The sequence below is a fragment of the Capra hircus genome, chromosome 11, assembly GCF_001704415.2.
Source record: "Capra hircus breed San Clemente chromosome 11, ASM170441v1, whole genome shotgun sequence".
Lineage (NCBI taxonomy): Eukaryota > Metazoa > Chordata > Mammalia > Artiodactyla > Bovidae > Capra > Capra hircus.
This window is the reverse complement of record NC_030818.1, coordinates 43,493,032-43,637,210: the sequence shown is the minus strand read 5'-3', so window position 1 is coordinate 43,637,210 and position 144,179 is coordinate 43,493,032. Positions and strand designations below refer to the sequence as shown.

Below are 144,179 nucleotides of genomic sequence, written 5' to 3'. Positions count from 1 at the left end.
AGTATTCTTACCTGGAGAATTCTATGGACAGAGGAGCCTGGCAGGCAATAGTCTGTGGAGTGGCAAAGAGTCAGACACAACTGAGCGACCAACACTTTCACTTTCACTTAAATGTTTGGGCTTCCCTGGTGGCTCAGAAGGTAAAGAATCCACCTGCAATGTGGGAGACCTGGGTTTGATCCATGGGTTGGGAAGATCCCCTGGAGAAGGGCATGGCAACCCACTCCAGTATTCTTGCCTGGAGAATCCACATGGACAGAGGAGCCTGGCAGGCTACAGTCCATGGGGTGAGAAAGAGACAGACACGATTGAGTGACTAAGCACAAACAGTGGGAAACATCCCACTAACATATACAGACCACTGTGTTACATGTTTTCGCAGCCAAGCCTGCCTGTGGCCTTAGTCTGGATGCTCTGCTGTGGATATCTGTTCTATTCCAAGCTTTTTTTGTGACTTGTTCTTGTTTGACAGTGTACTGAGGAAGAGGCAAGGGCTTAGAAGTGGACAGGCTCTGTGAGGAAACTCTCACCATGTTCAAAGACAGAAAATGTTCACTCCATCACTGGGAAACCTGAAGGACTGTCCTTGAGAATTTGGGAAATGGAGGCCCCTGGGTGACCCCACCTGAGAGAGTAATTTCAATCCCAAATCATGAGGCTGACAACGTATAAGAAGCTTTAGCTGTCACTAACTGGAGTATTTTTGTGAGTTTCAAAAATATTATCACCCGAACTTTAAACGTGGTTCCAGTGGCTGCCCATACACCTTTCTCAGTTTTAGACAGATCTAGTTTGTAGAACTAAATTAACAATGAAGTTGCTGGGATATACAAGTAGAGGGTAGATTTTCCTTGTTTTTTTTTTTTCCCCCACATTAGGAAATGTAAGTAAGTATTGGGGTTTCCCCAGAGGCTCAGCGGTAAAGAATCCACCTGCAATGCAGGAGATGCAGGTCGATCCCTGGGTCAGGAAGATCCCCTGGAGGAGGCATGGCAACCCACCCCAGCATTCTTGCCCGGGGGATTCCATGGACAGAGGAGCCTGGCCGGCTACAGTTCACAGGGTGACAAAGGGTCAGACATGACTGAAGAGACTGCACACACACACACACACACACACACACACACACACGAAGAGAATTTTCTGTGGGTCTCTTGAGCTCCTATATGTCTCATTGCTGCTGCTGCTGCTGCTAAGTCACCTCAGTTGTGTCCAACTCTGTGCGGCCCCATAGACAGCCGCCCACCAGGCTCCCCCATCCCTGGGATTCTCCAGGCAAGAACACTGGAGTGGGTTGCCATTTCCTTCTCCAATGCATGAAAGTGAAAAGTGAAAGTGAAGTTGCTCAGTTGTGTCCGACTCTTAGCGATCCCATGGACTGCAGCCTACCAGGCCTCTCCATCCATGGGATTTTCCAGGCAAGAGTACTGGAGTGGGGTGCCATTGCCTTCTCCGGTGTCTCATTGGGTATGCCATTCAGACCATTTCTCAAGACTGAGTTTACATGAGCAACCTCAAGGGATAAAAGCATGTCTCACCAGGACACAGGCTTGTTTACTGTTGCTATAAAAGCAAAGGATTTACTAAGCTCAGTGTTCCTCAGCTGTAAAGCAAACCACTGCATCCGTGTCCATTGTGACTACTGCGCAGAGTTTAGGGGCAAAGGAAACACTTGCGAACATGCTGAAGCTCAACATTCTTCTTGTGCCATGAGTAATAAAGTCTGTTGTCTCAGGAGTCCCATGTCTTTTACCACTGTCGAGACAAAAACAACATATTCACTGTAGGCAGGGGAAAATCAAATCACAGTTCCTTCAACTATGTGTTACCTCTGTGACAGCAAACTAATAGACATTATTATACAATTAGAAATAATTCTTTACTCCTGCAGGCCGCATGCTAAGTCTCTCCAGTCGTGTCCGACTCTTTGAGACCCCGTGGACTGTAGCCCATCAGGCTCCTCTGTCCATGAGATTCTCCAGGCAAGAATACTGAAGAGTGAAGGAAAGTTACATGGCTCAAAATAGCCTGGAGTTAAAACTCCCCTCCAGGTCTTCCCCACCATTCTATGCAAAACAAAGTACTCTCTCACTCGAAGGAAAAAAAATGGACAGTAAGATTGATTACACCCAACTCCCAGCTGGTCCAGCCTCTGGCCAATCTCCAGAATTTCTTGCCCCAGCCGTTTAAGGGATAACTACTCCAAACAACCTTGATGAAGAATAGCCCCCCTTAAGACAGTCGATTTCCACATATATGCCTATATATACTTAGTCTTTTCTTGGGTTAGTGCAGCAGCTCACTAATCTGACTGCTGCCCCTTCTCACTTTATTAAAGGTGATCTGTTCCTGTAAAAGGCTGGTCTGGTTCTTTTTCTGAACCATGCCTTCTCTAACTCCCTTACCCTACACAGAATACTAGAGTGGTTAGCCATTCCCTTCTCCAGGGGATCTTTCTGACCCAGGGATCAAACCTGGGTCTCCTGCATTGCAGGCAGATTCTTTACCATCTGATATTAGGGAAGCTCTCCTAATATAAGTGTGGACTGATTAGGTGGGAATACTTTCAGGAGCAGGAAGAGCTAGGTTTGGAGCAGGAAAAGCTCAGTTTCCGCCACCCCCCACCCCGCCCCAACCCCGGAAGAGCTTAGAAGGGGATCAACCAAAATGTTGGGAAAATCTTTTGGTTGGTTCTCCAGGTTTTACATTACGAAAGCCATACAGGGTGGGATTTTGGACCATGGAAGGACCATGGAAACCTAAACATAGGGAATCTAGCTTCACTTTTTTCATTCTGTGGCAATAAAAATCTAATTGCATAATGGTACTATAATTTAGAGACCCGTTTTCAGACCATTTTTCTCCATTCCCCAACTTACAAAAAGGCCAGGCACTGCTACAGTAGAACTTAAGTTTCTCCTTTTTTAACCCTTCAATTTTAAAGAACTACCAGTTCTTAAGGACACACTCCAGAAGTGTTTCTTCTGGCTTGTAAAGGGATCCTCCCATGTTGAGTAACCTGAAACCGAGAACAAGACAGCACTCTTAGAATAGAATGTAGTGTCCCAGATACATTTACCGAAGACTTCAACCTGAAGGGGTTCAGGGTGTCCCCCAAATTCCCTTCAAACCTGATGGGGTTTCAAGAATCCTCTACTCTTCCATTAGTTTCTGACCAGACGTCCCTGGCCCCTGTGATACCCTGTGCAAGGTGCCCAACCCACTACAGCCAGAGAAGGGCTTTCTAGTGTAGACAGGTTGTCAGGACTTTTCTTAGAAGGGATTCCTTGTCTATAGAGCTTATGTTCTATGATAGGTCTTCCTGTGCTGGGGTGTATTCCTCAAGACTGAGCATCTACAAAGTTTATAATTTGGGCTTCTGGGTAGCAGCCGGTCCAATAGGCTATCTGTAACAGTGTGGAGGCTGCCAAGGCCTGGAGTGAAGGGGTCCAATAGATGCAAAGAGGACCCCTTGGAGAAATTAGAGTTGGGTGCTATGGAAGAGGGCACATGGTTCAAGGCTTGAGGGCTGGGAGGCAGAGAATTCTCATAGAAGATTTCCAGACATAGAGTGAGATGAGAGACTAGACAGCAGAAGAACCCAAAATCCTTTGCCCTGTCTTCCTCGCAGCTAAGGCAGAATTGAGACTCGTCTGACAATTTTGTCCAACACGGCACCAAGTGTGACAGTGGCGAGGATGCGCTTTAGGGATGATATCTGGGAAATCATTCTGTAGAAGGGTGCGGAGATAAGAAGAGAGAAAGAGACCTTGCTGTGCGAGTGAGAGAGGAAGAGTGAGAGTGAGAGGGCAAGAGGAAGCGAGAGTCAGAGGCCCCTTGGATCCCTGCACAGTCAGAAATCACGCTTCTACCACGTCCCAGAGGTCGGCGTCAGCTGTGTCCCCCACGCATTACTTGAGTCTGCACTGCCTGGGGAATTCCCCGGCCACCCCCTATGTTGGGGAAGCCATAATGCTGTGAACTGACAGAGATGATACCCTGCGGGTCTTGAAAGCAAAGGGGAGAGTGAGAGAAAGAAGGCAGGAGCAAAAGTCAGGGGCCTCAAGCCACAGTTGGGCGAGGCCAGCAATTTACCTTGACTTTCTGAATTCCACGTTTCAGCAGCAGATATGATCTCGGGTGGCCTCACTTGCAATGGCTTGGAGCAGGGCTTGGGTTCCCAGCCAGAGATTCAGGCTGGGTTGTGTCAGCGAAAGCACCAGATCCTATCCACTAGACCAGTGGTCAGTGACAAGGGCCCTGGCCCTTCGGCTTTGCATAGAAGGAAAGTAGTGAAGCAAGTAAACTATTTATTAAGCGGAAAAGAATTCAGTACGTGTGTATAGGCACAAGGGCACATTCAGAGGGAGAGTCCCTGGGTTGCGCCCTCTGGCAGTTTAAATTACTTTTATGGGGTATTTCTTTTGGGTTTCCTTTGGGCAATCATTTTGATTTGCCTGGTTCACAGTTCGCATTTGGTATGTCTCAGGATCCTCCCATGAGTATGCACGCATCTCTTAGCAAAGATGAATTTTACTAAAAATGCATCTCAGTAGGGTACATCCCTTGACATAACACCCTTGTGGCCTCCAAGGAGCCTTTTCTGTGCATGTGTGGTCAGGAAAGAGAATTCTCTACTGGCTGAGAATGAGAAATATGTGATCCGGGCAGGGCCCAGCCTTCTCCTTTGCTGCTACTGCTAAACTGCTTCAGGCTGGTCCAACTCTGTGCGACCCCACAGATGGCAGCCCACCAGGCTCCTCTATCCCTGGGATTCTCTAGACGAGAATACTGGAGTTGGTTGGCATTTCCTTCTCCAATGCATGCATGCATGCTAAGTTGCTTCAGTCATGTCCGACTCTGTGTGACCCTATGGACAGTAGCCCACCACGCTCCTCTGTCCACGGGATTCTCTAGGCAAGAGTACTGGAGTGGGTTGCCATTTCCTTCTCTTCTTCTCTCCTGCCGCTGCTGCTGCTGCTAAGTCACTTCAGTCGTATCTGACGCTGGAACACTGGAATGGGTTGCCATTTCCTTCTCCAATGCATGAAAGTGAAAGGTGAAAGTGAAGTCGCTCAGTCCTGCCCAACTCCTAGCGACACCATGGACTGCAGCCCACCAGGCTCCTCTGTCCATGATTGTCCTGCTATTCTTAGAGTTTCAGTCTAAGGGGAATGAATCTCTAATCGCTTTACCCTAGGGGGAACCATCTACCTCTTGCCTCAAGGTGCACCCAGTTTTCAGGGTAATATTGTGACTACCTACAGTTGTCCAGTCCAAACTCAAGTTTAGCTCCATAGGGAAGTAATACTCTGTGTAGTCTCAGACTTGTGCCACTCCTTCTGTCAACAACTATTTTCGTTTCCTTGCATTCAACAAAGAGTGAGGACCAGCTAGATGCTGAGAGAAAATGGTGAGAAAAAGACAACCTCCACACCCTCAGGAGCCTGCAGTATAAGGGTGGAGTTAGAATCTAATCCAATAAATACACAAGTGATTAAAAATTAAGTTAATAATTAAAATTGTAAATGACATCAGTGTTGCTGAAGGAACGATGAGAGTCTATAATGAAAATTTTGACAAGCTGAAGTCTTGCCTGAGAAACGGAAGATAAATAATTGAGGATTCAAAGAGGAAGGAATGCTTTCTAGGCTGAGAGAACATCCCAGTGGACGGATATAACTTGGCATATTATGGAAAACTAGAGAAATATAGTTCAGTTTAGTTGCTCAGTCGTGTCCGACTCTTTGCGACCCCATGGACTTCAGCAAGTCAGACCTCCCTGTTCATCACCAACTCCCGGAGTTTACTCAAATTCATGTCCATTGAGTCAGTGATGCCTTCCAACCAGCTCATCCTCTGTCGTCCCCTTCTCCTTCCGCCTTCAATCTTTCCCAGCAGCAGGGTCTTTTCAAATGAGTCAGCTCTTAGCATCATGTGGCCAAAGTATTGGAGTCTCAGATTCAACATAAGTCCTTCCAATGAATATTCAGGACTGATTTCCTTTAGTATGGACTGGTTGGATCTCCTTGCAGAGAAATAAAGGGCACTTTCCCTGAGATAGTCAGGCCCTTGTGGGTAGTGGGGCTCGGGGAGGGTAGAGAAAGACTTGACTATTTTGTCCCTTAGAAGCTGCCATCTGACCGTAGGCGGCCGCTTCCTTGTCGCACTGATCACTGGGAGTTGTAGTCTCAACAGAGAGCGCAAGCATGGCGGCCTCCATGGCAAGGGGCTGCCAGGCTGCAAAGGGTCTGGGCCCGAGCTTTCGATCCGCCAGGGCTCTACTCCCTGTGTCAACCTCTGTCGCCAGCCGTAAGTGCAGCAGAGCTTGCTAGCCGGGGGCAGAAGGAGCTTCGGGTCAGGCTAGGGGAGAGGCGAGTCTGAAGTCACGGGCTACCTGAGAGGAGCCTCTCGTGGGACCGGGAGTTGGGGGAGAGTGCGAGGTTTCAGGGGCTCTGGGCTGCGGGAAGCAGTTTTGACCTCTGTGGTGTGCCTGCAGGGGTCCTGGCGGGGCCGGGCCGGCGGCAGATCACTAGACCTTCTGAGCCTGGCGTGTTCCAGCCACCGCCGAAACCGGTTATAGTGGACAAGCGCCGCCCCCAGCGCCGGGAAAGCAGGTGAGGCCACCAGACCTGGAAGCGATTCTTGCGTTTTGGGGTCTGTGCGTTCTCACACCTATAGTTGGTTCCGAAGTCTGAAGCGGGTCTTATCCTAGGATCTGGAACTCCCAGTATAAGAGCTTGTGTGCAGAATTCATGAATCTGGGAAGCACACCGAGCTCAGGTTTGTCTTCCTGCCTCTCCCAAGCCAGCACTTTCTGCAGTCATACTAGATCAGAACTTCAAGTAGGGTTTCCCCAGACTGGAAGCTCTTTGGCCTGTACCAAGAATTTTTCTGTGAAATACGTCGTATTTTTCCTGTTGATGTTAAGGAGCGGATCTTACTTCCCTAAGTGGAAATAGATTGGCCCAAACAGCCTGTTGTAGTTTCCCAACTAATCGTATTTTAGTGTCCCTGCAAAAGCGATACAGTGGGAGAAATTTCCGCTAATTTGTGCCTGAAATTTGCTCTTTAAAACAGTGTGCTTAAAATCCTGGTTAAGGGACTTCCCTGGTAGTCCAGTGGCTAAGACTGGGTGCTCCCAATGTAGAGGGCCTGGTTCGGATCCCTGGTGGGGAAACTAGATCCCACATGTGGCAACTAAAGATTCACAGACTGCAAGATGGAAGATCCTGCCTGCAGCGATTAAGACCCAGCTGCTGCTGCTGCTGCTGCTAAGTCGCTTCAGTCGTGTCCGACTCCGTGTGACCCCATAGACGGCAGCCCACCAGGCTCCCCCATCCCTGGGATTCTCTAGGCAAGAATACCAAACAATTAAAAGTAAATATTTTCTAAAAACCTGGTTTACTGAAGTGTACAGTGGTAACTTTGGAGTACATGTAAATTTAGATGATCTAGGATTTGCAGAAACTGTTTCTGTAAACTTGTGTAACAACCTTATTAAAAAGCAAATATTAGGGGGGAAAATTGGTGTGATTTAAGCTATATGAGGGGCTTCCCTAGTAGCTCAGATGGTAAAGCATCTGCCTGCAATGCAGAAATCCGGGTTCAATACCTCCGTTGGAAAGATTCCCTGAAGAAGGAAATGGCAACCCACTCCAGTATTCTTGCCTGGAGAATTCCATGGACAGAGGAGCATGGTATGGGGTCGCAAAAAGTCAGACAGGACTGAGCGACCAACACCCACAGGCTATATGAAAGAGTTCTATATTGTTGATTGGATTATCTCTGTGTGTGTATTTGTGTTTAACATTTTAAATATCCTGTGATTGTAAGTTGAAATAAACTTGAATTTATGGAACCAAGAGACTCAGAAAATATTTCTCTGTACTTTTTTTTAAGGTGGAAAAGGAATATTTCTCTTAAATGGCAACACTTAATATAATTCAGTTAAATGGGAATAACTACTTTGATAAATAATTTGACAAGATTTAGTAAATTTGAGGTTGTACCTTTCCACCTAGATAGTATACAATTTAAGGAAAGTAATATGTACTGAGAGACATGTAATATGTACAAGCAGACATGTACAAAAATGAACACAAAAGTAATGTTTGTAGTAAAATTTTAGAAGTAGCCTAGATATCCTTCAGGAGGTGAATGGCCAAATACATTCACATAATGCACTATTATACAGCAATGGAACATAAATAAACTAGAGTTAACATGGATGAACTTCACAAATACGATGTGTAAAAAAGCAATCTGCAGAAGAATTGACAAGTAATGTAGCATTTTTATATTGCCCGTACATTCATACATATGTAAAGTTTAAAAAATGTACAGGGCAAATTCTTGGTTTTCACAGAGCAATCAAATCTGGTTTTCCAAATAGTGGTACAAGCTGACATTTTGTGTCTCTCGATGTGACAGAATAAGATCACATCATCACCTTGGTAATATTTTTACCAAAATGTTTAACCTCAGTCTAGGCATGTGGAAACAATAAACAAATCCAGAATCCAGCAGTGGTCTATAATACGATAGGCTTTGACTCTTCAAAGGAAAAAAATCATTACAAATTGCAGATATGGGAAGAGTACTAGTTTAAGACAATAAAAACCAGATATAATGTGTGAAGCTTGATTATAGTTTGAAATGGGCAACAGAAGCTATAAAAGACCTTTTTCAGGACCAATTAGGCACATTTAAATATGAACTATGTTAGATTATACTATTGAATTAATGCTGAAGTTCTTAGGTGTCATAAAGGTATTGTGATAAATGTAAAAAAATTCTTATCTTAGTGGAAGCCTTCTAAAGTATTGAAAGATGAAATGCCTTACTATTTGACATTTTCAAATGGTTCAGGAAAAAATTATATATAAAGCAAATCTGGCAAAATGTTGGTAGTTGGTGAAATTACGTGAAGTATATATGAGTGTTCATTGTATTACTATTTCATTTTTTTGGTAAGTTTGTAGCATTTTAAAGTAGGAAATTGAGGGAAAGGAAGAAATTCTTAGGAATAATCATCAGCAAATTAATTATCCCACAGTAATTAACTGTGTAGCCTCCCTGGTGACTCAGTGGTAAAGAATCCACCTGCCAATGCAGGAGACACAGTTTTGATCCCTGGGTCAGGAAGATCCACTGGAGAAGGAAAGGGCAGAAGATCTGGGTTCAGTACCTCAGTTGGGAAGATCCCCTGGAGAAGGAAATGGCAACCCACTCCAGTATTCTTGCCTGGGAAATCCCATGGACAGACGAGCCTGGTGGGCTACAGTCCATGGGATCACTGAAGAGTTAGACATAACTTAGCAACTAACACACAACAACAACAAAATTAACTGTGGGGGTAGGGAGGGGTACACTGGAGCTTCAACTGTATTAGAATTTATTTCTTGAGATCAGTGACAGGGATAGATATGCTCATTATAATGTCATTTATATTCTTCTATAAATTAAATACTTTATAATTAGTTTAAAATCAGTTTGAGAATAGGGAGATTATTTTTAAAGTTAGTTTGCAGTTGATGATTTATGTTTATATCTTTTCCAACATAATTTACTGTAACGTGAAAGCCTATGGGTTACAGACTTTGGAATCTGACAGACATGCCTACATTTAATGATATATTTATAGCTAATGTAATAATAAATCTGTTATTTACTGTCTCCAAGCTTCATTTTCTTCATCTGTGAAAAGGAGATGATGACACCAAAATCATGTTTAATAAAACTTAACACAATGCTTGGTGAGTACTCAGGAATTGTTAGCTATTTTTATGAGAATTGACAACAATTATAGAAATAGATGGACTCTTCTTATTTAGAGAAGAAAGAATAAAACATGTCGGCATCCTAATCTTTCACTATTTTTGGTAAAACAATGGTTTCTGCTTTAATGGTCTTTAAGTTTGCTTTTAATTTATTTTACTTTATATTTTTCATAGGTTCTTGAGTCCTGAATTCATTCCTCCAAGGGGAAGAACAAATCCTCTGAAATTTCAAATAGAAAGAAAAGATATGTTAGAAAGGAGAAAAATACTCCACATTCCAGAGTTCTACGTTGGTCAGTAAGAGCTGGATGCTTTTATCTTTAGTGGTAGGGTGGTTAGTTTTCATGATGCATGAAATTGTTTTTCAAACAAGTTTTGCCCATATGAGGTACTTATTTCTAATATTATATTAATACATTTTGGAAGTTTTGGAGTTATGTGGAAATGCTGTTGTTCGACTCTGCATCTCATGTAAAAGTTCACTTCTCCTTTGAATTTTAGGAAGCATTCTTCGTGTTACTACTGCTGACCCATATGCCAATGGAAAAACCAGCCAGTTTCTGGGGATTTGTATCCAGAGATCGGGAAAAGGACTTGGAGCTACTTTTATCCTTAGGAATACTATTGAAGGACAAGGTAGGTTTCATTTCATTATTTTCATTTTCTGGAAAATGTTATCTCAGGAGTCTTTTCTGTTTTCTTCATTCTGGAATAAGACATCTGGGACCTGAAAGTGAAAGAGAACTCTGAGGGGTTACATGGAGCCTGTGGCCTAAAAACATGAGAACTGAGGTTGCTTCCAAAGGCTTCTTTTGTTACAGAGACAACAGCCATTAGAAGTGGACTTTCCAAATCATAGCAACATCAAAAGATGAGACAAGTGACTATAAAACAGTACAGGGACATTTATTTTTTGGACCAAATAACCCTTGAAAACATTAAGACAAACATAATAATGTCCTTATAAGTTACTTTCCCCTGAAATGAATGGCCCCCATTTTGCTTTATATTACAACCGTCACCACAATTAATAAGAACTGGAGGAATTTTTTTAAAGGCAAAATTATTTTTGCTATGCCAATAAGATAGGGGAATATGTGGTAAAATTCTGGAAAAATTATGAATCAAAATGGCAGGAACATGGATGGACTTGGAGAGTATTGAAAGTGTGAAAGTGTTAATCCCTCAGTCTTGTCTGACTCTTTGTGATCCCCTGGACTTCAGCCCTCCAGGCTCCTCTGTCCATGGAATTCTCCAGGCCTGAATACTGAAGTGGGTTGCCATTTTCTCCTCCAAAGAATCTTCCCAGCCCAGGAATTGAACCCGGGTTTCCTGCCTTGCAGGCAGATTCTTTATTGTCTGAACCATCAGGGAAGTCCTATTTCACTAAGTGAAATAAGTCAGATAGAGAAGGACAAGTTATCATTTCTATGTGAAATCTAAAAACTACAGCTAGTGAATATAACAAAAAAGAAGCAAACTCACAGATACAGAGAACAAACCAGTGGTAGCTAGTGGGTAGAGAAAAAGGGGAGGGGCAATATAGGGATGGCAGATTTAAGAAGTACAAACTACTATGTATAAAATAAGCTACAAGATATGTTGTACAACATGGGAAATATGGTTAATATTATACTGGTTTGAGCAAACTCTGGGAAATGATGAAGGACAGGGAAGCCTGGCATGCTCCAGTCCATGGGCCTGCAAAGAGTCAGACACGACTTAGCAACTGAGCAACAGCAGCAACACTGTACAGTAACTACAAATGGAGTATAACTTTTAAAAGTTGTGAATGACTTTATTATACACATATAACTTCCATAACATTGTACAGCTACTATACGTCAATAAAATAAACATGAATAAAACTAAAAAAGTTTTTTTTTTAAGAAATAAAAGATAAAAAAAATGGTAAGAACAGTAAACTTTTCATACTTAAAGTTGTATGCTTCATGGTCCCCAGCAGGGAAGTACTATATTGAAAGAAATTGAACATGTGAAAACGGTTTGTCTCCCTTATCCTATGGTGCTGTGCATGTAGGACCTCAGCAGAAATGATCGTAGAAACTTGTGACTCTAATCACGTTGTGTACTTGGAGAAATGTTATTAGAAAGACACGAGCAAAGGTGTGATAGACCTCAGTAGATTTTTTTTTTTTTTTTTGTAAAATTGTGATAATAGTTTCTATCTCCCAGTAGTTTGTTGTTCAGTCACCAAGTCATGTCTGCCTCTTTGCAACCCCATGGACTGCGGCATGCCAGGCTTCCCTGTCCCTCACTATCTCTGGGAGTTTACTCAAACTCATGCCCATGAGTCAGTGATGCCATCCAACCATCTGTCTCTGGCACTCGCTTCTGCCCTCATTCTTTCCCAGCACCAGGGTCTTTTTCAATGAGTCAGCTCTTCCCATCAGGTGGCCAAAATATCGGAGCTTCAGATTCACCATCAGTCCTTCCAATGAATATACAGGGTTAATTTCCTTTAGGATTGACTGGTTTGATCTCCTTGCTATCCAAGGGACTTTCAAGAGTCTTCTCCAGCACCACAGTCTGAAAGCATCAATTCTTCAGCGCTCAGCCTTCTTTATGGTTCAAGTCACACATCTGTACATGACTACTGGAAAAACCATAGCTTTTACTATATGGACTTTTGTCAGCAAAGTGCTATCTCTGCTTTTTAATAGGCTTTCTAGATTTGTCATAGCTTTCCTTCCAAGGAGCAAGCATCTAACTTCATGACTGCAGTCACTGTCCACAGTGATTTTGGAGCCCAAGAAAATAAAATCTGCCACTGTTTCCATTTTTTCCCCATTTATTTATCATGAAGTGATGAGACTGGTCACCATGATCTTAATTGTTTGAATGTTGAGGTATGTTTGTTTGTTTGTTTCCAATTTATTTTATTTATTTGGCTGCACTGGGTCTTAGTTGTGGCATGTGGAATCTAGCTCCCTGACCAGGGATCAAACTGGGACCCACTTCTTTGGGAGTTCAGAGTCTTAGCCACTGGACCACCAGGCATGCATGCTGAGTAGCTTCAGTCACGTCTTTGCAACCCTATGAACTGTAGCCTGTTAGGTCCTCTGTCCATGGGATTCTCCAGGCAAGAATACTGGGGTGGGTTGCTGTACCCCCATCCAAGGGATCTTCCTGACCGAGGGATCAAACCTGGGTCTCTTGGATTGCAGGCAGATTATTTACCACTGAGCCACGTGGGAAGCTCTCCTGGGCCACCAGGGAAGTCCCAAATGCTGAGTTTGAAGTCAGCTATTTCACTCTCCTCTTTCATTCTCAAGAGGCTCTTTAGTTCCTCTTCACTTTCTGCCATGAGGATGGTGTCATCTGCATATCTGAGGTTGTTGATATTTCTTCCAGTAGTCTTGATTCCAGCTTGTGTTTCATCCAGCCTGGCATTTCACATGATGTACTCTGCATATAAGTTAAATAAGCAGGATAACAATGTACAGCCTTGACATACTCCTTTCCCAATTTAGAACCAGTTCATTCTTCTATATCTGGTTCTAACTGTTACTTCTTAACCTGCATACAGGTTTCTCAAGAGGCAGGTCAGGTGGTCTGGTATTCCCATCTCTTTCAGAATTTTCCAGTTTATTGTGATTCACACAATCAAAGGCTTTAGCATAGTCAGTGAAGCAGAAGTAGATGTTTTCCTGGAATTCTCTTGCTTTTCCTATGATTCAGTGGATGTTGGCAATTTGATCTCTGGTTCCTCGCCTTTTTAAAATCCAGCTTGTACATCTAGAGTTTCTTGGTTCAGGTACTGTTGAAGCCTAGCTTGAAGGATTTTGAGCATTACCTTGCTAGCATGTGAAATGAGCATGGTTGTACAATAGTTTGAACATCCTTTGGCACTGTCTTTGGAATTGGAATGAAAATTGACTTTTTCCAGTTCTGTATCCATTGCTGAGTTTTCCAAATTTGCTGGCATATTGAATGCAGCACTTTAACAGCATCATCTCTTAAGACCATAATAGCTCATCTGGAGTTCCATCACCTCCACTAGCTTTGTTCATCATAATGCTTCCTATGGCCCACTTGGCTTCACACTCCAGGATGTCAGGTTCAAGGTGAGTGACCACACCATCATGGTTATCTGGGTCATGAAAATCTTTTTGTACAGTTAATTGTGTGTATTCTTGCCACCTCTTAATCACTTCTGCTTCTTTTACGGTCCTTGCAATTTCTGTTCTTTATTGTGCCCGTTTTTGGATGGAATATTTCCCCGGCACCCTAGTCCTTCCCATACTATTGTTTTCGCCTGTTTCTTTGCGTTGTTTACTTAAGAAGGCTTTCTTATCTCTCCTTGCTATTCTGTGGAACTCTGCATTGAGTTTCCTTTCTGTTTTGCCTTTTGCTTCTCTTCTTTTCTCAAATATTTGTAAGGCCTACTCAGACAACCATTTTGTCTTTTTTATTTCTCTGGGATAGTTTTGGTCACTACCTCCATCCATAGTTCTTCAGGCACTCTGTCCATCAGATCTACCTCCCTGGGTTGTGGTCAGTTAATTTTCATGTTGTATGTGAAGTACCTGACACAGAATTCTCAAAAGTATTAGCTCTGTCTTGCCATTTTCTACTATCAACATTTTGACTGTGACTTGCTTGTACCTTCCACATTGATACTTCCTACTTTGATGATTCTTCCTAGTCCCTTGGTTTTAAATACCATTCATGTGGTATTAATTCCCAGATTTATGTTGATGACTGACCCTTTCCTTATTCCAGATACTTACATGCAGTTACCTGTTTGACATCTCCATTTGGGTATCTTATTAAAGCAAGTTCAAAACAGAACTCCATTTCCTTCATAATGTGTTCTTTTCACAGGTTTGTTTTTTGTTTTTTTCTATTTCCATAAGTTGTATTATTCCATACCCATTTACTTAAACACAAAACTTAGGAGCTTTTCTAGTTGTTCATTTTCACACATCCAGTCAGCAAGTTTTCATGGCTTAATCTCCAGAAACTTTATCCCTGCTTTGTCTGTGTCTCCACCTCCACTGCTACCACTCTTTTCCTTGCCACCATCATCTCCTGCCCGCAGCTGTGCAGTACCCTTGGCTTACCTTCCTGATGCACCAAGTTACTATACTTGAGCCAAATGGACCTTTTTCTGGCTTTTCCAACATGGTAGGTTTGTTAAGACCCCAGAGCCTTTGTATTTGCTGTTCTTTCTGCCTGGAGCATTCTTGGCCGTTTGTAGTATCAGTTGAAATGCTATCTTTTCAAAGAAGCTTTTCCTGACGATACTGTTTAAAGTTGCTCCTGGGAATTCCCTGGTGGTCTAGGGGTTAGTACTTGATGCTTTGCTGTCAATCCCTGCTTTGGGAACTAAGATCCTACAGGCTGCATGGTTCAGGATAAATAAAGTTGCCCTTCTCTCAGTCACAATGTAATCACCCTGTGTTGTCTTCACTATATGAAATTACCTTGCTGTTTTTTTAATTTATTGTTTGCCATCTCTTTATTGTTGTCATCTACCAACTCAATGGACATGGGTTTGGGTAGACTCCGGCAGTTGGTGATGGATAGGGAGGCCTTGCTGCTGCGGTTCATGGGGTCGCAAAGAGTCGGACATGACTGAGTGACTGAACTGAAATAGAACATAAGCTTTATGAGAAGAGAAGGGTTTTACCCATTTTGATTTTGCTGTAGGCACAGCTCCTAAATCAGTGCCTATAACAGAATACATGTAGAGTGAAACTTGATTAAATCCTGATATTAACACTAGATGTTAATGTTGATCCTATGTTTTACTATCTATATTTCTCTTGGGTCAGAATACACTTCCCTTTAAATGTTCCTGATACAGATTATATATATTAACCTTTTATATCAGCATCTTGGAAACACTCAAAGCTGTTCCTCCTATAGAGGGCACAGAATATTTACAAACCTACGCCATCTTACGAGGACTTCTGAATCAAAATTAGAACTTAAAAATTATACTTACTCTTTTGAATCATTAATTCTGTTGCTTTAAATGTAGAAGATCCAGTTTTATTAAAGTAATTGGAAAATAAACAAGAATATGAGTGAAGAATTTATTCAGACTTCCAACTAATACTGGCAAAATCAAAGAGATAAATGGCTCATTATATTTATAGAAGACATTTTTCTTTAGACTTTATCATTCTAACTCAGGTTTTCTCATTTTTTTATCTAGTGGATTTATTTCTATTTCTTTCAATAATATTCATTTTAAAGGTTACAAATTTATATCACATTTCCTACATGTAAAAACCCTGAGCTAATTCCTTCATGAAATAGTCTTTATTGTAGTATGAGGTATATGCAAGAATCTGAATTTAGATTGTAAGAATATGTTTTCTCTTCTTAGGTGTTGAGATTTGCTTTGAACTTTATAATCCTCGAATCCAGGAGATCCAAGTTGTCAAATTAGAGAAACGGCTTGACGATAGTTTGCTATACTTGCGAGATGCCCTTCCTGAATACAGCACTTTTGATATGAACATGAAGCCAGTAGCACAGGAACCTAACCAAGAAGTTCCTATTAATCAGGTATAAGTTGTACATTTGGAACTAGAAGTTCAAGAAGAGCTTTTCTTGGTAATTATCAGCCTAATTTGTTCCTTTTCGTATATCTTCCTCAGCTAAAAGTAAAAATGAAGCCAAAACCCTGGTCCAAACGCTGGGAACGTCCAAAATTTAATGTTAAAGGGATCAGATTTGACCTTTGTTTAACCAAAGAGCAAATGAAAGAAGCCCAGAAGTGGAGTCAGCCATGGCTTGAGTTTGATATGATGAGGGAATATGACACGTCAAAGATCGAAGCTGCAATATGGAATGAAATTGAAGCATCGAAAAATTCCTGATCTGAGAATGGGGGTGGTTACTGGCAGAGGATATACTGACTCTCAGAGGATTTATTTAGAAACCAATTTAATCTCATATATAAAGACATAGTCATTAAATCAATTAAGTGTTATATTGTGAATTCTATTTAAAAAATCATCACACCCGTTTATTATTTTAAAAAGAAAAATGTGCGTGCCAAGTGGTCTGATGTACATTCTTTTAATGAAAGCAAAGCTATAATAGCATAAAACTGTTACTGGAATGCTCTTCATTGAGCTTAGGATCTGAACAAGGAAGTCGGTAGGATGATTTTTTGAAGTTGTGAAATAAATTATAAATACAAAAAAGTGTATGATTGAAAGAGTAATAATAAAATGAGCATTCATATACCCACCACCAGATTAAGAAGTAGAACATTTGTAATATCGAAGGAGGTTAGGAAATAGAGCATTTAGTAGAATCTAAGAAGACTCTTGTGTGTCTGTAATTGCATCTGTCCCCTCTCCCACATGTAGGCAGTATCCCAACTTTGTGTTAATCATTCCCTTGCATTTCTTTTAGTTTATTACATAATGTACATTCTTAAACAGTACATTTGCTTTTGAAAAATCCGTTTGCAGGTGTAAAAGAACAAGATTGCCTTTTTTTGTTGTGCTGGGTGTCAGAGCATGAGAGGGCTTCTCTGCTTGCGGCACAGACTTTTCTTGTTGCTGTGCGTGGGCTCTCGAGTTGTGGCGCGAGGGCTTAGTTGCTCTTTGGCATGTGGGATCCTGGTTCCCCAACCGGGGATTGAACCCTGGTTTGATCCAGTGTCCCCTGCATTGGAAGGTGGTTTCTTAACCACTGGACCACTAGGGAAGTCCCAACATTGTCATTATTACATGAAGGCTTCAGGGAGAGCATAATGAAGTTCTTTGGATCATAGTTGCTTCAGCTTCCTTGAGAATTTACAAAAAGATACTCCACATGAGGATCTTGCTTTGGTCAGTCTCCAAAGTAAAGGTTTCTAATCTCCTTCCTGGAGGGTAAGGGTCTTTCTACCCTTACCCATATTGAAGAAAAAGAATGAGATTTCTGGCATGCTATATTTTTATGGCCATCCTGTCTGTCCTCTCCCCCACACACAAGTGCCTGCAGTCCAGAAAACTGTTCTAGCTTCTCTAGAGAAACCTCCTAACTTTAACCGATGTAGAGGAAGGCCAGACAAGCAATTGTGGGGAGTTGGGAAAATGATATTCTATTTGAAACTTCCAGATAGTTTCATCAGGTTCTCACTAGTTTAGCCACTGTCCTTGACCCCCTAGTTGCTGATGTGCTGACTAACAATTGAGACTAACTGGATTGGTTCTCATCTTTCTCTACTGCTGGCTTGATTTGCCTTTCTTAAGTCTGCCAGTCCATTCATGTTTTTTCAGCTTTTAAAATTTTGTTCTGCTCATTTCTTGTCCTGTTCTTGTTGTGATTTTATATTTCATCCATATGTTTCTTGACATTTTCTACTATTTGTGTCTTGTCCTATTTTCTCCTTCCTTGTAGGTTTTCTTTTCCCTGTGATATACTTTGGTGGTTATTTGAATAATTTATTTGACAAATTAACCTATTTAGCCACTTTCCCCAGTAATAGATTTCTTTTGAAGAAATTTTCAGATATTAGTCCTTGGGGTTCTCAACATTCAGTGCTATCTTGCTCTTTCACTAAAAGTTACACAGCCACCTATTTTCAGAAAGCAAAGTATATACCATCATTCAGTTATTTAGATTACTTGCTGAGATAGCCTTTCAAAGTAAAATTTTAACAGTCTAAGTCCTACATTTTCTTCTCTTGTCAGAAGAGAACCATTAAAGTTTGTTCATTTTTTACCTTGATAAACACACTTCAGTGTTGGTAGAAGGGCAGATGAATGGTACATTTTGAGACTAAAGCTGTGCAAATGCATGATTGGCTCATAAGTACATGTGCTTGTAACAACATAGCCAGTCATGTTTTTACTCTTATAAAATTTCTTTAAAATTCTTTTGAATTTTCCCCCAGAAAAAGCAGATCTTAATAAATTTTTATTGCAATGTATATTTTATCATAATAAAAATGATATTAAAAATGATTATAACAAAATTGATCATTTTAACCATCTTTATATATGCAACTTTAGTGGCATTAATTACTTTTATATTGTGTGGCCATCACCATTATCTTCAAAACTTTTTCATCACTCTGGAAAGGAACTATAACTAGGAAGTAATAACTCCCAATGCCTCGCTCTGTGTCAGCTCCTGGTAAGTTCTAATCTACTCACTTTATGAATTTACCTATTCTGATTCTTATAATTGGAATCATACAGTATTTGTTCTTTTTTAATATTTTACAAACATATACTCCAGGTATATATATATCTTGGAGTATAATTGCTAGATCATATTTTGAAATTTCCCTTATACTTTCTTTGATCTGTTGGTTGTGAAAGAATGTTAATTGCCACATTTAGTATGCCACAAGTGAAGTTTCCACTTCGTTTGTTACTGATTTCTTCATTCCATTGTGGTCAGAGAAGATACTTAGTATGATTTCAGTCTTTTTTAAAAAATAGAATAAACAGTCACATTTTACAAAATAATTTTATTCATTTAACATTTGGCTATGGTGGATCTTTGTTGCTGCACAAGCTTTTTCTGTAGTTGCAGTGAGTGAGGGCTACTGTCTAGTTGCAGTGTGCAGGCTTCTATTGTGGTGGCTTATCATATTGTAAAGCACAGGCTCTAAGGAGCATGTTGTGCCTCCTGGGCTCTAGAGCACAGGTTCAGTAGTGGCACATGGGTATAGTTGCTCTGCAGCATGTGGGATCTTCCCAGATCAGGGACTGAACCTGTGTCTCCTGAATTGGCAGGCAGATTCTTCACCACTAAGCCACCATGGAGGCCCTGCATGTAGTCTTTTAAAATGTACTAAAAATTGTTCTGTGGCCTAACATATGGTCTGGACAACGTGCCTTGTGCACTTGAGAAACATATTTTACTGTTGTTGGGTGGAGAGTTTTATATGTCTGTTAGGTCTAGTTTGTTTATAGTGTTGAAGTCTTCTGTTTCCTCATTGATCTTCTGTCTAAAGGTTTTATCCATTTTTCAAGAGTGGAATATTGAAGTTTCTAACAATTCTTATAGAGCTATCTACTTTACTCTTTGATTCTGTCAATGTTTGCTTCATATATTTGGGGGCGTCTGTCATTTTGTATATAAATTTTATCTTCTTGATGAGTTTTTATCAATATGTAATATGCATTTTGGTTTCTTAAAACAATCTTTGGCTTACAGTCTTATTTTGCTTAATGCTAGTATAGTAGTCAAAGTCACTCAGTCGTGTGACTCTTGCGACCCCGTGGACTGCAGCCCTCAAGGTTCCTCTGTCCATGGGATTCTCCAGGCAAGAATACTGGAGTGGGTTGCTATTTCCTTCTCCAAAGGTGATCAGCTTAAGTCAGGTTTAAATCCCTTATGATTTTACCGATGGCATTTTGTTGATGCTGATCACCACAATTCTTTCTCTGAACTACCATACTACAATGCCCTGTAATTCTTTTTTTTTTTTTTAAGGAGGCAGGTATTTAAAAATGGACTCATTTGTTGGTTTTTTAAGACAATTCCACATAATGTTACTAGTGGGCTAATGATGGAATTCAGCTTGCTACCCCCTGCCAGGCCACTCTTCAAAGCAAGCTGCTTTATAGAACTTTCCCAACTGTGCGAGAATTGTGTAGTTAACTAGCAACAAGCCTGAAAATTTGGTTACGTGTATAAGTACAAAGCTGGTTCATCAAATCCCTGTTCTGGCCCTCAACCCAGTGCATTTCAACTAAGGCATCATCTACCTCCTTCTTAACGTTTACCTTGATTCATGGGCCTAACATTCCAGGTTCCTATGCAATATTATTGTTTACAGCATCATACTTGACTTCCACCACCAAACACATCCACAACTGGGCTTTGTTTTTGCTTTGCTTAAGCCTCTTTATTCCTCTGGGCTATTTCTCCACTCTTCTCTAGTAGCATATTTGTACATCTGACCCGGGGTGTTCATCGTAAGCATAGCACTGCATATATATATATATATAATATATATATTAATATGTAACATTAACCTGTTATCAGACATGTGGTTTGCCAATATTTTTTCCCATTGTGTAGGCTGTTTTTTCATTTTGTTGATCATTTCTTTTGTTCTGTATACATTTTTAAGTTTGATGTTGTCTCAGTTGTTTATTTTTTATTTTCTTGCTTGAGTTTTAGGAGTCCTATTCAAAAAATAATTTCCAAAACCTATGTAAAGAAGCATTTTTCCTATATTTTCTTTTAGGAGTTTTAAGGTTTTCAGTCTTACATTTAAGTCTTCATTGCACTTTAATTTTTGTGAGTGGTCAAATACAGGGGTCTAGTTTTATTCTTATATATGTTCAGTTCAGTTCAGTTGCTCAGTTGTGTCCGACTCTTCGTGACCCCATGAACCGCAGCACGCCAGGCCTCCCTGTCCATCACCAACTCCGGAGTTCACCCAAACCCATGTCCATCGAGTTGGTGATGCCATCCAACCATCTCATCTTCTGTGGTCCCCTTCTCCTCCTGCCCTCAATGTTTCCCAGCATCAGGGTCTTTTCACATGAGTCAGCTCTTCACATCAGGTGGCCAAAGTATTGGAATTTCAGCTTCAATATGTAAATATCCAATTTTCCAAGCACCATTTATTGAAGATACTATGATTTCTGCATTGATTATTTTTGGTTGCCTTGTCAAATATTAGTTGCTGTATATACATGGGTTTATTTATGGGTTTTCAGTTCTGTTCCATTAGTCTGTGTGTCCATTTCTATGCAAGGACTATACTGTTTTGATTACAATAGCTTTTTTAATATAACCTTAAATCAGGAAGTCTGATGCCTCTCACTTCTTTTGCAGGATTGCTTTGTCTATTCAGTGTCTTTCATAGTTCCCTATATGTTTTAGGATTTTGTTTTCCTCTAGTAAAAAATGCCATTGGAAGCATAATAGGTATTGCATGAATTCATAGATGGCTTTGGGTATTTGACTTCCCTGGTGGCTCAGATGGTTAAGCATCTGTCTACAATATGGGAGACCCTGGTTCAATCTCTAGGTTGGGAAGATCCCCTGGAGAAGGAAATGGCAATCCACTCCAGTACTATTGCCTGGAAAATCCCATGGACAGAGGAGCCTGGTAGGCTACAGTCCATTGGGTAGCAAAGAGTCGGACACGACTGAGCCACTTCACTTTCTTTTTGGGTATTATGGACCTTTTAACAGTATTCATTCTTCCATTCCATGAACATGGGATACCTTTCCATTTGTTCATGTCTTCTCCAGTTTCTTTCATCAGCACCTTAAGTGAGAGATCTTTTACCTCCTTAAGTTTATTCTCAACTTTTTCTAATTCTTTTTGATGCTATAGTAAATGAAATTGTTTATTTCATTTTCAGATAATAGTTGTTCAGTTCAGTTCAGTTCAGTCGCTCACTCGTGTCCGACTCTGCGACCCCATGAATCACAGCACGCCAGGCCTCCCTGTCCATCACCAACTCCTGGAGTTCACTCAGACTCACGTCCATCGAGTCTGTGATGCCATCCAGCCATCTCATCTTCTGTCGTCCCCTTCTCCTCCTGCCCCCAATCTCTCCCAGCATCACAGTCTTTTCCAATGAGTCAACTCTTCGCATGAGGTGTCCAAAGTACTGGAGTTTCAGCTTTAGCATCATTCCTTCCAAAGAAATCCCAGGGTTGATCTCCTTCAGAATGGACTGGTTGGATCTCCTTGCAGTCCAAGGGACCCTCAAGAGCCTTCTCCAACACCACAGTTCAAAAGCATCAATTCTTCGGCGCTCAGCCTTCACAGTACAACTCTCACATCCATACATGACTACTGGAAAAACCATAGCCTTGACTAGACAGACCTTAGTTGGCAAAGTAATGTCTCTGCTTTTGAATATACTATCTAGGTTGGTCATAACTCTTCTTCCAAGGAGTAAGCGTCTTTTAATTTCATGGCTGCAGTCACCATCTGTAGTGATTTTGGAGCCCCCAAAATAAAGTCTGACACTGTTTCCACTGTTTCCCCATCTATTTCCCATGAAGTGATGGGACCAGATGCCATGATCTTCATTTTCTGAATGTTGAGCTTTAAGCCAACTTTGTCACTCTCCTCTTTCACTTTCATCAAGAGGCTTTTTAACTCCTCTTCACTTTCTGCCATAAGGGTGGTGTCATCTGCATATCTGAGGTTATTGATATTTCTCCCAGCAATCTTGATTCCAGCTTGTGTTTCTTCCAGTCCAGCGTTTCTCATGATGTACTCTGCATATAAGTTAAACTCCACAGATTTTTGTATGTTGATTTTGTATCCTACAACTTCACTAAATTTATTGATTAGATCTAATAAGGGTCTTTTTTTGGGGGGAGGAGCTTTAGGATTATAAAATCATGTCATCTACAAATAGTCAATTTTATTTCTTTTGTTCCAGTTCTGATGCCTTTTATTTATTTTTCTTGTGTGATTTCTCTGGCTAGGATTTCCAATACTTTGTTGAGTAGGAATGATAAGAGTTGGCAACCTTGCCTTGTTCCTAGTCTTAGAGGAAAAACTTAGTCTTTCACCATTGAGTATGATGTTAACTGTGGTCTTGTCATATGTGGCCTACATTATGTTGAGATTTGGTTCTTCTGTGCTTAATTTTCAAAGAGGTTTTTATTTTAAAACATTCATTTGACTGTGTAAGGTCTTTTAAAAATATTTATTTATTTGGGTGCATCAGGTCTTAGCTGTGGCATGCAAGATGGTTGCAGTGCACAGCCTCTCTAGTTGTGGCATGTGGACTCAATAGTTATGGCATACAAACTTAGTTGCTCTGCAGCATGTAGGATCTTAGTTCACTGATCAGGGGTTGAACATGCAACCTCCGAGTTGAAAGGCAGATTCTTAACCACTGGACCACCAGGGAAGTCCCTATGTAGGGTCTTGGTTGTAGCATGCAGGATCTTTGCATCATGTGATATCTTTCATTGCAGCACATGGACTCTGTTTGTGCTGCATGGGTTTGGTAGTTGTGGCCCATGGGCTGTAGAGCATGCAGGTTCAGTAGCTGCAGCATGCAGGCTTAGTTGCTCCTTGGTATGTGGGATGTTAGTTCCCTGACCAGGGATCAAACCCATGCCCCCCTGCATTGCAAGGTGGATTCTTAACCACTGAACCACCAGGGAAATCCCTCTAAGAGTTTTTATCATCAACAAATGTTGACTTTTGTCAAATGCTTTTTCTGTATCTCTTTCTATGATTATTTTTCTTTAGTTGTATTAGTGTGATATATTACGTGTATTCCTCTGTGGATGTTGACCCATCCTTGCAGGGTAAATTCCACTGAAAGGATAAATTCCACTTAGTCATGGTCAATGATCCTTATAATGTGCTACTGAATTCAGTTTGCTAGTCTTTTATTAAGAATTTTTTGCATCCATATTCATCAGGGATATTGGCCTGTAGATTACTTGCAGTGTCCCTACTTGCAGTGTCCTTTACTAGTTTTGGTATCAGGGTTATGCTGGCCTCATAAAGTTAGTTGGAGAATATTGCCTCCTCTTCAATTTTGGGGAAGAATTTGAGATGTATTAGTATTAATTCTTCCTTGTGTGGCTCAGCAGTAAAGAATCCTGCAGTGCAGGAGATGCAGGTTTGATCCTGGGTTGGGAGGATCCCCTGGAGATGCAAATGGCAACCCACTCCAGCATTCTTGCCTGGAAAATTTCATGCACAGAGATGTATGGCAGGCTACATGTAGTCCATGGAGTCCCAAAGAGTTGGACACGACTGAGTGACTGAACACACACTTCTTTAAATCCCTGGGAAAATTCATGAGAGAAGCCATCTGGTCTTGGATTTTTCTTTTGGGGAGATTTTTGTTTATTAATTCAATCTCCTTATTAGTGATTGGTCTGTTTAGATTTTCTATTCCAGATTCAGTCTTATGTTTCATCTTTCTAAGACTTTTTCCATATCAGGGTTTTCCAGTTTGTAGGCATAGAATTGTTCATAGTAGCTTCTTATGATCTTTTATAGTTCTGTTGTGCCAGTTTTGAATGTCTCCTCTTTCATTTATAATTTTGTTGTCTGAGTCCTGTCTTTTATCATTGGTTGGATAATTAAAGTTTTGACAATTTTGTTTATATTTTCAAAGAACCAATTATTTTGTTAATACTTTCTTTTATTTTTCTCTTCTCTGTTTCATTTATTTCTGCTCTTATCTTTATTATTTTCTTCCTTCTATTAATTTTTGGCTCAGTTTGTTCTTCCTTGTCTAGTTCCTTGATGTGTAGAATTAAATTATTTGAGATCTTACTTATTTCTCAATGTAGATTTTTCTCTATAAACTTCCCTCTTGTAACTTCTTTTGTTTCATCCCATAACTTTTGGTATTTTGTGCTTCCATTTTCATACATCTCAAGATAACTTTTTATTCATCCTGTAATCTATGATCCATTGGTTGTTCAGGAGAGTGTTGCTTAACTTCCCTTTATTTGTTAATTTTCCAGGTTCCTCCTGTTATTGATTCCTATTTTTTACCATTGTGGTCAATGCTTGGTATGACGTCCATTTTCTTGAATTTGCTTAGACTTTTATGGCCTAATATATGGTCTATCTTAGAGAATATTTCTATGTGCTTGAGAATACGCTATTTTAGATAGAATACTCTGTATACATATGTTTGGTTCATTTAGTCTCTGTTGTTCAAGTTCACTCATTTGTCTTTGATTCTTTGTTTGGATGATCTATTATTGAGTCAGATATTAAAATTTCCAATTATTATTGTATTGCTATTTACTTCTCCTTTTAACGTTTAGTTTTTATTTTATATATTTAGTGCTCAAATGTAGGGTGCATAAATATTTAGAACTCTTATATCTTGATGTACTGACCTCTTTATAATTATATAATGACCTTCTTTGTCATTTTTACCATTTTTAGTTTAAAATATATTTGGTCTGAAATAAGTATGGCAGCTACTATTTTCTTTTCTTTTTGCTTATTATTTACTTGAGATATCCTTTTCTATACCATCATGCTCAATCCATGTGTATCTTGTAGGCAGCATATCAATGGATCTTTTTGTTTATCCTTTTAGCCGTTCACTGTCTTTTGACTAAAAAGGTAATATGTTTTTGTTTAAAGTAATTATTGATAGGTGGTAATTACAATGGCCTTTTCATTGGTTTTGTTCTGGTAGTCTGGCTGTTTTGTAGATACTTTGTTTCTTGCTTCTTATCCTGTTTTTCTTTTTTCTTGTTTGTTGTCTTTTGGTATCAGATGTTTTGACTTTATCTTGTTTGTGTGTGTGTGTGTGTGCGCACGTATGTAATCACTACAGGTTTCCTCCCTTATAATTACTATGAAGCCTACATAAAAATCTTAAAATTGTAATACTCAGTTTTAAACTGGTACCAAATTTGATAGGATTTATACAATTTACACTTTGACTTCTCCCCCTCGCATTTTTGGTTACTGATGTTATAGTTTATATATTTTTTAATATTGTGCATCCAACAATAAGTTATTGTAGTTACATTTTTCACTGTTTATTTTTTAACTTTTAATCCAAAGTTGTAAGTGAATTACATGCTGCCATACCATATTACAGAATCTAACTACCATCACAAGTGAGTTTTTTTTTTTTATATACTGTCCATTGTACTTTTATTATGCACAGTAAGCTATATCTAGAGCGGCTTTTAAGGCAAATTAACAATGCTGTGCTCCAGTCACTCAGTTGTGTCTGATTCTTTGTGACCCCATGAACTTCAGCACACCAGGCTCCCCTGTCCTTCACTATCTCCCAGAGTTTGCTCAAACTCATGTCCGTTGAGTTGGTCATGCCATCCAACCATCTCATCCTCTGCCACCCACTTCTCCTCTTGCCTTCAGTCTTTCTCAGCAACATGATTTTTACCAATGGGTCAGCTCTTCGCATCAGGTGACCAAAGTATTGGAGTTTCAGATTCAGCATCAGTCCTTCCGAAGAATATTCAGCGTTGATTTTCTTTAGGTTGACTGCTTTGATCTCTGTGTCATCCAAGAGACTCTCAAGAGTCTTCTCCAACACCACAGTTCAAAAGCATCAATTCTTCGGTGCTCAGACTTCTTTATAGTCCAACTCTCACATTCATACATGACTCTTGGAAAAACCGTAGCTTTGATTATACAGACTTTTGTCAGCAAGTGATGTGCTTTTTAATATGCTGTCTGGGTTCATCATAGCCTTCCTTCCAAGGAGCAAGCATATTTTTTTTTTTATAGAATGTTTTCTTCATTTATTTATTATTATTTGTTTTTTTATTTTACAACACTGTATTGGTTTGGCCATACATTGACATGAATCCACCATGGGTGTACATGAGTTCCCAATCCTGAACCCCCCTCCCACCACCCTCCCCATAGCATCTCTCTGGGTCAACCCAGTGCACCAGCCCCAAGCATCCTGTATCCTGTATCGAACTTAGACTGGCAATTCATTTCTTACATGATAGTATACATGTTTCAATGCCATTCTCCCAAATCATCCCACCCTCTCCCTCTCCCTCAGAGTCCAAAAGTCTGTTCTATACATCTGTGTCTCTTTTGCTGTCTTGCATACAGGGTTATCATTACCATCTTTCTAAATTCCATATATATGTGTTAGTATACTGTATTGGTGTTTTTCTTTCTAGCTTACTTCACTCTGTATAATCGGCTCCAGTTTCATCCACCTCATTAGAATGGATTCAAATGTTTTCTTTTTAATGGCTGAGTAATACTCCATTGTGTTTATGTACCACAGCTTTCTTATCCATTCATCTGCTGATGGACATCTAGGTTGCTTCCATGTCCTGGCTATTACAAACAGTGCTGCAATGAACATTGGGGTACACATGTCTCTTTCAATTCTGGTTTCCTCAGTGTGTATGCCCAGCAGTGGGATTGCTGGGTCATAAGGCAGTTCAATTTCCAGTTTTTTAAGGTATCGCCACACTGTTCTCCATAGCGGCTGTACTTGTTTGCATTCCCACCAACAGTGTAAGAGGGTTCCCTTTTCTCCACACCCTTTCCAGCATTTATTGCTTGTAGACTTTTGGATCGCAGCCATTCTGACTGGTGTGAAATGGTATCTCATTGTGGTCTTGATTTGCATTTCTCTGACAATGAGTGATGTTGAGCATCTTTTCATGTGTTTGTTAGTCATCTGCATGTCTTCTTTGGAGAAATGTCTATTTAGTTCTTTGGCCCATTTTTTGGTTGGGTCGTTTATTTTTCTGGAATTGAGCTGCAGGAGTTGCTTGTATAAATTTTTGAGATTAGTTGTTTGTCAGTTGCTTCATTTGCTATTATTTTCTCCCATTCTGAAGGCCATCTTTTCACCTTGCTTATAGTTTCCTTTGTTGTGCAGAAGCTTTTAATTTTAATTAGATCCCATTTGTTTATTTTTGCTTTTATTTCCAGTACTCTGGGAGGTGGATCATAGAGGATCCTGCTGTGATTTATGTTGGAGAGTGTTTTGCCTATGTTCTCCTCTAGGAGTGTTATAGTTTCTGGTCTTACATTTAGATCTTTAATCCATTTTGAGTTTATTTTTGTGTATGGTGTTAGAATGTGTTCTAGTTTCATTATTTTACAAGTGGTTGACCAGTTTTCCCAGCACCACTTGTTAAAGAGATTGTCTTTAATCCATTGTATATTCTTGCCTTCTTTGTAGAAGATAAGGTGTCCATAGGTATGTGGATTTATCTCTGGGCTTTCTATTTTGTTCCATTGATCTATATTTCTGTCTTTGTGCCAGTACCATACTGTCGTGATGATTGTGGCTTTGTAGTAGAGCCTGAAGTCAGGCAGGTTGATTCCTCCAGTTCCATTCTTCTTTCTCAAGATTGCTTTGGCTATTCGAGGTTTTTTGTATTTCCATACAAATCTTGAAATTATTTGTTCTAGCTCTGTGAAAAATACCGCTGGTAGGTTGATAGGGATTACATTGAATCTGTAGATTGCTTTGGGTAGTATACTCATTTTCACTATATTGATTCTTCCAATCCATGAACATGGTATATTTCTCCATCTATTAGTGTCCTCTTTGATTTCTTTCACCAGTGTTTTATACTTTTCTATATATAGGTCTTTAGTTTCTTTAGGTAGATATATTCCTAAGTATTTTATTCTTTTTGTTGCAATGGTGAATGGAATTGTTTCCTTAATTTCTTTTTCTACTTTCTCATTATTAGTGTATAGGAATACAAGGGATTTCTGTGTGTTGATTTTATATCCTGCAACTTTACTATATTCATTGATTAGTAATTTTCTGGTTGAGACATTAGGGTTTTCTATGTAGAGGATCATGTCATCTGCAAACAGTGAGAGTTTTACTTCTTCTTTTCCAATTTGGATTTCTTTTATTTCTTTTTCTGCTCTTATTGCTGTGGCCAAAACTTTCAGAACTATGTTGAATAGTAGTGGTGAGAGTGGGCACCCTTGTCTTGTTCCTGACTTTAGGGAAATGCTTTCAGTTTTTCACCATTGAGGATAATGTTTGCTGTGGGTTTGTCATATATAGCTTTTATTATGTTGAGGTATGTTCCTTCTATTCCTGCTTTCTGGAGAGTTTTTATCATAAATGAAGGTTGAATTTTGTCAAAGGCTTTCTCTGCATCTATTGAGATAATCATATGGCTTTTATTTTTCAATTTGTTAATGTGGTGAATTACATTGATTGATTTGCGGATATTGAAGAATCCTTGCATCCCTGGGATAAAGCCCACTTGGTCATGGTGTATGATCTTTTTAATGTGTTGTTGGATTCTGCTTGCTAGAATTTTGTTGAGGATTTTTGCATCTATGTTCATCAGTGATATTGGCCTGTAGCTTTCTTTGTTTGTGACATCTTTGTCAGGTTTTGGTATTAGGGTGATGGTGGCCTCATAGAATGAGTTTGGAAGTTTACCTTCCTCTGCAATTTTCTGGAAGAGTTTGAGTAGTATAGGTGTTAACTCTTCTCTAAATTTTTGGTAGAATTCAGCTGTGAAGCTGTCTGGACCTGGGCTTTTGTTTGCTGGAAGATTTCTGATTACAGTTTCAATATCCGTGCTTGTGATGGGTCTGTTAAGATATTCTATTTCTTCCTGGTTCAGTTTTGGAAAGTTGTACTTTTCTAAGAATTTGTCCATTTCTTCCACAGAAAATTAACAAAGAAACACAAACTTTAAATGATACAATAGACCAGTTAGACCTAATTGATATCTATAGGACCTTTCACCCCAAAACAATGAATTTCACCTTTTTCTCAAGTGTTCACAGAAACTTCTCCAGGATAGATCACATCCTGGGCCATAAATCTAGCCTTGATAAGTTCAAAAAAACTGAAATCATTCCAAGCATCTTTTCTGACCATAATGCATTAAGATTAGATCTCAATTACAGGAGAAAAACTATTGAACATTCCAACATATGGAGGCTGAACAACACGCTGCTGAATAACCAACAAATCACAGAAGAAACCAAAACAGAAATCAAAATATGCATAGAAATGAATGAAAATGAAAACAACAACCCAAAACCTGTGGGACACTGTAAAAGCAGTGTTAAGGGGAAAGTTCATAGCAATACAGGCATACCTCAAGAAACAAGAAAAAAGTCAAATAACCTAACTACACCTAAAGCAACTAGAAAAGGAAGAAATGGAGAACCTCAGGGTTAGTAGAAGGAAAGGAATCTTAAAAATTAGGGCAGAAATAAATGCAAACAAACAAACAAACAAACAATAAACCAAAAGAGACCATAGCAAAAATCAACAAAGCCAAAAGCTGGTTCTTTGAAAGGATAAATAAAATTGACAAACCATTAGCCAGACTCATCAAGAAACAAAGGGAGAAAAATCAAATCAATAAAATTAGAAATGAAAATGGAGAGATCACAACAGACAACACAGAAATACAAAGGATCATAAGAGACTACTATCAGCAATTATATGCCAATAAAATGGACAATGTGGAAGAAATGCACAAGTGAGTTTTAAACTACCTTGTTTCATGTCCTTTTAGTTCCATTCAAAGAACTCCCTTTAGCTTTTCTTAAAAGGCAGATTAATGCCAATGAACTCCTTAAATTTTTGGTTATTTGGGAAAATTATCTCTCCTTTATATCTGAAGGACAGCTTTTCCAGTTATAGAATTCCTGGTCAACAGGTTTTTCATTTGATATTTTAAATATATTATCCCATTCTTTCCTGTCTTGAAAATGTTTCTGTGAGAAATCTACTGATACTATTATGTGGTTCCCTTGTATGTAACTTTTCCCTCTGTCTCTTTTTCTACTTCCAAAATTCTTTGATTTGAAATTTTAACTTGAAAAAGAAGTTATTAATAAAGTGCCTGTATTGTTGTCTTTTGGGCCTTATGGATCTGAATGAATATGAATCTCATTTCTCTCCCAAGGTTATGAAGTTTTCAGCCATTATTGCTTTAAATATACTTTGCCCCTTTCTCTTTCCTTCTGGAATTCCTATAATGCAGATGTTGTTTCCTTTGATTGTGTACATAAGTCCCACTGGCTTTTTCTCTTTCTTTTTCCTTCCATTCCTCTGCTTAGATAATTTCAAGAGCCTTACAGGTCATTTATTCTTCTGCATGGTTGGGTTTGCTTTTGAAGCTATTGAATTCTTCAGTCGTTGTACTTTTTCAGGTCTAGGATTTCTGGGGGTTTTCTTTGCTTTGTTAGGGCAGGTGGGTCTTGCTACCAGGGTCTATTTTGTGGTGAAGCCACAGCCTGAGATCTAAGGTTGAGGGACTGCCATAGACCAAGAACAGCTGGAAAGGACTGCTGGTTCAGTTCTCTGCCCATGTGAGGCTGTACAGGTTCTCTGGCTGGGGTTACTAGATGGTCAGAACTGGGTACTATCCTCAGCAGTTATCTTGCCTGACCTGGCAAGGCAATAGAAAAGTTCTCCGGTACTTCATGGTTGATTGTTTGGGGACCTGAATCAAACAAGACTGGACACTGAATTCCCTGGCCAGGTGGGGCCACTCCTTTTGTTCTACAGGCAGGGAAGCCACATGCTGGCTCTGTATTCAAGTGCCACTCTAAGCAGAGCTGTTGGATAAGATATGCAACTTCCTATCAAGGTGCCCTGATAGGTTTCCTGGTATGGTGGGCAAGGCTATAAATTAATTTTCCTGTCAGGCTGAGTAGAATAATCAGATCCAAGGTTGGCAGGATCTCTGCAATTCTGACTCAGGCCAACCCATGCACCAAGTTTCCTGGCTAAATGGGGCCACTGGACTTGGAGATGATCACCTGTGTTTGCCAGTCTCTTGGTGTTGCTGGGTTAGTTTTGTACATGTTCCAGCCAGGATTTCTGGTTTGGAAGGGCTGGAAGTGAGAGAGACTATGAATTAGCTGCTTTGTGTGGGCAGAGGGAGGGAACTGGTTCAGTCTGGAAAAACTCTATTTGGGGTCTTGACTCAAGCTAACCCTCACCCCAAATTCCCTGGCTGAGTGGTGTGCTCTGTGGATGATCAGCTCTGCCTACTGTACTCTCTTGTTCAGTGTCATTGGGTTACACAGCTTATCAGGTTTTCCAACCATGCTTTCCCTATGAGGTGAGGCCAGAGTAGAATCCCAAGAAGCAGCCAATAATCCTGGGGGCCCTGGGCTCTATTTTTTTCCCCATTGGAGGACATGTAGGGTCAGTGGAACCGTCTTGCTGTGTTGCTGCCCTTGCCTGGGAGACAGGCAATGTGCCAAGCATGTAGCTGCTCCTCTTACCCTTCTTATGCAGTGCCTCAGTCTCTGTGGTGCAGGGGAGTGCTTCAGCCTCACCTCTGTCTTCTAGGATTTTCTCAACAGTGTCTTGTTTATGAATAGTTGTTGGTTCAACTTGTGAAGGGGAATGAAGTCAGGAACAAGGCCTGACATGATCTATGTTGCTGTCTTGGTGACTTCCTACCATTTAAAATTTGTCTTGACTTAGTGTTTGGTTGGCTGCTATTAACTTTTTGACCTTTCCAGAGTTCTGGAAAAATTGGTTGTGAATGTTGGGGGTTTTTTCAGTGTTTCACTGGAACATCAAGATCTTGGAGGTATCTAGTAATCATTTTTCTCAAGTGTGTGTTGTTTTTAAACCTCCCTTTAGCATTGTGGTGGGACAGTTATTAGCTGAGAAGAAACAACTCCCTGAGTCTTTTGTTTAACTCAGAGTTTAAAAAGTAGTGTTTTCCTTTGTTTTCAAAAACAGGCTAGTCTGTGTCCTATTAGAAGTCCTCCTGTTTCAGACACTGCAAGGCACTTCATAGCTCTTAGTACTTACAAAAACCTGGTGAGATCCGTGTCTTTATTTTTACAAATGAAGTAACTACGGAGAAGAAAGTAGCTTATCTAAAGTGGAGATAGGTGATTAGGCTAATGTTAAAACACAGAAATGTCTGAATTTTCAGAACTGTTTTTAAAAAATACCTCCAAACTATCTCAGATTATGATGAGGAAGGTGAGAGATGATTTGTTGTTTAAAAAGTTCTCATTGTGACTGTAAGGTATAGTTAATTTTAAGAACCACTGCATTTAACATCCAGAGAAGGCAATGGCAACTCACTCCAGTACTCTTGCCTGGAAAATACCATGGATGGAGGAGCCTGGTAGGCTTCATACAGTTCATGGGGTCGCTAAGAGTTGGACATGACTGAGCGACTCCACTTTCACTTTTCACTTTCATGCATTGGAGAAGGAAATGGCAACTCACTCCAGTGTTCTTGCCTAGAGAATCCCAGGGACTGAGGAGCCTGGTAGGCGGCCATTTATGGGGTCGCACAGAGTCAGACACGACTGAAGTGACTTAGCAGCAGCAGTAGCAGCAGCACTTCACATCTTGCTCCTACAGGAACAGCAGAATGGAGGTGAAATTCAAGGCAGGTCACTTTGTTTTAAATTAGGCCGCTAACCAAAATGTCCACATACTGCGAAGGGAGTAAGTAGAGTGACTAACCTGTCTTGGTTTGCTAGGGATTCCCCAATTTTAGTATTGAAAGTCCTGCATGTTGGGAAATCTGTTAGTCCCAGAGAACCAAGATGGCTAGTCATCCCTACCAGTCATATATTTACAAAATTTAATGATCTGTAATAGCTTTTTTTGGGGGGGGGGACAGGCTGTACTGCGCAGCATAAGGGATCTTAGTTATTCAAACAGGGGTCGAACCCATGCATGTCTTGAGAGCATGGAGTCTTTTTTTTTTTTAATTTTGGCTGCACCATCTTCGTTACTGAGTGGGTTTTCTCTAGTTGCGGCAAGCAGTGGCTACTCACTAGCTGTGTGGTGCTCAGGCTTCTCATTGTGGTGGCATCTCTGCTGTAGAGCATGGGCCCTAGGTCATGTGCGCTCAGAAACTGCAGCTTGCAGGCTCTAGAGCACAGACTCAATAGTTGTGGCTCATGAGCTTAGTGGCTCTGTGGCATATAGGATCTTCCCAGATCATGGACTGAACTTGTGTCTTCTGCATTGGCAGGCAGATTCCTTACCACTGAGTCACCAGGGAAGCCCGGGAGTGTGGAGTCTTAACCACCAGACCACCAGGAAGTCCCTGTAACAGCCTTTTTATAATTTTAAAATCCTAGTGTTCCTGAATAACTACAGCACAATTAGTGAGTGAAGTCGCTCAGTCGTGTCCGACTCTGCGCCCATGGACTGTAGCCTACCAGGCTCCTCTTTCCATGGGATTTTCCAGGCAATAGTACTAGAGTGGACTGCCATTTTAGGCAGGTGGTATTTCGATGTATTCCTGTATAGCTTTGCCATAAGTCCAAATATATCCAGAAACATTCTTTGCTTTTCAGTGAATAAGCTATCAGTAAGTAGTTCTCACATTCTTACTTCACAAAGCCTTTAGTTTTGGAGAAATTTTTAAAGGGTGCCCTATCCTTTATCTATCTCCATACCTCCTGTCAAATGATGGGTGCCACTTTTTAACCATTGAGGTCCTAATAACAAAATTTTAAAAAACGTGTAAATTATTTTTATTGCATCCTTAAATAATTACTGAGATTGTATTCATCTGCTGGTCACTATGTAACTTACCAAATCTTGGAATCAGATTGAACATTATCAACTCATATCCATGCAGAATTTCATGTGGTATTTGCTTTTTATCACAGCAGCCTCTGAAAACCCAGCTTCAAAAATACATATCTTCTAAAGTTATGTCACATAATCTAATGTTGAAACTGAACAACCTTTGGGTATAAGTGCCAGTGGTTCTGACAAGGTGTCAAGTACTGCTATTTTCCTTGAAAACTTAAAATGTCCCACAGTGCATCTGAGTTCACAGTGCTGCCACAGGGCATGATCAGTTTGGGAACTGTGGTTCCATAGACATTTAATTCTGGCATGCAACCACTGCATGAAAATATTCAAATGAATAGACAACCTTAATGTTCTTTTGACATTTTGTAAGAAGCCTGTAAAATCTCTCTGGACTAATTCCGTGAAACTTATCCAAATTTAAAGGTATCATCAACATAAATGTTTTGTTTATGACTGTCTTACAGAATCTGCCTGTGACATTTCTGTTTAGCAGGTCACACTGAAATATCCGGGGCAGTGATCCTAAAGCACTATCTTAAAAAAATAATTTTAATTGGAGGATAGTTACTTTACCATATTGTGGTGGTTTTTTGCCATACATCTACATGAATCAGCCGTAAGTGCTCGTGTCCCCTATTCTGAAAGCCCCTCCCCCCATCCCTCTGGGTTGTCAGAGAACACCGGCATTGAGTGCCCTGCTTCATGCATCAAGCTTGCCCTGGTCATCTATTTTACATATGGTAATATACGTTTCAATTAAAGCACTATTCTTGATGAAAACTTGTTAGGGTTAGGTTTGGGCAGAAACGAGTAAGAATCCACTGGTCTGGCGGACTGTGTTGTTAAACATATCTCTGAATATCACTATCAGTTTTCTTCCATTAACATCCACTGATGACTTCTGGAAACTGTCACAGGAAGGGCAATTAACATGGTCTTCAGTGGTGCTCAGTCCATTCATAACACTACCAGAGATAGTTCGTTATTCTAGATAGTTGTCTGACTTACAGAGTATTTTTTAAAAACTGATGCATAATTATACAATAAAATACACAGATCTTTGGCTTTCTCTTTGAATGTATTCCTACCTTCTTTCATTTAATGATGTTTTCAGGTATACTTATTGTATACAATAGTTTATTTCTAATGTTGAGTAGTTTTCCATTGTATGAATCTACAACTCTATCCATTTTGGTTACAGTTTGGGGCTGTAATTAATAAGGCTCCTATCAACACTCTTATGTAAGCTTTTCTTATGAACATATTTTTATTTTCTTAGGTAAATACACCTAAGAGTGACACTGTTGAGTTGTATGGTTAGTAAATGTTTAATAAATTGATGAATAGTTTTCCAATACAGTTTTTCCATTTTACACTTCCATCTGCAACCTAGGAGTGTTCCAGTGGCTTCACATTCTTGGCAGCATTTGCTGATATTAGTCTTTTTCAGTCATTCTAGTGGATGTGAACTGGTATATCACTGTAGTTTTAATTTGTACTTCCCAGTAGACCTAAGCTGTAGAATACTTTTTAAAAAACATTTATTTTAAAATGAAACAAAGATGAATATTTTTAATGATAAAAGGTACAATTCACAAAGGTGATATACATCATAAATCATGAGACACCTAACAACAAAGAAACAAAGATATATAAAGCAAAAATCAGAATAAATTTAAGGGAAAAGAAAAATATATATAATCTAATCATAGTGAGACATATTAACATTTCTCTGAGACTATCTTATCAAGTGCAGAAAAAATGAGACTAGGAGCATCTTGAATGATGTCATTAATAATTTATATATATTTCTATTTATATTCATTTATATTAATCTTATATCCTACACAAATATATTTAAAATTTTGTATCATATGTTATCAGATGTCCATAGGACATTTAGAAAAACTGGCAAAAACATAAATATTACTAAATTTAAAAAAGTAGCTGTTTTTTTGTGGTTCAGTTATAAATATACATATATATTACTTTTGAAATTATTTTCCACTATAGGTTATTATAAGATATTGACTATACTTCCCTGTGCTATACAGTAAACCTTTGTTGCTCATCTATTTTTTAAATTAGAAATGTAGCATTCTATTCATACTAAGTAAAACAAATGGAATCAAAATGTCATAAATTTTATGCAAAAATTAGTAAGTTTTCTAAAATATATATACTATACATATATATATGTATACAAAAGTTTCTCTACTACAATTAATAAAGGCTTCAGAAAGAACGTCAAAAAAAAAAAAAAAAGAAAAGAGAGTAATTAGAAAACTAATGGAAATGGGAGCACTGAATATGAAATAGAAGAAGTGAAACAAACTAGGTAAAAGATCTTCATACAGTCCAGTTGTTTTTAAACATGGCTGCTCATTAGAAACATATCTGGAGCTCTGGTGAAAAAATAATACCTGAATATTTGTATTTTTAAAAAATTCCAAGATAATTATGATATGCATATGGATTTTAAAAAGTGATTACAGATTTTCTATTAAATTTCTGACATTGTACAGGAGACAGGGATCAAGACCATCCCCATGGAAAAGAAATGCAAAAAAGTAAAATGGCTGTCTGGGGAGGCATTACAAATAGCTGTGAAAAGAAGAGAAGCCAAAAGCAAAGGAGAAAAGGAAAGATATACCCATTTGAATGCAGAGTTCCAAAGAACAGCAAGGAGAGATAAGAAAGCCTTCCTCAGCAATCAATGCAAAGAAAGAGAGGAAAACAACAGAATGGGAAAGACTAGAGATCTCTTCAAGAAAATTAGATACCATTAGAACATTTCATGCAAAGATGGGCTCGATAAAGGACAGAAATGGTATGGACCTAACAAAGCAGAAGATATTAAGAAGAGATTTCAAGAATACACAGAAGAACTGTACGAAAAAGATCTACACGACCAAGATAATCACGATGGTGCAATCACTCACCTAGAGCCAGACATCCTGGAATGTGAAGTCAAGTGGACCTTAGGAAGCATCACTATGAACAAAGCTAGTGGAGGTGATGGAATTCCAGTTAAGCTATTTCAAATCCTGAGAGATGATGCTGTGAAAGTGCTGCACTCAATATGCCAGCACATTTGGAAAACTCATCAGTGGACACAGGACTGGAAAAGGTCAGTTTTCATTCCAATCCCAAAGAAAGGCAATGCCAAAGAATGCTCAAACTACTTCACAATTGCACTCACTCCACACGGTAGTAAAGTAATGCTCAAAATTCTCCAAGCCAGGCTTCAGCAGTACATGAACCGTGAGCTTCCAGATGTTCAAGCTGGTTTTAGAAAAGGCAGAGGAACCAGAGATCCAATTGCCAACATCTGCTGGATCATTGAAAAAGAAAAGAGTTCCAGAAAAACATCTATTTCTGCTTTGTTGACTATGACAAAGCCTTTGACTGTGTGGATCACAATAAACTGTGGAAAATTCTGAAAGAGATGGGAATACCAGACCACCTGACCTGCCTCTTGAGAAACCTATATGCAGGTCAGGAAGCAACAGTGAGAACTGGACATGGAACACAGACTGGTTCCAAATAGGAAAAGGAGTACTTCAAGGCTGTATATTGTCACCCTGCTTATTTAACTTCTATGCAGAGTACATCATGGGACACGCTGGGCTGGAGGAAGCACAAGCTGGAGTCAAGATTGCCAGGAGAAATTCCAATAACCTCAGATATGCAGATGACACCACCCTTATGGCAGAAAGTGAAGAGGAACTAAAAAGCCTCTTGATGAAAGTGAAAGAGGAGAGTAAAAATGTTGGCTTAAAGCTCAACATTCAGAAAATGAAGATCATGGCATCTGGCCCATCACTTCATGGGAAATAGATGGGGAAACAGTGGAAACAGTGTCAGACTTTATTTTGGGGGGCTCCAAAATCACTGCAGATGGTGATTGCAGCCATGAAATTAAGACGCTTACTCCTTGGAAGAAAAGTTATGACCAAACTAGATAGTATATTGAAAATCAGAGATATTACTTTGCCAACAAAGGTCTGTCTAGTCAAGGCTATGGTTTTTCCAGCGGTCATGTATGGATGTAAGAGTTGGACTGTGAAGAAGGCTGAGCGCTGAAGAATTGATGCTTTTGAACTGTGGTGTTGGAGAAGACTGCTGACAGTCTCTTGGACTGCAAGGAGATCCAACCAGTCCATTCTAAAGGAGATCAGTCCTGGGTGTTCATTGGAAGGACTGGTGCTGAAGCTGAAACTCCAATACTTTGGTCACCTGATGCACAGAGTTGACTCATTTGAAAAGACCCTGATTTTCGGAGGGATTGTGAGCAGGAGAAGGGGACGACAGAAGATGAGATGGCTGGATGCCATCACCGACTCAATAGATGTGAGTTTGAGTGAACTCTGGGAGTTGGTGATGGACAGGGAGGCCTGGCGTGCTGTGATTCATGGGGTCGCAAAGAGTGGGACATATCTGAGTGACTGAACTGAACTGAATACCAAAGACTTGATTACTGTAGTTTTATAGTAAGTCCTGAATTCAGAAAGAACAGGTCTTCCAATTTGTTATTCTGTTTCAAGATTGTTTTGGCTATTTTAAGGTCTCTGTACATCTAGATAAACTTTAATTTTTATGTATTTTAATCAATCACTTTGTTCTTTTTTTTTTAAAAGCCTGATAGAATTTTGATAGGGACTGCATAATAATTGATATTAATCAATATTAGTAGAAGATACCTGAAACAATAACTGAGGTTTCCAATTCATAAACATGTCTATCTTTTTATTTAGGTTTACACATTTTTTTTCTCAGCAATTTGTGTACTACTCAGTGCACAGTCTTTCTATAGATTTATTCCTAGATATGTGATGTTTTTCCAGGCTACTGAAGTATTATTGTTTTAAAACTTGTTTCCAATTAGATCACTAGTACATCCCTAGGCTTTGAGTTTTGTAAGATCTTGCTAAATTCAAAATTTTTTTTTTGGTAGAGTGCATAAGGTTTTCTATGTAAACAATCTTGTCACTTGAGAATAATATTCAACTCTTGTGTTTTAATTTTTCTGTCTCTTTCTTGACTGACTGCATGGTTAGGACCTACAGAACAATGCTGAGCAGAAAAGGTGAGAGGAGACCTCCCTGCATTAATACTTTACTATTAAGTATGATGCTAAATATGGATGTTCTTTTCCAGATGCTCTTTATTAAATAATTTATATTCTTGTTTTTGTACTGGGAAAGGATGTTGAATTTTGTCCAATGCTTTTTCTGTAATCACTGGATAATCGTATGTTTTTCCTCTTTTATTCTGTTCATAGGTGAGTTATACTGATTAAATTTCTAATGTTAAGCCGAACTTCTCTTCCTGGAATAAAACCTATTTGGTCATAATGTATTATTATTTTCCTTTTTATATATTGTTGGGTTCAGTTTGCTAGTATTTGAAGGACTTTTATTTCTATATTTATTCATGAGGAATATTGGTCTATTTTGTTGTAATATCTTTTTCAGATTTTATAGATTCATCTACGTAAAATAACCCAACTGTTCTGAGGTATATTTTCATGGCCACTGAAAAGTTCCTAAAAGCCATATAAAAAAGTAAAACCCAAAGGTAATTTATCTGAGTCTGTAAAAATTTTACTTTAAGTGAACAAAAACCTGAAAAAATCCAGAGAAAGAACTGAGGTGTGAGGTAAGTTGTTAACTCAAAGGTTTGTTTTTGTTAGTTGGCGTTTCTCTTCTTCATTCCATTCCATTTCTTCATCCATTTCACAGTAACAGGAAAAAAAAACAAACAAGAACTCTGCATTGAGGATTAGGCAATCTTCACAAATGTTTTTGAATATACTTAGTTACAGTATACGATGGATAAAAATCCTGAGATTCAAACCCCAAGCATAATGAAATTTCAAAACTACTGGGAGTTTAAATCAGTTTGCAGTTTCAAAAGTAGTTCTAATATTTTCAATTGTACAAAAAGCAAGAGAAATCTCTCTACCCAAGTTAAAAATGTAAGGGATCACCTAACACACTTTTAATTACAAAGACAAAAATCACAGGGAAATTTCAGGTGTACACTTTTAACAATAAAAAATTATAAATTTAATAATAAAATATTTTCCGCTTATATAAAAAATAAAGCTGTGTATAGACACGTGTACATACTTTTTAAGTAGAGAAAAGTTCTGAAAGGATAACAAAGTGAAAACAGCAGTTACTTCTGGGAATAATAATTGTGAAAGAAAACTTGACTTTTTTTAGCAATGGCTTGAATTTTCTAGATGAGATTCTGTTCTGTATAATTTGTATAACTAAAACAAACTTTAAACTGTTTATACCAGTGAGTCATGAATCTTCACTATAGTAGAAATCACATACCAGTCTGCAAAAATTTATTACATGCAGCTTCAAAACTAGTGTTGATGATGTTAGAAGCCACATGCTTAAACTCTACATATAGAGTTCAAAGGCTGGTTCTTTATTCAAACTATTAAGCCGGACATATAATCAACTTTTTCCTGATTTATCTTTTGGGCACCAATTTGCAGAATACATTTAGGACTTCCTGAAAGTTATTTAAACAAATAGATTTAAGAAAAATTATCAGTAAACTTACTGTGAAAAATGTTCTCAATTTCTTTTTGATTCAATGACCTTACGTCACATTCTTAATCACACACAGTTTTAAAAAATGAATCATATGTTCTGAATATTTAAAATACTTATTTCCTCTCTAAGCCTACCACCACTGTGACACACACACAGAAAAGCATAACAAAGAATAGTAGTAACTACCGAACAAGCAATAACTTAGTACACCAAAACTCATACACAAATTTAAAGAAAACAGCAAATGAGGAAAACTGTAACAATGTGGGCACAACGTCAGTTATCTTTTTGTTTTGTTTTAATTTTTGGCCATACTACGTGGCTTGTGGGATCTTAATTCCCTGACCAGGGGTCAAACCCATGCCCTCTGCAGTGAAAGTACAGAGTCCTAACCACTGGACTGCCAAACCATCAGTATCTTTAAAATATAAAGCTCTTACAAATCCATAAGGAAAAAAAGATACTTTAAAAAGAATTACATATGGCCAAGAAAACAAGAAGTCACTCTCTAATAGTCAATATAAATAATTAAAATAAGATTTTTTTTTCACCTATTAAGTACAAATGAAAAAAAATACTGCTGGCAGAGATTCATTGGCTGTTCTCAGACTTGTGTTAGAACAATATACTGGTATAGATTCTGAAGCACAATCTGACAACCATTAGTAGCTTTAAAATGCCTTAATCAGAATACTTAATAAGTAATTCATTCCAATTAAGATTTTCATTTTAACTCATACAAATGAGTTAAAAGCAGAGATTGCTAAAATGAAGAGAACTAAAAGATGTTTTTATGGTTCAGGCCAGAAGACTCAGCAAAGCCAAAGCAGCTACAATAAGCTTCAAGTCCTTTCTTAAACTGGAAAAGTCATCAGAAGAATCAAACGGAAATATGTTAAACTCTTACTGTTCTTGTGTATTCAATTCCTGCAAACACTCATAAAGGGGAGGTTCAGTCTTTCGTGATACCAGAAGGCAGAAGATGGAGGGAATGGAGGGACACAGTGCCATGCTTTTGGTTTAGGGAATAAAGAAAAGGCAACACCTTTTTTTCTTTTTCTACAAGCAAAACAGCCAAGTGTGACTATATTAAAATCTCATTTTAGTACTTTCCTATAAAGTTTATTCAAATTCTTTAATTACTGATCTAAGATGGTCTAGGTGATATTCTTCTATGAAGGATTCTGCTTGATTCAAAGCTTTTATTTTCACCAGAATAAGAATTATTTCTTTGACTTCATCCCTGAAAAAAACAACAAAAGGGCATTTTCCCTCTTAGAAATGCAGTGTATAAGGGCACAGCAAAACATCAGTAGTTAATCTGAAACAAAAACTTTACCTGATGCCAATATCTACAATATACTGCGTAAAGTATTTAGATGCTACCTTCTCCACATAATCATGAAATTCCATCAGAGACTATTAGTGGATATATTCTGGCAAATTTTAATGTGAATGACTATAAAAAAGTAGAAAAAGCACAGAAGAAATCTATCATTAGAAATCTGAACAGTGGTGTGCTGCTATCAGCAGTTTATATGGGCTATCATGGTAGAAGTATTTATCCCACAGATATAATCAAATGCTACAATTTAAGGGTTTTTTGTTTGTTTGTTTGTGATTTGAGGTGGTTTGCCAACACCACTGTATTCAAGTCCTTAAACATCTAGTGCTGTGAATGAGATCCAGCCACTGCTGGGTAAATGGCAGGATGCAGATCTATACTTAACAAATGTTGAGATTTTGAAACGGCTAGGAAAATTAGAAAGACATGAAAAACATGCTTAAATAAAAGGCTTTTGACTTACAGTTTTAATTCTAAATTCCCCTGTGATACAGTTTTTTGGAAGTGCTTATTTTGGAAGAGATTTGCATTTAAACATATGAACTAATATACCTGAGGTATAAAATACTGAGTGATTCTAAAGTTGCATATGAAAACATCTCCTAATTCTACAGTGACAGTCTCAGATTTTTAAAAGTAAAGTACAAATCTTTCTAAAAATTGCCAAGAACAGAAGCCTAAATAACGCTTATGGAGGTACAAATAAAATATGCATTACCTGATTTCATTTCTAGATAATTTACGTGCAGACTGCAGTAAAAACTGGATGAAATTTTCTAGCTGGGGAATGGATGTTCTCATGGCAGAGCTTTGGAACCACTTTTCTGGTAAATATGCTGCTATCTGATAATCAAAACACATGGTTGATTTTTAATGACAGTTATTAACTAAGTACTTTAACATAATCTCATTTAATCCTTATACTACTCATGTTAAGATTCCTTGGAAGATCCCCTGGAGAAGGGAAAGGCTAACCACTCTAGTATTCTGGCCTGGAGAATTCCATGAACTGTATAGTCCATGGGGTCACAAACACTCAGACACGACTGAACAACTTTGACACACGCACTACTCATGTTGGTTGTATTATTCTTCCATATTCTTTTATTCATGATTAAATAACTTTTGAGAATTTCCCCTTTCTTTGTTAAGGTTTTATACTTTAAAAAAAATCATATTTGGATACCGAAAGCTTAAAGGAGACTACTCTTTATAAATACTTACTAGTACTTGTAATACTTTCATTACTCTCTATTCCTGAGTGATTAAATTGTACAAAACATAATCTATAACTAAACACCAGATATGTGTAGACACAAAACACTTAGTTAACAAACCTACATTTAGCCCTTTAACAATGCAGGGAGTTAGGGACAGTGACCTATGCACAGATAAAAATCAGTGTATTAACTTTACAGTTGGCCCTACATATCTGTGGTTCTGCATCCACAAGTTTAACCAACTGTGGATTGTGAAGTACTCTGGTATGTGCTGATATTTATTGAAAAAAAATCCACATAGAAGTGGACCCATGCAGCTTAAATCTGTGCTATTCAAAGGTCAACTGTATAAAATAGGTATATTTAGTGTGATTTCACAATATGACATTAGATGACTTTGTGTATAACCTATATGAATAAATTAGAGTTAAGAAATCAAGGTCATTCTAAGATACACTGTATAAAAAATATATTACAGTTTTCTTCTAATTTAATACACTGCTTTAAATGTCAGCGGCAGCAGGAGGAGTCAATATATGTGCATTCATTTGTTTCTTTTGGGGGACAAAACCTCTCAAACAACACTTACTATCATCATGCTAAAGGTAATACATGACTTGGGGAAAAAGTTTTAGAAAAAAACAAAAAATGTAAACAAAAAGGAAAACTTCCTTTTTGGAGAAGGAAGAATTTTTTTTTTAAAAAGGAGAGAGAATGGGAGCAAGGAAAAATCTGAGATCATACTCTCTAACGAAATTCTTGGTTATGTTAGTTGCTAAGGTCAGGATCAGTATGTACCTCTAGAAAGTAGAAAGTTGTACTCTATATATATAATAAAATACATTAAAAGAAAGTTCTGGAATGCATGTTTTCTAAAATAAATCTAGTTGGTCAACAGGGAAAACACAGTTGAAAATGATTTATTCTATTTCTTAATCACTTTTTTCAATTATCTAGAAAAAACAGATAACACTAGTGGCCTAAGGCAGAAAGTCCTATAAGTCTTGTTATACAAACTCTATCTTTTTAGTTTTAAAACCAGCTCTTAACTGATCTGGAATTTAATGTCATTTACACTTGCTTTTCCCTTGTTTTGTATCACAAGGCTCAATAAAATTCTGAAGGAACTATCTAGCTTTCCCATAAATGATCCTGGGACTTAAAGCCACACTGTTTTGATCTGGTTTTCCAGCCACAAACTGTGAAGAGAATGTCATATATCCTCTACTGCATAGTAGAGTTTCTGGTCAAAGAGAACTAAACTGAAATCTGAAACACAACAGGATGGATGAAGATTGAACTATCTGATGAATAATGTAGTTAAAAACTACACAATACAAAAACCATAGCTGGGAAAATAATCATTGTCTAGGAACTGCTGGACAGGAATTGTCTAGGAATCTGCCTGCAATGCAGAGACCCTAGTTTGATTCCTGGGTCAGGAAGATCCCCTGGAGAAGGGATAGCCTACCCACTCCAGTATTCCTGGGCTTCTCTTGTGGCTCAGCTGGTAACGAATATGCCTGCAATGTGGGAGACCCGGCTTCAATCCCTGGGTTGGGAAGAAGCCTTAGGGCTTCCCTCGTGACTCAGCTAGTGAAGAATCCACCTGCAATGTGGGAGACCTGGTTCGATCCCTGGGTTAGGAGATCTCCTGGAAAAGGGAAAGGCTACCCACTCCACTCTACTCTTCTCTTGCCTGGAGAATTCCATGAATTGTACAGTCTATGGGGTTGCAAAGAGTCGGATACGACTGACTTTCACACTTTCAGGAACTGCTATCTAACATTACATATACATGTATACTAAAAAAAAAAACCTTATATAAGAATATAAATATTTTCCCACATTCTTAGAAAATTACGTCCATTGATTTTTTACCTTAGGATAATTTCCTAGAAGCAAAATTGCTATGTAAAAGTATGTGGACTTTTTTTTAATTTTGGCTGATGGTTCTTTGTTGTGGTGGACGCTTCTCTAATTGTGGCTCTAATGTTCTCTAATTGTTCTCTAATGCAGGCTCTCTAGTTGTGGCACATAGGCTTGGGATCTTAGTTCCCTGACAAGGGACTGAACTCAAGTCCCCTGCATTGGAAGGTAGATTCTCAATCACTGAATCACTAGGGAAGTTCCCTAAAAGGGTATGAACTTTAAAGGTTTTATATCGATTGTGCCAAAAGAGTCTCCAGAGTTGTATTCCTCTTCCCACAGTGCAGAAACTATTTCCCAGACTTGCCTCTCCACACTTTCTAGATGAATGATGTTCCTGGACAGATGTGGGGCTATTGTTTCCCTGTGCTTATGACAATACCGGAATTACAATGAAAATAACAGCAAAAAAAAAAATCCTTACTGAATTATTTACAATTCTCTGATAATATTAATTAATACTATTATATTATATTAATTATTACTATTAATATTTTCAACATGTTTAGAGGTTATTTTGGCATATTCTTTTTCGGGGGGGGATTGCTTTGCCTTTTGGTCATTTTCAATAAGTACATTCAAATTGTGTACAGATTTGTAGAGAGCTTTTAAAAAAATGTGGGTATTTATCCTTGTTATGCACATTATAACTTATTTCTGTTTTCAACTTTCTTTCTATTTAACTTTTTATTATAGAAAATTCCAAACATAAACAACAAGAGAAAGAATAAGTATGTGCTCAGTCGTGTCCAACTGTTTTGTGATCCATGGACTGTAGGCCACCAGGCTCCTCTTCCATGAGGATTTTCCAGTCAAGAATACTGGAGTGGGTTGCCATGCCCTCCTCCAGGGGATCTTCCCAACCCAGGGATCAAACCCAGGTTTCCTACACTGCAGGCAGATTCTTTACTGCCTGGGCCACAAGGGAAGCCACGAGGGAAGAACAGGTATAGTGAGCCCAATAAACCCATCTTCGAGTTTTAACAATAATCAAACAATCCTGCTACCTTTATTTATTTAATTGGAGGATAATTACAATATTGTGATGGTTTTTGCCATACATCAATACACCAATGAGTGGGCCAGGGGTATACATGGGTCCCCTCCATCCTAAACCCCCTATCCACTTCCTGCCCCACCCTATCCCATCCCTCCAGGTTGTCACAGAGTACCCTGTGTCAGACATTAAATTCCTGTTGTTTGGCAATGTACATTTTTCAGTGCTATTTTCTCAAATCATCTCACCCTCTCCTTCTCTCACTGAATCCAAAAGTCTGTCCTATACATCTGTGTCTTTTTTGCTGTCTCGAATACTTCATGTTGATGTATGGCAAAACCAATACAATATTGTAAAGTAATTTTGTGTCTCCTTTGCTGTCCCACCCATAGGATTATCAGTACCATCTTTCTAGATTCCATATATATGTGTTAATATACAATATTTGTCTTTCTCTTTCTGACTTACTTCACTCTGTGTAATAGGCTCTGGGCTGATCCACTCATTAGAACTGACTCAAATGCAATCCTTTTTACAGTCCTGATACCTTTCTGTTTAATGTTTTTTGGTTGACCAAAATCTTATCAAATCTATTACCTTTTCTCACCATTTTTTTTTTTTTTTTGCACTAACGTTCAGAAAGGACTCCCTTAACATCAGGTATAGTCATTTATCTTCCTAGTACAATATTTTATAGTTTTATTTTTTTACACTTAAATTTTTTACTTTAGCTATAATTTACATTGGTATTTAAGTGAGAGGTGAGGCTCTAACAGTCATTTTGTAAATAGTTAACCAGTATACTAATTTTTAAATATTGGATTCTCCTGGATTTCTAGTCTGTTAAATTAATTTGTTATTATAAGCAACACAATTTAAATTATTTATAAAATTTTAATAACTTTTAAAAATGATAAAATGATGATCGATTTCTATACAACATACCTGGCTGCACTTTTTAACAACATCTGGGCCAGGTATGGCATTGACAAGAGCTATAATAAGGTAACGATTCAGCAGCTTCCCTAGTCCTAACTCTTGCAAGGTGTCTTCTGGGAGGAGTTCATTCCAAAGAAGAATATTGCCGAAGAGCTAAAATACAACAAAATTTCAAGTGACTATGTACCTTTTCTCCAAAGGAAAACTGTAATAGTCTCCAACAAACAAAAAGCTGGTCAAACTGTAAAACTCTCACCACAATTAGCACTGTTGGGACCATCAATTTTAGAATAGAAAACATTTCTGAGTAAACACTTGATTCTTTTCAACCTGCACATATTTCTTCATCCTATCTTCCTTTTCTTTTAGGATAATTGCTCAAAATCTATTTCAAATTACCTTGCTGAAGCTTTTCCAGATCAATAATCTTCCTTCTCAATCAGTTCTCTCTTGGAGGCTGGGGCCATCAGATATAAGACTGCAGGACCCCAGGATTCATAAAAGCAGTGATGTTAAAGCCAGTTGTATTGTTACCCATATGTGACCTTGAGAAATCAATCAAACCTGAGAACCTCACTGCTCTAATATAGAAAATAAGATTAATAATAACCTGTGAGTTTGGAGATATTTTGGGTGAAATCCTTTTAAGAAACTCTAATAAAATTCTAATCAAAATAATATGGGTTGCATTCCTCTCCTGTAAATGCAGATCTTTATGTGAATTTTATGGTAGCTTCCATCTTCTTTCCATTACTAAATTTATTACGTAAGTGCTAAACTACATCTTGTTGTACTAACATGCAGTGCTTTTTCACAATGTCATTGTTGATGTTGCTGCCTCTTCCTGAAAAGCCTTTTTCCTGACCCAACCGTATGACAAGTATTGATTCACCCTATCAAAACTATTCTTGCTGAGGTCATTCATGACCTTATAATTATGGGCTTCCCTGGTGGCTCAGAGGGTAAAGCGTCTCACCTTGTAATTGTGAAACCCAGTAAACATTTTCAGTCTTCCTTCTAATTCTCTTCAGCGGCATTAATACTTTGTTCTCAAAAGCCCTTCATTTAGTTTTCTGATGCCACTCTCTTGTGACCATTCTTAGTTTAACAGCTTATTCGTAAGGCCTGTCTGAAGACTTCACTTTGTCTGCCCACTGCTTCTTCTGCTCAGGGGTTGTCATTCATGACCATGCCTCCAAACACTGCCTAAATGTGACTGACTCCCAAATCTCCAGCTCAGATCTGTCTCCTGTAATTCAGACTCATGTATTCAAGTGCCTCCCTTTATCCCAAAGATATCTTACATCCATTATGTCCACTTATCTTTCCTTCCAAACCTTTTCTTCCTTCGCCAATGCCCTCAAAGAATGCCACCGTAAGTTAATAGGGTGCCAAAGTCAGAAACTTGGCTAGCACTCTACATTCTTCACAGCAGGATTAATTCTGTAATCAGTCATTGGGTTCTTTTGATGCTTCATCCTAGAAATCTTTTGAAACACTCTTTTCCTTACTGTCCCCATTGCCACTGATTCAGCACCAATTTCATCCTTTACTGTTTAGATTAGTCTCAGGTTAGAGAACTATGGCCTGTGAGTTAAATCCAGCTTATGTTCTGTTTTCATAGAGTTGGTGAACTAAGAATGGCTTTTATAATTTTAAATGATTGAAAAATAGAGTACTTTAAGACATGAAAATTATATGACAGTCAAATTTCAGTGTCCATAAAGTTTTACTGAAACACAGACATGCTCATTTATTTACATATTGTCTATGACTGCTTGCACTACAGTAACAGAGCTGAACAGTTCAACAGACATTATACGACCTACAAAAACTTAAAATACTTACTGTCTGGTCCTTTACAGAAGAATTTTTCTGATCGTCATTATATAGTAAACTTTTATGGAAAGAAAAAATTTTTTTATTTTTGCAGTTTTCTGCTTACCTTTAGACCTGACCAGAACTGTCTTTCTTGAAACTTTGCATGTGGTGATGTTCTGTTTTCTACAGCACTAATTTAAAGCAAAAGAAAGAAAATGCAAATAACTGTTCATCTTTCAGATACAGAGTTTAAAGAACTGAATGGTTACTTTTTTTTTTTTAATCAACCAAACTAAGTCTTAACAATATAATTGAAGGTGCTCTGGTGATATCTAATAAAATTACTAATGTATGTACACTCTTACTCAACAAATCCATGTTTGAGAATGCCTTCTATAGATACATTTGCACATGTACAGGATACTATGTCCATAAAATTGTTCACAACACTGTAAAGGTTTACTGCTTACATGTTCATCAACTACAATTTGGCCATATAATGGCATATTGTACAGTTGAAAAAGCATGAGAAACATCTGTGGATGATACAAAAAGATCTCAAAGATGTACTAAGTCAAAGTAAGGCACAAAACAATGGTTGTGACTATAATATACTTACTTTGCTATAAAAAAGAGGGGGAAATAAGATTAATTCTAATTGCATTGTAAGTATTAAAATTCTATCTAAAGTATTTAATTCTAATTGCAGAGAGAAATTCCAAAAACGTAAAAAAAACAAATTACCAACAGTAAGTATTCTTGCATGTGTACAGAAAAGAAGGCAAAAACTGGGTGGATGGAAGTCACGAGCAGGAGAGAATAAGACTTTTCATTCTAAACATTAGTAAAAACTTTAAATACACATTCTTACTTTTTAACTGTGCAGATATATTAGTTACCTAAAACACTGAAAGTGAAAGTCGCTCAGTCATGTCTGACTCTTTGCGACCTCAAGGACTATACAGTCCATGGAATTATCTGGACCAGAATACTGGAGTGGGTAGCCTTTCCCTTCTTCAGGGGATCTTCCAAACCCAGGGAATCAAACCCAGGTCTCCCGCATCGCAGATGGATTCTTTACCAACTGAGCCATCAGGGGAGCCCTGAAGGCTCTAAAACATTACAAATCTTAATTGTTGTTGTTTAGTTGCTAAATCAGGTCTGACTCTTTTGTGACCCCACAGAAGGTAGTCTGCCAAGTGCCTCTGTCCATGGGATTTCCCAGGCAAGAATACTGGAGTGGGTTGCCATTTCCTCCTCCAGGGCATCTTCCCAACCTAGGGACTGAACCTGCATTTCCTGCATTAGCAGGTGGTTTCTTTACCACTGAGCAATCTGGGAAGTCAACAAACCTTAATTGGGGTGAATTTTTACATGCAGGCATCTTTTCAGGATTCAAATTAACTAGCAAGCTTAGTTCATTTTTCTTTTCCATAGAACTCTTTGATCATGTGAGTACTCACTGTAGAGTGAGCTTCAGTCCATAATCCATTACTACAATTAATGCTTTCTTAGCAAATCTACCAATATGCATCAAATACTCCTTGTCTGATCATTTAGAAGTATATATATATTTCAAAGATGTGGTTTCTGGCCCCTCAGTGATGTTCCAGGCCTTATTTTGAGCTTTCCGTGTCAGGCATTATTCTAAGCACTCTCTTCATCTTCACAGTCTCCTATGAGATAGGCATTAATTTAATGTCCATTTTATATACAAAGACACTGATGCATGGAAAGACGCTTGGTCTTGACCCAAGGCCAAGTGTCTAGGAATGGTGAATCTGCACTCCAGAGTCTGTGTTTCTAACTACCTGGCTATCCAACTGTCATGTTCTCAGGACTATCATTACATCATACATGGCATATAAAAGGGGATTAAGAAATATTTGTTGAAATATCAATTTACATCTTAATAGGTATGTGTGTTTTGAAAACAGTATGTTTAGTTTCTTCTACATTATACTCTTAAATGAATCTGTATTGCAGGAGTAACTATTTCACAAAATCTAGAAATTAGCAACTCTTACCTCTTTGGATACAGAGGAATAAAAACATCATCTTCTATTGCCTTCTTCATTCTTGAAACAATGGATTTAAGTAAATCCTATTTTTAAAAAATGTAAAAGCATCAGTGATAGTCATAGATAGAAAGGTATGAACCAAAAAAAAAAGAAAAAGAAAAAGAAATGTATGAACCAAAAGAAGCAATTTTAACAGAATAGTGCAAATTTGTACACACTCAAAGACCTAGGTGTTAAAGTAATTGTAAATTAGGTACAAGAGAACTTCATTCATCCATGTGGTTGCATACTGCAGTGGCTGGTGCCTTTTCATTGCAGCATAGTATTCTGTTGCATGATAGAACATTTATTTAGCTGGTCTTTGGTTTAGGGGTTATTATGAATCATGTTACTATATAAATTCCTGTAGAGCATGTCTTTTAGTATACATGGGCATGTATTTCTAATGGGTATATATGTAGAGATGGAATTGCTAGAATCCAGTTCATGTTAACACTGGAGAGAATGCCAAGTTGTTTTCTGAAATAGGGGTATCCCATTTATAGTCCCACTAGTCAGTATGAGAAATCCTGATCCCCTACACCTTTAATAAGTTGTATTTTTAGGGTTTTTAAAAGCTTGCAATTCTGGTGAGTATGTCAGTTAGTCGGTTCAGTCACTCAGTTGTGTCTGACTCTTTGCGACCCCATGGACTGCAACAGGCCACCCTGTGTCCATCACCAATCCCCAGAGTTTACTCAAACTCATGTCTGTTGAGTTGGTAATGCCATCCAACCATCTCATCCTCTGTCGTCCCCTTCTCTCCGCCTTCAATCTTTCCCAGCATCAGGATCTTTTCCCATAAGTCAGTTCTTCACATCAGGTGGCCAAAGTTGGGAGTTTCAGCTTCAGAATCAGTCCTTCCAATGAATATTCAGGACTGATTTCCTTTAGGATGGACTGGTTGGATCTCCTTGTAGTTCAAGGGACTCTCAAGAGTCCTCTCCAACACCACAGTTCAAAACCATCAGTTTTTCAGTGCTCAGCTTTCTTTATAGTCCAACTCTCACATCCATACATAACTATTGGAAAAACCATAGACTTGACTAGATGGACTTTTGTCGGCAAAGTAATGTCTCTGCTTTTTAATATGCTGTCTAGGTTGGTCATAACTTTTCTTCCAAGCAGCAAGCATCTTTTAATTTCACTGCTGCAGTCACCATCTGCAGTGATTTTGGAGCCCCGCAAAAATAAAGCCTGTCATTGTTTCCACTGTTTCTCCATCTATTTGCCATGAAGTGATGGGACCGGATGCCATGATCTTAGTTTTCTGAATGTTGAGTTTTAACACAGCTTTTTCACTCTCCTCTTTCACTTTCATCAAGAGGCTTTTTAGTTCTTCTTCATGTTCTGCCATAAGGGTGGTGTCCTTTACATATCTGAGGTTATTGATATTTCTCCCAGCAATCTTGAGCCCAGCTTGGGCTTTACCCAGCCCAGCATTTCTCATGAGGTACTGTGCATATAAGTTAAATAAGCAGGGTGACAATATATAGCCTTGACGTACTCCTTTCCCAATTTGGAACCAGTCTGTTGTTCCATGCACAGTTCTAACTGTTGCTTCCTGACCTGCATACAGATTTCTCAAGAGGCAGGTCAGGTGGTCTGGTATTCCCATCTCTTTCAGAATTTTCCACAGTTTGTGGTGATCCACACAATCAAAGACTTTGGTATAGTCAATAAAGCAGAAATAGATGTTTTTCTGGAACTCTCTTGTTTCTTCGATAATCCAACGGACATTGGCAATTTGATCTCTGGTTCCTCTGCCTTTTCTAAAACCAGCTTGAACATCTGGAAGTTCTCGGTTCATGTACTGTTGAAGCCTGGCTTGGAGAATTTTGAGCATTACTTTACTAGCATGAGATGAGTGCAATTGTGTGGTAGTTTGAGCATTCTTTGGCATTGCCTTTCTTTGGGATTAGAATGAAAACTGACCTTTTCCAGTCCTGGGGCCACAACTGAGTTTTCCAAATTTGTTGGTATATTGAGTGCAACACTTTCACAGCATCACTTTTAGGATTTGAAATAGCTCAACTGGATTCCATTACTTCCACTAGCTTTGTGCATAGATGATTCCTAAGGCCCATTTGACTTCACATTCCACAGTGTCTGGTTCTAGGTGAGTGATCATACCATCGTGATTATCTGGGTCATGAAGATGTTTTTTGTAGAGTTCTTCTGTGTATTCTTGCCATCTCTTCTTAATATCTTCTGTTTCTGTTAGGTCCACACCATTTCTGTCCTTTATTGAGCCCATCTTTGCGTGAAATGTTCCCTTGGTATCTCTATTTTTCTTGAAGAGATCTCTAGTCTTTCCCATTCTATTGTTTTCCTCTATTTCTTTGCACTGATCACTGAGGAAGGCTTTCTTATCTCCCGTTGCTATTCTTTGGAACTCTGCATTCAAATAGGTATATCTTTCCTTTTCTCCTTTGCTTTTCACTTCTCTTCTTTTCACAGCTATTTGTAAGGCCTCCTCAGACAGCCATTATGCCTTTTTGCATTTCTTTTTCTTGGGGATGGTCTTGATCCCTGTCTCCTGTACAATGGCACGAACCTCCGTCCATAGTTCTTAAGGCACTCTGCCTATTAGATATAGTCCCTTGAATCTATTTCTTACTTCCACTGTATAATCGTAAGGGATTTGATTTAGGGCAGACCTGAATGGTCTAGTGGTTTTCTCTACTTTCTTCAATTTAAGTTTGAATTTGGTGATATTGAATAGTTTGCCTTGGAAACGAACAGAGATAATTCTCGTTTTTGAGATTGCATCCAAGTACTGCATTTTGGACTCTTTTGTTGACTACAATGGCTACTCCATTTCTTCTAAGGGATCCTTGCTCACAGTAGTACATATAAGGGTCATATGAGTTAAATTCACCCATTCCAGTCCAGTTCGCTGATTCCTAAAATGTTGATGTTCACTCTTGCCATCTCCTGTTTGACCACTTCCAATTTTCCTTGATTCAAGGGCCATTAGATTTCAGTTAAGAATGAGAAACAAACTTCTCTCCTACACCTTCCACAGATTGTTCTTAGTATACCTCTCAAGATTATGCAGAACAAATCTAATCATCCTTCCATATGAAAACTCTTCAGATTTTAAGACTGATATCTCACTTTTCTATATTTTCTCTTTCTCATACCATCTTAGACACTCTCCATTTAATATACTTTAACCTAAAATTAAATGCAAATAGCCCAGGGAAATGAAGAAAGCACATATAACAATTTTATTCAAAAGAGCAGACACCTAAAGGATGAACTTCCATTAGTCTTTCTGCTACTCGAGTGACACTGCTGACTCATACTGAGTTCACGGACAATTACAATCCCCGCTGTTTTTCCTGTGTTGCTTTAAAGTTGTGCCTCTCCCATCTTTTATTTATGCAGTTGAATTTTTGAACACAGTGGTAGGACATTATGTATATTCTTCTTAAATTTTATATTTTGAGAGTCAGTCCTTTTCTCAGTGTTTTGAAATTCTTTTGGATTCTAATTCTGTTATCCATAGATTTATGATAGAATTCTTAGTCTTCTGCCATTGAGAAATTTCATTAGCATGTATTTTACATATTCCAATTCAATAAAAATACCAAACAGAACAAAGCTGAGAGGATTCCAGCCTTATGAATCAGTATTCTTTAGGTATACTTTTACTGGTTTTCTTTGTATCTAACTGTACCCTATTTTCCCCCCATTTGATCTGTAAGAAAATTATAACGTATTTAAATAATTACTTACTGTACCTGTACAGTATCTTATTTAGTGGAAGTAACTGAGATATTAGGAATATGGAAGAATATGCTTTGACAAATATTTGGTTTTAGGAACCCCATCAATGAGAGGTTACAGTAGTTACTGCTTTCTTAAGTGTTCATAATCCATCTCTGCAATAATCTATTTTAGAACTTCAGAATTAAAACTATTCTCACCAGGCATTAGCTTACAGAATCATTTACTTTTCACTTGACAATCAGCAACTGTGGTGTCTGATTGGTGCTTTTGGAGTCTTTCTCATTCTCTTCAATTCTTTAAACATCACTAAGAAAAACAGAGTGAGCTCACCAGCAAACTGTGTTACTAACCTGGAATATTACATAGTACACTGATTCTCAAGTAGGAGTAACTTTGCCATGCCTCAGACTATTTTATAAGTCTAGAGATATTTTTGGTTGTCAAGACTGGGAACTGCTACTAGTATCTAGTGAGTAGAGACCAGGGAGCTTACTGCACAGAACAGGCTCACACAAAGAAATATTGGTTCCAAATGCCAAGAATGCCAAAGCTGAAAAGTCCTAATATAGTTGTAGTCTCCTACTAAAGCCAAAAACCCATTTCCAACATTCATAGTAGGAGGGTTTTCAGAATTAAGATTACCAGTATAAAAACTTCATGAGTGAATCCATAAACTGTTTAAAGACTTTAGTGGTTACAAAATGCCAGGCCTGCCACTGTTAAAAGTGATCTTTTAAAGTGACTTGGCCCTCTAGGCCCCAGCTTCCTCACCTGTAAAAATCTAATTAAAATCAACATGTTTTACAAGGTTTTGAGGATCAAATGAGAAAATGTGGAAGTGTTTAAAGAACTGTACATGTAAATATACTATTTACATTTAGACTATAATTACATAATCCCATGCAGAGAGAGCAAATATAGGATTATATAGCTGTTTGCTTGTTTGCTTGCTCTAACATACTCGTCTTGGTTCTACGCTTTGTAACAACACAAAATAAATTTATTCCTTCATCAAACATAAACATTACCTCCAAGTACATCTTCTTTCAAGTTGAATCTAATTCTTGCATGATTTTCACATGTTTTTATCCTGTTGGAGGTGAGTGGAAAATGCCCTTTCTCCTTCAGTTGCTATGATGTTCAAATCCTATTCTTTCCTTTAGGTCCTTGTTCAAATGCCACATGTAACAAAAATTCTTTCACTGCTGAAATTTCTCTCTCTGGGCTCTTTTCTGAAGCTTCACAGCACGTTATCTGAGCCACTCATGGAGAGGCAACGTGGTCAGTGAGACAAGCCTGGGTTTTAAAGTGAGACTGAGTGCATGTGTGCTCAGTCGCTCAGTCGTGTCTGACTCTCTGCGACCCCATGGACTGTAGTCTGCCAGGCTCCTCTGTCCATGGGATTCTCCAGGCAAGAATCCTGGAGTGGGTTGCCATACCCTCCTCTGGGGGATCTTCCCAATCCTGGGGTCCAATTCACGTCTCCTGTGTGTTCTGCATCACAGGCAGATTCTTTACCGCTGAGCCTCTGGGGATGCCCAAAGTAAGACTAACCAAGGTACAAATCTTAGTTCTAACTCAAGGTACTGTGAACAGGTTTCTGTGATTCAGATTCTTCATCTGTAAGATGAAGCTACCATCTGTTATTTAAAAATTATTTACTTTTGGCTACTCTGGGTTTTCGCTTCTACTCAGGCTCTTCTTCAGTTGCAATGAGCATGGGCTTCTCTCGTTGCGGAGCACGGGCACACAGGCTTCAGTGATTGCGGCTCCCAGGCTCTAGAGCACAGGCTCAACAGCTTGGTACATGGGATCAGCTGCTCCACTGCATGTGGGATCTTCCTGGACCAGGTATCGAACCCATGTCTCCTGCGCTGGCAGGCGGATTCTTTACCACTGAGCTACCAGGGAAGCCCTATCACCCATTTTTAACAGGATTGCTGGGACTAAGTGGGCTGACACAGGAATAAGACCTAACAGAGTACCGAGTACATAGCAGGAATTAGACAAGTAAGTCTTGTCATTCCCACTTACTTCCTACTTCAAATAACAGTTTATATGTAGCTTTTTTCCTCTAAGATTACATGATTCTTGATGGCAGAATCACGCTGGTATCCTCTTCTCTCTTTTTCTTCCTACAGCTTCCCTCCTTCTTTACTTGGAACTTATTGGTGCACAGAATATGAATATGACATGTCTCCTCGCTTTTCAACTACTCTGATTATTCCACTCTGGGTTTCCTCCAGTCTGTGAATCTCTCTCTTAATTCTCTTAAAACTCAACATAAAATTGTCTTACTCTTTTAACCACATCAATCTACAATATTATTATCAACAAACAAAATGATTTTAAAAAACAGTACTGCAATAAAAGATTCAAGAAACTCTCACCACAGCCTCTGAAAAGTTCCTTCCTCTTTATGTCTTATGTTCAGTAAAACTCAATTCTACATTACGCTGAGAATCTATCCTATTAAACTTTGAATCCTCAAAGAGCTACCTGTTCTTAACTATGCAGATTACAGTTAACTAGTTAAAATACTGAATGTTAGTCTAGTTTTAAAATTACTTTGCCAACAAAGGTCTGTCTAGTCAAGGCTATGGTTTTTCCAGTAGTCACATATGGATGTGAGAGTTGGATTGTGAAGAAACCTGAGTGCCGAAGAATTGATACTTTTGAACTGTGGTGTTGGAGAAGACTCTTGAGAGTCCCTTGGACTGCAAGGAGATCCAACCAGTCCATTCTGAAGGAGATCAGCCCTGGTTGTTCTTTGGAAGAACTGATGAAAGCTGAAACTCCAGTACTTTGGCCACCTCATGCAAAGAGTTGACTCATTGGAAAAGACTCTGATTCTGGGAGGCATTGGAGGCAGGAGGAGAAGGGGACGACAGAGGATGAGATGGCTGGATGGCATCACCGACTCAATGGACGTGAGCTTGAGTGAACTCTGGGAGTTGGTGATGGACAGGGAGGCCTGGTGTGCTGCGATTCATGGGGTTGCGAAGAGTTGGACACGACTGAGCGACTGAACTGAACTGAACTGAAGGTCATACTATTACTAGATTTTTGCCAAAAGAACAAATGTAATTAGCTTTCTTTTCTTTTAGAAGGAATCAATGTGTACTAATGTATTTATGCTTGTTCATCTCTGCAGGGCCAATGTACATTCACAAACCTGAAAAACAGGTGGTTGGGCCATGAGACTTGTTGAACAAATCAGACCATTGAACAGAGAGAAATACACTAATAAGAATGAAAGTAATAATCTGGGTCTTACTGCATGTCTGTGTGTTCTATGATAATGATTATGATTTCTGTAAGAATGTTTAGAAATATCAAGGTATATCCTTGCATATTACTAATTAATTATATTGAGCAAAAGATGGTCAGTCCTAAATATTTTTCATCGTGTTCTGAAATTGTTTCTGCATCATCTGAAAACAAAGATTTATAATAAATTATATTGATTTAAAAGTAAATTAAGAAACTTATAATTCTAGACATTATTACCTGTTTGCCTTTATTAACTTCATTTTCACAAGTGGACTGTTCTTCAAGAATCATTCTGCACTGCATTATTAAACTTGTTGTCTGTGTGGTTGACAAGGGATCCCAAATGAATTCTACAAAGCCTGAAACAAAAATTTTCAGTGGTGCACAGTTTAGTTACTGGACTACTTTGCTTGTCACATATAAACAATTGAGGCCTTTTGCAAATGCTACTTCCCTCCTCTTGTGGTTTAAAAAAATCAATGCCAATAGTACATTATGCATTTGCATACATACTCAATTTTCTTGTCTTTTTTGGGTTTTGCTGAACTTGTATGGCTCAACTGCAACTCTAGTTAAATCACCTTGTCACAGTGTTGGTGTCTGAAACCATGCAGTTAAAACATGACTGGAAAAAAGTACACTTTAAATTGATCACCATGACATCCAGTGAGACCAAAACACTGCCCAGCAATCACATTTTGTTTCTCTGGCCCAGTCTCTTTCCCTCTTGCAAGACAGTTATTTCCTGCCTTCTCCTTCCTCCTTGCTCTCAGTCAATGGACTTTACTCTTCAGATGACTATTTCTTATGATTTCTTTTCTCCGCCCTTGCTCTCACTGTCAGTTGATTACTTCCCAATTTGATGAGAAAAACAGAATCAATCAGAAGAGAAGCTCCACAAGCTCCTACCATAGCATCTACGACTCTAGCAGCATCTGTGCCCATAAATTCTAGCTTGCCTCCCGTTTCCATGGATGAAGCACTAGCCTCCTTGGTAATGCCAACCTTTCATTTGTACAAAAGACTCCAACGCCTTTGGCTTACTTGAAGATTCTGCTCCTGGAATTCTGCCCTCTCACTTCAGTATCACCATCACTTCTACCGGATCTTTTCCATCACTCTACAATTTTTTCTCTTGTATTAAAAATAATCCCTCTGTTGACTCTACTTTCCTCTCTAGAGCTGCCCTATTTCTTTCCTTCATTTTACAACAAAATTACTCAGCAACTGTTGAAACTTTCTATCTCCAATTTCTTTCCTCAAACTCCTGAATTCACTTCAGTTAGGCCTTACCTCCAGCTGTTCCCCTAAACTACTCTTATCAAGTCACAGATAACTTTCACATTGCAAAATCTAATGGCTGATTCTAGTCTCCATCTGATTTAACAGCAATAACTACAACATTTTTTTTAAACTTGGCTTCCAGGATAGTGCTGGTTTCTCACTAACCTCTCTAGTCTCCTTTATTGTCTTCTTGTATTCCTGTTTACTTTCTAAATGCTGGACCTCAGGACTCAGGTCCCTTACCTTCTCTTTCCTATTTATATTTATACCCTTAGTATGTCAAGTCAGTTTTGTGGCTTTAAATGCTATCTATGTGCTGATACACTCCAAATTTATATCTCCTACGTGGATCTGTCCTTTAGACTCATATATTTAACAGCCTAGTTGACAGCTCCATTTGGATGACAGGCATCTCAAACCCAACAGGTGTCAAACTGAGCTCTTGCCATACCTCCTACCCAAAACTTGCTCCTCTCAGTCTTTCCCATCTGAGAAAATGGCAGCTCTGTCCTTCCAGCTGCTCAGGCCAAAAGCCACTTAGTCATTCTTGATTCCTCTCTTTCTCTCTTGTTCCACAATCCATATCAAATTCTGTCAGAGTTAATACTTTTGAAATATATACAGAATTTGACCACTTTCCAGCCACCTCCATTTTTAACACTCAAATCAAACCACAGTTGCTTAGATTACTGAAAAAGTTTCATAACTGATTGCATACAGTTCATTCTTAACACAGGAACCAGAATAAGTCTGTTTTAATGATAAGGCAGATCTTGTCACTTCTCTGCTCAAAACTCTCCAATTGCTTCTTGCTCACTTACAGTAAAAGTCCTTACAAACGATTATTAAGCCCATATGACACAGCCACTGTTATCCTGCTAACCTCTTCTTACTGTCCCTATTGCTCACTCTACTAAAGTTACTCTGGCCTGTCTGCTGTTTTTCAAGTAAATCAGGCTAGCGCCTGCCTCAAGGCCTTTGCCTGTGCTGTTTCTACTGCCTAGGATGCTGTCACCTCAGACACTCATTTGACCCACTTCTTTACTTCCTTTTGGGAATCTGCTCATTTGTGACCTTCCCAGGAAGCCCTTCCCTGGCCAAACTATTTTAAATTGCACTCCTGTTTCATAACTTGTATTTTTCCCCCTTACTTTATTTTTCTCCTCGGCCCTGGTAACTAACATACTATAGATTTTACTTGTTCATCATTTGTCTCCTTCACAGAATGAAAGCTCCATAACATCAGGGATTATTATTTTGTTTACTGATGTATATGATGAATTAACAACTGTGCTTGACTCTTGTAAAATACAAGTTAAATAAATTTTAAAAAATTTAAATAGGTGGTAGATTCATGTTGATGCATGGCAAAACCAATACAATAATGTAAAGTAATTAACCTCCAATTACAATAAATAAATTTATATTTTAAAATTTTAAATAGGTTAAAAAAATCCCAAATCAAATATAAAACTGATTTCTCAGGCATCTAGAAGGTTAGGCTTGTAATAATCTTAGAAATATTCGGCCAACTAATACTGAGAGTCTACTATGTGCCTAGCATTAACTATTAGAAATACAGCAATAAGTAAGATTAGGTTTGCCTCAGAACAATTTTGTCTAATGTCAAATACAAATATATTATATACATATATATATATAGTTGCTTAGGTAAGCAATTATAATGTACCATCCTAAGTATTAGAGTACTTCAGGAATCCTGAAAAGGTATGCCTAACCCAGTTCCTAGAAAAGATGTCTGTAACAGAGTTCTGAAAGAAGAAGAGGAGTTAGTTAGCTACATGAAAGAGGTATAGGGTTAAGGGATTTGTCAGGTGGATGGAGTGTAGAAGACGTAAAAGCCAAGGAGAAGATAGCTTCAGACCAGTAGAGATGGAGATGAGGGGAAGAAGGAACTGAGCTTGGCACAAGATGGGGTTAGAGAACTACTAAACAGAGACAAAATCCTGAAAGTCCTAGAACGCATGTTAAAGAGATTAAACTTCAACCTAAAGGCAGTTTAGACTAAAGTGTTTTAAGTGAGGTATGAAAGAATCAGACTTACATTTTAGACAGATCACCATGGCTGAAGTATAGAAAGTGGGTTAGAAAAAGGTAAAAAGTAACAGATGTGGCAATTGCTTATATAAAGAGGTAAGAAAAAAGCAGGAGTAGATGACTTGGAGGTTCTGGTTTGAATATGTGGGTAGGTGGAGGTACCATTTTCTAGAGAAGTAATATAAGAGGGACAAGTCTGAAACAAAGATGACAAGTGTGACTTTGCATTTGGAATTTGAGTTGCCAAGTAGATATATTCAGAAGTTACTCTGATAAGAGATCTGGTGCTCTAAGAAGAGATCTGGACTTGTTCTTCCAGTTCTTTTTGATTGAAAATCAAGCAGAAAAGCACTGTCCAAAAGAACTTTCTGTGATGAAAGAAAAAAACTTCTGACATCTGCACTATTTAATGTGATAGTCATGAGTGATACATGGCTATTGAAAAACACAGATATAGATGGCACTAGAGGACAGTATGCAATCACCCAGGAAGCTCAAAAAGAGCTATCGTAAAGTGAAGTATTTGGAATTTTCAGATGAACACTTAAATGAGGCATATATATTCTATGCTATCATTAATAATGCTTAACAGCTAAAAGTAAATGGTTAAAAGCACTCTTTCCAAGATACCCCATGATTGCACTGTAAATTATTCTGAGGAAAATCTTTAAAGTTTAGTCAAGTTGGCTGAGAAGCAATATAAAGCAGGCTGCTTTAGTTTTTAAGAGTTTGCAGACTTTGCAGTCAGAATCCATTCTCAGTGACATGCTGGAACAGATCCTTATCAAGTATAATTTCAGATAAAACAAGTTCAGACTGAGGCACAAGCATCAACGCCCAACGGCTCTGAGTACTAGTAGAAGTAAGGGAAATGTAGTAATGTTTTTTTAAAGAAAGAAGAAACTCACCATACACAAAAATAAACTCAAAAGGGATTAAAGACCTAAATCTAAGGCCGGACACTAAAAAAACTTTTAGAAGAAAACATTGACATGACACTCTTTGATATAAATTGCAGCAAGATCTTTTTTGATCCAACTCTTAGAGCAATGAAAATAAAAACAAAAATTAACAAATGGGATTTAATTTAACTAAGAGTTTGTACAGCAAAGGACCATAAGCAAAACAAGAAGATAACCCTCAGAATGAGAAAATATTTGCAAACAATGCAACTAACAAAGGGATTAATCTCCAAAATATACAAACAGCTCACGCAACTCAATATCAGACAATAAGTAATCCAGAAGGCAGGGGATCTAAACAGACATTTTTCCAAAGAAGACATATAGATGGCCAGATAGCACATGCAAAGATGACCAACATCAGAAATGGAAATCAAAACTACAATGAAGCATCACCTCACACAGGTCAGAATCAGTTCAGTTCAGTTGCTCAGTCATGTCCAACTCTTTGCAACCCCATGAATCGCAGCACGCCAGGCCTCCCTGTCCGTCACCAACTCCCGGAGTTCACTCAGACTCACGTCCACTGAGTCCGTGATGCCATCCAGCCATCTCATCCTCTGTTGTCCCCTTCTCCTCCTGCCCCCAATCCCTCCCAGCATCAGTCTTTTCCAATGAGTCAACTCTTTGCATGAGGTGGCCAAAGTATGGCCACCATCAAAAAATTTACAAACAATAAATGCTGGAGAGGGTGTGGAGATAAGGGAACCCTGCTACACTGTTGGTGGAAATGTGAATTGCAACAGCCACTATGGAGAATAGTATGGAGCTTCCTTAAAAAGCTGAAAACAGAACTACCAGATAACCCAGCAATCTCACTCCTGGGCATATAACCCAGAGAAAAACCATAACTGGAAAAGATACACTCACCCCAATGTTCATTGCAGCATTATTTACAATAGCCAGGACGTGGAAACAAGCTAAATGTCCATCAATAGAGGCATAGATAAAGAAGATATGGTAATATTCCATTATATACCATGGAATATTATCACCCAGACATAAAAAAGACAAAAAATGCCATTTGCAGCAACATGGATGAACCCAGACTGTCATACTGAGTGAAATAAGTCAGACAAAGAAAGACAAATATCATGTGACATGGTTTCTATGTGGAATCTAAGGCTACAAACAAACTTATTTATGAAACAGAAGTAGAGTCATGACTGTAGAAAACAAACTTACGGTTACCAGGGGATAAATGTGCAGAGGAATAAATTGGGAGATTTGGATTGACTAGACACACTACTGTTATACAGAAACTAGTAAGAACCTGCAATACAGCATAGGAAAATCTACTCAAAACTCTGTAATGGCCTATATGGGAAAGGGATCTAAAAAAAATGTGGATATACGTATAACTGATTCACTTTGCTGTACACTTGAAACTAACACAACATTATAAATCAACCATACTCCGATACAAATTTTTAAAAAAAGGAGAAGAAATGTAAGGGGAGAAGTTAAGGGAAAGACATACACATAGTAGAGATCAAAGTGTGCCACTAATAAATGACTTATAAAAGTAACTAATAAAAATAATGCGAATGTCACAAATACTAAAGGTCCAAGAGTATCAGGGGTTTGACAGCCAGTCACTTACACAAACAAGCTGTTTTTAATCAGCTTAAATTATAAATCTGTTGATTTTTACTGTATATTACAGTTGTGTCCAAAACGAAAAAAATTTGTGACTGTAACAGAAATTACTGATCTTATACTTAAATAAAGAACAATTTAATTTTATCAAGATTACAAAATAGTACCTATAAGTCGAGGAATAACTGTTTTGTTAATGACAGTAGACAAGATTTTCTTATCAGAACTATCTTCCTTTTTTGAATCTTCCATACTGCAATCTATAAATTCTTCTACAGATGTGAACCATGGCATCTGTTTTAAACCTATGGAATCAAACTTATAAATAAAATTACTCAAGTTATAAATAAATTCTTAATCTTTATCTTTAAATAGTTAACTTTTTCAGTAATTACCAGAGCTCTTCTAAGGATCAAAGGAGAATAATTCCATATTTTAACCCAACGTATACAGTGGGCTACAGTTTATAGGGTCACAGAGAGTTGGACATGACTGAAGTGATAGCACTCACGCACATACGGTACTAGACCACCAAGGCTAGACAGGATGACATGACTAACACATGATGTCTAGACAGTGAGACAGGATACTACATTTCATGCATTTATTCATGTCCAGAAATGCCCTGTGTGTGTTCAGGACCTACTAAATGGCAGGTACTGTTAGGAACAAAATATACATTTATAACAATAGCAGTTAAAATACCCATGGAATTTGCTTTTAAAGTTATACTTACCTCATACAAAATTCACTTCTGGCTCTCCCAAGTCTCACTGGCACAAATGTATACTTTGCATGTGGCTTATCTTATTATTAAGCAAACAGCAGATGGCCAATTACTATTTGTTGAATGACTGACTGAACAGATCTTTGCTATGTGTTACAGAATACTCAATTCAGCTTGAGTGGTTAACAACTAGGCTGTCATCCAACCAGCTACCTTAGGGATAAGCTTGGTTCCTAAACTAAGAACACTGCATGGCCCTGAACCTAACAGAAAGTCTAAAGGCATGCATGACTAGGGTAGAGGAAGATCTGCCTTAGTCAAACAAAAGGGATTCACCCTTTGTTAAATCTTTATTTTCAGCTCTGCTCTCTTCCTAGAATTTCATTTTCTCATTTCTGTTTGCTTAACCACATGGATGTCCCATCATAATTTCATTGTCTATAATGTAAAACTTCCTTGAAAACCTTTTCCCTCTTTAAAAAGACAGCATTTCTATGAAAGGAACTATAATTGTCCTAATAACTTAGAATCCAAACCTTGGGGTCACCATTTTGATGTGTTTTGTTAGGGTTATTCACAGTAGTTTATTGACTCTTCATAAAATCACTTGTAATCAACCCTTTCTTTCTCTTTGCTTTGTCACTATCACCCTATGTGAGGAACTCATCTCCTTGGACTTGGGCTACAGCAACTGCCTTTCAGTATATCTTCATCTCTTTCTCTCTACCCTCCAAGTTAGCTATTGCTCAGAGCTTCCTAAACCATTACCTTCATCACGTCACTCCTCCCATTACCTATCAAAACAAGGTCGTATTTCTTGTTGACTCAGATCTATGCAGTCTCTACCAAACTATTTCTCCCCATGTACCTTTACAAAACACCTTCCTCGCTCTCTTCCTGCTTAAATTCTATATACCCTTTAAATCCTCATTTAAATTCCTCATCTTCACTGTAGCTTTCCTAGTCAAGTATTCACATTATGTCATCTCCAACGTCAGAACTCTTGGTACGTATTTTGAAATCCACTCAGATTGTAAAATTTTTATGGTCTAATATTATCTTTATTTTTTTGAGTGATCTTCAACTTACCACAGAAGATTTTTTTAAAGTGTTTCCTTTACTGATGTGTTAGCCTTAAAACAGAGTGAGACCCAAGAAATGGTAAATGACTACTCCAAAGCATGATTATTAATTTCATCTCTAAAGGTGAGGTACTTTATATTATAGTTAACCTGATAACAAGAGGATTTAAGTAACTAAATGTGATCAGGATTATTTTTTTAAGCTCATATACCTTAAGAGGGTTCCAGTCAATCAACTGAAATCGTATTAAGGGATTTAAAAGCTTTGGAATGCATAAGCTAATGAAAGCTTCATAATAAGAATCAGGAAACTTTTCTCGCCATTGTTGAAATTTCAATAAAATATTCTGGATATTACAAAAATCACTGTGTACATCTTCAAAAATCTTCTTATGATCCTGTAAAATGTCACCTGTGAAGAAAATGAGCTTCTGTATATTACGCATTTTACATTTGTGATTTTTGATTCCTATAAACATAGTTATGTATAACTTATGTAATCAACTGAGTTGAAAGTTATTTCTTGACATTAACATATAAATTAGTTTTTATTAAAAAAAAACACACCTTAGTAACAACTGATACTGATAAAATCTACCACTTATTAAGCCCTTGCTATATGCCAAAACATTATAAACACATTATCTCATGTCATCATAACTATTCTCCCTAAAAGGTAAGTGTTTCTAGCCTATCTGTTTACAGACAAAGAAAAAGCAAACAACAATATCAGATACAGTGAAGTCAAGTAATTCGCTTAAGGTCACACAGAATAGATTCCCTCTTTGAACTCATCTATTTGACTGTAACGTGGACATTCTTTCAACTACATATTTTACCTTCTTACAATGCTAAAAATGGACTTTACTATAAATTCAATTCAAATTCAAATTCTCGGAGATTGTGAAGGACAGGAAAGCCTGCCATGCTGCAGTCCATGGGAGTGCGAAGAGCTGGGACATGACTGAGCGACTGAACAACAAATAGGGACTTCCATGGTGGTGCAGTGGCTAAGACTCCAAGCTCCCAATGCAGCAGGCCTAGGTTCAGTCCCTGGTCAGGGAACTAGATCCCACAAGCCACAACTAAGACCTGGCACAGCCAAAGAAATAAATATTTTTAAAAACTGAAAAAAATGATAATATAGAAAGCATGTAGCAGAGAAATGAAGCCAAAATGTTCATGGCTCATTTATAACAGGAGATGAAACAGGCTGAGGGGAAAAAACTATAAAGATGCAGGAATACTCATCCTACTCATCCCACTTCTCCATTTCATCCGTTCTTTCAGAGGTAAAGACAAGTAAGGAAAAAAAAGTATTATTTTTTCTGAATTTTCCCAACTATTTTGGATAGCTTAATTAAGGGCAATCATGGCAAAGATTTTCTATCATTTCACTACTTCAAATTAAGACACATCAGAAACTTGATAACTGACCTTGGCTCTTTTGGAAGTCAGTCATGTCTGCTGAAGACAGTTCATCATCACTAGATGTTCCCTCTTCATGAGTACAATTCCCAGAAAGAGCCCTTGCTTGTCTTCTTCGTGCCCTGTATTTTTAAAAAAAAAACAAAAATAAAATATGAAAATAAATGCTTTAAAACAAAAAGTAAAAGTCATCATTACTTAAAATGCCAAGAAATAAACAATCATACTTTCACACAATTTTATATTAATATTTTTGACATTTTAGCTTCATTAATCTGAACTGATTCTCCCTCTTATTCTTGTTAGACACTCCTATGATTTGGAAAAAGGAGTAACAATGTATTTAGGACTAGCTTCCAGGTATGAGGCAGTCCCAACCTGATAAATACCACTTTACACATTCCTTCTAACTGATCCAAATACACAAGTGTGCTTTAAGCCATGGGGTAGAGGACTGCTTAACTAAATTTTGGATTTACACCAATCTCACAAATTAATATGCTATGTTATAGTTATTTATACTATATGATTAACTGTATTTAAACTATGAAAAACACTTGCTCAGTGATGCTTTAAGTCTTTAGTTACCTTCGAGATTCAACCTCTTCTAAAATCGATTGAGTTTTTTCATCTATAGCCAAGCTTTTATTTATTGATGTCTCAGGTTTGCCTGTTAATGAATAAAATTGATTTTATACTGTAAATTCTAAAAAGAAATACAGTGAAACATTTTGAAGACAAAAGTTATATTTTAGGTATGTATACATATTTGTATATATAAACATCCATACATAGACGATGCTTAAATTACATATTTCATCATGCAATGAAACTGCAATGTTAACTCTCTACCACAATATTAATAGGTATTGAGTTTGCTAATCTAAGAAAATGTACCTTGTCTGGTGAATATAGTTCAGCACTCGAGAACAGTAACAAAAATAAAGTTTCTTTCCCTTATATTCTTTTTCAGCAGTTTTCACCTTGTTTTTTTCCTGTCCCTATGGTCAAATTCTAGAAACACATTACCAATATGTCATTCATATTATCTCCTATTTTAGCATATACTGTAATTTATGACCAACTAAATGTCATATATTTGAGTCATTTTGATTTTGCTTTTATCATCTACTTGATGCTGTGATCTCATTTCTTTCACTATACCCTGACAGCCTCTTAAGCAATGGAAGACATCTCTGCAAATACAAAATCAGTGTGAGAATTAAAGAGCTGTATCCAATTCTTTTATTAATATAATGAGATCTTATAGATGATTCTATACTGAAACGCACCAGAATTTCTTTAACTTCCATAATCAATGGAAAATTTATAAAGTTAGACTTCTGACACAGTCTATATGTTTATGTCAACTCATCTCAAAATAATCATTAAATGGTCATATAAATATTTTCTTTCAAATACTAAGTGATTAAAAGTCATAATTTTTATTTTTTTAGATTTGGACTTAATTTAAGACATTTTGAAGCCCAGATTTTAAAATGGTTTGGGAATTTTAGAAGAGGGTAAGTGAAAAGTCAATGGGAAAATACACAATAAACATTTTTTATACAGAAATAAAAATATTTTTATCTTTTAGCTAACAATTTAGCTTAATGAACAAAAAAAATCACATTGAACATGAAAAACACTAACATGATAACTGTTGTAAATACGCTGATTCATGTTTTAATTCATCTTGCCTGCGTTTCATCAAGATCATGGCTTGTTTTAAAAGGAGTGCCTGCATGGCTGATTCTATTTCTTGGATGCTGATAATCTGAAATATACACATAAGTAACATTTTGTGGGTGGTCATTAAATGAGTATAAAAGATAATTATATATGAGCACATTATATGCTCAAATTTCATATAACAGAAACATTTCTAATACTATCACATCTCAATTAAATGAACATTGTGAGGAATAGACATTGCTTCCAATACTTATAATACTAATAAAACTAGAAAATAAACATTGTACCAAAACAGCTATAAATAGCATAAATTATAAAACCTAACTTGGCTGGAGTCAGGAACATGGATAAAAGTGGATAAGAAAGATTCTTTTTTGAGATAGAAGAGAAGGAGGAAATGATGACTGCAGCTATTTTTCACAAGCTGAGCATGTCAGACTGTAAGGGAACATCTGGAGAAACTGGTAAAATTTGAAAAAAATAGAGGACAGAAGAGACCTAAACAGACAAGAAAGCAACTGTGAAGCAGAATTGAGTGATTAGTTAAAACTGGCATTCATATTATATATTTCTTGGGCAACAATTCCTCCCATTTCAATCATGGTCCATGCTAATGCTATGGATTCAAGCCTTTGACAGTATAATTCTTCAAGGATGAATGAAGAAAGTCACACTGTAATAAATATTTCAGAAAAGTAGCTACCAAATGGTATTAAAGCTAGTCGACTTAAACAATAGGGGAGAAAGTAATTTGGTAATCTTTTAAAAGTAAATTAAAAGTAATGAAGAAAGTAAAGTGTATTTTTAAAGTGGTTAGTCTACTTTAAGAAAAGGACAACTCAAGACCCCAATTTAAGGACTTAGTATGTATAAAACAAAAACAGGAATTATAATGGAAAAGAATGATTCATAAATCTGAGTAACAAAAAATTTAAAAACATCTGATGTCATTGCTAATAGAGAAATGTGTATCAAAACTACAATGAGGTTATCATATCACACTGGTTACAAAGGTCAATAACAAAATGTCTACATATAACAAATACTGGAGAGGCTGTGGAGAAAAGGGAACCTGCCTACACTGTTGCTGGGTGTATAAACTGGTGCAGTTACTATGAAAAACAATATGGTGGTTCCTTAAAAAACTAGAGTTGCCATATGATCCTGAAATTACACTCTTGGGCATATATCTGGAGAAAACTCTAATGCAAACAGATACATGCATCCCAATGTTCACAGCAACATTATTTACAAGAGCCAAAACATGGACGCAACCTAAATGTCCCTGAAAGATGCCTGGATAAGGATGATGTGGTGTATATATGTATACACACACACACACACACGATGTGGTGTATGTATGTACACGTACGTACACACACACACACACACACACACAGACACACACAGAGGAATACGACCCAGACACACACAGAGGAATACGACCCAGACACACACACAGGAATACGACCCAGCCATAAAAAAGGATAATGCCATTTGCAGGAGCAGGGATACACCTAGAGACAATAATACTAAGTAAAGTAAGTCAGAAAGAAAAAGACAAATATATTATGATATTACTTATGTGTAGAATATAAAATATGATAAAAATGAATCTATGGGGAGGAATAAACCAAGAGTCTGGGATTAGCAGATACAAACTACTATATACAAAAAAGCAACCAGATACTACTGTACACCACAGGGAACTATATTCAATACCCTGAAATAAACCATAATGGAAAAGAATATGAAAAGAACATACATATATATAACTGAATCACTTTGCTATACACCAGAAACTAACACAACATTGTAAATCAACTATACTTCAATTAAACTTTGAAAAGAAAAAAAACAAAAAGCACACCTAATATCAAAAAAAGGACTTCCTGGGTAGCAGAGCAGTAAGAATCTGCCAGCCAAGCAGATGTGGGTTTGATCCCTGAGTCAAGAAGATCCCCTGGAGAATGAAATGGCATGCCACTCCAGTATTCTTGCCTGGGAAATCCCATGGACAGAGAAGCCTGGCAGGCTACAGTTCATGGGGTAAAAAAAGGGTCGGACACAACTTAGTGACTAAACAACAACAACAAATATCAAAAAACAACCTCAACAAAATCAAAAGACAAGACAAACTGGAATGTTTACCTACATCAAATAGGATAAAGCACTAACATTTTTAAGCAATAGAAAGCTGTTCATCATATACTGGGAAAAAGGAAACTAACTCACAAAAACAAACCCATGGAATGAACAAGAAGATAGCAGGGTAAAGGATACAAATAATTCACTAGAATAAAACTATATGTGTTAAGAAAACAAATGACTTGTGAAATCAAAATAAATATGTAAAAACTAAATACATTAGAAACTGATAGAATTTTTCTGAAGGATAACTTAGTAATGTTTCATAAGCCTTAATATATTTAGAAACTTTGACTTAGTAATTCAATTTCTAGAACTTTTCTTAAATAGACAGAATTTTAAAAATTTATATTGCTATTTCAGTCAGTTCGGTTCAGTTGCTGAGCGTGTCCGACTCTTTGTGACCCCATAGACTGCAGCCTGCCAGGCTTGCCTGTACATCACCACCTCCTGGAGCTTGCTCAAACTCTTGTCCATCGAGTCAGTGATGCCATACAACCATCTCATCCTCTGTTATCCCCATCTCCTCCTGCCTTCAATCTTACCCCACATCAGGGTCTTTTCTAATGACTAAGCTCTTTGTGTCAGGTGGCCAAAGCATTGGAGCTTCAGCTTCATCATCAGTCCTTCCAGTGAATATTCAGGACTGATTTCCTTTAGGACTGACTGGTTTGATCTCCTTGCAGTCCAAAGGACTCTCAAGAGTCTTCTCCAGCACAATTAAAAAGCATCAATTCTTTGCACTCAGTTTTCTTTATGGTCCAACTCTCACATCCATACATGATTACTGGAAAAACCACAGCTTTGACTAGGCGGACCTTTGTCAGCAAAGTAATGTCTCTGCTTTCTGATGTGTCGTCTAGTTTGTCATAGCCTTTCTTCCAAGGAGCAAGTGTCTTTTAAATTCATGGCTGTGGTCACCATCTGCAGTGATTTTCGAAGAAAATAAAGTCTATCACTGTTTCCATTGTTTCCCCCTCTATTTGCCATGAAGTGACAGGACTGGATACCATGATCTTCATATTTTGAATGCTGAGTTTTAAGCCAGATTTTTCACTCTCCTCTTTCACTTTCATCAAGAGGCTCTTTAGTTCCTCTTTCTGTCATAAGGGTAGTATCATCTGCATATCTGAGGTTATTGATATTTCTCTAGGCAATCTTGATTCCAGCTTGTGTTTCATCCAGTCTGGCATTTTACATATAAGTTAAATAAACAGGATGACAATACACAACCTTGATGTACTCCTTTCCCAATCTGTAACTAGTCTGTTGTTCCATGTCCAGTTCTAACTGTTTCTTCTTTACCTGAATACAGATTTCTCAGGAGGCAGGGCAGGTGGTCTGGTATTCCCATTTCTTGAAGAATTTTCCACAGTATGTTGTGATCCACACAGTCAAAGGTTTTAGCATAGTCAATAAAGCAGAAGTAGATGTTTTTCTGGAACTCTTGCTTTTTCTATGATCCAGCGGATGTTAGCAATTTGATCTCTGGTTCCTCTGCCTTTTCTAAACCCAGTGAACATCTGGAAGTTCTCAGTTCACGTACTGTTGAAGCCTCACTTGGACAATATTGAGCATTACTTTACTAGCGTGTGAGATGAGTGCAATTGTGCAGTAGTTTGAACATTCTTTGGCACTGCCTTTCTTTGGGCTTGGAATGAAAATTGACCTTTTCCAGTCCTGTGGCCACTGCTGAATTTTCCAAATTTGCTGGCATATTCAGTGCAGCACTTTCACAACATTATCTTTTAGGATTTGAATTGCTCAGCTGGAATTCCATCACCTCACTAGCTTTGTTCGTAGTGGTGCTTCCTAAGGCCCACCTGACTTCACATTCCAGGATGTCTGGCTCTAGGTGAGTGATCACACCACCGTGGTTATCTGGATCACTAAGATCTTTTTTATATAGTTCTTTTGTGTATTCTTGCCACCTCTCCTTAATATCTTCTGCTTCTGTTAGGTCCATATTGTTTCTGTCCTTTATTGTGCCCATCTTTGCATTAAATGTTCGTTTGAAATCTCTAATTTTCTGGAAGTGATTTCTAGTGTTTCTCATTCTACTGTTTTCCTCTATTTCTTTGCACTGATCACTGAAGAAGGCTTTCTTATCTCTCCCTGCTATTCTTTGAAACTCTGCATTCAGATGGGTATATCTTTCCTTTTCTCCTTTGCCTTTAGCTTCTCTTCTTTTTCAGCTATTTATAAGCCCTCTTCAGACAACCATTTTGCCTTTTTGCATTTCTTTTTCTTGGGGATGGTCTTGATCACTGCCTCCTGTACAATGTCATGAACCTCTGTCCATATTTCTTCTATTTGCATGTAAATATTGCTACTTACATGTTGCAAAATGATTACAAAAAATACCTAACTGTCCAACATTAAGGGAACATTTAATATTTCCAGTATGTCAAGTACCTAGTTATGAAGTACCCAGTTATGGGATTTAAGCTAAAAAAAAAAAAAAATGCATGGTAAGGTAATTTCTGTATAAAAAGGAAATAATTCAATATTTATAGACACATACCTTTTCATTAAGACAGTCAATTAAATTTTCCACATAAATTTTCATGCTTTTATAGAATTTAAAACTTAGAGCTTGATTTGATGAATTCTCTAGGTTCTGGATGGTACTCTTTGAGCTCTTGATATCTTGTATATATTTTTCATATTCTCTTAGATGTGAGCGGTGAGTATCCTGTAGTAATGTTAGTCTAAATAAATAGAAAATAAACATAAAAATTGCTTTACATTACAAATTTATTTCTATTATAGTAAGTAGCAGTCTAATGAAAATTTTTTCAGAGCTACCTTATAAAGACCACCAAGGAAACTGACAATCATATAAACCTCAGTTTATAAGACCTGTGGAGCAAAGGAAAATTCCACGATAAGAGAGGCTTCAAAGGGAAAGGTAGCATAGGACATGGAGAGATTTTTAGGTGCTACAGCTAATCTCAGGGTAGCCTTAGAGGAGAAGTTAGTGTGGATCGATCAGAATTTGTAAACTAGATGACCTGCTAGAATAATCGCGCAAAGTCTCTTCAGTCATGTCCAAGTCTGTGACCCTATGGACTGTAGCTCGCCAGGCTCCTCTGTCCATGAGATTCTTTAGTCAACAGTACTGGAGTGGGATGCAATGCCCTCCTCCATATGTATATTTACTTTATATAGGCATTAACAGTCTTTCTTTTGCAATGTTTCAAAGGGTGGGTTATGTGCGAAGTCTGAGGTGGTCCAGTCTTCCAATCTTGATGAGCATCTCTGGACCTTTAATCTTGCCTCGGGTGGTTTCACTGCCTTCCATTTCTCTTCAAGCTGTTGTTTGGGACACTGCTCTGTTTTCACACTTCAGGTCTCCTGCTTTGAAGAGATGTAAGGGAGCTGCACACAATCTAGTCTTAATTAGACAAGGCTACGTGAGTGCAGGATCCAGTTGGTCCAGTCTCCTAATCTTGATGAGCTTCTCTGGACCTTTAATCTTGCCTTGGGTGGTCTCATTGCTGTTCCTCCTTTGTTTAGCAACTGTTCTGCCATTTGGAACAGAGAGAGGGTCATGGAAACTAGAGTCTAGCCTATAATAAGTGAAGGGGAAAAAAAAAAGGCCTCAATACCTGGGAGCTCCACAGGACCCTGCTAGGCTCAATGCCTCCTTTTCTGTGATACTCCTCAATCTTGAGGACCACTGATTCCTTTCCATTTCTCTTCAAGCTGCTGTTCAGGACACTGCTCTTATTCACACTTTCAGGAGCACTGGGTCTCCTTCTCTGCAGAGATGTAAGGGAGCTTCCAGGCAAGGTGGAAACCTTGTCCCATTTCAGGTGAGTTTTCCAGCACAGCTTCACAAGTGATGTCTTAAAAATGTCCTTGTTGTTATTGTTGTTAAGTTGCTAAGTTGTGTCTGAGTCTTTGTGACCCCATGGACTGCAGCACTCCAAACTTCCCTGTCCTTCACCATCTCCTGGAGCTTGTTCAAATTCACATCTATTGAACTGGTGATGCCATCCAACCATCTTATCCTCTGTCATCCCCTTCCCCTGCCTTCAATCTTGCTCAGCATCAGGGTCTTTTCCAATGATTTGGACCTTTGCATCAGATGGCCAAAGTATTGGAGCTTCAGCTTCAACATCAGACCTTCCAATGAATATTCAAGGTTGATTTCCTTTAGGACTGACTGGTTTGATCTCCGTGCAGTCCAAGGGACTCTCAAGAGTCTTCTCCAGCATCACAGTTCAAAAGCAATCAATTATTCAGTGCTCAGCCTTCTCTATAGTCCAACTCTCACATCCACACATGACTACTGGGAAAACCATACCTTTGACTAGATGGACCTTTGTTGGCAAAGTAATGTCTCTGCTTTTTAATATGCTGTCTAGGTTGGTCATAGCTTTTCTTCCAAGGTGCAAATCTCTTTCATTTTCATGGCTGCAGTCACCACCATCTACAGTGATTTTGGAGCCCAAGAAAATAAAGTCTCTCACTGTTTTCATTGTTTCCCCATCTATTTGCCATGAAGAGATGGGACCAGATGCCATGATCTTCATTTTTTGAATGCTGAATTTTAAGCCAGATTTTTCACTCTCCATCAAGAGGCTCTTTAGTTCCTCTTCGCTTTCTGCCATAAGGGTAGTGTCATCTGTATATCAGAGGTTACTGATATTTTTCCCGGCAATTCTGATTCCAGCTTGTGTTTCATCCAGTACAGCATTTTGCATGATGTGCTCTGCATATAAGTTAAATAAGTAGGGTAACAATATACAGCCTTGATGTACTCCTTTCCCAATTCAGAACCAGTCTGTTGTTCCATGTCCAGTTCTAACTGTTGCTTCTTCACCTGCATACAGATTTCTCAGGAAGTAGGTATGGCGGTCTGGTATTCCCATCTCTTGAAGAATTTTCCAGTTTGTTGTGATCCACACAGTCAAAGGCTTTAGCATAGTCAATGAAGCAGAAGTAGATGTTTTTCTGGAACTCTCTTGCTTTTTCTATGACCCAGTGGAAGCTGGCAATTTGATCCCTGGTTCCTCTGCCTTTTCTAAATCCAGCTTGAACATTTGGAAGTTCTCAGTTTATGTACTGTTGAAGACTCACTTGGAGAATATTGAGCATTACTTTGCTAGCATGTGAGATAAGTGCAATTTGGTGGTGATTTGAACATTCAACCTTCTTAATCATATCCTTAAGAAGGGTTTTTTTGTAATTTCTGATCCTTTAGTGGTCTTATATTTGAAACACAAGAGTCCATGTGGAATTACTGTTAGATTAGTCTGTGGTATTCCTTAGAATATAGGTATCTGTTAGTGTCAGTCACTCCGTCGTGTCTGACTCTTTGGGACTCCATGGACTGTAGCCTCTGTCCATGGAATTCTCTAAGCAAGAATACTGGAGTGGGTAGCCATTGCCTTCTCCAGGGGATCTTCCCAACCCAGGAACTGGTATTAAAGCCATTTGAGCATGCTATGATTTGGTATGAATTTTTTGTTTTGTGACCTATATTTGACACCGTAAGTACATTAGAATTAGAGAATTAACTACCAATGAAGTAAATTCATAATATTTGGACCTGAATCAAACAATTTAAAAAATTAAACTTTTGCTAATCTCCTTATGGGCTTCCCTGGTGGCTCAGTGGTACAGAATCTGTCTGCCAATACAGGAGATGCAGGTTCAATCTCCAGGCAAGATCCCCTGGAGATGAATGGCAGTGCATTCCAGTATTCTTGCCTTGCAAATCCCATGGACAGAGGAACCTGGTACGTCAGGCTTAGCTGCCCTATGACATGTGTAATCTTCCCAGACCAGGGATTGAATCTGTGTCCTCTACACTGGCAAGGTGTACTCTTAACCACTGGACCACCAGGGAACTCCAAGAGATAACTATTAATAGCAATAGATAATGGTTAGCTATGCTTTATAAATGTATTTGTACTAAGAATCTTAAAAATATAACCTAACTTTTGTTGCAGTTAACTTTCCCTGGAAATTTATGTTAAGAAATAATATTACAGTTTAAATGACTTACAGGAACAAAATGTTCATTATCTGTAGCATTATTTGTAATAGACAAATTTAGAAACCAAAACATCTAACATAGAAATGCAATATACCAACTATATGGATTAACAAAATATTACTATATGCTTATAATTTTTTACTGTAGTAAAAAACATGTAACTTACAATCTTAACCATTTTAAAGTACATTACAGTAGTATTAACTATATGCACACTGCTGTATAACAGATCTTTAGAACTTTTTCATCCTGCAGAACTGAAATTTTATACTCATTGATCAACAACTTCCCATTCCACTCCCCTTCACACAGGGCAACCACCATTCTACTTTTAGTTTCTAAGAGTCTGACTACTTTGTTTGTATGCTTAGTTGCTGACTCCTGTCTGACTCTTTGTGAACCCACTGACTATAGCCCGCCAGGCTCCTATGTCCATGGAATTTGCTAGGCAAGAATACTGGAGTGGGTTGCTATTTCCTACTCTAGGAGATCTTCTTGACCCAGGGATTCAACTGGTGTCTCTCGCATTTCCTGAACTGGCAAGTGGATTCTTCACCACTGCAACACATCATACAGAGCATCCCAACTGGCTCAAGTAGTAACGAATCCACTGCCAGTTAAGGAACTGCAGGAGATGTGGGTTCAGTCCTTGGGTTGAGAAGATCCCCTAGAGTGAGGTTATGTTCTGTAATTCTCTAATCATTAGTGATGTTGAGCATCTCTTCATGTTCCTTCACCACTTGTATGTCTTCGAGGAAGGTTTATTCCAATCCTTTGACCATCTTTCTGTTGGGTAGTTTGTTGTTGAATTATATGAGCTACTTACATATTTTGGGTATTAACTGCTTATCATATATATGGTTTGCAAATATCTTCTCTTATTCTGTTGGCTGCCTTTTCACTTTGTTTATTATTTCCTTGCTATGAAGAATCTAGTTTCATATAGTCCCAACTGTCTATTTTTCCTTTTATTGCTTGTGTTTTTTTCTTTCTTGGGTTCTTTGAGATTCTATATGTATTGGTATTGGAGAAGACTCTTGAGAGTCCCTAGGACTGCAAGGAGATCCAACCAGTCCATCCTAAAGAAAATCAGTCCTGAATATTCATTGGAAGGACTGATGCTGAAGCTGAAACTCCAATACTCTGGCCACCTCATGCAAAGAACCAACTCATAGGAGAAGACCCTGATGCTAGGAAAGACTGACGGCAAGAGGAAAAGGGGACAACAGAGGATGAGATGGTTGGATGGCATCATAGACTTAATGGACATGAACCTGAATAGCCTCTGGGAGTTGGTAATGGACAGGGAAGCCTGGAGTGCTGCAGACCATGGGGTCACAAAGAGTCGGACACGACTGAGTGGCTGAAATGAACTGAATGTATTTTAGGATTCTTTCCCTATTTCTGCAAAAAACGCCATTGGGATTTTGATAGAGAATGCATTACATCTATAGATTGCTTTGGGTAATATGAACATTGTAACTAAACTTTCTAAACCATGATCATAGATACCTTTCCATTAATTTATGTCTTCCACTTCTTTCAGCAATTTTCTGGTGTATAAAACTTTCACCCCCTTGACTAATTCCTAAGTTATATTCTTTTTAAGGCTATTGTAAATGTTTTCTAAATATATATTTTGGGACTTTTCATTGTTAGTGCACAGAAACAACTGATTTTCATCCTGCAATTTTGCTAGATTTATTAGCTCTAACAGGGTTTGTGTTTGTTTCTTTGTGTTAAATGAAGTCTTCAGGTTTTCCCATGTGTAAGATCATGTCATCTGTGAACAGAGATAATTTTACTTCTTGCTCTCCTACTTTGATATCTTTTTATTTTTATTCTCACCTGAATTCTCTGGCTATGGCTTTCAATACTTTGTTGAATACAAGAGACAAGAACAGGCATCCTTGCCTTGCTCCTGACCCTACAGGGAAAGCTTTCAGTTTTCTACGACTAAATATGATATTAGCTGTCCATTACTCCTATACAGTCTTTATTATGTTGAAGTATTAACAATTTCTCATAAAAGCATGCTTAACATCATCAAAGGCTTTTCTTGTAATCAGCTGAGATGATCGTGTGGTTTTCACCATTCATTCTGTTTACATAGTGTATCACACTGATTTTCTTAAGAAACATTCTCATATTCCAGGAATAAATCTCACTTGGTCATGGCATATAATCCTCTTAACTTACATTTGCAAGTATTTTATTGTGGATTTTTACATCAGTATTCATCAAGGATACTGGTTTACTAATTTTCTTTTCTTATACTATCTTTGGGATTTGGGGGATCAGGGTAATGCTGACCTCAGAGAATGAGCTTGGGAATGTTATCTCCTCTTCAGCTTTTTGGAAGAATTTGAGTAGGAATGGTGTTAATTCATCATTAAATGTTTGGTAGAATTAGCCAGTGAAGCCATCTCACACATATATATGTATATAACTGCTATACTGTCCCAATAAATTGATCCTTTTATATTATACAATGGCTTTTATAGTCTCACGTAGTTTTTAACTTAAAATCCTTTTCTCCAAGTAATGGCACTCCTGGTCTCTTTTGTTTACAAACAGCATGGAATCTTTTTGTAAGACTTTCACTTTCATTCCATATACATCCTTAAGCCTAAGTGAGACTCTTGCAGATGGTATAAGTTGTATCTTGCCTTTTTTTTTTTTTGGCTTGGGTGGCTTGTGGGATATTAATTTCCTGACCAAGGATTGAACCTGGGCCCTAACCACTAGACTGCCAGGGAACTATTGGATCTTGCTTTTCTTTTCAACCCATTCAGCCACTGTATATCTTTTGATTATAGAATTTAATCCATTTATATTTAAAGTAATTAGTGATATGGAAGGACTTATGATTGCCATTTTAAAATTGCTTTTTGTCTTATAGTTATTTTGTCCCTCTTCCTCTCTTGCTGCCTTGGGTTTTGTTATTTTATATTTTTAGTGATGTGTTTTAGGTCATTTTCATTTTCTACTGCATATCTTCTATAGGTATTTCTTTTATGTTTACCATGGGGTTTACAAAAAATATTGCAATTCCAGTAATCTCTTTTAAACTGAAAACATTTTGACTTCAATCTCATATGAAAACTCTATTCCTTTACACCTCCCCTGCCACCTCTTGTTATTGATACCACAAATTACATTAAACATTTTTGTATGCATTAACATAATATCATAATTATGTTTGTGTTTTTACCTTTTAAATTCAATTTCTGAATTAAAAGTGATTGTCATACCACTCTTACAGTATTCTGCACTTATGTATACATTTACCTTTACCAGAGAACTCTGTATTTTTATATGCCTCATGCTACTGTACAGTGTCCTTTCATTCAACTTGAAGGATATCTTTCATCAATTTTTGTAAGGCAGGTCTAGTGGTGTACATAAATGCAGATTAAAAACACTAAGTTAAAAAAAAGCAGGATTTGATATTATTTATTGATTTTAACTATAAGATATATCTATTATGAACACTGAAAGACATATACAAAAAAGGTTTTTCCTATAACTCTTTAATATTATCATTTAATAATTAATAAAATATATATTTATATTTATGGCTGTGTCAGGTCTTAGCTGTAGCTCACAGGGTTAGTAGTTGCCCTGCATGCGGGATCTTAGTTCCCTGACCAAGGACTGAACCCAAGTTCCCTATACCGCAAGGCAGATTTTTAACCACTGGACCACCAAGGGAAGTCTCAATTAAAAATATTATAGTGCTAATTTTTTCACTACTAAATGTCTATAACAAATGTAAATTTTAAAATTAATATTACTTACCTAGTATTTAGTTTCTTCTTTATAATTTCTAAACTTACTGGTGGAAATGAAATGGAAGCATCAAACTTCTTCACTGTTTGAGATTCATGGCTGTAAGAAAGATCTATGTCTTGTCCCTAAAAATAATATGAAAATTTGTGTTGTTTTCAACATTCATTAGTCTTCCAAATACTAATACCATGAAAGCAGACTGGATACACTAAGGTCTCACCAGCTTAAAATTCCATGCCTCTGACATTCTTTATGGTTGTAATAAAATGTTTTTAAAATTATCACACAGTTTTAAAATTTAGAACTTTAAACTTACATGCAAGAGGCAAATTACAAAATCTCATTTTTCACAAAAGCTTGGTTTTCAGCGTTTTTAAAGCTAGCTCTATTTATGATCTAATATACTCTCAAACGGAGAAGGCAATGGCACCCCACTCCAGTACTCTTGCCTGGAAAATCCCATGGATGGAGGAGCCTGGTGGGCTGCAGTCCATGGGGTCGCTAAGAGTCGGACACGACTGAGCGACTTCACTTTCACTTTTCACTTTCATGCATTGAAGAAGGAAATGGCAACCCACTCCAGTATTCTTGCCTGGAGAATCCCAGGGATGGGGAAGCCTGGTGAGCTGCTGTCTATGGGGTCATACAGAGTCGGACACAACTGAAGTGACTTAGCGGTACCAGCAGCAGCATACTCTCAAAAAAACAAATACCAGAGGCTTCAATCAAGATGGCAGAATAGAAATATAAGTAAAATGAAGACACAGAAGAACCACTCTCAATTAAAAGATCAAGAGAATTGCCTTAAAAGAACAATCACTGAAACAGACCTCTTCAGTCTAATAAACACTGATTTCAAAAAGGAGATAATGAAAATACTGAAGGAATTAAGAAAGGGTGTCAACTGAAATACAGACTACTCTAAAAAGGAACTAGAAACTAGAAAGAGGAGCTGAGAAAATTAGAAAACTTACTTGCCAAGATGAAAGCTGAGCTAAAGGCAATATAAATAGAAAATGAATAATGCAGAACACATAAGTGTTCTGGAAGATGGAATAATGGAAATCACCCAATCAGAGCAGCAGACAGAAAACCAAATGAAGAAAATGAAAGCAATGTGAGAATTATGGGATAATATAAAGAATGCCAACCTATGCATAACTGGAAAAAGGAAGAAAGGGAAAAGGGGATAGAAAATGCATTTCAAGAAATTATGGCTGAAAACTTCCCAAACTAAACAAGGAAACAGATATCTAGGTATAGGAAGCACAGCAGTCACTTTAGTCGTGTCTGACTCTTTGGCTCCTCTGTCTGCCAGGCTCCTCTGTCCATGGAATTCTCTAGGCAAGAACACTGGAGTGGGTCACCATGTCCTCCTCCAGGGAATCTTCCTAACCCAGGGATCAAACCTGCATTTCCTGCATTGCAGACAGATTCTTTACCCACTGAGCCACCTGGGAAGCCCATAAGAAGCACATGGTCTCAAACAAGATGAACTCAAGCAGTCATACACCAAGACATATTATTATTAAAGTGGCAAAAGTTAAAGAGAGGATTCTAAAGGCTGCATAAGAAAAATGAAGAGTTAATTACAAGGGAACCCTCATAAGGCTATTAACTGATTTCTCCACAGAAAACACTGCAGGCTAGAAGGGAGTGGCAAAATATATTCAAAGTCCAGAAAGGAAAAAAATACGCAACCTAGCATACTCTACACATCAAGATTATCATTGAGAACAGGAGAAAGAGAATTTCTCAGAAGAGAAAAAAACTAAAAGAATAACAGCAATATTAATCTATCCTAGCAAAGAAGCAATAATCTATAGAAAGGAGAAAAAAGAGAAAATCCAAAATGGAAAGGAAATAACTTAAATGAGCCAGTATTCATATTAAATTAAATTTCACAAAAACATTTTTTATGAAAGCAATGATAAACAAAATGAACAGCAAAAGCATAAACATGAAGATGTAGAAGAGGACATCAAAATCATAAAATGCTGAGTTGGAATGTAAAAATATGTAGATTTTTAAATTTTAGAATGTGTTTGAGGACATATGACTATCAGCCTAAAGGAAGTAGATATAGTAATGGGTTAACATACTTGAAAACAGTGTGGGTAACCACAAGTTGGGCTTCCCTTGTAGCTCAGCTGGTAAAGAATCCTCCTGCAATGCAGGAGACCTTGGTTCGATCCCTGGGTTGGGAAGATCCCCTGGAAAAGGGAAAGGCTACCCACTCCAGTATTCTGGCCTGGAGAATTCCATGGACCGTACAGTCCATGGGGTCACAAAGAGTCGGACATGACTGAGTGTAAAACCACAAATTTAAAACATACAACAGAGTCACAAAAATCAATAAGAAGAGAACATAAGCATAATACAAAAGAAATCATCAAACCACAAAAGGGAAAAAAATAATAAAGAACAAATACAAAATCAACTGGAAAATAAGGGTAAAAATGGTAATAAATATACATCTATTAATAATTACCTTAACTGCCAATGGACTAAATGCTGGAATCAAAAGACAATGAGTGGCAGATTGGATTAAAAAATAAGAGCCCACAATATGCTGCCTACAAGAGGCCCACATTAGGGTGAACAACACACAGACTGAAAGTGAGCGGATGGAAAAAGATATTTCATGCAAACAGAAATGATAATAAGAAAGCATGGGCAGCAGTAATGGACTTTAAAATAAAGGTCATAAAGAAAGATACAGAAGGACACTATATAATGATGAGAGAATCAACATAAGAAGAGTATATTACATTCAACATATATGTACCCAATATAGGAGTACTTGATTACACAGAACAAACACAGACATAAAGGGAAAAATGGACAGGAATACAACAGTAAGAGACTTTAATACCCTACTCATATCAATGGACAGGTCTTCTAGACAGAAAATCAGTAAGGCAACAGAAATCCTAAATGATACACTAGAACATTTAGACTTAATTGATATTTTCAGGACATTATATTTATATATATAAAAAGTTTGGGAACGCATGTACACCCATGGTGGATTCATGTCAATGTATGGCAAAACCAATACAGTATTGTAAAGTAAAATAAAGTAAAAATACAAATTAAAAAAAAAAACAAACAATATACATTCAAGCGCACATGGAACATTCTCTGTGGTTGACCACATACTGGGGCACAAAAGAAGGCTCAATAAATTTTGGAGTACAGAGATTTCTGAAGCAGCTTTTCTGACCACAACAGCATGAAACTGAAATTAACCGCAGAAACAGAAATGACAAAACAAACAAAAAACTCGATTACCTGGAGCCTTAAGAACTTGCCTCAAAAACAAAAAACAAAAAGACCCCAATGGGTCAATGATGAAAGCAAAGAAGAAATTAAAAGATACCTTAAGAAAAATGACAATGAAAAGATAACCATATAGAAATCTATAGGATGCAATGAAAGCAGTTTACTTAGAGGACAGTTCACAGTGATACAGGCCTTCTACAGAAACAAGAAAAATCTCAAATAAAAAATCTAACACCTAGAAGAATTAGAAAAAGGAGAAAAAAACAAAACTCAAAGTCAGAAGAAAATAATAATGATCAGAGAGGAAATAAAGTAGAGATTAAAAATGATAGAAAGAAATCAATAAAAACAAAGGCTGTTTCTTTGAAAGAATAAATAAGATTGACAAACCTCTAGCCAGTCTCACCAAGAAGAAAAGAGAGAGGAATCACATAAGCAAAGTGAGACATGAAAGAGGAGAAATCACAGCTGATATTGCAGAAATACAAAAAAACTATAAGAAAACACTATGAACAATTATATACTGACAAACTGAACAACCTGGAAGAAACGGACAAATTTCTACAAACATAACAGCTCACCAGAACTGAATCAAGAAGAAACAACATACTTTGAAAAGACCAATCACTTGAAGTGAAACAGAATATGCAATTTAAAAAAAACACAAAACCTCCCTACAAACAAAAGCCCAGGACCTAATAGCTCCCAGGCAAATTCTATCAAACATACAAAAAGAACTCATATTGATCCCTCTCAAAATCTTCCAAAAGACTGTAAAGGAGGGAGCACTCCCAAGGACATTCTATGAAGCCACTATTTCCCTGATACCAAAACCAGATAAAGATACTATAAAAAAAGAAAATTATAGGCCAGTATCTTTGATGAATATAGATGCAAAAGTCCAAATAAAATGCCAGCAGCCTGAATCTAACAACACATAAAAAAGATCATATACCATGACCAAGTTGGATTCATCCCAGGATCACAGGAATGGCTCAACATGCACAAATCAATCAATGAATGTAATTAACCACATCTGACACAGAAAAGACAAAACTACATGATCTTCTCAGTAGATGTAGGAAAAGCATTTTACAAAATTCAACATTCATGATACAAACTCTTAAGAAACTGGGTCCAGAGGGAACATACTACAATGTAATAAAAGCTATAAACCTACAGCCAACATAATACTGTGGTGAAAAATGGAAAACCTCCCTGGTAAAATCTAATCAAGGCAAGGATGCCCACTCTCACCTCTTCTATTCAACACAGTACTGGAAGTACTAGCCACAGCAATCAGACAAGAAAAAGAAATAGAAGGTATCCAGATTGGAAGCAAAGAGGAAAAACTGTCATTTGAAAATGTAACATGATACACAGAAAACCGTAACAACCCATACAAAAACTATTAGAACTGTTAAACAAGTTCACGAACTAGCCAGGATACAAGATTAACACACAGAAATTTGTTGCATTTTTTTTACACTAACAAGGAACCATCAGAAAGAGAAAGAATAAAAATAATCCCTTAAAAATCACGTAAAAACTACTTAAAAATAAACCACACCAAGGAGGTAAAAGGCTTATGTGCTGAGAACTATAAAACATTAATAAAGGAACCTGAAGATGATTTAAAGAAACGGAAGACATCCCATGCTCTTGAGTTGGAAGAATTAACATTGTTAAAATGTCCATACTACTCAAAGCAATCTATATATTTAATGTGATCCCTATCAAATTACCTATAACATTTTTCACAAAACTAGAACAAACAATCCATAGAAACCACAGAATTGCCAAAGCAATCCTGAGGAAAACAAGCAAAGCTATAGGTATGACCCTCCCAAACTTCAGACAATCCTATAAAACTACAGCAATTAAAACAGCGTGATACTGGCACAAAAAGAGACATGTGGATCAATGTAAAAAAACTAAGAAATCCACACAACTATGGCCAACTGGTCTTCAACAAAGGAGGCAAGAATGCAACAATGGAGAAAAGAATTTCTTCAGCAAGTGGTGTTGGAAAAGCTGGACAGCCACATGTAATTTAACAAAGTAAGAACATACCCTTACTCCATACACAAAAAATAAATTCAAAATGGTTTAGAGACTTAACTGTAAGACATCAGAAAACTCTTAGAAGAGAACATAGGCAAAACATTCTCTGACATACACAGATATTTTCTTACATCAAAGCAAATTAGAAATAGAAGCAAAAATAAATAAGTAGCACCCAATCAAGCTTATAAGCTTTTATACAACAAAGGAAACCATAAACAAAATGAAGACAACTAATGATGTGGAAGAAAATATTGGGTTGGCCAAATACAGAATAAAATTTCTGAACAACCCAATATTTGCCAATGATCCAACTGACAGGGAGATTCCAAAATCTACAAACAGCTCATACAACTCAATAACAATAACAACAAAAACAACCCAATCAAAAAATGGGTAGAAGATCTACACTGATATTTTTCTAAAAAGACACACAGCCAACAGGCACATGAAAAAATGCTCAACACTGCTAACCAATATAAGAACATAAATCAAAACTACAATGAGGTACTGCCTCACACCAGTCAGCATGTTGCTGTTGTTCAGTCACTAGCAGTGTCCAACTCTTTGTAACCCCATGGACTGCAGCATCCAGGCTCCTCTGCCACAGCTTGCTCAAATTCATGTTCATCGAGTCAGTGATAGTATCTAACCATCTTACCCTCTGCCGCCCCCTTCTCCTTTTGCCCTCAATCTTTCCCAACATCATGGTCTTTTCAAATTCTGCTCTTCATATCAGGAAGCCAAAGAAATGGAGCTTCAGATTCAGCATCAGTCCTTCCAATGAATACTCAGGATTGATGTCCTTTAGGATTGACTGGTTTGAGCTCTTTGTAGTCCAAGGGACTCTCACAAGTCTTCTCCAGCACCATAATTCGAAAACATCAATTCTTTGGTGCTCAGCCTTCTTTATGGTCCAACTCTCAAATCTGTACATGACTACATGTACGTGACTACCAGTCAGAACAGCCATCATTAAAAAGTATACACATAACAAACGCTGGAGAGGGTATGGAGAAAAGGGAATCCTCCTACACTGTTGTTGGGAATGTAAACTGGTGCAGCTACTGTGGTCAACAGTATATGGAGGTTCCTCAAAAAAAACAAAATATAAAGCTGCTATATGGTCCTGCAATCCTACTCCTGGGCATATATCCAAAGATAAATATGATTCAAAAAGATACATGCACCCCAACACTGACCACAACACTATTTACAATAGCCAAGACATGGAAACAACCTAAATGTCCACTGACAGATGAGTGGGTAAAGATGAAGTGGTTAAGATAAAGACATATGTTAATACAACAGACTACTACTCAGCCATAAAAAAGCATGAAATAATGCCATTTGCAGCAACATGAATGGACCTAGAGATTATCACACAAAGTGAAGGAAGTCAGAAAGAGAAAGACAAATACCATATGATATCACTTAAATTTTGGGTCTAAAATATGACACAAATGAAGTTTTACCTATGAAACAGAAACAGACTCATAAACAACATACTTGTGCTTGCCAAGGCAGGGGAGGTGGGGAAGGGACATATTGGGACTTTTTGAAATCTCAGATGCAAATGAAACTTATGTATAGAATAGATAATCAAGAAGGTCCTAACCTAATAGCCCAGGGAACTATATTCAATATCCTGTGATAAATCATAATGGAAAAGAATATGAAAAAAGAATGTATATATGTATATATAAAACTAAGTCACTTTGCTATACAGTAGAAATTACAATATTATAAATAAGGTATACTTCAATAAAGTAAATTAAGAACAGCAACAAACCAAATATTTGTTTCTTCATTATAGAAGTTGCCGTCTAACTCCAGTTGAGTGAAAAGATAGCAAATAGAAGTCTGCTGGTGGGTTTGTAGGTAAAGCTTTTAATTTTTTTAAGCCACCATTATTTGGGTTTTCTGTTACTTGCAAAAGAATGCATTCCTAGGTAATACATGTTGTAACACAGTATATTTCACATTACAAAGAAAGAAAAACAGCCAAAAACATCTCTGATCAAAAGAAAGAAAAAAAAAGGAAGAAAAACCAAGCAAATATTTCTGTTCTTATTAATAGTAGTGAAAAAAAAATAATTCAGACTGCAAATAACCAGAAAATAGAATGGCTCAGAGACTTCTAAATTACAACTGAAGGCTTACTTTTACTTAGCTTTTCAGTGTTAATAGTATGAAGATTGTAAAAAATTTTCTTGCTTAAAAGAGCAAACCAAATTTCAAAGCACTCCTACTAAAAAGATTAAAAATAAAGTTGTTAATAATTTAAAAAAATTTTTTATTAAAATCATTATAATTTTGAGCCTTATAGCCACCTGCTCAGGTAGGTAACACTATCATTCCCACTTTATCATTCCCATTTTATTGTTGAGAAGACAAATTTAGAAAAATGAAATGATTTTCTCAGAGTATACAAGTATTTATTGAGCTCTCACCATATTAGGCACTATGGGATATAACACTGAAAAAAACAGTTAATAATTCTTGACTTCATGGAGAGTATATTTTAGTGGTAAAGTCAGAACCCAAATCCAGGACATTTGACCCCAAGTGTAATGCTTTCTGTTGTTAGTTTTGTTTTAACCCTATTTATGTGTTTGAATGTCACATTTAGGCATCTACCATACTTTTAACTGTAAAATTAAAAGTAAAAAAGATATAGATGCCTCAAGGGGCTTATAATATATGGAAAGCATTTATAATCTAGTGGGAAAAGAACATGATGTACATGGTATAGTGGGCTGAATGATGGCCTCCCAAATTTAGGTCTATGTCCTAACTCCTGGAACCTCTGAATATAACCCTTTTTGGAAATAGAGTCCTGGGGGTTGTAATTAAGTGAAGAATATCAAGATGAGATCATCCTGGATGAGATCATCAAAGCAGGCCCTAAATCTGATGACACATATCCGTATAAAAGACACATTAAGCAGAGGCACAGAGAAAGCCGTGTAAAGAAGGAGGTGGAGGACAGAAATTATGTGGTCACAAAGCAAGGAATACCTGGAGCTAACAGAATTTAGACAAAGCAAGAACGAATTCTCCACTGAGAGATTCAAGGCAATCCCTAACAAAATGCCAGGCTTCCCAGTGGGTAAAGAATCCACCTTCAATGCAGGAGACATAGGACATGGGTTCGAACCCTGGAGGAGGGCATGGCAACCCACTCCAGTATTCCTGTCTGGAAACTCCCATGGACAGAGGAGCCTGGTGGGCTACAGTCCATCGGGTTGCAACAAATCAGACATGACTAAAGCGACTGAGCAAGCACACCAAAATAACAATGAAATTTTTCATGTAGTAAGGACAAATAATCCTAACATTTATATGAAACCACAGAAGACCTTGAAATAGCCAAAGAAATCTTGAGGGAGAACAAAGTTAGATATATCAAGCTCCCAGATTTCAAACTACAGTAATCAAAACAACGTATTACTGGAACAAAAAGAGATACATAAATCAATGGAACAGAACAGATAGTCTAGAAGTAAACACCTGCTTATATGGTCAGTTAATCTATAACAAAGAAGGCAAGAACATACAGTGAGGGAAAGATAGTGGTGGTGGTTTAGCCGCTAAGTTGTTTCCAACCCTTGTGACTCCATGAAGTGTAGCCCACCAGGCTCATCTCTCCATGGGATTTCCCAGGCAAGAATACTGGCCATTTCCTTCTCCAGGAAAAAAACAGCCTCTTCAACAAAATGCTGCTAGGAAAACTGGACACCTACATTTTTGCAAAAGAAAGAAATTGGACCATCTTCTTACACCATTTACAAAAATCATTTCTGAAACCATAAAACTCCTAGAAGAAAACATAAATGATATGCTCTTTGACATCAATCTCAGCAATATTTTTTTTGGCTATGCCTTCTCAGGCAAGGGCAATAAAAACAAAGATAAATGGAATTACAAACTAAAAACATTTTGTGCAGCAAAGGAAATCATCAATAAAAGAAAAAGGCACCCTATTGAATGTGAGGAGATATCTTCAAATTATATATTTCATAAATAGTTAATATCCAAATTATATTAAGAACTCATACACCTCAATATAAAAAAAAAACCTGATCCAAAAATCCACAGAGGATTGGAAAAGATATTTCTTCAATAAAGAGTTAAAATGGCCAACAGACACATGAAACGATGCTGAACATCACTACTCATCAGGAAAATGCAAATCAATAAGACACCTCACACCTATTAAAAGTTATTATCAAAAAGACAACAAATGGGACTTCCCTGGTGGTCCAATGGTTAAGAAGCTGCCTTCCAATACAAGGGAAGCGGGTATGATCCCTGGTTGGGGAACTAAGATCCCACACACTGCAGGGAAACTAAGCCTGTGTGCCACAACTAATAAGCCTGAGTGCTCTGGAGCCTGCACACCACAAATAGAGAAGTTTGGGCATGCCACAACTAAGACCTGACATAGCCACACAGATAACAAATAAGTTTTGGCAAGGGTGTAGAAAAAAGGGATCCCTTGCACATTGTTCATGGGAACGTACATTGGTACAGCAACCAGGGCAAACAGTATGGAGATTCCTCAACATGAGAAAAAAAAACTACCATATCATCCAGCAATTTCATTTTAGGTAATTACCTGAAGAAAATAAAAACATTAATGTGAAAAGTTCTATGCAACCCTATGCTCACTGCAGCATTATTCACAGTTGCCAATAACCTCAGAAATGCAGATGACACCACCCTTATGGCAGAAAGTGAAGAAAAACTAAAAAGCCTCTTGATGAAAGTGAAAGAGGAAAGTGAAAAAGTTGGCTTAAAGCTCTATATTCAGAAAACAAAGATCATGGTATCCGGTCCCATCACTTCATGGCAAATAGATGGGGAAACAGTGGAAACTGTCAGACTTTAATTTTGGGGGCTCCAAAATCACTGCAGATGGTGATTGCAGCCATGAAATTAAAAGAGGCTTACTCATTGGAAGAAAAGTTATGACCAACCTAGACAGCATATTGAAAAGCAGAGACATTACTTTGCCAACAAAGGTTCATCTAGTCAAGGCTATGGTTTTTCGAGTGGTCATGTATGGATGTGAGTTGGACTGTGAAGAAAGCTGAGCACTGAAGAATTGATGCTTTTGAACTGTGGTGTTGGAGAAGACTCTTGAGAGTCCCTTGGACTGCAAGGAGATCCAACCAGTCCATTCTGAAGGAGATCAGCCCTGGGATTTCTTTGGAGGGAATGATGCTGAAGCTGAAACTCTAGTACTTTGGCCACCTCATGCGAAGAGTTGACTCATTGGAAAAGACTCTGATGCTGGGAGGGATTGGGGGCAGGAGGAGAAGGGGACGACAGAGGATGAGATGGCTGGATGGCATCACGGACTCGATGGACGTGAGTCTGAGTGAACTCCGGGAGTTGGTGATGGACAGGGAGGCCTGGCGTGCTGTGATTCATGGGGTCGCAAACAGTCGGACACGTCTGAGCGAGTAAACTGAACTGAAGACAAGGAAGCAACTAAGTGTCCACTGATATGCAAATAGATAAAGAATATGTGGTGTGTGTGTACGTCCGTGTGTGTGCATGAACACACTTCATGGTTCAGTTGTGTCCAACTCTTTGCGACCCTCTGGACTGTAGCCCACCAGGCTATTCTGTCCACGGGATTTCTTTTCATGCAAGAAATACTGGAGTGGGTTGCCATTTCCTTCTCCAGGGGATCTTCCTGACCCACGGATCAAACCCACATCTACTGTGTCTCCTGCACTGCAGGTAGATTCTTTATATATATGTGTGTGTATATATATATATATATAATGTCTTATATATGTAAGATATATATATATAAAGCCATATATATGTGTGTGTGTATATATATATATAAAGCCATACATATATATATATAAAGTCTCATATATACGTGTGTGTGTGCGTGTGTGTGTGTATGTGTATACACACAATGGAATGTTATTCAGCCATAGAAAAGAATGACATCATGTCATTTGTCACAACATGGATGGACATACAGAGTATTATGCTAAGTGTAACAAGACAAAGACAGTCTCTTTGATCTCACTTATATGTGGAATGTAATAAACAAAACAAAATAGACAACTTATAGATACAAAGAACACACTGGTGGTTGCCCAAGGGGAGGGGGAAATAAGTGAAGCGAATTACATTTTATAACTTCCAGTTATAAAATAAATAAGTCACAGGGATATAATACAGTGTTCCCCAATCTTTTGGGCACCATGGATGGATTTTGCAGAAAACAATTTTTCTGCAGATCAGGTGTATGGGGGATAGTTTCAGGATGATTCAAGCATATTACCTGTGTTGTGTGCTTTATTCCTAATTTAATGCTGCCACTGATCTGATAGAAGGTATTAATTAGTTCATGGCCCAGAGGCTGGGGATCCCTGATATAATATACAGCTTAAGGAACATAGTCAATTATGCTGTAATAATTTTGCATGGTGAAAGATGGCTACTAGACTTATCATGGTGATTTATTTCATCATGTATTTAAAAGTCAATCCCTGTTTTGTACACCTGAAACTAACAAAATACTGTATGTCAATTCTACTTCAATTTAAAAAAGAAAAAAAAGGGGAGGGGTAAAAGAATTCTTCCCCAGGGGCTTCAAAAGGAGCACAGTCCTACCAATACCTTGAATTGAGACTTCTAGCCTTAACAACTATGAGAGAATAAATGTCTATTGTTTTAAGTCGTCAAGTTTGCAGTAATTTGTTACCACAAATACATATGGAATGAGATTAATATATATGGTATAAAAAATTACTACCTTTGTGATTTTAACAGCTTTCCTCATCTGCTGCTGCTCCCAAATATCTTGATTTTTTTCATCTTGACTATCGTCACTTGTTTCTTCATTTCTAGTTGCTAGAAAAAAAGTTGTGTATAAATATTCCGTATTTTTTCATTCTAATTAAAGTGAAGTGAAAAGCTGCACAGTCATGTCCAACTCTTTGTGACCCCATGGACTGTAACCTGCCAGGCTCCTCTGTCCATGGAATTCTCCAAGCAAGAATACTGGAGTGGGTTCCCTTCTCCAGGGGATCTTCCAACCCAGGGATCGAACCAAAGTCCACTGCATTGTAGGCGGATTCCTTACTGTCTGAGCCATTCTATTAGCAGCAGCAATCAGCAATTCAGGAGCTTATAAATGGCTTAGCAGCACTTTTTATGTGTTAACTTTTTCTTCCCAATACCTAATTCTGGGAGGAAGGCACTATTAGTATCCTCTCTTAATAAACAAAGAAATTTAGATAGCAGGAGGTTATATAACATAGCCCTATATCATAGGACTGTGTTGAAACCAGGCCTTGATTCGAGCAATTTGACTTCAAAATCTGCACTTATCACCACACTGTCTCACTGAAAACAGGTGGTCTCATTTATGAAAAAGCTTCGGAAAAAATGAAACACTTGGTTTCATCAGAGATTCTCATTTATGCCTGAGAATCTAAATATGTATCAAAAATAATTTCTGGGTTAATAGGAACCAAAATACCATTCAGAAATGATATTATCTGAAGTGACAAAAAGTTGGTAAAATGTTCCTCTTAATAAATGGGAAATGTGAAAATATTCTTTGAGACTTAATGATTATTAGTTGAGGAAAACTTTTTACTAGAGTAGGGAAGATTTTAATATATGACACCTAAAATCCCTATAGATGCTTCCAAATATTTTATCAAAAACTCTACAAATTTTTTAACCTGTCAAGAAGGATCAAGTGGAGATCAGATAACAGTAAACATTATTGCACCCTTTGATAACATTCTGATACAGACATGTAAAATATTTTAGAAGCCATGATGTCAGTGATATTGGTATAAAACATTTTAGAAAGGAGATACTACATTACGTTTTTATGGATATACTTACCATAATATATTTTACTGAAAAATGCCTTAATATTCATATACTATAAATAAATTAAATACGTACTTGTTTCTTCAGCCATTCTTTGTCTAAGTGTTTGAGGCTTTGGGGTAAATGGCATTATATCTTTAAAATCATCAGGCTCACTTTCAGAATCTTCACTGTTTTTCTTCACACCAGAGTTGGTGAAGGTATGTTTTACATCCAAAGAAATATAGTCCTCTTGGGCCTTGGCCAATTTGCATTTTCTGTAGGTTGCTTGAATAAAAGCTGCATCAGGGATATTTACTGAAAGAAACAAAGAGGACATTGAAAAATACCAAAAGAAAGAAATATTCCTCATAATTAAAGGGAAAAAGCACCATTTCTCCAATTTTTTCATTATTTTGATATAACTAAAAGGTTCAAAATCTGCATCAATAACGGAAGATCTTTTGGTAGAGGTTAAATATAACATAAAGAAATGAAGCAAACCTAGAAGCATCAGAAAATAAACTGAAACGCCTCCAATTAATCTTTTATGTTTCTTATTCATCAGATGTTGTTGCTGACTTTTTGTTGAGGGCTAGCTACTTCTCCTTTCCAGAAGTTCTGAGATTACCTGGGTAGGGATGTGGAGAGGACTGATCATGGAGTTACTCGTGGAGCATGGAGAGCAGAATGACGGGTGGGAGCGCAGTCTGACATAAAGTACAAGGGACAGCCTACTGTGACCTGCCCCTAGACATTGGGCATCCAGGCACACAGGGAGTGAGAGACTAAAACCCAGTACACATTCAGATCAGGCTCAAGGGCCTGAAGTAATTCTCACAGAAACAAATGTAAGTGAAAAAGTATAAAATAAATAATCAGGTTATTTACCAGGATTAAAATATTTAAAGGACATCTTTTAATAGAGCCTTATTTCATTTTTTATTTTATTCATTGATATCAACTCTTTCAACTCAAAATAAGTTTCTTCATGCACGATCTAAGTTGAAATTTATCTCTACACTCAGGAAACAAACGGTTTCTTAAGGTAAACAAAATGGAAAGGGAAATAATAATTTCTAGTGCTTCAAAATATTAACAGGAATACTAAGTCACTGAGTAAAATTTTCTGACTTTTCTCACAAATTAGTCCAAATTCTTTGAGAAATAAAAGGATGTCATATAACTGGAGATATAGAAAAATTCTATTTTTTAATAAATTATTTTAATTGGAGGATAATTGCTTTACAATATTGTGATGGCTTTTGCCATACATCAACATGAATCAGCCATGGGTATACATGTGTTCCCCCCATCCGGAACTCCCCTCCCACCTCTCTCCCTGCCTTATCACTCTGGGTTGTCCCAGAGTATTGGCTTTGGGTACTCTGTTTCATGCATTGAACTTGCACTGGTCATCTATTTTACATAGGATAATATACGTGTTTCAATACCATTCTCTCAAATCATCCCACCCTCGCCTTCTCCCACATAGTCTAAAAGTCTGTTCTTTATATCTGTGTCTTTTTTGCTGCTTTGAATGTAGGATTGTCATTACTGTCATTCAAATTCCATACATATGTGTTAATATACAGGATTTGTGTTTCTCCTGACTTACTTCATTTTGTATAACAGGCTCTGGTTTCATCCACCTCATCAGAACTGACTCAAATGTGTTCCTTTTTATAGCTGAGAAATATTCCATTGTGTATATGTACCACAACTTCCTTATCCATTCATTTGCCAGTGGACATCTAGGTTGCTTCCATGTCCTGCTGCTGCTGCTAAGTCGCTTCAGTTGTGTCCAACTCTGGGTGACCCCAGAGACGGCAGCCCACCAGGCTCCCCCGTCCCTGGGATTCTCCAGGCAAGAATACTGGAGTGGGTTGCCATTTCCTTCTCCAATGCATGAAAGTGAAAAGTGAAAGTGAGGTCGCTCAGTCGTGTCTGACTCTTGGCGACCCCATGGACTGCAGCCCACCAGGCTCCTCCATCCAAGGGATTTTCCAGGCAAGAGTACTGGAGTGGGGTGCCATCGCCTTCTCCAGCTTCCATGTCCTAGTTATTGTAAACAGTGCTGCAATGAACATTGGGGTACAATGGGTCTCTTTCAGTTCTGGTTTCCTTGGTGTGTATGCCCAGCAATGGGACTGCTAGGTTGTATGGCAGTTCTATTCCCAAGTTTTTAAGGAATCTTCAATCTGTTCTCCATAGTGGCTATAGGAGCTGCATTCCCACCAATAGTGTAAGAGAGTTCCCTTTTCTCCACACCCTCTCCAGCATTTATTGTTTGCAGACTTTTTGATGACAGCCATTCTGAGCGGCATGACATGATACCTCATGAGGTTTTGATTTGCATTTCTCTAATAATGAGTGATGTTGAACATCTTTTCATATGTTCACCTGCCATCTGTAGAGTCCTTGAACTGCATGGAGATCAAATGAGTCAATCCTAAAGGAAATCCGTGCTGAATATACATTGGAAGGACTGATGCTGAAGCTCCAATACTTTGGCCACGTGATGCAAAGAACTGACTAATGGAAAAAGACCCTGAGGAAAGACTGAAGGCAGGAGGAGAAGGGGATGACAGGGGATGAGATGGTTGGATGGCATCACCAATTCAATGGCCACGAGTCTGAGCAAGCTCCAGGAGTTGGTGATGGACAGGGAAGCTTGGCATGCTGCAGTCCATGGGGTCGCAAAGAGTTGGACATGACTGAGAGACTGAACTGATGTCTTCTTTGCAGAAATGTCTGTTTAGTTTTTTTGTTCACTTTTTTTTATTGGGATGCTTGTTTTTCTGGTATTGAGCTGCATGAGCTGCTTATGTATTTTGGAGATGAATTCTTTGTCAGTTGTTTCATTTGCTATTATTTTCTCCCATTCTGAAGGCCGTCTTTTCACCTTGCTTATAGTTTTCTTCATTGTGTAAAAACTTTTAAGTTTAATTAGGTCCCATTTATTTTTGTTTTTATTTCCATTACTCTGGGAGGTGGGTCATAGAGGATCTTGCTGTGATTTATGTCAGAGTGTTTTGCCTATATTTTCCTTTAAGAGTTTAATAGTTTCTCATCTTATATTTAGATCTTTAATCAATTTTGAATTCATTTTTGTCTATGGTGTTAGAAAGTGTTCTAGTTTCATTCTTTCACATGTGGTTGACCAGTTTTCCCAGCACCACTTGTTGAAGAGACTATCTTTTCTCCATTGTATATTTTTGCCTCCTTCGTCAAAGATAAAGTGTCCATAAGTGCATGGATTTATCTCTGGGCTTTCTATTTTGTTCCACTGATCTATATTTTTGTCTTTGTGCCAGTACCATACTCTCTTGATGACTGTAGCTTTGCGGTATAGTCTGAAGTCAGGGAGGTTGATTGCTCCAGTTTCATTCTTCTTTCTCAAGATTGCTTTGGCCATTCGAGGTTTTCTGTGTTTCCATACATTGTGAAATTATTTGTTCTAGTTCTGTGAAAAATACCATTGGTAGTTTGATGGGGACTGCATTGAATCTATAGATTGCTTTGGGTAGTATTTCACTATATTGATTCTTCCAATCCATGAATATGGTATGTTTTTCCAACTATTTGTGTAATCTTTGATTTCTTTCACCAATGTTTTATAGTTTTCTATATACAGGTGTTTTGTTTCTGTAGGCAAATTTATTCCTAAGTATTTTATTCTTTTCAATGCAATGGTGAATGGGATTGTTTCTTCAATTTCTCTTCCTGATTTTTCATTGTTGGTGTATAGGAATGCAAGGGATTTCTGTGTATTAATTTTATATCCTTCAACATTACTATTTTCACTGATTAGTTCTAGTAATTTTCTGGTGGCATCTTTAGGGTTTTCTATGTAGAGGATCATGTCATCTGCAAACAGTGAGAGTTTCACTTCTTCTCCAATCTGGATTCCTTTTATTTCTTTTTCTTCTCTGATTGCTATGACAAGGCCTTCCAAAACTATGTCAAATAGTAGTGGTAAGAGTGGGCACCACTGTCTTGTTCCTGATTTTAGAGGAAATACTTTCAATTTTTCACCGTTGAGGATAATGTTTGCTATGGGTTTGTTGTATATGGCTTTTATTATATTGAGGTATGTTCCTTCTATACCTGCTTTCTGGAGAGTTTTCATCATAAATGGGTACTGAATTTTGTCAAAGGCTTTTTCTCCATCTATTGACATAATCATACAGTTTTTTATCTTTCAATTTGTTAATATGGTGTAACACATTGATTGATTTGTGAATATTGAAGAATCCTTGCATCCCTGGAATAAAACCCACTTGGTCATGATGAAAAACACTCTAATTTTTGAAACAGATAAAGAGAAACAGTTCTTAGAAATTACAAAATATACTTGACACCAGAACTAAGAAAATCATGAAGCGGTTGTTTCATTATAAAGCAGTAGGAGGGATTGGGGGCAGGAGGAGAAGGGGACAACAGAGGATGAGATGGCTGGATGGCATCACCAACTCAATGGACATGAGTTTCAGTAAACTCCGGGAGTTGGTGACAGACAGGGAGGCCTGAGGTGCTGCAATTCATGGGGTCGCAAAGAGTCGGACACGACTGAGCGACTGAACTGAACTGAACTGAAGTGGTTAACACTAGAAACCAACATGCTCATTAAAAACAAGGAGAAGGAAATCAAATCATTTACTTAACTAGAATTTTTTGTAAAACAGCACCAGGAAAATGATGCAGATGTCTCTTCAACTTCTCAAAACACTCAGGATAATGTTAGCATTTCCTGACCTTGGGTGCACATTAGAACCACCTGGAAAGGTTGATAATCTGATAACTAGGCTCCCATCCAAAACATGGGATCTAAATTCAGTTGATCTGAGGCAAAGTTGAGCAGCGGTATGTTTTATAGCTCCCTCAGTTCAGTCGCTCAGTTGTGTCCGACTCTTTGAGACCAGACTCTTTGCAACATAGACTGCAGCATGCCAGGCTTCCCTGTCTATCACCAACTCCTGGAGCTTGCTCAAACTCATGTTCATCAAGTCAGTAATGCCATCCAACCATCTCATCCTCTGTCATCCCCTTCTCCTCCTGGCTTCAAACTTGCCCAATCTTTATAGTTCCCTAGGGGATTTTTGGAGAAGGCAATGGCACCCCACTCCAGTACTCTTGCCTGGAAAATCCCATGGATAGAGGAGCCTGGTAGGCTGCAGTCCATGGGGTCACTAGGAGTCAGACACGACTCAGCGACTTCCCTTTCACTTTTCACTTTCATGCATTGGAGAAGGAAATGGCAACCCACTCCAGTGTTCTTGCCTGGAGAATCCAAGGGATGGGACAGCGTGGTAGGCTGCCATCTGTGAGGTCGCACAGAGTCAGACATGACTGAAGCGACTTGGCAGCAGAAGCAGCAGGGGATTTTAATGTGCTACCAGGCTTCAGCAATACATGAACCGTGAACTTCTAGATGTTCAAGCTGGTTTTAGAAAAGGCAGAGGAACCAGAGATCAAATTGCCAACGTTCACTGGATCATCAAAAAAGCAAGAGAGTTTCAGAAAAACATCTATTTCTGCTTTATTGACTATGCCAAAGCCTTTGACTGTGTGGATCACAATAAACTGTGGAAAATTTTGAAAGAGACGGGAATACCAGACAACCTGACTTCCCTCTTGAGAAATCTGTATGCAGGTCAGGAAGCAACAGTTAGAACTGGACATGGAACAACAGACTGGTTCCAAATAGGAAATGGAGTACGTCAAGGCTGTATATTGTCACTCTGCTTATTTAACTTATATACAGAGTACATCATGAGAAACGCTGGGCTGGAGGAAGCACAAGCTGGAATCAAGACTGCCAGGAGAAATATCAATAACCTCAGATATGCAGATGACACCACCGTTATGGCAGAAAGTGAAGAGGAACTAAAGAACCTCTTGATGAAAGTGAAAGAGAAGAGTGAAAAAGCTGGCTTAAAGCTCAACATTGAGAAAACTAAGATCACGGCATCCAGTCCCATCACTTCATGGGAAATAGATGGGGAAACAGTGTTAGACTTTATTTTGGGGGGGCTCCAAAATCATTCCAGATGGTGACAGCAGCCATGAAATTAAAAGACGCTTACTCCTTGGAAGGAAAGTTATGATCAACCTAGACAGCATATTCAAAAGCAGAGACATTACTTTGTCAACAAAGGTCTGTCTAGTCAAAGCTATGGTTTTTCCAGGGGTCATGTATGGATGTGAGAGTTAGACTATAAAGAAAGCTGAGCGCAGAAGAATTGATGCTTTTGAACAGTGGTGTTGGAAATGACTCTTGAGAGTCCCTTGGACTACAAGGAGATCCAACCAGTCCATCCTAAAGGAGATCAGTCCTGGGTGTTCATTGGAAGGACTGATGTTGAAGCTGAAACTCCAATATTTTGGCCACCTTATGCAAAAAGCTGACTCCTTTGAAAAGACCCTGATGTTGGGGAAGACTGAAGGCAGGAGGAGAAGGGGACAACAGAGGATGAGATGGTTAGTTGGCATCACCGACTCAATGGACATGAGTTTGGGTAAACTCCAGGAGTTGGTGATGAACAGGGAGGCCCAGCGTGCTGCGGTTCATGTGGTCGCAAAGGGTCAGATACAACTGAGCGACTGAACTGAACTGAACCAGGGTTATGATGATACACTTAGGTTCAAACACTCAAGTGCATGAATATAGAAAGAAAAATACTTGAACTGGAAGTGACTCACCTATCAGTCTCTCCCCCAGTGGCTCCAATGGTAAAGAATCTGCATGCAATGCAGGAGGCCAGGGTTTGATCCCTGGGTTAGGAAGATTCCCTTGGAGAAGGAAATGGCAATCCACTCCAGTATTCTTGCCTGGAGAACTCCATGGACAGAGAAGCCTAGCAGGTTATAGTCCATGGAATTGCAAAGAGGTAAACACGACTGAGTGACTAACACTTTCACTTTCACCTATCAGTGACTTAATGGGGTTAATCAATAAATCACAAGCAGTGGACTAAATAGTCAGAAAACTAGTGTTACATAAAGCTAATCCTCTCTCAAGCTACAATAAGGAAATAAAAACTCAAAGAAGACTATTCCAGCCTGTCCTGTCTATATCTAACACCTACCTCAAGGGTTCCCACATAGCAGATACTGTTCATACATAAGATGAATTGATAATGTTAGTATATTACTTTATAATAATGAAAATATCATATTCTTACAGATTTATAACTCATAAATAATTTTCACATATATTATCTGACCTAAAAAGTAGCAGTTAGGAAGGTGATCAAGATGGCAGAGTAGGAGCTCATCTCTCCCCACAAATACATCAAATACACATCTACAAGTGGAACAATTCTCACAGAAAACCAACTGGAAACTAGCAAATCTACACAACCAAAGCTGCAAGAAGCATCTCCATGTAACTGGGCAGGACAGGAAAAAAAGGGGGCATTATGACAAGACCCATGTCCTTGGGAGAGACAGGTAAGAGAGGAGGTCCACACTGGCAGACGCTTGTCTGAGGAGTACCCTTGCCAGCTGAGAAATCTATTGGGACAGAGAGAGGGGCTGGAGAAGCCTAGACTTTATTTGAGTGCAGGCATGCTGACTTGCTAACAGTAAGGGTGAAAAGGAACTAGTTGCTGATGGCTGCTCCCCCACTGTTCTTCCCAAGCCTCACTTTACTTCCCAATCAGAAGCATGCACCAAGTAGGGCCACAAATACAAATACACTAAGTGCAAATAGAACCTGGGAGGGAACACCATTTACTTCTGTGGAGACAGTCTTGAGGGTCTGGGCTGTGGTCTTGGCTGAATCACGTAGCCCATTGTCAATGTACACATGGAAGGGGGTGAGTCTGGCTGTGGCACACCAGGTGGTACCACAGAAATGCATGGTGGCTGGATGCTGAGGCTCAGTGGAAAGGCCCTGGGCAGGAGCATGCAATGGTTCATTTCACAGCAGGAGTGTCCCAGCCCTGCCCACTCCACACCTCAGCATGGAGCTCAAATTAAGGTAGACAGGTCCTGGGAGAGGTCTGCCACAGAGGCAGCCTAGCCCAACGGCACAACCACCTTGATCCTACAGCCACAGTGCCCCAGCCTCTAGACCCACTCCACAACAGAGCTTACCACTAGCTCTGGAATGAACCCAATGGAGAAAGAGATGCGAATTAAACTGTGTCTAAGTGGAACTGCAGATGCCTGCATGGGCAGCACATGGCTTCACTGAGACCACACAGGCCCCACTTGCATCAATAGTCACCTCTTTTGGGGAAGGGCATGCACTCAAGTCTGATCAAACACAACCTTCAGGGCTTCTATTTCAATAATGTGAGCAGAGCCTGCCCCTAACAGAGCTGTGATCGCCTCAGAGAAAAGAAGAGGCCCTGCCCACCACAGAGCCCAGGTTCTAGATACTATGACACCAATCACACTGCATGTCAAGGGGATAATGACCAGCAAATGCTGAGGAAAGATGTGCCTGGCACCCATACCAAAAGCAGCCCACACACCCAAAATATCTGACTCACATGGTCTACACAAGGACAGTCCCACATAAAAACAACCCTTCAAGACCACAGTAGATAAATGTTTCTCCTAAATAAAGCCTCTTGATGAAAGCGAAAGAGGAGAGTGAAAAAGTTGGCTTAAAGCTCAACATTCAGAAAACGAAGATCACGGCATCTGGTCCCATCACTTCCTGGCAAATAGATGGGGAAACAGTAGAAACAGTGTCAGACTTTATTTTTTGGGCTCCAAAATCACTGCAGATGCTGACTGCAGCCATGAAATTAAAAGACGCTTACTCCTTGGAAGAAAAGTTATGACCAACTTAGACAGTATATTCAAAAGCAGAGACATTACTTTGCCGACTAAGGTCCATCTAGTCAAGGCTATGGTTTTTCGAGTGGTCATGTATGGATGTGAGAGTTGGACTGTGAAGAAGGCTGAGCGCCAAAGAATTGATGCGTTTGAACTATGGTGTTGGAGAAGATTCTTGAGAGAGTCCCTTGGACTGCAAGGAGATCCAAACAGTCCATTCTGAAGCAGATCAACCCTGGGATTTCTTTGGAAGGAATGATGCTAAAGCTGAAGCTCCAGTACTTTGGCCACCTCATGCGAAGAGTTGACTCATTGGAAAAGACTCTGATGCTGGGAGGGATAGGGGGCAGGAGGAGAAGGGGACGACAGAGGATGAGATGGTTGGATGGCATCACGGACTCGATGGACGTGAGTCTGAGTGAACTCTGGGAGATGGTGATGGACAGGGAGGCCTGGCATGCTGCAATTCATGGGGTCGCAAAGAGTCGGACACGACTGAGCGACTGAACTGAACTGAACTGAAATTCAGAGACAGATAAAGTAAAATGAAAAAGCAGAGGAATTACCCTTAATTAAAAGAACAAGAAGAAACCCATGAAAGAACAAATAACGAAACAGACCTCATCAGTCTACAGGCATTGAGTTCAAAAAGAAGATAATAAAAATTCTTAAAGAATTAAGAAATATTATCCATAGAAATGTAGATCACTGTAACAATAAACTAGAAACTATGAAGATGAACCAATCAAAATTAGGCAACTCAATTTCTGAGATTAAAATGAATAGCAGAATAAATAACACAGAACACACAGTGATTGGAAGATAGAATAATGCAAATCACTCAATCAGAATAGCAGACAGAAAGACAAATAAAAAAAATGAAAGCAACATATATGATGTACGGGATAATATAAAGCATGCTCATCTATGAATAATGGGGTTCCACAAGAAGAGAGAGAAAAGGGGACTATTAAAATATATTTGAAGAAATCATGGGTGAAAACTTCCTAAACCTTGAAGAAGAAACAGATAACCAGGCATAAGAAGCACAGAGGGTCCCAAATAAGATGAAAAGAGACTCACATCAAGATACACATCATAATTAAAATGGCAAAAGTTAAAGTGAATATCTAAAGACAGCCAGAGAAAAACAAAGAGTTAATTATAAGGGAACCACCATAAGGATATCAATTGATTTCTCTGTAGAAACTCTGCATGCCAGAAGGAGTGGCATGATATATTCAAAGTCCTGAAAGGGAAAACCCTGCTACCTTGGATACTCTACTCTGTGCTTAGTTGCTCAGTTGTGCCTGACTCTTTGTGACCCCATGGACTATAGCCCTCCAGGCTCCTCTCTTCATGGGGATTCCCCAAGCAAGAATACTAGAGTGGGTTGCCATTTCTTCAACCAAGGGATCTTCCCAAACCAACGATCGAACCCAGGTCTCCTGCATTGCAGGAGGCTTCTGTACCATCTGAGCCACCAGGGAAGCCCCTGAATTCTCTACCCGGCAAGATTATCATCTAGAATAGAAGGAGAGATAAAGACAAGTAAAAACTATAAGAATTCAGTATTACTAAACCTACCCTAAAAGAAATATTGAAAGGTCTCTAAATAAGAGAGAAACAAGAATCTATAGGAAAGGGAAAATCACAATGGGATGCCCAATATATAAGGCGATTGAAAATCACTTAAATAATCTATGTACTTCATAGATTAAAAAAAAAATTCTTGTAAAAGCAATTATAACTATAATGAACAGCAAAAGAATAAGCATGAAGATATAAAATATGAGATCAAAATTTTAAATGTGGGGGAAGGAACTATAAAAATGTAAATTTTTTACAACATATTTGACTTGTATGCCTATCACTTTAAAGCAAGTTGATATAGCTATGGGTCAACATGTCAATATTTGAACTCCACAGTAATCACAAGTTAAAAACATAGAATAGATTCATGAAAACCAAAAAAGGAAGGAACTCAAGCAAAATACTAAAGAAAACCATCACACTGCAAAAAGAAAAACAAAAAGAAGAATCAGAAAACAAGTACAAAAACAATTGGAAAACAAGGTTTAAGATGGCGACAAAAACATGCTATCGGTAATTTTACTTTCAAAGTCAATGGACTGAATGCTCCAAATAAAGAGTGGCAGGCTGCATAAAAAAATCAAGAACCTACGATACACTATCTATCAGAGACTCACTTCAGCATGAAAAACTCACACAGATAGAAAATGAGGAGATGGAAAAAGGTATGCAAATAGAAATGATGAGAAAGTGGTAGCAGCAATACTCATACAAAGGGCACTGTATAATAATAAAGAAGTCAATACTAGAAGAGGATTTACACTCATTCACATATATATATACCCAATCTAGGATCACTAAATATATAAAGCAAATACTATTAGGCTGGTACAAAAGTTAACTGAGCAGTTTGGGATCATGAATTTTAAATCATTGTAACTGGGCTCAAACATATCTTTATTAAACAAAATAGGAACCTGTCTCAGTCAACACATTTTTGCCAATAAGTTTATTTATTCCTGTAGCATAGAAATCCATGCTTTGGGATTCAATAAGCTCTTGGAAAGCGTTTTCTGCCTCCTGCTGGTTGTGGAAGCATTTTTCCTGCAAAAAGTTGTTGAGATGCTTGAAGAAGTGGTCAGTTGATGAGAGGTCGGATGAATATGGCAGATGAGGCAAAATTTCGTAGCCCAATTCGTTCAACTTTTGAAGTGTCAGTTACGCGTTGTAGTCAAGTGTTTTCATGGAGAAGAACTGGGCCCACTCTGTTGATCAATGTCAGTTGCAGGCACTGCAGCTTTTTAGTTCAGCTTACAATTTGCTGAGCATACTTCTCAGATGTAATGGTTTCGCTGGGACTCAGAAAGCCAGAGTGGTCAAACAGAGAGGAGACCACCAAACAGCGACCATGACCTTTTTTTGATGCAAGTTTGACTCTGGGAAGTGCTTTGGAGCTTCTTCTCAGTCCAGCTACTGAGCTGGCCACTGCCAGTTTTTTTATGAAATCCACTTTATGTTGCACATCAGTCTGAGAAATGGTTTGCTGTTGTTATGCAGAATAAGAGAAAATGACACTTCAAAACAAAGACTTCTTTGATTTTTAGTCAGCTCATGAGGCACCCACTTATTGAGCTTTTTTACCTTTTCAATTTGCTTCAAATGCCAAATGACTATAGAATGGTCGACACTGAGTTCTGCAACTTCCTGTGTAGCTGTTAAAAGGATCAGCTTCGATGACTGCTCTCAATTGGTCATTGTCAACTTCTAATGGCTGGGCACTACACTCCTCATCTTAAAGGCTCTTGTCTCCCTTGCAAAACTTCTTGAATCACCACTGCATTGTATGTTTGTTAGCAGTTCTTCAGCCAAATGCACTACTGATTTTGCAAGTTGCTTTATGATCCATTTTGAACTTGTTTAAAGGGAGAGGGAGAGGGTGGGATGATTTGGGAGAATGGCATTGAAACATGTATACTATCATGTAAGAAACGAAGTGCCAGTCTGTGTTCGATACAGGATACAGGATGCTTGGGGCTGGTGCATGGGGATGATCCAGAGAGATGATATGGGGTGGGAGGTGGGAGGGGGATTCAGGATTGGGAGCTTGTATACACCCATGGTGGATTCATGTCAATGTATGCCAAAACCAATACAGTATTGTAAAGTAAAATAAAGTAAAAATTTTTTAAAAAAATCACTCAAATTTGTTTTTTGTCTATAAGCATCATTTCTATAGTCTAAAATAAATATAAAATAAACAGCAAGCAGTAAATCATTAGCAAAAGAACACAAAGCAAGAAATGTGCAATAAAATGATGTGTAACATAACCACATTTATTTCAGAATGTATTCCAATATCAAATGGCCAAGTTCAACAATGTAAAAACCACAGTTACTTTTCTGCCAACCTAGTAACAGATGTAAAGTCACAAACTGACAGGAATACATAACAGTAAGAGACTTTTATACTCCACTGACATCAATGGACAATCCAGTAAGGTGACAGATGAACTAAAAGAAAAGAATTCACATCAAAAAAAAATCTCTAGGGAAAAAAAGTAGAAATCAACCACAGAAAGAAAAAATGGGAAAAGATCAAACACAAGGAGACTCAACCACATGCTACTAAAAATCCAATGGGCCAACAATGAACTAAAAGTCAAAAATACCTCAAAACAAATGACAATGAAAACACAACCATAGGAAATTTATGGGATACAGCAAAAGTAGTTCTGGGTGGTGGGGAGGGCGGACTTCATAGTGATGTCATCTTCCCTCAAGAAACAAGAAAAATCTCAAATAAACAATCTAACCTAACACCTGAAATAATTAGAAAAAGAAAAAACAAAACCCAAAGTCAGCAGATGGAGAAGGAAATGGCAACCTACTCCAGTGTTCTTGCCTGGAGAATCCCATGGACACACAGGAGCCTGGTGGGCTACAGTCCACAGTCACAAAGAGTCAGACATGACTTAAGAGACTAAACTACAAAGTCAGCAGAAAAAAGGAAATAAGAAAGATTAGAGAGGATATAGATAAAACAGAGATCAAAAGAACAATAAAAAGATCAATAAAAACCAAGAGGTGCCTTTTTGAAAAGATAAACAAAATTGACAAACCTCTAGCCAGGTTCACCAAGAAGAGAGAGGAACCAAATCAACAACATAAGAAATGAAAGTGGAGAAATAACACTGATACCACAGAAATACAAAAAAATCATAACAGAATACTAGGAACAATTATATGCCAACAAATTCGACAACCAAGAAGGAATGAACAAATTTCTAAAACATTACAGCCTGCCAAAACTGAATAAAAAAGATACAGATGTTTTGAACAGACCAATCACTAGAAGTGAAACAGAATCAGTAATTAAAAAAAAAACTCCATATAAACGAAAACCCAGGACCTGACAGCTTTATTAGGAAATTCTACCAAACATACAATGAGGAACTTAAACTTATCCTTCTCAAACTCTTCCTAAAGACTGAAGAGAAGAGAACACTCCCAAATTCATTCTATGAAGGCCACCATCACCCTGATACCAAAACCAGACAAAGACACAACCAAAAAAAAAAAAAAAAAAGAAAATTATAGTGCAACATCTTGGATAAATATAGATACAAAAGTCCTCAGCAAAATATTAGCAAATCAAACCCAACAATACATAAAAAAGATTATGCACCATGATCAGGCTGGATTCATCCTAGAGTGACAAGGATAGTTCAATATGTGCAATAAATTAGTGTCATACACAACATTGACAAAAGGAAAGTAAAAAATCACATGATTATCTCAAAAGATGCAAAAAAAGCATTTGAAAAACTTCAGTATCCTTTCATGATAAAAAACTCTCACCAAAGTGTATATGGAGGGAATGTATCACAATATAATAAAATTATTTATGACAAACCCATAGTCTACAATATACTCAATGATGAAAAGAATGTCTTTTCACTAAGTTCTGAATAAGAAAAGGATGTCCATTCTTACCATCTTTTTTTTTTCTTAGTCAGTACACATCCAGAATTTATTCTAATATATTGTGAAGAACTTGGGTCAAAGGAGAAAAACATATTACCATCTCATAATCCTGCTAATATTTAAAGAAATGTAATAATTCTACACAACAGTGCTCTGTGTACTTGCCTGTCTCCAAAGACCAAGCTTTTACATTCTATCATCTTGCCTCTAGTAAGCAATGCAAAACCACCGCTGAAGGTGGTGACTACGAATATATGTTCTATAGTTCTTGCTCAAATGCTTTGTCATGTCTGACTTCTTGTGACCTATGGACTATAACTTGGCAGGCTCTTCTGTCCATGAGAGTCTCCCAGCAAGAAAACTAGAGTGGAGTGCCATTTCCTTCGTCAGGGGATCTCCCCAACCCAGGAAGCGAACCTGTGTCTCTTACATCTCCAGCACTGGTAGGCGGATTCTTTACCACTAGCGCCACCTGGGAAGCCCCAAAGGAGAAAAACATCTCATAAAATAATCATAAGATTTAATCCTGTTTATATTTAAAGAAATGTAATAATGACTTGCCTCTTGAGAAATCTGTATGCAGGTCAGGAAACAGTTAGAACTGGACATGGAACAACAGACTGGTTCCAAACAGGAAAAGGAGTAACGTCAAGGCTGTATATTGTCACCCTGCTTATTTAACTTATATGCAGAGTACATCATGAGAAACGCTGGACTGGAAGAAACACAAGCTGGAATCAAGATTGCCGGAAGAAATATCAATAACCTCAGATATGCAGATGACATCACCCTTATGGCAGAAAGTGAAGAGGAACTAAAAAGCCTCTTCATGAAAGTAAAAGAGGAGAGTGAAAAAGTTGGCTTAAAGCTCAACATTCAGAAAACGAAGATCATGGCATCTGGTCCCATCACTTCATGGCAAATAGACGGGGAAACAGTGGAAATAGCGTCAGACTTTATTTTTCTGGGCTCCAAAATCATTGCAGATGGTGACTGCAGCCATGAAATTAAAAGACGCTTGCTCCTTGGAAGAAAAGCTATGACCAACCTAGACAACATATTAAAAAGCAGAGACATTACTTTGCCAACAAAGGTCCATCTAGTCACAGCTATGTTTTTTCCAGTAGTCATGTATGGATGTGAGAGTTGGACTGTGAAGAAGGCTGAGCGCCGAAAATTGATGGTTTTGAACTGTGGTATTGGAGAAGACCCTTGAGAGTCCCCTGGACTGTAAGGAGACCTAACCGGTCCATTCTGAAGGAGATCAGCCCTGGGATTTCTTTGGAAGGAATGATGCTAAAGCTGAAACTACAGTACTTTGGCCACCTCATGCAAAGAGTTGACTCATTGGAAAAGACTTTCATGCTGGGAGCGATTGGGCGCAGGAGGAGAAGGGGACGACAGAGGATGAGATGGTTGGATGGCATCATTGACTCGATGGACACGAGTCTGAGTGAACTCCGGGAGCTGGTGATGGACAGGGAGGCCTGGCATGCTGCGATTCATGGGGTCGCAAAGAGTCAGACACGAATGAGTGACTGAACTGAACTGAACTGAATAATTCTACACAGCAGTGCTATGTGTACTTGGTTTTTCTTCAAGGAATGAAACCTAAGAATTGTGCTTCTTATGTATTTATTATTTTATATAGGAGTATGGGCTTCCCAGGTGGCTCAGATGGTGTAGAATCTGCCTGCAAGGTGGGAGACCTGGGTTCCATCCCTAGGTCAGGAAGATGCCCTGGAGAAGGGAATGGCAATGCACTCCAGTATTCTTGCCTAGAGAATCCCATGGACAGATGAGCCTGGTGGGCTACAGTATATGGAGTCACAAAGAGTCGGATATGACAGAGCTATTAACACTTTCACATAGGAGTACAGTTCATTAACAATGTTGTTAGTGTCAGATATACAGTGAAGTGATTCAGCTATACATATACATGTAGCTATTCTTTTTCAAATTCTTTTCCCATTTGGTTATTACAGAGTATTGAGCAGAGTTCCCTGTCCTATTCAGTAGGTCCTCATTGATTATCTGTTTTAAATATAGCAGTGTATACACATCAGTCCCAAACTTTCAATCTATGCCTACCCCCCCTTACCCTTCTCCCCTGATATCCATAAGTTCATTCTCTGAGTTTGAGAGTCTGTTTCTGTTTTGTAAGTAGCTCATTTGAATCACTTTTTAGTTCTGCATATAAGCAATATCATATGATATTTGTGAGACTTATTAAAACCAAGAAATAATACCATTTACAGCAAGCAGTATGGATGGACCTGGAGATTATCATACTAAGTGAAGTAAGTTACGCAGAGAGACAAATAGCCCACCATTTCTATTCAACATAGTTTTGGCAGTCCTAGTCACAGTAATCAGACAAGAAAAAGAAATGAAACATATCCAAATTGGAACTGAAGCAATGAAGTTATCATTTTGCATAGGTGACATGATACTCTATATGGAAAACCCCACACATTCAACATAAAAACCATCAGAATAAATAAATTCAGTAAGATAGCCAGGCTACAAGATTAATATACATAAATCTGTTGTATTTCTTTACTCTAACAATGAAATATCAGAGGGAAAAAGTAAACAAACCCATTTAAAATCATATAAAAAAAATCCTAGGGAAAAAACCTAACTAAGGAGGTAAAAGACCAAAGCCCCCCTACCTAAATGCCAAGAACAATAAAATATTGATAAAGGAAATTGAAGATGATTCAAAGAAAGGGAAAGATGTCACATGCTCTTGAATTGGAAGAATTAATGTTATTAAAATGGTGATATTATCCAGGACAATCTTCAAATTTGATGCAATCTCTATCAAATTACCAATGACGTTTTTCATAGAAGTAGAACAAATAATCCTAAAATTTATAAGGAACCACAAAAGAACTGCCAAAGCAATCCTGAGGATAAAGAAGAAAGCTGGAAACACAACTCTCCCAGACTTTAGATAATACTACAGAGCTACAGTAGAACCCAGAAATAAAACCACACACCTACTATCAATTAATCTTGACAAAGGAGGCAAGAACAGAACAAAAAAAAGACTCACAGACGTAGGAAAAAAACGTATGTTTACCAGAGGGGAAAGGGTGTCAGGGAGAAATAAATTAGGAGTATGAGATTGAACAAACTACTATATATAAAATAGATAAGCAATAAAGACTTACTGTACAGCACAGGGAACTATATGCAATATCTTAAAATAACCTAAATGCAAAAATAATCTGAAAAATATATAGATAACTCAATCAGTTTGCTGTACACCTGAAACTAATACTGTAAGTCAACTATACTTCTATTTAAAAAAACAGAGGTTAATACTATGGCCCATTGGTAAGCAGTCTCTGCAACAATGAATATCTCAAGGCAGACATTCCAGTACTGGATCATTCTAATAGATGTATCATCTGAACAACAACAACAACAAAAATAAACGCACTGTATCTTCTATATACTTCCTTAAACTTATCTCATTTCTTCTTTCCGCTCCAGAATAAAAGAAAAAATAAAATGTTCCTTACAAGGCAAGTTTTCATCTTGCAATAACACCTTAGGGACTACGATAATCAAAAATTATCCAATACATTTCCAAACTCTGCCTTCTCTCCTTAGGTTCCCAGTACTACCAACACTTTACAAGTACTACCTTACCCTGTCTAATCATGCCATAGCAGCATGTTAAATACAGTAACCACCAGCCACGTGTGACTATTTAAGCAAACTAAAAACCCAGTTCCTTAGTCACACTAGCCACATTCCAAGAATTTTACAGCCATGTGTAGCTAGTGGATAATGTACTGGATGGTGAAGATATAGGACCTTCATAGAAAGTTTTACTGGACAGCACTGTATCTAGAATCTGAACAAAACTTTACTTGTTTACTAGACTTCAATTCTTAATACTGGCTTCATCACTAAGTACTTCTGTAGCTTAATGAACTTGTTTAAGAAAAAAAATTACAAGAACTTCTGGTTCTTGTTATTTCATATGTTAATAAAGCATTTGCTACTATATTATAAACCTTTAAAAATATATATTAACAATTATACTTCAAATTAACTTGTTTTCTTTATAAAGCTATACATTTTGTTTTGCTCAGAAGGGGTCGTAGGCTTTATGAGATGAAGAGAGTCCACAGCACAAGAGAAGTTAAGAACCTTGAATTAGAGTAGGCCAAGGAAATATTTCTGGCTTTTTGGGCCATAAAGTCTGTTATGACTTCTCAGCTCTGCCATTGTAGTGCAAAAGCATCCATAAAAGCCATGAGCATGGCTTTAATAAAACTTTGTTCACAAAAGCAGATAGTGGGCCAGATTTGGCAGACAGGTGGTAATTTGCCAACCCTTGAATGGAATTATCTAAGACACAAAAATGGTCATGTCATCTATTTGCATAAAGTTTTCAGTAGTTTCCTCAAAACCCTGGATTATCTGACTTCAATCTGTATCTTACTTTCTTTTTCTTCTTCTTTCTTAAAACTTAACCAAGAATTTTCAGCCCAACAACTACTTTTTAGCTCTCTGCACATTACTCTGGTTATCTTCCCTAGGTTTTTATATGTGCATCCTGTATCTGAAACATCCTCATAGACAAATTCTTACCATCTTTCAGACACTGAAAGATGGCATGAACCACTCAGTAGAGCACAATGGTTAAGAATTCAGGCTCTGAGGCAGCCAGGGCCCAGAGTAGTTCAATATCCTTTTAGACTAACTCAGCTATTTCAAAGCAGAGCGAGGAGTGGAACTCAGCTCTCTATCATTAATTTTTTCAGCATTTATAGATCATTAACTATGCTCAGGTAAACATTATGCTGAACCTGAGATGTATAAGGCAAGACCCCTTCTCTAGCCCCAGTCAAACTGCTCAGCTAATGCCACATGGAACACAGTTTAATCTCTGTTAAGCTCTGCCCAAATTCTTGACCCACAAAATTGTGGGACATAATAAGACAACTGCTATTATAAAATAAAATAAGTAAATAAATCCGAAACAAAACAAAACAAAAAGGACATAGGCTCTGCAGCAGATTCCCCAGGTTGGAATCCTAGTGCTGCCTATTATAAGCCCATCTGACCTTGGGCATGTTATGTAATGGAAGTGACAGTCAATTTTGGTCCCTTGACAATAATTAGAAATAACTTACTTGTCCCATACTTCACTAGAGTTTTATCAAAAACAAGAATCACTGGTATAGAAAAATACTAATATTAGAAATAAAATTCTTAACCAAAATTACAAATATTACTGACCTACTGATGAAAACTCGTCCTCCAGAGTCCTAGAGCTGTTGGGAGATGAACTCTGATCATCTTTACTTTCTGAAGAATGGTGTGCTCCATCCTCTTCTTCGGCTGAAAGATCAACCATTCTGGATTCTAACAGGACATTTTTTGAATATAACAAGAAAGATTCAGGATATTGGAATCAATAAATGAAATTCTACACAACACATAGTATATGTAAAATAGGGTGTTTTAATTTTATTCCACATATTTAAAGTAGACATGCAGACCTTTCTTTAACTTCCTTTCTGAAATGAACAGTCTAATAAATATGCAACAATCTATCCTATTTGCATTATCTACTTAACTAGTGAAATACTTAACTAGTGATATAACATGAAATACATACTATTAAAGAATGCAACAAAAAGAGGGAAGGGAAAAAACAAAGAGAGAAAAAAGTAAATGACCAAAAAATGAAGGAATATTTAAAAGAGAAAAGACGAATAGTGGTAGTAAATAAGCAGATAAAGAAAAGAACACTTAATGTATACTTGCTATGTGCTAGGCATACTGAAGTCTGTTTTACAAAATATATTTCATTTAGTTCTCACAATTCAATAAAGTAAATGCTATTACTGATGAGGACACTAGGGACTGGAATGGCTAAATAACATGTCCAGTATCACAAAGTTACTAAATGGAGAAATCCAACTCTTGGATTCAGGCTGGTGGTAAGAAGTATTATAATGGGCGCTGCAGTCTCAAACTAAATCATGGATCTATTTCCACTGTGTGATTCTGGAAAGGACACAGCCAATTAATCAATAAACAAAGATAGTATTAAAAGAGAACACCCCATAGAAGTGTTATCAGGACTGAATGAGCAAAACGTAAAGGAACTCATGGTATTATTGACAAAAAAGGACTTGTTGGTTCACAATTATTTTGTAATATTTGTGAATAACCTTAAGATTTAAGATTGCATAAATAACTACTCTATCTTAAAAATGCTCTTTAAGGATTTCCCTGGCAGCCCAGTGGCTAAGACTGAGCCTTCCAATGAAGGGAGTGCAGGTTTGAACCCTGCTTAGGGAACAAAGATGCTACCAATCATGCATGGGTGAAAGATTGACTCAGAGCGCAAAACACACGGATGGATTTTAATCTAATTGAGCATAACAGCTTCCACGTATCATGCAGAAATTGGCACTTGCCTTCTGTCTATACAAGGATTAAATCACAAACTGCTATAGTCACTGATCTTCAACACATCCTGAAAGGAGTTCAGGGTAGAGATCAGGAATGAGGCACTCTGTGCTTTGGAAAAATTGGCAGAACAGGCCTTCAGACAGGTATTTTATGGAGGTTTTATGAGCCCAGTTCTTGCATCCCCTCACATCTAGAAAAGCACTAAAATCATTAATGGTGACATTTGCTCCTCATGACTAGCAGCAAGCTTCTAATAAAGTGTGTTTCTGACTGCCCAACTCCTCTTCACTAAAATCATATATAATACTGACCTCTTCCCTACATCTCTGGAGCAGTTTCTTAGAGCTATATGAAATGCTGTCTCTTGGGCTACAGTTCTCATTTTGCCCCAAACAAAACTTAACTCACAACTCTCACATTGTGTGTTTTTTTCATTTGACATCCGTTGCAAACTAACCTTTGAAAACCTATTACTTTTTGAGCTTCTTTGTAATACTAAAGTAGAATACTCTCAAAGAACTAAAAAGGCTATTAAATACTCTTAATCACCTATCTGTGGTTTTCTTCACACCTTCAAACAAAACAATATATTTCAACAGACTGAATGCAGAGACAGCTTTCAGAATTCAGCTGTCTTCTGATAAGCCAGACATTAAAGACATTTGCAAACTGAAAACAATGTCATTCTTACTATTTTTTGGAAAACAGTTGTTTTTCATTAAAATGTTTCTTACCCTTACATGTAATGAGTTAACTCTAAAAAAGAATAAAAATGCATCTTCATTTCTAATATGGTAAACCTTATAGGGGCTTCCTCTCTGGTGGCTCAGTGGTAAAGAATCCTCAGCCAAAGCAGGAAACTCAGGCTTGATCACTGGGTCGGGAAGATGCCCTGGAGAAGGAAATGGCACTCCAGTATTCTTGCCTGGAGAATCCCATGGACAGAGAAGCCTGAAAGGCTATAGTCCTTGGGATCACAAGAGTCAGACATGACCTAGCATCTGAACAACAATAAACATCATAGATACAATCCACAGAAACAAAGGTTCTTTGGGATCTTTAATTATTCTTAAAGAGTATAAAGGGTAAACTTTAAGACCAAAGGGATAAGAACAAAACGTTTGAGAACCAAAGTTTAATCAGATGACTTACATAAAGCACAAAAATATTAAAAAAAAATCATGAACACTTCAGACAAACAGATGATTATGAACAATGACTAAGAAATCAACAAATCACTTGGACTAAAAATACTGGGGTGAAAATATTCCTACCTCATGACTATATAACCAAAACCTATATATATATTTTTATAGATACTTTATTGAAATTATACCATCTTGAAAAAAAATGTAACATATTTGCAACATAGGTTTGTTTTCTACATGGTATTTCATCCTGTGACAAATCAGAAATGTTGAATTATCATTCTACTGGTGACATTATCCACAGGGACAAACTGGATATTCTACTCATATTAATAGGGCAGGGATTAACCTCAGTTCATCAAATCTGGGTGTTATGTATTCTGGAGTGCCATGGATTGAAGACAAAGTAGGTAAAAAGTGCCATTTACCTGGAGAAGCTGATTGCTTCTAGAGACTTTACAACCAAGTTCACGATGGAATATTTTTAGAAGCTCCTTTTAGACTGAAATATAATCTCAAATATTTTTATGTGTCTCTAAGTCAGAAGTTAATGTATTTATACTTCAAGACCCCACTTAAACAAGTTCCTTCCAAGTCTGTTTCTGTGTTTTTCTTTCTTTCTCTAACTATATAGCTTTATTTCTAACTATATTATCAAACTCAATTCAAACTAGAACACATCTCATGTAAACAACTTTATGCTGCCTGAATCCTATTTTCAAGAAGGCAAAGGTACTTCAAAATTGCTGTATTGCATTTAACACTTTATTGGTAGTCTACAGCGTCACCAATCAGTGAAAGTCGCACAGTCGTGTCCCACTCTTTGCGACCCCATGACTATACAGTCCATGGAATTCTCCAGGTCAGAATACTGGAGTGAGTAGCCTTTCCCTTCTTTCCAACCCAGGGATCTAACTCAGGTCTCCCGCATTGCGCACGGATTCTTTACCAGCTGAGCCACAAGGGAAGCCCAATCTACTGTTAGTGACACAGCGCTATGCTTATCTTTTCTTTAAATAACCGATTTTTTTAAAAAAGTCCCAAAGTCTGTCACCTAAGTTTTCCCAGCGTACCGGTTTGGTTAAGTGTTTTCGAGAAAAAGAATTGGGGACAGAAAGCACTTCCGCCTACCGAAGAGTATTAGGAATTTTTAAACTTTTGAGTGACAATTTAGGTTCTCCGTAAAGCATCAAGATTAACACTAAAGCGGTCACTGGTGAGGGTTCAGTTGACGATGCAAACACAAGCCCAAACCGCGCAGAGTTCTTTCTACGCCCTCAAGCGGCCCAACATGGACATGCAGGCAGCAGGCCAGCGTTCACAGACACGCATCTCCGCGATTCAACGCCGCTGTAGTAGGCACCGCGTTACGGAAACCTTTAGACAGTCCCGCGGACTTCCACCTCACCCGCCCCACTCCCCGCTCCGGCCGCCCACTCTGCTGCCCAGCGTCACCTGGGACGTCCGAGGACCCGTCCAAGCGCGGAGCCGCTCTCGCGACGTGCCGGGAACTAGCCCAGGCCCGGCCGCGGCGGCGGCCCCGGCCCCGGCGGCGCAGTTCAGACACCTCTGCGTGGCCTCTTCCACACGGCGGCCCTTCCACCGCAGGGTCCCGGGCCGCCTGCTCCCCCGTCGCCCCGGGTTCAGCCAGTGTCTCCTGGGCGCCGTCGCTGTCACTGGAATCTGCTCGGCGCGGCCGGAACGTTCTTTTCGGCCTGTGAGCCATGGCCGAGGCCCCAGCGCCCCGCGCAGCTTCCTCTTCCCGCCGGCTAACCCCGCCCCTCTAGGGCAACTACCCAGGCAGACGCTCCTGCCTTTCCACTGCTTGCTTGCATGGGACCCGCCCAGCTTCGATGTCAGCTTCGCCCTTCGCACGCGCGCTTTGCTTCTCTCAATCTGCTCGAGAGTTGGGGTTCCAGGGATGAGGTCTGGGGGTGTAGAGCGTTCTCTTTGCTTTGCAAGGTGAGCTTGAGCAGATGGTCGCTGAGAAATTCTCGCAGACTGCAGTGGAGAGCAGCGCTCACAGGCTCACTTGTACAAACGCTTTCGAGGAATCAGGCATTATGCCCACATCCTGGACTGGGACTGGATCTGCTCTTCTACTTTCTTTTTTTTTGGATTTGTACATGTTTTTATTTTTGTTGTGGTATCTGCTGCTCTTCTACTTTCTAGGGAGAGTGAAGTTCTCTCTCCAAACAAGAATTAAAGGAGAAATGAAGCATTTCTTGTATCAATAAACAAGGATGTCACAGTAGTCAGTGATTCCAGCTCCCCAGAGCAATTGAGAAGAAAATAATACCTGTGATCCGGCTTTAGCTGCTCTTCAGTGAGTACTCAACATTCAGAAAACTAAGATCATGGCATGTGGTCCCATCACTTCATGGGAAATAGATGGGGAAACAGTGGCAGACTTTATTTTGGGGGCGTCCAAAATCACTGCAGATGGTAAGTGCAGCCATGAAATTAAAAGATGCTTGCTCCTTGGAAAAAAGCTATGATCAACCTATACAGCATATTAAAAAGCAGAGACATTACCAACAAAGGTCCGTCTAGTCAAAGCTGTGGTTTTTCCCGTCGTCATGTATGGATGTGAGAGTTGGACTATAAAGAAAGCTGAGAGCCGAAGAATTGATGCTTTTGAACTGTGGTGTTGAAGACTCTTGAGAGCCCCTTGGACTGCAAGGAGATCCAACCAGTTCATCCTAAAGGAAATCAATCCTGAATATTCATTGAAAGGACTAATGCTGAAGCTGAAACTCCAATACTTTGGCCACCTGATGCGAAGAACTGACTCATCTGAAAAGACCCTGATGCTGGGAAAGATTAAAGGCAGGAGGAGAAGGGGATGCCAGAGGATGGGATGGTTGGATGGTATGTCCAATTTGATGGACATGAGTTTGAGCAAGCTCTGGTAGTTGATGATGGACAGGGAAGCCTGGTGTGCTGCAGTCCATGGGGTTGCAAAGAGTTGGACATGACTGAGAGACTGAACTGAAACTGAAACAGTGAGTACTGAGGAAAGCAGGGTACTGGCCGCCCGAGATAGCTGAGATGCATATGAAAGAAATTATTTCAGTGAGCCCAAACTCTTACATTTTCCCACACATAGAAAAACGCTAAATTCCTTAACTTTAATTCACAAAAATACTTTTGAGGTTAAGACTACCTGCCCTTTGTTGCATTCAGTTCAGTTCAGTTGCTCAGCCGTGTCCGACTCCTTGTGACCCCATGGACTGCAGCATGTCAGGCTTCCCTGTTCATCACCAACTCCCTCAGCTTGCTCAAACTCATGTCCATCAAGTCGGTGATGCCATCCAACCATCTCATCCTCTGACACCACTTTCTCCTCCTGCCTTCAATCTTTCCCAGCATTAGGGTATTTTCTAATAGGTTAGCTGTTCACATCAGGTGGCCAAAGCATTGGAACTTCAAGCATCAGTCCTTTCAGTGAATATTCTGGACTGATTTCCTTGAGGATTGACTGGTTTGGTCTCCCTGCAGTCCAAGGGACTCTCAAGAGTCTTCTCCAACACCACAGTTCAAAAGCATCAATTCTTCAGCACTCAGCTTTCGTTATGGTCCAACTCTCACATCCATACATGACTACTGGAAAAACCACAGCTTTCACTAGACAGACCTTTGTTGACAAAGTAATGTCTGTTTTTAATATGTTGTCTAGGTTTGTCATAGCTTTTCTTCCAAGGAGCAAGCATCTTTTAATTTCATGGCTGCAGTCACCATCTGCAGTGATTTTAGAGCCCAAGAAAATAAAGTCTGTCACTGTTTCCATTGGTTCCCCATCTGTTTGCCATGAAGTGATGGGACCAGAGGCCATGCTCTTTGTTTTCTGAATGTTGAGTTTGTCAGCCTTTTACTCTCCCCTTTCACTTTTGTCAAGAGGCTCTTTAGTTCCTCTTTGCTTTCTACCATAAGGGTGGTGTCATCTGCAAATCTGAGGTTATTGATATTTTTCTCGGCAGTCTTGATTCCAGCTTGTGCTTCATCCAGCCCAGCATTTCGCATGATGTACTCCGAGTACAAGTTAAGTAAACAGGGTGACAATATATAACCTTGAGGTACTCCTTTCCCAATTTGGAACCAGTCTGTTGTTGCATGTCAGTTTCTAACAGTTGCTTCTTGACCTGCATACAGATTTCTCAGGAGGCAGGTAAAGTGGTCTAGTATTCCCTTCTCTTTAAGAATTTTTCCACAGTTTGTGTGATCCACACAAAAGCTTTAGCGTAGTCAATTAAGCACAGGTAGATGTTTTTCTGAAATTCCCTTGCTTTTTCTATGATCCAATGGATGTTGGCAATTTGATCTCTGGTTCCTCTGCCTCTTCTAAATCCAGTTTGAAATCCAGCTTGAACATCTGGAAGTTCTCGGTTCACATACTGTTGATGCCTAGGCTAGGAGAATTTTAAGCATTACTTTGCTAGCGTGTGAGATGAGTGCAATGTGTAACAGTTTGAACATTCTCTGGCATTGCTTTTCTGTGGAATTGGAATGAAAATGAAAACTGACCTTTTCCAGTCCTATGGCCACTGATGAATTTTCCAAACTTTCTGGCATATTGATTGAAGCACTTTCACAGCATCCTCTTTTAGGATTTGAAATAGCTCAGCTGGAATTCCATCATCTGCACTAGTTTTGTTGATAGTGATGCTTCCTAAGGCCCACTTGACTTAGCATTTCAGGGTATCTGACTCTAGGTGAGTGATTACATCCTCGTGGTTATCTGGGTCATTAAGATCTTTTTCATATAGTTCTGTATATTCTTGCCTCCTCTTCTTAATATCTTCTGCTTCTGTTAGGTCCATACTGTTTCTCTCCTTTATTGTGCCCATCTTTGAATGAAATGTTCCCTTGGTATCTCTAATTTTCTTGAAGAGATCTCAAGTGTTTCCCATTCTATTGTTTTTCTCTGATCAATCATTCCTCATTGATCACTGAGGATCAATTCAAATCTGACTCCTTCCCCCACCTCCTTAGAGCAGTTCTTTTAGGGCTACTTGAGAAGCTGTCTCTTGGGCTTGAAGTCCTAAAAATTCCCACCAAATAAAACATAGCTCTCAACCTCTAGGTTGTGACTATTTTCTTTAATTGACACAAACAGAGCAAAAAAAAAAACAAACAAAACAAAAACAAAAAACACAGCAACAACAACCCAGGTATGGGTGTATCTGAGATTGTCTTTGAAAGCTAAGCAGTAAAATCTACACAGCAAAATCTGCACATAAATGATAGGTGCACAAATGAAAATCAAATGGTTGCTTCCAGGCATCAAAGCTTCAGTCAAGCCTGGTTAAATACTTTGGTCCAGAAGAAAACAATATGTATCAGAAAAAATGGTTGTTGTTTAAAAAGAAGTGCAGAGATAAGGACAACCCCACAGAATTACCTAAGAAATAGATAAAGAGCAATGAGGGAACAAAAAGCCTTCCCAGGTACCCATAATAATCACTACCTTGTATCATTTGCTCTGTCTCATGAACACTAGGAATTTTTTTCCCCAAGAGAGCATGAATAACGCCATACATCTTATTTGCCCCCACCATACTGACTCTTTGCGACCCCATGAACTATATGGTCCATGGAATTCTCCAGGCCAGAAAACTGAAGTGGGTAGTCTATCCCTTCTCCAGGGGATCTTCCCGACCCAGGAGTCGAACTGGGGTCTCCTGCATTGCAGGTGGATTCTTTACCAGCTGAGCTACCAGGGAAACCCCCATTTACAGTACTATCTTATTGTTTTTCCTCATTTCCAAATTTTAACAGCTTTATTGAGGTAGAATTGACATACAATAAATTTCACACTTGTCAAGTGTACACTTTGATGTTTTGCCATGAAATTGTCACCAAAATCAAGAGACTGAACATCTTCAGTGCCCTCTGTTATCTCTCTCGCTTGTTCTTCCCCACATCCTCTCCATCCCCAGGTAGCCTCTGATCTGCTGTCACTATAGATTAGTTTGCATTTTCTAGGTATTTATGTAAATGCAGTTTTACAGTATGTACTCTTTTGTCTTTTTTTCACTCAACGTAATTATTTTGAGATTCATCTATGCTTTCATGCCTCAGTTATTCATTCCTTTTCATTGCAAAGTATTTTTCCATTGTATGTATGTATTGTTGTTGCTATGTTGTTTAGTTGCTAAGTTGTATTCAACTCTTTGCAACCCCATGGACTGCAGCACACCGAGCTCCCCTCTCCTTGACTATCTCCCAGAGTTTGCTCAGACTCATCTCCATTGAGTCGGTGATGCCATTCAACCATCTCATCCTCTGTCTTCCCCTTATCCTCTTGCCCTCAATCTTTCCCAGAAACAGGGTCTTTTCCAATGAGTCAGCTCATCTCATGAGGTGGCCAAAGTATTGGAGCTTCAGCTTCAGCATCTGTCCTTCTAATGAAGATTCAGGGTTGATTTCCTTTAGGATTGACTGAGTCGAAGGAACTCTCAAGAGTCTTCTCCAGTACAATTCAAAACATCAATTCTTCAGTGCTCAGCATTCTTTATGGTCCAACTCTCACATCCTGCATGACTACTGGAAAAGCCAGTATGTGTGTATAAAATGTGCTTATTCATTTATCTGTTGATGAATATCTGGGGGATTTTGTTTGTTTACTGTTACACACAAAACTGTTATGAACACCTGTGCACTAGTCTTCGTATGTGCTCAGTTGCTTCAGTCGTGTCTCGCTTCATGCGACCCACTCCAGTATTCTTGGGCTTCCCTTATGGCCCAGCTGGTAAAGAATCTGCCTGCAGTGTGGGAGACCTGGGTTGGATCCCACATTCTCCAGGAAGATCCCCTGGAGAAGGAACAGCTTCTGGTTTAAAGAGCAGTAATAAGACAGAGGTTCCCTAGTCATGTCTGACTCTTTGCAACCCCACACACTGTAGCCTGCCAGGCTCCTCTGTTCATGGGATTCTCCAGGCAAGAATACTGGAGTGGGTTGCCATTTCTTTCTCCAGGACAATGCTAATTTATTAAATTAATAAAAGGTTATTAGGAAACTTTGCATTATTCATCTCATATAATTTAAAATTGTAGAGATTAATAATTGAAAGAAAATTGGCATATGAAATATTCCCAGGTTTTAGAAATTGATGTCATATTTACTCAAACAAATCATTTATTCCACAGTGAAATGACATTTTAGTTAGCTTCTCTGGCCATTGATCAGTGGGTCCTGAGCTCCCTCTAGTGAGAAATGTGCTACTTACAGAGGGTGGTGTCAATCTTTTGGAAATTGCCTCCTTTCTCATTATAGTCCTTTTCATTCTCTATTGTTCTAAGTAATAGATATATTTTCAGTTTTAAGCCAAAGCTATGTCAGATTTCTCAGAGAACAATTTTTTTGAGAAATTACATAAGTAAGGTATCGCTCTCTCCTTTGGGAATTAAAAACACTTATTAGTGGTGCTAAAGAACCCACCTGCCAATGCAGGAGCCACAGGAGATCCAGGTTCTATCCCTGGGTCAGGAAGATCCCCTGGAAGAGGGCACGGCAATCCATTCCAGTATTTTTGCCTAGAGAATCCCATGGACAGAGGAGCCTGACAGGCTACAATCCATACAGTCGCAGAGTTGGACACAACTGAAGTAACTTTGCCTATTGTGGAAATGCATCCATAAAATTATGGACCTAATTTTGTTTCCATTTGTGCAGTATCTATCTTTGAGTACTTAGTATGATGGTCCCTTGTCCTGAGATTGAAGAGTCACAATACCCTTGGGGATCATGCTCCTGACGGTAAACTGCTGTTAGCCAAATTAGCTCTACAGATTGACCTGTTAGAAAATACGTTTAAGAAAATAATGCTCAAAATATTTAACATAAGATCTACCCTCTTAACAAATTTTTAAGTGTACAGTACAGTATTGTTAATTATAAACACAATGTTGTACAGCAGAGCTCTAGAATTTTTACTTTTTAACTGAAACTTTTTACATGTTGTACTTTAATGCCCAATTTCTCCTCCTCTAAGCCCTTGGCAGTCACCGTTCTTTTTGCTTCTGACAGTTTGGTTCTTCTATGTACCTCATGTAAGTGGAATCATGCAGTATTTATCCTCCTGTGACTTAGCATAATGTCCTCAAAGTTCATTTTGTCACATATAGCAGAATTTCCTTCTTTTTTAATGCTGAATAATATTCCACTGTCCGTATATACCACATTTTTTTTATCCATTCATTGGACAGTAGACATTTAGGTGGTTTCCATACCTATTGGCTGTTGTGAAAAGTGCTGTAATAAGTGTGAGAATGAAAATATGTCTTCAAGATCCTGATGTGAATTCTTTTGGATAAATACCCAGAAATAGGGTTGCTGGATCATAGAGAGTCTCGGGCTCCCCTGGTGGCTCAGTGATAAAGGATCTGCCTGCCCGTGCAGGAGACCTGGGTTTGACCCTTGGGTCAGGGAGATCCCCTGGGGAAGATAATGGCAACCCACTCCAATATTCTTCTCTTTTGCCTGGGAAATCCCATGGATAGAGGAGCCTGTTAGGCTACAGTCCATGGTGTTGCAAAAGGATTGGACACAACTTAGTGACTAAATCAAGAACAAAAATGGTAGTCTTATTTTTAACTTTTTAGGAACTTCCATACTGTTTTTCACAACAACTGCACATTTCACATTCCTACCCAACAGTGTGCAAATATTCCAGTTTCTCTACAACCTTGCCAACGCTTGTTGACTGATTGCTCAATACTGACCATCCTAATGTGTGAAGTGATGTTTCACTGTGGTTTTGATTGGCCTTTCCCTGATTAGTGATGTTGAGCTAATAGGTTTTGTTGTTGGTAGTGGTTTTGTTTTGTCATTGAGTTGCAATAGTACCTTATATATTGTGGATATTAATCTCTTATCAGATACATGGTTTGTAAGTATTTTACTCCCTTTCTGTGTGTTGCCTTTCACTCTGATGATTGTTGCTCTTGCTAGGCAGCTTTTTAGTTTGATGTAATCCTACTTGTCTATTTTTTATTTTATTGCCTGTGCTTTTGGCATCATATTCAATAAATCATTGCCAAGACTAGTGCCATAAAGATTTTCCCTTAAGAATTTTAGTTTTTAATTTTAACAGCTTAAGATTTTTAAGTGTTTAATATATTTTGAAATTCTTTTTGTGTATGGTGTAGGATAAGTGTCCAATTTCATTCTTTTGCATGTGAATATCCTGTTTCCCCAACACCATCCAAGTGTGTTGTTTTAAGCTGATAAATATTGGGATAAATTGTCACACAACAGAAAATAAATAATGCAGCTCCTAAGTGAAACTGATGCTCCTGGTCTGAGGACCATGTTCTGAGTAGCCAGGAAGTAAAGGAAAAGAATAAGATCACTGAAGAAGGCTGAAGTAGTCAACAGAAGGCACTGGATCTGTGGTTTGAGAGTGTCTCAGCCACTGCACATGTTGCTGTTTGTCCCCCTGGTGCAATTACAACCAGCATAAAGAAACCAAATATTTGTGTGCACGTATTGCTTCACCTGCGGAGAAGGCAATGGCACCCATTCCAGTACTCTTGCCTGGAAAATCTCATGGACGGAGGAGCCTGGTAGGCTGTAATCCATGGGGTTGCTAAGAGTCAGACACGACTGAGTGACTTCACTTTCACTTTTCACTTTCATGCATTGGAGAAGGAAATGGCAACCCACTCCAGTGTTCTTGCCTGGAGAATCCCAGGGACGGGGGAGCCTGGTGGGCTGCCATCTATGGGGTCGCACAGAGTCGGACATGACTGAAGCGACTTAGCAGCAGCAGCATTGCTTCACCTGATCCAGAAGTTGCTAATGATTTGCAAGTGCCTTGAAGAAAGAAAATCATCGGATTTGCAAGTTCTCTTGAAAAGTTTCTTAGGATTGGAAAATTATAATTTTCTGTAAACTGATGATTTCAGTTATCTCTACATATTTGTAACCCTTCGTTTTAGTTTTTTTTTTTTTTAACTGTTACTGAATTTAAGAACTTGAAAAAGTCAAGGTCATTGTTTCTCTCTTAGAATGTTTTACTATGTAAGCCATCCAAACAGATCCTCCAAGAGTGTGGTGGGATGAAGAGAAATAACCGTACATCTTAAAAAAAAAAAGATGTACAAAATTGTTCATAACATACCAGCTGTATTCATAACAGTAAAATATAACTGGGGGAAGAGCAACATCTAACAACTGGAAAATGAATAAACAAACTGTGGGATATTCATATAATGGAATACTATGTAATAAAAAGAATGTACTACTGGTATACCAAGTAACACAGATACATGTTTAAAACATTCTGTTGAGTGAAAGGAGCTAGACACAAAAAGATAGACACTGTATCAGTTCAGTTCAGTTCATTTCAGTTCAGTCGCTCGGTTGTGTCCAACTCTTTCCAACTCCATGAGCTGCAGCACACCAGGCCTTCCTGTCCATTACCAACTCCCAGAGTTTACCCAAACCCATGTCCATCGAGTTGGTGATACCATCCAACCATCTCATCCTGTCATCCCCTTCTCCTCCTGCCTTCAATCTTTCCCAGCATCAGAGTCTTTTCCAATGAGTCAGCTCTTCGCATCAGGTGGCCAAAGTATTGGAGTTTCAGCTTCAACATCAGTCCTTCCAGTGAACACCCAGGACTGATCTTCTTTAGGATGGACTGGTTGGATCTCCTGATTCCATTTACATGAAGTTCAAGAACAGGCAAAACTTTAGTCAGAACAGAGATCTTTGAGAAAGGGGTATTGAATAGAAAGTCCACAACAGAACCTTCTGGCATGATAGAAATGGCTCATGTAGATCTAGGTGGTGGCTGCATGGATGTAAAATTCATTGAGCTGTATGCTTAAGATTTGTGCACTTCACTGTATGTAAGTTATACCTCAAATTTTTAATGGAAAAAAAGGAGGTAATGGGATAGAAGATATGGTAAGATATCTGGTGATGTAAATTTGAGATTTTTCTGCCCAGAAAATATTTAGCCTCATAGATCTGCATGAGATTAATTGAGAAGACAATTTAGATAGAGAAGAGACCTCTAGATTAAGCACTAGGGAACCAGAGGTTGGGGAAAGGAAAATAAGTCAGCAAAATAGAGATTTAAAATGAGAGAGAAAAAGAGCAGACGAACCAGGTCTCAGAGAAAATGAAGAATAGAATGGTCACCTGCATGAAGCACTACTGAGAGCTAGAGATGACAGAGAAGTGTTAGTACAAAAGAGAGACCCTGCTATCAAAATCAACTTGAAGGTACTCCAAGCACCCTCTACTTCCAACTCAACTCTCCCACCCATGACCTCAACACACAGCACTTAAGTCCTGAGAGCTTCTGGTTTAAAGAGCAATAATAGCTTTTAAAAAGTCTGTCTGAAAATCAGTTGTAAAATACTTCAAATTATTTTTTAAATTACCATATCAATAAAGCTCCAAGACCCAGTCTTACTCTCAAAACACACACACACAAAGAATATGAAACTAAAGAACTTTTTTTCCCCTTAAAGAAGTCTTGAAGCACTTTTTTTAAGTTATAAAGAAAAGTTCTGCAGAATAAGCAATTTGGACCAATTTTCTAAAGGACAACTGGAAATGACTATTTTAAAATATCTGTTTGAAAGCATACGAGAGCAAATAAGGCCATGAAGACTTATGTGCCAAGATTCAGGAGAAAACAGAAAGATGGAAGTCTAGGTAGCTGAGTCCAGTATTGGGGGCTCAGCCAATCTTCCAGTTTCAGAAGATGCAGATGTGAAGCTAAACAGAGCTTTGTACAGACTCATGGGGTTTGGGAACATGATCTAAAGCAAATCCTCAGGCTTTGGGTTGAGATGCAAAGGGTCACACTCTAGGAGTAGGTTGAACAGGGCCTCATAAGCACTAAAGCCCAATTCTGAATTATCTCAGTTTTGGAATAGATTAAGTAGCTCTGAGATTGGTAGTGTCCATAGCCACCTGTCAGGAGGAAACATGAATTCTCTCTTGAGGGAAAGGACACTACTTGGAGGCTTCAAATTATCTCTATAACCACATTAAAAAAAAAAAAAAAGCCAGGCATACAAGGAGACAAGTTGATGTACTCAAAAATCAAGGGAAAAAAAAAGACCCAGACGGGAACCAGAGAGTGGAGTTATCAGATATAGATTTTAAAATAGCAATGCTTAATATGTTCAAAGAGAAAAGACAAATTTGTCAAATAACCCAGAAATTAAGAACACAATAAATAGGTTTAAAGGGAGATTAAACAGTACAAAAGAAAAAACACCACTCATTAAAAAAAAGATACTTGGACCATATTAAAATTAACACTTTCTGTTCACTTGTAAAATTAGCTAGCCAGTGGAAATTTGCTATATGACACAGGGAGCTCAGATCTGGTGCTCTGTGACAAGCTAGAGGGGTGGGATGGAGTGGGAGGTGAGGGAGAAGTTCAAGAGGGAGGAGACACACGTATACCTATGAATGATTCATGTTGCTATACAGCAGAAACCAACACAATATTGTAAAGCAACTATCCTCCACTTAAAAATAAATAAATTTTGTATAAAGACCTATTGTTCATCAAAATATATTAAAGTGAAAAAAGAAGCCAAAAGTGTTGATGTACAAAGGAAATATGTTCAGAAACTATAAAGAACTTCTGTAAATATGAAAAAGATAACCCAACAGAAAATGGGCAAAAGACTCAAATGGACACTTCACACAAGAGGATATTCAAACGACTAACAAATATAAATGGTGGATAAATTTAAAGATATAAAAGACCAAGAGCTTTTGGTTTTAAAATACCCTTTCCTGGGACTTCCCTAGTGGTCCAGAGGTTAGGAATCCATGTGCCAATGCAGGGGACACAGGTTTGATCCCTGGTCCAGGAAGACCCCACATGCCATGGAGCAACTAAGCCCCTGCACCACACCTACTGGAAGGCATGCGCTAGAGCCCATGCTCTGCAATAGGAGAAGTCATTGCAGTGAGAAGCCCCAGCACCAAAATGAAGAGTAGGCCCCACTCTACAACTCGAGAAAGCCTGCACGCAGCAACGGAGACCCAACACGGCCAAAAATTTAAAAAACTCTTTCCTTAAATAAATAAAAATTTAAAAAACCCTTTCTTCCATATTTCTGAAGCATGTAAATAACATGTATGATAATTCTATTTTTAAAATACATTTAGGATTAAATAAAGTAAGATGTTGGAAGAAGATAGTTGTGGTGCAGGGGCTCAGTTGCTCTGTGGCATGTGGGATCTTCCTGGACCAGAGCTCAAACTTGTATTCCCTGCATTGGCAGGTGGATTCCTAACCACTAGACCACCAGAGAAGTCCTGGAAAAGGGTTCTTTAAAACCAAAGCTCTTTGTCTTATTAATAGTACATATTTCTGAATATTTTAAAAGTTATAATTTTTTACTTCTAATGGATAACATTCACCTGGTTCAAAAACCAATAAATTATAACACATGCATCAAGAAGTCCCTCACCCTGTCTTTCCCTCCACCCCACAAGAAATTATGATTGTTTCCTGTGTATCTTCCCAGAATTTATTTATGTGGAAGCAAGAAATGATCATAAAATCCTATTCTCCTCTCCTACACAAAAGGCATACCTTACTTGCTAAGTTAAAAAGCCCAAGTACAAGAGTATTTTAACTTAGCAAGACATCCTGGGGATCTTTCCATATCAGTACACAGGGAACTTTCTCATTCTTTCTCACATCTGCATAATGCTCCACTGTCCATATGTATTATAGTTTTTAAAATCAGCCCTCTGAGGGTTATTTGGGTAATTTTCCACCTAATTACAACCAATAGCCTCATACATCATTTCATATGTAAGCAAGTGTGTCTATAGTCAGAATTCCTCAAAGACGGATTTAGTTGAATCAAAGCGTAAATACACCTACAGTTTGGTAAACACTAGGGCTGTGATATTCTCCTCTTCCGTCTGCACTGAGGCAAGTGCCTGTTTCCCCATATCTTCTTACAGAGTATGTCTCCAGACATTTCCTTGTTTGCCAAGCCAATAAGCACATAACAGTAACTCCGTGCAGCTTCCCTGGTGGCTACATTGGTAAAGAATCCATCTGCAATGCACGAGACCTGGGTTCGATCCCTGGGTCTAAAAGATGCCCTGGAGAAAGGGAATAGCAACCCACTCCAGTATTCTTGCCTGGAGAATTCCATGGACAGAGGAGACTGGCTAGCTACCGTCCATGGGGCCGCAAAGAGGACACTTCCACTTTTTCATTACAACTGATGCTAAACATCTTTTTGTATGTTTGAGGCCTATTTGTAACCATTTTTCTGTGAAGTCTTTGTTCCCCGGTTCTTTGCCTATTTTTCTAGTGGGTTTTGAATGTAAATTGTTAGATATTTTACAATGAGTATTCAATATATATTTGTATTTGGGGTGGGAGGGGGTAGGGAATTATTCAAGAAGGAAAAACAGATGTTAAAACTCCAGTCATAAAAACAAATATATCAGCCTTTCTTCCAGCAGTCTGGAATCTGGTCAAGAGGTAGCGGTGAGCTACACACAACGATTCTCTTGTCGCAGTTGACAGCAGCCACGACCCAACCGCGCATGCTCGGAAGAGTCTCCCCAATCCGGATGTCGCGTCCGCGTGCTCAGCGGTTTCCTAACGGAACATCTGTTGCGCATGCTCCTAAACCCGCCCTACTGGGACATTTCCCACAAAAAACTGAAGGCGTTTGCGCCTGCGCGTTGCGGATGCTGTGCGAGTCACCTGGTCACCTGCTGTTGGAAAACGTCCCCGATTTGAAGAAGGAATTCCACTACAAAACCAGACTTCTTCCCATGGCTCTTAAACAAACAAAAAACCCCACTGCATCACATCAGTGGGTATTCATCACAGCCTCTCTAAACAGTATCTAAAGCGAGTGTTTCAAATTGATGCTTTATATTGAGGACGAAATAGATGATAAAGGACTTTAAAACATGTCAGGAGTTTAACAGTACACTCTTTACTTACTAGACAGAGAAAGAGACGCGCAGAAAGAAAAGGCTGGGGAGCGGGGGTGGCGGGACCTATTATTTACAGAGAAAAAGATGCTTTTCCAGTTTGGTTGAGATGGAGAATTAAACCTTACCGAAAGGTACCATTGACTCCAAAAAGGATGTTGCACCAGTCATGTTTCTGCATTTTGTGAGACTTTTTGAAAGCTCTGGAGACAGTGCCCAAGGTTTTTAAACTAAATCCTTAGAGAGGTGATTCTAGATGCTCAAAGACTGTTTTCCCCAATAAGCTATAATGTTAGCTCCACTCTCCTCACCCTGCAAAGCGTCTTGTGTTCAATAGCTGGGTATATATGGCCCGAAGAAGTTTCTTTAAGGACCAGACAATTTTTTAAGTAAGTCCTGCCAAGCATTACCTTCGTATTTTAAATTTATCTTTCTAGATAAGTATGGAATGTCAGATAGTACCTGCTACGAAGTGGGGGAGATGGTGATGGCTGAACCAAAGATATCTTTGAAGTGCTCAGCTTTTCCTACCATTTCAGAAGCTGTCCATACCTAGCCAGATGCTTCACCAAAGCTCTAATAGGACAGCTTATTTCAGAAAATGGACTGGGGTTCATGTTTGGGAACGCATGTAAGAATTAAAGATTTTAAAATTAAAAAAAAGAAAATGGACTGAAGCCGTGGCTGTGTAAATGCAGCTTTGCACCACCATGACACTCCTGGTTGGAGCCAGTTGGACCAGGAGACCTGTCCCTAAACTAGTGTATCCTGTGTCCTGTTCTTTATTAATGTTTAGTTATAAAATGCACTTACTGTATTGACCACTGTGAGGGTAAATTCTTTAATAGCTACTTTGGGTCAGACTTCTACATCAGAATTTCTTTTTATCTTCTTTCCTGAAGCTTTAACTATTTCTTAGGTGATGTTTATTGGAATTTAGTAAAGTTGATATTATTGATGGCCATTGTTAAAGCATGTTCAGTGGCCTGTGGGGACAGAGGTGCAATTAGGGTGGATTTTTAGGAGTCAGTAGAAAAAGCATGTGTATACCAGCGGCCTTCAAACTAGGACACACAAAGACTTTCCAAGGGACCAACTTTCAGGTCCTCAGTTTCATATGAACTCTTTTCTAAAACTGTGTTTTCCTGAAGACACTCTTCCCAAGAACAAGCCTGTGTTGCGGGTATAGCTTCCCCTTTCCCATGTCAGCTTTCACAGTCACTGCTTTTCCCTTTTTTACAAAAGAAGGCATACATCTCTGTATAACAACAGCATGTTGCCCAGGATGTAAAATGTCCAGGGATGACAAGCAAAGGGGGACAATTTACAACACTGAACAATGAATTGAAAAAGCAGAAACTGTTGACTGCAGCCAGGACCCAACAGTGCCTGCTCGGAAGAGTCTCCTCAATCTGGACATTCAAAGTTATTTTGAACATTGGGTGTTTTCATAGTCTTTCCTTTCAACCAAATTGAAGATGACAGATAACAATGTGATGACAGTACAAGAGTCTTTGGGGCATTAATTTAAGAGTCCAGAGACATGATTGATATTGCTGTATCAGTTTCTTCTACTTCCACTTAGTAATGTGAACAAGCTTCTTCCTACATAAAAATGAAAAATTAGAATGTAAACTGATGCTGAGCCCAGCATTCTGAGCAATAAGCTATGCTCAAAAACACAAGCCAATCAGGAAAATTCCTGGTGATCCAGTGGTTAGGACTCCAAGCTTTCACTGCTGAGGGACCAGGTTTGTTCCCTGGTTATGGAACTAAGAGCCCACAAACCATGCAGCCAAAAAAAGACAAAAAATGAGAGAAAATATGTAAGCCAATCAAAAAAAAAAAAAAACCTACTCGCTTCATTAAGATAGGATTTATAGGATTTTTTGGTGGTCTAGTGCCTAAGGCTCCCAATGCAGGGGGTCTGGGTTTGATCCCTAGTCAGGGAACTACATCCAACATGCCTTAACTAAGAGTTTGCAGGCCACAACTAAAGATCCCGCAACTAAGACCTGGTGCAGGCAAATAAAGAAGGATGGTACAGGGAGGGAGGAGGGAGGGGGGTTCAGGATGGGGAACACGTGTATACCTGTGGTAGATTCATGTTGATGTATGGCAAAACCAATACAATATTGTAAAATAAATAAATAAATATATCAATTTGACATAAAAAAAGATAGCATTTCTAATAAAATTTTACTTTAGTGTGATTTTACTGTGTTATGTTTTAATAATTACAATGAACCCACGAGACACTGTTTAACTTTTAGAGGCTTCTAGTCACAGGAAAACTGTAAACTGTATACTGTTTTTCAAAGAAGTATGATAGGTAATAAAAGGCTTCAAAGCAAAAGATATATTAGGATAAAATTCTGTGAGGGAAGTAAATTAGAACTAGGAATTTAAAAGAATAATGAATAATTATTTTTAAAATTAATAATTTTATTGATTTTAAATAATAAAATTTGTGTGCTAAGATGAGCTTTTTAAATTGTTTTTGTTTTTTTAGTGAATGATGAGTAATATAATTAGATATACTGAATATATTTTAAAGAATGATGTGGCAGTGTTAAAACACCAATACATACAATATTCTGGAAATTACAGCCTTTCCAACTATATAAACAGCATGAAAAATTTAAGTGTTAAACTAAAAATGTTTGCCAAGGGGAAACTAAAAACTGAAAAGCTATGTGCCAGGGGGGTACATAGCTTTACCAAATCTCCCAGGGCAGGCAAAAACAAACAAACAAACAAAAACTTTGAAGACCACTGCTGAAGAAAAATTCAAGTTTTGCTGTGAGGGAGAATGGCAAAATGGAGTAGTGGCTGAAGGGTAAATGTTGAGTCAAGAGGAATGATTTAAAATATGAATTGAGACATGTTTTGAAGCTGATGGGTGTGGAGAGAGGGGAAATACTCCTCTACCCTCTGGGTTCAACCTCAGAATTAAACTGACATTTAGATGAGCAGAAGAAAAGCATACAAGTTTTGTTAAATTTTTACATGCACATGGGCCCTTCACAAGAGACTGAAGCTATGAAGAAGTGACCAGATTAGAAAGTTTGTATACCTTTTAGACAAAGACACAATAAACTTGTGCAGAAATGACAAAGGTTTGAGCTGGTATAGTAAATTATAAGAAAGTGGCTATGACATGTATGGGGGCAGGTTGAAATAGATGAGTTATTTATTTAGTAAGTTTGTTTGTAGAGATTCGTTTCAGCATTGATTCCCAGTCTATGGTGAAAAGGGTTTTCTTCTCTTCCTGATACATGGGGAACACCTTTCTCTTGGAAAATTTTATGGCCTGTTTTTAGGTAGAAAAAAAGGAGGTCAAAGAGCTGTTTCTGCATCTGCTGTTTCTTAAGTGACTTCGGCCCAAAATAATATACCAAAAAGGCGTATTTGGGGATGGCATATCCTGATAGAGCTGATGTAGGAGAGGGGAGTGGCATTCTTAGCAAGGTAACAACCCAAAGGATCCAGGCAGAAACAAAGTCAATTTTGATGCGGGAGGCAAGGAAAAGGTGGCTGCAGGTGTAGGTAAATCATATATATGTAATGAAAGGATTTTTTTTTTTCAGTAAAAAATGGAGTGGGATGGGGCATTAGTTGAGAGGGGTAGATGTTGTGAGAGTTTAGGAGATGTTGAGAAGTAGGTGATAAATACATTACATGTAAGTATAAGCTCATCTGAAATCTACATAGCCTAGATAGAGGTCCAAACGTGTCTGGTGGCCTATAGAAAAACTTATGTTTTTGCTGTATGGAAGGGAACTCTAGTGATGGAATTCTTCCTGAGAGAGAAAACATTAAAATTATTTTCCTATTATCCAATCCCATACAAATATTATTGCAGTTTTCAGCCATATTTCAACATTTTGAAACCTCACAAATCTCAAAATGTCCTTGACATTTGATATATATTGTCACCTCTGACTCTGAAAAACTATGTTGGAATACCAGAGAATCATCACTGATGTTTTTCAGATATTTTCACACACATTTTAAGTCAAATTTGAGAAAAAAAAATATGACAGTCATATGTCAAATAGTGATAAAAGTCCTTGTTATACCAGAAGTGAATATGGAATTTTTATTTTAAAACTCTGCTAAAAGTGTTTTGTTACTAAAATCAAATTTGTTTTGTTTTCTTTATTGAAATCTGACAATGGGTGCTGAGTATTTTAAAAATTGTATTGGTCTTTGTAAAGCTAATAGATTTTTGTCAAATTGGTCACTTGACAGAAAATATATTTCCTTAGTTCTTAACATGCCCATTATGTGAAACTAAAATACTAAAAAATAGAGCTACTCATATTTAAAAGTTTACATTTGTCATACAAATATATTTAATATACCATATGTCTTGGGAGCTCTCTCCTAAATACCAACTGATTAAAATATAAACTTCATATTTCATTATATAGAATTTTTTAATTTCAAATATTGAACCTACATGGCAAGGAACAGAACAAAACAAAACTTTCTTTAAAAAGCAGAACCAGGGGATTCCCTGGTGGTACAGTGGATAGAAATCAACTTGCCAATGCAGGGGACAATGGGTTTGATCCCTGGTCTGGGAAGATTCCACCTACTGTGGAGCAGCTAAGCCCGTGTGCCACAGCTACTGAGCCCGAGCTCTAGAGCCCAGGAGTTACAACTACTAAGATCCCATATGCTGCACTGTACAACCAGGAAAATATTAAAAATAAATAAATATACTACAAATACACTACTATCTAAATCCTGAATTTCCATTCCTAGATTTAGGAAATCCAAAGAGATCGTGTCATTTGTTCTTGAGTTTCAACTGATAGCAGGAGTTTAGATAGAAAGAGGATGAGATGGTTGGATGGCATCACCAACTCAATGGACATGAGTTTGAACAAGCTCTGGGAATTGGTGGTGGACAGGGAAGCCTGGCATGCTGCAGTCCATAGGATCGCAAAGAGTTGGACATGACTGAGTGACTGAACTGAGACAAAAATAAATTATTCGAAAGCAATCTTGAGAAAGAAGAATGGAACTGGAGGAATCAACCTTCCTGACTTCAGGCTCTACTACAAAGCCACAGCCATCAAGACAGTATGGTACTGGCACAAAGACAGAAATATAGACCAATGGAACAAAATAGAAAGCCCAGAGATAAATCCACACACCTATGGACATCTTATCTTCGACAAAGGAGGCAAGAATATACAATGGATTAAAGACAATCTCTTTAACAAGTGGTGCTGGGAAAACTGGTCAACCACTTGTAAAAGAATGAAACTAGAACACTTTCTAACACCATACACAAAAATAAACTCAAAATGGATTAAAGAACATGGGCAAAACACTCTCCGACATAAATCACAGCAGGATACTCTATGACCCACCTCCCAGAATACTGGAAATAAAAGCAAAAATAAACAAATGGGATCTAATTAAAATTAAAAGCTTCTGCACAACAAAGGAAACTATAAGCAAGGTGAAAAGATCCCCTTCGGAATGGGAGAAAATAATAGCAAATGAAGCAACTGACAAACAACTAATCTCAAAAATATACAAGCAACTCCTGCAGTTCAATTCCAGAAAAATAAACAATCCAATCAAAAAATGGGCCAAAGAACTAAATAGACATTTCTCCAAAGAAGACATACGGATGGCTAACAAACACATGAAAAGATGCTCAACATCACTCATTATCAGAGAAATGCAAATCAAGACCACAATGAGGTACCACCTCACACCAGTTAGAATGGCTGCGATCCAAAAGTCTACAAGCAATAAATGCTGGAAAGGGTGTTGAGAAAAGGGAACCCTCTTAAACACCGTTGGTGGGAATGCAAACTAGTACAGCCACTATGGAGAACAGTGTGGAGATTCCTTAAAAAACTGGAAATTGAACTGCCTTATGACCCAGCAATCCCACTGCTGGGCATACACACCGAGGAAACCAGAATTGAAAGAGACACGTGTACCCCAATGTTCATCGCAGCACTGTTTATAATAGCCAGGATATGGAAGCAACCTAGATGTCCATCAGCAGATGAATGGATAAGAAAGCTGTGGTACATATACACAATGGAGTATTACTCAGCCATTAAAAAGAATACATTTGAATTCGTTCTTTTTTTTTTTTTTAATCAGTTCTAATGAGGTGGATGAAACTGGAGCCATTTATACAGAGTGAAGTAAGCCAGAAAGAAAACACCAATACAGTATACTAACACATATATATGGAATTTAGAAAGATGGTAATGATAACCCTGTATGCAAGACAGCAAAAGAGACACAGATGTATAGAACAGACTTTTGGACTCTGTGGGAGAGGGAGAGGGTAGGATGATTCGGGAGAATGGCATAGAAACATGTATAATATCATGTAAGAAATGAATCGCCTGTCTAGGTTCGACACAGGATACAGGATGCTTGGGGCTGGTGCACTGGGATGACCCAGAGAGATGGTATGGGGAGGGAAGTGAGAGGGGGGTTCAGGATTGGGAACTCATGTACACTCGTGGTGGATTCATGTTGAAGATGGCAAAAACCAATACAGTATTGTAAAGTAAAATAAAGTTAAATTTAAAAAAACACTAAAAAATATATAAAAATAAAGGTTGAAAGCTCTATTTAAAAAAAAAAAAGAAATTATCCAAAAATTTTCTTGAATATCAAGTCCCTGAGTTTGGATAGCAAGGGTTGCCTAGAATGTTATTCCACACATACATGCATAAAAATGTTATAATTATTCAGATGTATCATCTATCAAAAACTGTGCATCATCCAGTACTTCTCTCTCTTCCCTCATCCCTAAAACCCAATCAAGTCCTGAAAAGCTGCATCTCCTAAAGTGAAAGTCACTCAGATGTGTCCAACTCTTTGCAACCCCTTGGGCTATGGAGTCCATAGAATTCTCCAGGCCAGAATACTGGAGCGGGTAGTCTTTCCCTTCTGCAGATGATCCTCCCAACCCAGGGATCGAACCCAGGTCCTGCTGCATTGTGGGTGGATTCTTTACCAGCTGAGCCACAAGGGAAGCCCAAGCCACAGGGGGAGGCCCAAGGATACTAGCGTGGGTAGCCTATCCCTTCTTTAGCAGAGCTTCCTGACCCGAGAATCGAACCGGGGTCTCCTGCATTGCAGGTGGACTCTTTACCAACTGAGCTATCAGGGAAGTCTTGTATCTCCTAACTCAAATCTATTTCCCTCCATCATTCTCACTCAATCCAAAAGTGTCTTAATGGTCACCATGTATATCAAGTCTTTTTGGTCCATTCTTTCCAGAAAACAAACAAACAAACAAACAAAAAACAGAAAAAATATTCTAGACATTGTATTCATGCCACTGTCTCATTTAACACCCTTCAGTGGTTCATCATTGTCCTTAGGATCAAAGCCTATGTCTCCAGGGCTTCATCTCACATCTTTTCCTGCTACTCTGACTCTATTCCAGGTGCATCAAACTAATTACACTTGCCTTTCCATTAGAGATTCAAATCCTATCTCCAGGCTTTCTTTATTCTGTCTCCACCTTCCTAGAACACTGTCATCCCTTTCCTATGAATAGCCTCTACTTCAGCTTTATTCCTCAAATGTTACTTTCTTTGGAGAGGCATCTCCTGATCTCCCCTCCCTTCACCTGAAGGGTAGATTAGGGGTCTATTCTCTGAATTCCTATTGGAACTCATGCTCTCCACTGCACAGCAGTCTATTTTGTGAAGTATCTTATCTCTACCCCCTAAACTCTAGGAGTGTAGCCACTATCCTTAGCTCTTAGCACAGGACTGACACACAGTAAGTACATGCTCATAAATACTGCTGCATGGATGAATTAACATTTCCAGTAAAATTACTATAACCTGCTTCACAAACTCAAATACCTATGTATTTGCAATGCTTTTGTTTTTTCCAAACAACTGCTTAATCACCCAAAGCCCTTTTAGCAGGATGCCCATTATATCCCACCTGGAGAACACTCCCCCATAGATTGCCCAGATATCACAAGCAATGACTTATGCAGGTTATAGTGGGCTCTGTTCTCTTCTTAATTAGAGATCAATTGATCTAATGCCACTGATCGATTGGCTAATGCCATAGTTTCTCATCTCACACTGTCACTTTTGGAAAGCCGTCCCCCTTGATCCAAAAGGCAGTGCTTGTCCACTGCTTATAGATGAGGCCCTTGTAGGTCTATATTCCTGCTATGAGGCTGAACAAGGAAGACAACTTAGTTTGTTTGCCAAGGATGTTCCACAGTTGGCCTCCCAAGGGCCCACTCTTCACAATCAACTGAGCAGGTCACACACAGTTACAGGAGGGCTGGGTCAGGATGATTCAATGTGCAGCAGTTCCAGAACCATTATTTCTCCCTTTCTCTACAGCAAGCACCACTTGCCAAAAAATGAGACGGTTTAAAAAAATTTTTTATAGTAACACAGAAAGTCCTGCTATGCCTTTCTCCCAGGACATTCAGAGCTCCTTACTGCTTGCCTATCCTAAGTAAAGCTTCCCTCTGTCATTCTCTACCCTAACCTGTACTGTGAAAGGAAAAACACAAATTTGATCTTTTGCAGAGTACTTTTCTGGTCAGGCATCCTGTCAAGTCAAGAAAAAAGACACAGGCACAGGAAGATACTGAGCTAGTTAAAGTGTGAAAACTTAAGTCTATCCTCCAACTAGTTGGTCTAATGATTTAGCCTCTTTAGACCTCAATTTTTATCATCTGAAAAAGCAGGAGACACTTAGATCCTTTCAGCTCTTTGGAATTCTATAATTTCAATACTTTAAAAATCAATTTGGTTGAAATATAATTTACATATAATAAAAGGCATTTTCAAGTGTTTGACAAATTTATACCATAATCAAGTTATAGACCACTTCTGTCACTCCAAAATGGAATTTCGATTTCCATCATAGCTCCCCTCATGCCCCTCTGCAGCAAATTCCCCAGAATGGGGCAACCACTGATCTGCTATCTATTGCTATAGATTCAATTTTTCCTATTTCCAGATTTAATCTAGATGGAATGTTACAATATATACTCTTTCTAGTTTATTATTTTTTAACATTTATGTATAACAAAATAGAAGAATTCTTCGTAAGTTTGTGTCGTCTTTGCACAGAGGTCGTGCTAATCTTTCCTGCATAGTTCTAGTTTTAGTATACATGGTGCCAAAGTGGGCATGGTATGTAAAACACAGTATATAAAGACTTCTTTCATACATGGGTTTTTTGTTTTCGCATTGTATAATATTTTTGTGATTTACTCCTCTTATTGCCTGTTCAAGATATTTTAAATGTATTTTTAAAAGCCAACAGTGTTTTTAGACCGGATACTTTTTTGAATACCACCATTCAAATATTAAAAAGTTAAATAAACTTGAGTGATTTCTTCATTTCACACAGTATCTGTTTATTAGCAAAGAAAAGGTTCCCATGCTATTTATTTTCAGAATCAATTGCTTTCACAAGTGAAAATGTAATGGTAGTCCATATAAGGATGGGATCAGAGCAGGGCAACAGGGATAACACTATGGCAGCAGGTCATCACAACACATTGGGAGGACAGCATTGGAGAGAGTGGTGGGGGCAGCATGGGGGTGGTTAGGAGACTGGCTTACATGGGTGATTCAATACATGAGAAAAGATATTTCAGATAATGGTAGCCAGATTGATCACCAACTGAGACGGAAGAAACAAAACCAAAAAGGGAAATGTTAGATGAATCCTGCAGTACTGAAATGGGTTTGGCATTACCAGTGTGAATTAATAGTTTATAATATAGGTGAATAGTTACAGAAATAAATATGGAAGTAAAGTATATATTTATATTTCCTAGTTCTGACCACAGTGTGGGCCCAGAAGCAGAAATATCCCAGTAGAAATGAACACATCTAGGACCCAGACATTGGCTTCTAATACCACTCATCACTAAAAGGAACCAGTCTTCCTTGAAGACTCTGATTCCAGAGTGGAACAGGGAAAACACAAGTTGAGCTTGGAACATCTTATTGTGCTGAGAAGATGGAAGTTCCAAAAATAAATGATGGGGAGATGTCAAGAGGAAACAGTATCCAGCTTGATGGGGCTCCCGCTGGTCAAGTCTGGGATAATTTGAGCATCAAACTGATATTTAATTAACTCATCGAGTTAAAAAGGATGCATGCAATAAACAAATGAATCAAATATGTGGATAAGAGACAGCTTTTTCTTATAGTAAGAGAGAAATAGAAAAATGCCATTTGGCAACTATCATAGTAGTAGTTGACTGAAGGAAGAATAATCAGTGGGTTCCAATACTAATTAATAAAAATGTTATGAGTAACTATATGTTAGTATAGTTTCAAAGTATTTCCACATAAAATACTTTTAATTACAAAGAAGAAAAATAACTTCATAATGATGAACTTCCAGGTGTTCAAGCTGGTTTTAGAAAAGGCAGAGGAACCAGAGAATAAATTGCCAACATCCGCTGGATCATCAAAAAAGCAAGAGAGTTCCAGAAAAACATCTATTTCTGATTCATTGACTATGCCAAAGCCTCTGACTGTGTGGATCACAATAAACTGTGGAAAATTCTGAAAGAGATGGGAATACCAGACCACCTGACCTGCCTCTTAAGAAACCTATATGCAGGTCAGGAAGAACAGTTAGAACTGGACATGGAACAACAGACTGGTTCCAAATAGGAAAAGGACTACATCGAGGCTGTACATTGTCACCCTGCTTATTTAACTTATATACAGAGTACATCATGAGAAACGCTGGGCTGGAAGAAGCACAAGCTGGAATCAAGATTGCCGGGAGAAATATCAATCACCTCAGATATGCAGATGAGATCACCCTTATGGCAGAAAGTGAAGAGGAACTAAAAAGCCTCTTGATGAAAGTAAAAGAGGAGAGTGAAAAAGTTGGCTTAAAGCTCAACATTCAGGAAACAAAGATCATGGCATCTGGTCCCATCACTTCATGGCAAATAGATGGGGAAACAGTGTCAGGCTTTATTTTTTGGGGCTCCAAAATCACTGCAGATGGTGACTGCAGCCATGAAATTAAGATGCTTACTCCTTGGAAGGAAAGTTATGACCAACCTAGATAGCGTATTAAAAAGCAGAGATGTTACTTTGCCAACAAAGCTCTGTCTCCTCAAGGCTATGGTTTTTCCAATGGTCATGTATAGATGTGAGAGTTGAACTGTGAAGAAAGCTGAGCACCAAGGAATTGATGCTTTTGAACTGTGGTGTTGGAGAAGACTCTTGAGAGCCCCTTGGACTGCAAGGAGATCCAACCAGTCCATTCTAAAGGAGATCAGTCCTGGATATTCTTTGGAAGGACTGATGCTAAAGCTGAAACTCCAGTACTTTGGCCACCTCATGCAAAGAGTTGACTCATTGGAAAAGACTTTGATGCTGGGAGGGATTGAGGGCAGGAGGAGAAGGGGATGACAGAGGATGAGATGGCTGGATGGCATCACTGACTTGATGGACGTGGGTTGGTGAACTCCGGGAGTTGGTGATGGACAGGGAGGCCTGGTGTGCTGCGGTTCATGGGGTCACAAAGAGCTGGACACGACTGAGCGACTGAACTGAACTGAACTGGAGATTAGAAGATATGATCTTACTCATTGATCAAATTTAATAGCACCAACAAAGTACAAATTGCCGCTGTGCCCCTCAGTAGGATATGAGGGTTTACTGGACAAATCCAAATCAAGGACAGTCTATAAAATTCCTTTGCTTTATAATCTTCAAAAATGTCAAGGGCATGAAACTCAAAGACCCAGGAACTGTCCCAGATTGGGAGAGTGTGATGAGACATGACAGCTAAGTACAAGGCATGAATCTAGACTGGATCCTTAATAGGTAATATAAAAAATATAATTGGGACAATTCACAAAACTTGAATGTAGTCTCTGGGTGTATATGGGAATTCTCTGTGCTAATTTTTTCCTGTAAGTTCTGAATTATTTCAAAATAAACTTTTAAAAAGATTAAATCCGTTGGTTTCAGAAATCATTTTTTATATTTATTATGTTGGCCAGAATTCCTTAGAACTATTTTCCTCCCCCCTGCCCACCCCCCTTTTTTTGTGTGTGAAGAATGCTTTTGGATCTGTTAGGATGTATTTGCTTGCAAGTAACCGGAAATCCAACTCAACTATTGAAACAATTTAAAAAAATAAGGCATGTTCTCACAAAATGTCCTGAAGTAGTTTAGCCAAAGACTTTTACTAAATTGAAATCCGTTTTTCAGTGTAGCAACTTTGTCCTCTTTAGGCTTTCTTCCTGATTGCAATATGGTTTCAGCAATTCCAAGCTTCATGTTATGACATTACAAAATCCTGAGGTCTGAAAGGGAAGAAGTGTGCATCCCTTACTCACACCTATTTTTTAAATAGCAGAGAAATTTCCCAGAAATGTTACAACAGGCTTTCCCTCATGTCTCATTATCCATAATCACCTGCTCATTCTTAAATGAATCACTGGCAAGGGAAGTTGAATCACCATTACTAGCCTGGACTAATCAAAATTCATCTTCTGGGCCTAGTGAAGGGTGGGCTTCCCTTATAAGCATCTTACTACTTAACACTTGAGAAAATCTAGAATTCTATTAGCCAAGAAGGAAGGGAATGGCTGCTGGGTAAGCAACCCAACATTATCTGCCACACAA

General features: G+C 38.3%; 2 protein-coding genes across 5 annotated transcripts; one reads left to right on the top strand and one right to left on the bottom strand.

Moving 5' to 3' along the window:
- On the top strand, positions 6,178-16,961 carry MRPL19 (mitochondrial ribosomal protein L19). The gene is made up of 6 exons (XM_005686638.3): positions 6,178-6,312; positions 6,500-6,617; positions 9,957-10,075; positions 10,284-10,418; positions 16,144-16,325; positions 16,418-16,961. The coding sequence occupies exons 1-6, from the start codon at positions 6,210-6,212 to the stop codon at positions 16,637-16,639; spliced, it is 879 nt and encodes a 292-aa protein (XP_005686695.2). The 5' UTR covers positions 6,178-6,209; the 3' UTR covers positions 16,640-16,961.
- GCFC2 (GC-rich sequence DNA-binding factor 2) lies at positions 42,426-118,402 on the bottom strand. Of its 4 annotated transcripts, none has more exons than XM_018055289.1 (17): positions 118,014-118,402; positions 114,226-114,327; positions 94,744-94,965; positions 93,575-93,672; positions 81,445-81,560; positions 74,158-74,344; positions 69,444-69,567; positions 68,379-68,460; positions 67,800-67,912; positions 66,575-66,774; positions 64,721-64,871; positions 58,888-59,009; positions 51,607-51,683; positions 49,704-49,770; positions 47,765-47,911; positions 43,392-43,516; positions 42,426-42,571 (listed from the first exon to the last, which is right to left on the bottom strand). In XM_018055289.1, exons 1-17 carry the CDS (start codon positions 118,282-118,284, stop codon positions 42,451-42,453), a joined length of 2,325 nt encoding a protein of 774 aa, XP_017910778.1. In that variant the 5' UTR covers positions 118,285-118,402; the 3' UTR covers positions 42,426-42,450. The 4 variants fall into 4 exon arrangements, with proteins under 4 accessions (XP_017910778.1, XP_017910777.1, XP_017910780.1 ...); XM_018055288.1 differs by having other exon boundaries at positions 114,226-114,351; positions 118,014-118,400; XM_018055291.1 differs by lacking the exon at positions 47,765-47,911 and having other exon boundaries at positions 114,226-114,351; positions 118,014-118,401.

Excerpts from the sequence above, each read along its gene's own strand:
- MRPL19 (XM_005686638.3), top strand. The coding sequence starts at position 6,210 with ATGGCGGCCTCCATGGCAAGGGGCTGCCAGGCTGCAAAGGGTCTGGGC. Across the intron at positions 6,313-6,499 it reads GTCAACCTCTGTCGCCAGCC|GGGTCCTGGCGGGGCCGGGC; the intron begins GTAAGTGCAGCA and ends GTGTGCCTGCAG. Across the intron at positions 10,076-10,283 it reads CATTCCAGAGTTCTACGTTG|GAAGCATTCTTCGTGTTACT; the intron begins GTCAGTAAGAGC and ends TTTGAATTTTAG.
- GCFC2 (XM_018055288.1), bottom strand. The coding sequence starts at position 118,284 with ATGGCTCACAGGCCGAAAAGAACGTTCCGGCCGCGCCGAGCAGATTCC. Across the intron at positions 67,913-68,378 it reads GAAGAGGTTGAATCTCGAAG|GGCACGAAGAAGACAAGCAA; the intron begins GTAACTAAAGAC and ends TTAAAAATACAG. Across the intron at positions 49,771-51,606 it reads ATTCCTCTGTATCCAAAGAG|TGCTGTAGAAAACAGAACAT; the intron begins GTAAGAGTTGCT and ends GCTTTAAATTAG.